Source organism: Pleurodeles waltl, chromosome 6, assembly GCF_031143425.1.
Source record: "Pleurodeles waltl isolate 20211129_DDA chromosome 6, aPleWal1.hap1.20221129, whole genome shotgun sequence".
Classification (NCBI taxonomy): Eukaryota; Metazoa; Chordata; class Amphibia; order Caudata; family Salamandridae; genus Pleurodeles; species Pleurodeles waltl.
Genome location: NC_090445.1, coordinates 174976486 through 175120664, shown reverse-complemented (window position 1 = coordinate 175120664; position 144179 = coordinate 174976486).

The following is a 144179-nucleotide window of genomic DNA, read 5'->3' as shown; positions in this document are numbered from 1 at the left end:
GGTGCCAGTATTCATTGGCAAATGAATGCTGGCACCACAACGACAGTACATTCACACCTGTCAACTGTATCAATTTGTGTACATTGGACAGGGGACCTGTACCTTTCATATTGTGCTGCAAGTTGTGTGTGAGTCAATATGTGTATGTGTGTATGTGATGGGATTGGCTGGGTGAGAAGGAGGAAACTGGAGTGGGTGATGTGTGTGAGTCTCTATGTGTGTCACTTGCATGTGAGATCAATGTTGTTGTGTATGTTGTGTTGCCGTGTTACACATTCAGGTGAGTGAGGTTATTGTGTGGCAGACATTGTCATGATGTGTGTAGTTTTGCATGTGTGTGTGAGTGTGTTTGAGTAGCTGAGTGTGTAGTTGTGTTGTGGTTGTGTCATATGTGGGTGCAGTGTCAATGGTGTGTGCATGTTGTGTCACGGATGTATGTCACTGTGTGTTTTTGGCACATACCGGTTGTGCTGTGTCAGAATGGCAATGGGTTATTGTAGGAAGGTAGCCTCTTTCTAGCCTTGTTACCCCCACTTTTGGCCTCTTTTTGAGTGTATGTCAGGGTGTTTTTACTGTCTCACTGGGATCCTGCTAGCCAGGGCCCAGTGCTCATAGTGAAAACCCTATGTTGCCAGTGTGTTTGATGTGTCACTGGGATCCTGCTAGCCAGGACTCATGTGCTCATAAGTTTGTGGCCTGTATGCGTTCCCTGTGTGGTGCCTAACTGTATCACTGAGGCTCTGCTAACCAGAACCTCAGTGTTTATGCTCTCTCTCCTTTCTAAAATTGTCACTGTAGGCTAGTGACTAATTTTACCAATTCTCATTGGCACACTGGTACACCCATATAATTCCCTTGTAAATGATACCTAGGTACCCAGGGTATTGGGGTTCCAGGAGATCCCTATGGGCTGCAGCATTTCTTTTGCCACCCATAGGGAGCTCAGACAATTCTTACACAGGACTGCCACTGCAGCCTGAGTGAAATAACGTCCACGTTATTTCACAGCCATTTTTCACTGCACATAAGTAACTTATAAGTCACCTATAAGTCTAACCCTCACTTGGTGAAGGTTAGGTGCCAAGTTACTTAGTGTGTGGGCACCCTGGCACTAGCCAAGGTGTCCCCACATCGTTCAGGGCAAATTCCCCGAACTTAGTGAGTGCGGGGACACCATTACACGCGTGCACTGCACATAGGTCACTACCTATGTGTAGCGTCACAATGGTAACTCCGAACATGGCCATGTAAAATGTCTAAGATCATGGCATTGTCACCACAATACCATTCTGGTATTGGGGGTGACAATTCCATGATCCTCCGGGTCTCTAGCACAGAACCCGGGTACTGCCAAACTGCCTTTCCGGGGTTTCCACTGCAGCTGCTGCTGCTGCCAACCCCTCAGACAGGATTCTGCCCTCCTGGGGTCTGGGCAGCCCAGTCCCAGGAAGACAGAACAAAGGATTTCCTCTGAGAGAGGGTGTTATACCCTCTCCCTTTGGAAATAGGTGTGAAGGGCTGGGAGGAGTAGCCTCCCCCAGCCTCTGGAAATGCTTTGATGGGCACAAATGGTGCCCCTCTCTGCATAAGCCAGTCTACACCAGGTCAGGGATCCCCCAGCCCTGCTCTGGCACGAAACTGGGCAAAGGAAAGGGGAGTGACCACTCCCCTGACCAGTACCTCCTAGGGGAGGTGCCCAGAGCTCCTCCAGTGTGTCCCAGACCTCTGCCATCTTGGATTCAGAGGTGTTGGGGGCACACTGGACTGCTCTGAGTGGCCGTTGCCAGCAGGTGACATCAGAGACCCCTCCTGATAGGTTCTTACCTCTCTTGGTAGCTAAAGCTCCTTTCGTGGTAGCCAAACCTCCTTTTCTGGCTATGTAGGGTCTTTCCTCTAGGTTATTCCTCAGATAACGAATGCAAGAGCTCACCAGAGTTCCTCTGCACTTCCCTCTTTGACTTCTGCCAAGGATCGACTGCTGACTGCTCCAGGCCGCCTGCAAAACCGCAACAAAGTAGCAAGACGACTATCAGCAACATTGTAGCGCCTCATCCTGCCGGCTTTCTCGACTGTTTCCTGGTGGTGCATGCTCTGAGGGCTGTCTGCCTTCACCCTGCACTGGAAGCCAAGAAGAAATCTCCTGTGGGTCGATGGAATCTTTCCCTTGCTAACGTAGGCACCAAAAGACTGCATCACCGGTCCTCTGGGTCCCCTCGCATCCTGACGAGCGTGGTCCCTGGAACACAGGAGCTGCATCCAAGTGACCTCCACAGTCCAGGGATCCTTCAGTCCAAGTTTGGTGGAGGTAAGTCCTTGCCTCCCCACACCAGACAGCAAACCTGTGCACTGTGTGATTTGCAGCTGCTCCGGCTTCTGTGCACTTCTCCAAGGATTCCTGTGTTCACAGCCTAGCCTGGGTCCCCAGCACTCCGTCCTGCAGTGCTCAACCCTCTGAGTTGGACTCCGACGTAGTGGGACCCTCCTTTTATGACTCCAGTTCACAAATCTTCTAAGTGCCTGCTCCAGTACTTCTGCGGGTGCTGTCTGCTTTTGCAGGAGCTCTCTGAGTTGCTGAGCATCCCCTCTGTCTCCTCCTCCAAGGGGCGACATCCTGGTTCTTCCTGGTCCCCAGCAGCACCCAAAAACCTCTACAGGGACCCTTGCAGCTAGCATGGCTTGTTTGAGGTATTTATGCGTGAAAATACTTCTGCAACATCCAGCACGCTGTGGGACATCTTTCATCCAAAGGAGAAGTTCCTAGCCCTTTTTGCTGTTGCAGAATCTTCGGCTTCTTCTACCCAGAGGCAGCCCTTTTGCACCTTCATCCGGGGTTTCCTGGGCTCCTGCCCCCCCGGACACTATCGCGACTCTTGGACTTGGTCCCCTTGCCTTGCAGGTCCTCACGTCCAGGAATCCATCTTCAGTGTTTTGCTGGTGCTTGTAGTTCTTGCAGAATCCCCCTATCATGACTACTGTGTCTTTCTGGGGTAGTAGGGTAACTTTACTTGGGGTGGGGTATCTTGGACACCCTGTCTGTTTTCTTACAGTCCCAGCTACCCTCTACAACCTCCCATAGGTCTGGGGTCTATTTGTGATTTGCATTCCACTTTTGGAGTAAATGGTTTGTGTTGACCCTAGACCTATGTTCACCTATTGCATCCTATTGTGATCCTACATTGTTTGCACTACTTTTCTTACTGTTACCTACCTGTTTTGGGTATGTGTACATATAAATTGTGTATATTACTTACCTTCTAAGTGAGGGTATTCTCTGAGATACTTTTGGCATATTGTCATAAAAATAAAGTACCTTTATTTTTAGTAACTCTGAGTATTGTGTTTTCTTATGATATTGTGCTATATGATATAAGTGGTATAGTAGGAGCTTTGCATGTCTCCTAGTTCAGCCTAAGCTGCTTTGCCATAGGTACCTTCTATCAGCCTAAGCTGATGGAAACACCTCTATTCTACTAATAAGGGATAAATGGACCTGGCACAGGGTGTAAGTACCACAAGGTACCCACTATAAGCCAGGCCAGCCTCCTACAGTTATTGTGTGAGTGTGATGCGTTGTGTAGTGTGTAGTGCAGGGGTACACATGTGGCTAAGGTAGAGAGTGTGTTTCCATAGCCCCTGCCATTCTATGTAGCCCATTGGGTTCTGCGGCCAGCTCCCTCTGCCAGCAATCCATTGCCAGTCAATCTGCTAGCAGAACTGTAACATCTAAATACGGCAGGCGTAAGATAGTCGACCTGAAGGTCTTTTTGGGCCCGTGGCAGGAACTGCTTGGTGGTGCGACAGCCAAGATCTAAATCAGGCCCTAAGTAACGTAGTGAAAGAATATCCATACTTAACTTTCTTCTAGATTCTCCCCATGACGCATTCTAGAAGGAATCTTTTAGGTATTCTTTTAGGTGCTGTGTATTAAAGGCATAGAGAATATTTGAAATGAGTGCTCGGAGGCCCAAAGTATAGATGAAAGCCAGTTGGAAATAGAATGGAATGAATAGGCACCCATTGATTTACTCTGGCTTGACACATTATTGTCTCTTCTGGCCTTTCTTTCCAATCCCCAAAAACTCACTAATAGGATTTTTCCCTAATATATTTTATTGTCTTCTGTACACATAATAGATAAATAAAAAAACAGTGGCACTCTAGAGTAATTTACTACATACAGCAATACGAAACAAAGTTGGACCATGTATCCTTTAGCCAAATTGTGACGTAGAGAAGACGTCCTGTCCTGACAGTTCTTTTGTACTTGTCATTTTAAATTGTAATCACCAGTTTCCATAACATAATGTGATAGCTTAGCTCTGAGTCACTGCATTGCATTCTGCTCCAAAGTGTGCTATTCAGAGTCCCCTGTTATTCTGGAAAAAGTCACGTTTCCAACCTCCATGCATTGGTCCATGCCAATGCACCAAAACGTCTCGTAGGAGTTTGTGGATAGTCTCATTCACTTGGTAAAACCGTCTGACTACCTTTAAGGGCCAAAGAGTGTTCATTTACAGGAACATGAACTGTGGCATCATCGGAACATCTACCCTCTTACACGCTGGAAAGCGCCTCTTACACTTTTGCCCTGGGCACTTGAATGGCTCTACAACACCATCCAATATGCAGAAAGATGCTATCCTTCCCCACTCATTTTATGGAGTGGCATCTGGACCAGCCCCATTTCATGTAGCCTACTTGTGTTAAAATGGGCATAGTCAGATGAGACATAGGCCCACCTGAATGTCAACTTCCCTCGGTTGTACTGGTATTGCTTCCTAAACAATATCTTCAAGCATATCCAGGTCATCCTCTCTTTGGCACTAAGGTTAAGTTACCAGTCATATATATATTAATCACCAGCGACATATAGGGAACACTTATCTTGGCTGCCCATTGTAACCCTGTTTTCAAGAGGGGTAGCCTCGGAAATGTCCTCCTAATCTGAAGATGATGTCACCAGTGCATGACAGATTTGCTTCTAGTGCGAGATCTGAGTCAGATAGAGTTCACATTCTTCTAGTACTTGACCAAATGTTTAAATACCCCTCCCCCCACAGCCAACAGCCCCCAGAGACCGCCGCCATTTCCAGTATCTTTGAAATTCCTATGGACTGCCTGACGTTAGAGGGGGCTCCTTCCTTATTTTAACCATCAACCCGAGTGATGTTGTGGCTGCCTTGCCTGCTTTCATCACCGCCCGTGGCTGTCAGGAGTGCTGGTTATCCTTTGCTCCGTTGATGTACTACAAATAGGATTTCTCTTCCATGGCTACCTTCTCTCTCTGTGCTAACTAACCTTTCGTTATGACTCAGTGAATTGATGAGGACAAATGGAAGCGGGAATAAGAAGCAGAGCACTCCTGCCTCACTCCCCTTTAGAGTGCAAAGGGTGGGGATACAGCTCCTCTCATTTAAATCACTACGGTAGGCTGTGTATAGCTATGCATTCCAAAACAAACACATCGTGAAAGTAGAAATAATTGTTTTCCAGCAGCTATTCAATCTGAAGCATCCCTCGCATACTCTATTTGCAAAGGTGTCTAGATTCTTGATATCACTGATGTATAAATCAGGAGCATCTTTCTGGTCCAAACACTGAAAGATACCACACTCTATGCAGGGTCCAGAGCTCTATTTCTCTTCTCTTTCTCATTCCCCTTGGGCAGAAGATCCAGACAGCTGCGTTTGTATTTCTTTTGAAAATAACCATCCCTCTAACATCTCTGTTGTGCCCAAGGAAGGCATGGAGCTGTTCTAGACGGTCAAGCGCCTCACCTAACAATGATTCTTAAGGTGACACTGTTATCACAGCGCCATAACATAATACCTGCTCCCTCAGTCACACTATTTATTCCAAAACGTGTAGACAGAAATAAGTCCATTACTTTTGTTGAGTACACAAATATCACACAAAATGATGTATTCTGTCTGACAGTGGCGAAGTCTGTGCTGTTGCTACCATAATCAGTGGTCGTACAACACCAGGGTCCCTATTCGCAAAGTTATTTTTGTCTATAAATGTAACTTTACGACTGAAAATAACGTATTTATGTCTGCTAGAAATTCACAAAGGGATTGCTGGCATGATTAAATGTATTAACTACTGCAGATTTGTGCACCGCAATTGCAGAGAACTCTGTTGTGATGAGTTGCACTCAAGGGGTGGGAGGTGCCATTCCAAGGTGCGGTTTGCTATGAACGTTTGGGATCTCATACAGATTTGTGTAACTGGTAACATTCTCAAACTCCTCGCCAATCCTTTTCCATCCTGTAGGTGGTCAGAGATTTACTCCAGCCAAAGGGGACGTAACACTCCCAGATATGCTGGTGTTGTAGGGTAAGAGCTTTCGGCATAGGGAAAAATGTTTTCATTGGAGAGGAATAAGTGTGCCTTTGGACAGGGGGTCTGTTCTCCCTTTTCAGACTTCTACGCTATTTAAAACTCCACACAACTGAAATGGTCACTTGACATTATCAGTATCGTCTAGGGAAACGTGCTTGAAACGTTGCTGAACAGGAAACCCTTCGAACTACATGGTCAGGTGGAAATGTAAATCTTTATCTGAACAGAAACGCAGGTTCCGATAGTTTTTTATCTGTTCTTTAATTTCAGTGGAACATGCTGTAGGAAAGTACCATCTTGCCTGGCATGTTACCCCCATTTTTCACTGTATATATGTTGTTTTAGTTGTATGTGTCACTGGGACCCTGCTAGTCAGGGCCCCAGTGCTCATAAGTGTGCCTGAATGTGTTACCTGTGTTATGACTAACTGTCTCACTGAGGCTCTGCTAATCAGAACCTCAGTGGTTATGCTCTCTCATTTCTTTCAAATTGTCACTAACAGGCTAGTGACCAATTTTACCAATTTACATTGGCTTACTGGAACACCCTTATAATTCCCTAGTATATGGTACTGAGGTACCCAGGGTATTGGGGTTCCAGGAGATCCCTATGGGCTGCAGCATTTCTTTTGCCACCCATAGGGAGCTCTGACAATTCTTACACAGGCCTGCCACTGCAGCCTGAGTGAAATAACGTCCACGTTATTTCACAGCCATTTTACACTGCACTTAAGTAACTTATAAGTCACCTATATGTCTAACCTTTACCTGGTAAAGGTTGGGTGCTAAGTTACTTAGTGTGAGGGCACCCTGGCACTAGCCAAGGTGCCCCCACATTGTTCAGGGCCAATTCCCCGGACTTTGTGAGTGCGGGGACACCATTACACGCGTGCACTACATATAGGTCACTACCTATATGTAGCTTCACAATGGTAACTCCGAATATGGCCATGTAACATGTCTATGATCATGGAATTGCCCCCTCTAGACCATCCTGGCATAGTTGGCACAATCCCATGATCCCAGTGGTCTGTAGCACAGACCCTGGTACTGCCAAACTGCCTTTCCCGGGGTTTCACTGCAGCTGCTGCTGCTGCTGCTTCCAACCCCTCAGACAGGCTTCTGCCCTCCTGGGGTCCAGCCAGGCCTGGCCCAAGATGGCAGAACAAAGGACTTCCTCTGAGAGAGGGTGTTACACCCTCTACCTTTGGAAAATGGTGTGAAGGCAGGGGAGGAGTAGCCTCCCCCAGCCTCTGGAAATGCTTTCATGGACACACATTGTGCCCATTTCTGCATAAGCCAGTCTACACCGGTTCAGGGACCCCTTAGCCCTGCTCTGGCGCGAAACTGGACAAAGGAAAGGGGAGTGACCACTCCCCTGACCTGTACCTCCCCTGGGAGGTGCCCAGAGCTCCTCCAGTGTGCTCCAGACCTCTGCCATCTTGGAAACAGAGGTGCTGCTGGCACACTGGACTGCTCTGAGTGGCCAGTGCCATCAGGTGACGTAAGAGACTCCTTCTGATAGGCTCCTTCAGGTGTTGCTAGCCTATCCTCTCTCCTAGGTAGCCAAACCCTCTTTTCTGGCTATTTAGGGTCTCTGTCTCTGGGGATTCCTTAGAGAATGAATGCAAGAGCTCATCCAAGTTCCTCTGCATCTCTCTCTTCACCTTCTGCCAAGGAATCGACTGCTGACCGCGCTGGAAGCCTGCAAAACTGCAACATAGTAGCGAAGACGACTACTGCAACTCTGTAACGCTGATCCTGCCGCCTTCTCGACTGTTTTCCTAGTGGTGCATGCTGTGGGGGTAGTCTGCCTCCTCTCTGCACTAGAAGCTCCGAAGAAATCTCCCGTGAGCCGACGGAATCGTCCCCCTGCAACCGCAGGCACCAAAGAACTGCATCACCGGTACCCTGGGTCTCCTCTCAGCACGACGAGCGAGGTCCCTTGAATCCAGCAACTCTGTCCAAGTGACTCCCACAGTCCAGTGACTCTTCAGTCCAAGTTTGGTGGAGGTAAGTCCTTGCCTCCCCACGTCAGACTGCATTGCTGGGAACCGCGACTTTTGCAGCTACTCCGGCCTCCATACACTTCCGGTGGAAATCCTTTGTGCACAGTCCAGCCTGGGTCCACGGCACTCTAACCTGCATTGCACGACCTCCTAAGTTGTTCTCCGGCGACGTGGGACTCCTTTGTGCGACTTTGGGTGAGCACCGTTTCACGCATCCTCATAGTGTCTGTTTCTGGCACTTCTGTGGGTGCTGCCTGCTGCTGAGGGGGCTCCTGGTCTTGCTCAACGCCCCCTCTGTCCCCAGACGCAATTGGCGACATCCTGGTCCCTCCTGGGCCACAGCAGCATCCAAAAACACTAACCGCACGAGTTACAGCTAGCAAGGATTGTTGGCGGTGTTTAGGCGGGAAAACACTTCTGCATGACTCTCCACGGCGTGAGGGATCCGTCCTCCAAAGGGGATGTCTCTAGCCCTTGTCGTTCCTACAGAAACCACAGCTTCTACTGTCCAGTAGCAGCTTCTTTGCACCCACAGCTGGCATTTCCTGGGCATCTGCCCATCTCCGACTTGCTTGTGACTTTTGGACTTGGTCCCCTTGTTCCACAGGTACCCTCAACTGGAAATCCATCATTGTTGAATTGCTGGTTTGTGTCTTTCCTGCAGAATTCCCCTATCACGACTTCTATGTCCTTTGGGGAATTTTAGTGCACTTTGCACTCAATTTTCAGGGTCTTGGGGTGGGCTATTTTTCTAACCCTTACTATTTTCTAATAGTCCCAGCGACCCTCTACAAGGTCACATAGGTTTGGGGTCCATTCGTGGTTCGCATTCCACTTTTGGAGTATATGGTTTGTGTTGCCCCTATCCCTATGTGTCCCCATTGCATCCTATTGTAACTATACATTGTTTGCACTGTTTTCTAATACTATTACTGCATATTTTGGTATTGTGTACATATATCTTGTGTATATTTGCTATCCTCATACTGAGGGTACTCACTGAGATACTTTTGGCATATTGTCAGAAAAATAAAGTACCTTTATTTTTAGTATATCTGTGTATTGTGTTTTCTTATGATATTGTGCATATGACACTAGTGGTACTGTAGGAGCTTCACTCGTCTCCTAGTTGAGCCTAAGCTGCTCTGCTAAGCTACCATTATCTATCAGCCTATGCTGCTAGACACCCTATACACTAATAAGGGATAACTGGGCCTGGTGCAAGGTGCAAGTACCCCTAGGTACTCACTACAAGCCAGGCCAGCCTCCTACATTGGTTGTGCAGCGGTGGGATAAGTGCTTTGAGACTACTTACCACTCTTGTCATTGTACTTTTCATAAGAGAAAAATATACAAAACAATTTCAGTGTGTGTACACATAACTAAAATGTTTTGCATTTCCTCTTTTCACTCTTTTCTAAGTGCTCAAAAGTACTTCCAAACTTTCTAAAAATTCTTAAAAGTTTAAAAAGTTTTTTTCTCTTTCTAAAAGTTCTGAAAACTTTTTTCTCTTTTTCTATCACTTAAACTCTTTCAAAAAATGTCTGGCACAGGCCAAAATGTTGATCTGTCCAAACTTGCATATGACCACCTTAGCTGGAAAGGAGCAAGGAGTCTCTGTGTAGAAAGAGGTTTGAGTGTAGGGAAGAATCCTTCTTTGGAATTATTGCTTAACATGCTTAGAGAACAAGATAAGGCCAGAAGGGCCCCATCTGTTGAAAAAGTAGCCAATGGTTCCCAATCTGATCCAGGGACTCCCCTAGGAAAAGATTCAGGAAAGAAACTTCCTAGCCTGCCCATTACTAGACAGTCTAGCATAGTTGGTAATGATGAAGAGGTACACCAAACAGATAGTGTTATCTCACATCATAGCAAAAGTATTGTTTCTCACCACAGTAGAAGTGATGTTTCTGTTAACCAAGCTGTTAGGGTGCCTTCTGTAAGGGACAGGTCTCCTTCTGTCCATTCTCACCACACTTCTGTTTCAAGGAATGTCCCTCCCACCCACCCTGATGACAGATTGTTAGAAAGGGAGCTCAATAGATTGAGAGTGGAACAAACCAGACTGAAGCTCAATAAGCAACAGCTGGATTTGGATAGACAGTCCTTAGAAGTAGAGAAGGAAAGACAGAAGTTGCTTTTTGAAACCCATGGTGGCAGCAGCATTATTCCCAATAGTCATCCTGCAAAAGAGCATGATTCTAGGAATCTGCACAAGATAGTTCCCCCTTATAAGGAGGGGGATGACATTAACAAGTGGTTTGCTGCACTTGAGAGGGCCTGTGTTGTACAGGATGTCCCTCAAAGGCAGCGGGCTGCTATCCTATGGCTATCATTTAGTGGAAAGGGTAGGGATAGGCTCCTTACTGTGAAAGAAAGTGATGCCAATAATTTTACAATTCTTAAGAATGCACTCCTGGATGGTTATGGCTTAACCACTGAACAATACAGGATAAAGTTCAGAGAGACCAAAAAGGAGTCTTCACAAGACTGGGTTGATTTCATTGACCATTCAGTGAAGGGCTTGGAGGGGTGGTTACATGGCAGTAAAGTTACTGATTATGACAGCCTGTATAACTTGATCCTGAGAGAGCATATTCTTAATAATTGTGTGTCTGATTTTTTGCACCAGTACTTGGTGGACTCTGATCTGACCTCTCCCCAAGAATTGGGAAAGAAGGCAGACAAATGGGTCAGAACAAGGGTGAACAGAAAAGTTCATACAGGGGGTGACAAAGATGGCAACAAGAAGAAGGATGGTAAGTCTTCTGACAAGGGTGGGGACAAATCTAAAAATGAGTCTTCATCAGGCCCACAAAAACACTATGGTGGGGGTGGTGGGCCCAAATCCTCTTCTAATCAAAACAAAGAAAAGAAACCATGGTGCTATTTATGTAAAATAAAAGGCCATTGGACAACAGATCTCAGTTGTCCAAAGAAAAGCAACAAGCCTCCTACCACTACAACCCCTACTGCTACACCTAGTGTCCCTACTAATAGCAGTGGTGGTGGGAGCAAACCTACTAATAGCCAATCCAAGGGAGTAGCTGGGCTCACTTTTGGTAACTTAGTTGGGGTTGGTCTGATTAGGGAGACCACAGAGGCTGTGTTACCCTCTTAGGGGGATATTGATTTAGCCACCTTGGTTGCTTGTCCCCTTAACATGGATAAGTACAAGCAACTACCCCTAATAAATGGTGTTGAGGTTCAGGCCTACAGGGGCACTGGTGCCAGTGTGACTATGGTCATAGAGAAACTGGTCCACCCTGAACAACACCTACTTGGTCACCAGTACCAAGTAACCGATGCTCACAACAACACACTTAGCCACCCCATGGCTGTTGTAAATCTCAACTGGGGGGGGGGGGTTACTGGTCCAAAGAAAGTTGTGGTAGCCTCAGATTTACCTGTAGACTGACTACTAGGAAATGATTTGGAGACATCAGCTTGGTCAGATGTGGAGTTGGAGGCCCATGCAGCAATGCTGGGCATCCCAGGGCATATTTTTGCTTTAACCAGGGCTCAGGCCAAAAAGCAAAAAGGACAGGGTGACTTGGATCCTGGAACAATGGACCAAGTGCTCCCTAAAGCTAGGGCTAGTAGAAGTAAAGCACTTCCTACTATCCCTCCCTCTACAGTGGATTCTACTTCTGAGGAAGAAGAATTTCCACCCTGTGCAGAACCTACACCAGAGGAGCTGGAAGCAGACACTGCTGAGCTTTTGGGTGAAGGGGGGCCTGCCAGGGAGGAGCTGAGTGTGGCACAGCATACCTGTCCCACACAAGAGGGTCTAAGACAGCAACTGACAAACAAGCTAATGGGGATGTCAGTGACTCTCACAGAGTTTACTGGGAGGACAACCTCTTGTACACTGAAGCAAGGGATCCTAAGCCTGGAACTGCCAGGAGGTTAGTGATTCCTCAGGAGTACAGAAAGTTCCTCCTAACTCTAGCCCGCGACATTCCCCTAGCTGGACATCTGGGACAAATGAAAACTTGGGACAGGCTTGTTCCCTTGTTTCATTGGCCTAGAATGTCTGAGGACACAAAAGAGTTTTGTAAGTCCTGTGAAACCTGTCAAGCTAGTGGCAAGACAGGTGGCACTCCAAAGGCACCCCTTATTCCACTGCCTGTGGTTGGGGTTCCCTTTGAAAGGGTAGGGGTTGACATAGTTGGCCCCCTTGACCCTCCTACTGCTTCAGGCAATAGGTTTATCTTGGTGGTAGTGGACCATGCCACAAGATATCCTGAAGCAATTCCTTTAAGGACCACTACAGCACCTGCAGTGGCAAAGGCCCTCCTGGGAATATTTTCCAGGGTGGGCTTCCCAAAGGAAGTAGTATCAGACAGAGGAAGCAATTTCATGTCTGCTTACTTAAAGGCCATGTGGAAGGAGTGTGGTGTGACTTACAAGTTCACTACACCCTATCATCCACAAACAAATGGACTGGTGGAGAGATTTAACAAAACTCTCAAAGGCATGATTATGGGACTCCCTGAAAAACTCCGCAGGAGATGGGATATCCTTTTACCATGCCTCCTTTTTGCCTACAGGGAGGTACCCCAAAAAGGAGTGGGCTTCAGCCCCTTTGAACTCCTCTTTGGACACCCTGTTAGGGGTCCACTAACACTTGTCAAGGAGGGGTGGGAACAACCTTTAAAAGCTCCAAAGCAAGATATTGTGGATTATGTACTTGGCCTCATATCAAGGATGGCTGAGTATATGAAAAAGGCCAGTAAAAACCTTCAGGCCAGCCAAGAGCTCCAGAAGCAATGGCATGATCAGAAGGCTGTTTTGGTTCAGTACCAACCAGGGCAGAAAGTGTGGGTCTTGGAGCCTGTGGCCCCAAGAGCACTTCAAGATAAATGGAGTGGACCCCACATAATTGTTGAAAAGAAGGGTGAAGTCACCTACTTAGTTGACTTAGGCACTGCCAGGAGTCCCCTTAGGGTGCTCCATGTCAATCGCCTGAAACCCTACTATGACAGGGCTGATCTCACCCTGCTCATGGCAACTGATGAGGGACAGGAAGAAGACAGTGATCCTCTACCTGATCTCTTCTCTTCCACAGAACAAGATGCTCTAGTGGAAGGTGTAGTTTTGGCTGATTGTCTTACTGCTGAGCAGAAAGACCATTGCATAAATCTCCTGGGTCAGTTTTCTGAACTCTTCTCTACTGTGCCAGGTACCACTTCTTGGTGTGAGCACACTATAAATGCTGGAGACAGCTTGCCTGTCAAAAGTAAGATCTATAGGCAGCCTGACCATGTCAGAGACTGCATAAAGCAAGAGGTGCAGAAAATGTTAGAACTGGGAGTGGTTGAGCACTCTGAAAGTCCGTGGGCTTCTCCTGTGGTACTTGTACCAAAACCTCATTCCAAAGATGGAAAGAAGGAAATGCGGTTTTGTGTAGACTACAGAGGTCTCAACCAGGTAACCAAAACTGATGCTCACTGTTGGACCTGGCTTTTTGACAGGGACATCCCCAAACTTTTTGCCTCCTTCCTCCTATTTTTTCTGACCTGTTGTTGTTGGCTTTTGACCTCTGGGCACTTTACCACTGCTAACCAGTGCTAAAGTGCATATGCTCTCTGTGTAAATTGTACTACTGATTGGTTTATCCATGATTGACTACTTAATTTACTTGTAAGTCCCTGGTAGAGTGCACTACATGTGCCTAGGGCAGGTAGATTAAATGCTACTAGTGGGCCTGCAGCACTGGTTGTGCCACCCACCTCAGTAGCCCCTTAACCCTGTCTCAGGCCTGCCATTGCAAGGCCTGTGTGTGCAGTTTCACTGCCACTTCGACTTGGCATTTAAAAGTACTTGCCAAGCCTAGAACTCGCCTTTTACTACATATAAGTCATCCCTAATGTGTGCCCTAGGTAACCCCTAGAGCAGGGTGCTATGTAGGTAAAAGGCAGGACATGTACCTGTGTAGTTATATGTCCTGGTAGTGTAAAACTCCTAAATTCGTTTTTACACTACTGTGAGGCCTGCTCCTTTCATAGGCTAACATTGGGGCTGCCCTCATACACTGTTGAAGTGGCAGCTGCTGATCTGAAAGGAGCAGGAAGGTCATATTTAGTATGGCCAGAATGGTAATATAAAATCCTGCTGACTGGTGAAGTCGGATTTAATATGACTATTCTAGAAATGCCACTTTTAGAAAGTAAGCATGACTTTGCACTAAAATCTTGTTGTGCCCTTCAATCCACGTCTGGCTAGGTTTAGTTGACAGCTCCTTGTGCATTCACTCAGACACACCCCAAACACAGGGTACTCAGCCTCACTTGCATACATCTGCATTTTGAATGGGTCTTCCTGGGCTGGGAGGGTGGAGGGCCTGCCCTCACACAAAGGACTGCCACACCCCCTACTGGGACTCTGGCAGACAGGATTGAACTGAAAGGGGGCTTGGTGCATTTCTTAGAGACTCTTTGAAGTCACCCCCACTTCAAAGGCACAACTTAGTATAAAACAGGGCCTCTGCCCTACCTCATCAGACACTTGCTGGAGAAGAAACCTGAACCAGAAACTACATCCTGCCAAGAAGAACTGCCTGGCTGCTCAAAGGACTCACCTGTCTGCTTTTCTACAAAGGACTGCTGCCTTGCTGTTGGCCTGCTGCCTTGCTGAACTCTTGTCTGGCTGTAAAAGTGCTCTCCAAGGGCTTGGATAGAGCTTGCCTCCTGTTCCCTGAAGTCTCAGGACCAAAAAGACTTCTCTCTTCCTCTTGGACGCTCCGTGCGCCGAACTTTTCGACGCACAGCTTGTTCCGCGGCAAGAAAAACGCCGCACACCGACGCTGATCAACGCGACGTCTTCGGGACGACCGAAACTTTGACGCACGGCCTCGCAAGGACAACGCCGCCCGACTTCCCGGGAGAAATCGACGCAACGCCTGCCGTGAGATCAAAACTTTGACGCACGGCCTCGCAAGGACAACGCCGCCCGACTCCGCAGGAGAAATCGACGGGACGCCTGCCGTGAGATCGAAACTTTGACGCACGGCCTCGCAAGGACAACGCCACCCGACTTTCCAGGAGAAATCGACGCGACGCCTGCTGTGAGATCAAAACTTTGACGCACGGCCTCGCAAGGACAACGCCGCCCGACTCCGCCGGAGAAATCGACGCGACGCCTGCCGTGAGATCGAAACTTCGACGCACAGCCCCGCAGAACGACGCGCAGCCGGAAAAGAAGCAGGAAAATCCACGCACAGACCCGGGACATCTGGTAATCCCCGCGACCCACAGAACGAGACTGTCCGCGCGCCGGAAAACGACGCTCGACTTCCCCGCGTGGAAAATAACGACGCAAGTCCGTGTGTGCTGGGGAGAAATCGACGCACACACCCTTTTTCCACGCATCTCTTCCTTTGTGGCCCTCTGAGGAGATTTTCCACCAGAAACCAGGTACTTTGTGTTTGAAAGAGACTCTGTTTACTTTCTAAAGACTTAAGACACCTTATATCACTTTTCAGTGATATCTTTACAAATTCATATTGCAACTTTGATCGTTTTGACCTGAAGATACCCAGATAAATATTATATATTTTTCTAAACACTGTGTGGTGTATTTTTGTGGTGTTATGCTATGGTGTTGTATGATTTATTGCACAAATGCTTTACACATTGCCTTCTAAGTTAAGCCTGACTGCTCGTGCCAAGCTACCGGAGGGTGAGCACAGGCTGATTTTGGATTGTGTGTGACTTACCCTGACTAGAGTGAGGGCTTTTGCTTGGACAGAGGGTAACCTGACTGCCAACCAAAAACCCCATTTCTAACATTGGTGATCAGCGGTGAGGATAGGACTTGTGTTTGTGCAGTGACATACAGTAGCTAAGTATTTCACTACCTACCCACAGTTGAAGGTCAACTTGATTCTTCATCTTTTTTGGCTTTTGGTTCTCTGATGTCCTCCTGGATATACTATTGATATTTGGGACTTTGGATTTTGGTTTTTGCTGATAAGATCTTATCAGAATGGGATTGCTTACCTACTCATTCTTTGTTCGTACTGACCACCTCACTAAGGCTGACCTAAGGGAGCTTTGCAGAAAATGGGGCCTTCCTGTAGCAAGGAGATCTACTAAAGCGGAGATGCTCCATCACTACATAGTCTGGGGGGAGGAAAGATGGGCCGAGAGAGAGGCAGCAAGAAACCAAATGACTAAGTACCCCTCAGATGAGGAGGAGGACTACGCACAGGAGGAGGAAGACTTCTCACATGAGGAGGAAGACTACTCCGAGTTGGACAGTGACCCAGAAATAGATGAATGGCTCCGAGGTCAAAGGCGACAGGAGCAACAATTAGAGGAGTATCTTGCAGAGGTTGAGGCAAAAAGACTCTTAGCCCTGGAAGAAGAAAAGATTGCAGCTCAAGAGCTGAGCTGTAAAGAGCTGAAACTGGAGGCCGGAAGGGCTGAGTCCAGTTCAGATGGTGGCAGCAAAAATCTTGCATCTAGTACTGCTGAAGGAGGGCACAAGCCCAGAGATGTGGTGCCCAACTTGAAGAAGGGAGTTGACACACCCCAGGCGGTTCAAGGGTATGAGGTAGTTCCCGTTATGCACAGGGTCCCTGAGAAGGATTGGGGGACTGGCACAGGGAGTCATATTCCTACTGGGGGGAGGGACACTTTACTGACTCTAGCAGAGAGTGACAGAGAAAAGGGTTCCCCCCTGGTGGACGTCCTGGATATAGAGTGTAGAGACATCCCAGAAGAGTATGGGTTGAGTGTCAGGGACAGACAGATACTGTCTCACCAGTCTCAGGAGGGTGAAGTAGAGTGCTTTTCCAAGGTTGAGTTACTGGGTGGTTGGGTGAAGAGTACTGTGGTTAATACATGTGAAGGGCAGAGTGATGTAATTGCTGGAGAGCATATGTCTGGTCCTTATTTTCCAGAGCTACGCCAACACCAGGTGGAGTGTGAGTTCTCTGACCCCAGGGAACTTACAATGGAGGCAGACTTCTGGGTGAGTACCACAGAGTCTGAAGAGGCATTTGGGGGTGCTCCTGAAGGGAGTGGTCTAGGTGGTTCCCAACCGAGTGTGGTGGGAAAGGATTGTAGTGTCCCAGGTAGGTCCCAGGTCCTAGAGGGTTCCATGAGGGAACACCAGGAGGGAAGCCTAGCCTGTACCGTAGGGCCACCTTTTGAGGGAAGCCCCGCAGTGTCAGAAGAACTTGGGGGGGTGACTGTAGCCAGCATCCCAACAGTTCTGGTGTCTGGCAGTACCCCTCCTAGTGAGGGGGTGCAGAAGTCCAGACATAGGGCTGAGAGGGGGTTGCAGACCCCAGTGGAGGACCTTGAGAGTCAGGGGACAGCTCTGAGAGCAGAGCCCCCCAGGAATGACCCAGGTGAAACCGTTTCTGGTTTGGGGGAAACCCAGACTCTGCCGGATGGGCAGAGGTCGGGAGACCTGCGCCAACCAGACTCTTGTGTGGCCCTTGGGGACCGTGTGTCCCTTGTGGGGGGTGAGAGTGCCCCCCAGGAAGTCCTGGCATGCCAGGCAAAGATTCAACCTCAGGGTGGTGACTCTGGGTTGGATACCCAGGTTCAGAGGTTAAACTCTGACCTGGTGGGAGGTAGATGTGCCACCCAAGAAGTCCTGCTGTGCCAGGCAATTGTCCAACCTCAGGGTGTTGACTCTGGGTTGGGTGACCAGGTTCAGAGGTTAAACTCTGACCTGGTGGGGGGTAGGTGTGCCCCCCAGAAAGTCCTGGGGTGCCAGGCAATTGCCCAACCTCAGGGTGGTGACCCTGGGTTGGGGAACCAGGCTCAGAGGTTAAACTCTGACCTGGTGGGAGGTAGGTGTGCCTCCCTGGAAGTCCTGGCCTGCCAGACAATGGTTCAACCTCAGGGTGGTGACTCTGGGTTGGCTAACCAGGTTCAGGGGATAAACTCTGACCTTTTGGGGGGTAGGTGGGCCCCCCAGAAAGTCCTGGTATACCAGGCAGTTGTCCAACCTCAGAGTGCTGACTCTGGGTTGGATAACCGGGTTCAGAGGTTAAACTCTGACCTGGTGGGGGGTAGGTGTGCCCCCCAGAAAGTCCTGGCGTGCCAGGCAATTGTTCAACCTCAGGGTGGTGACTCGGGGTTGGATACCCAGGTTCAGAGGTTAAACTCTGACCTGGTGGGAGGTAGGTGTGCCTCCCAAGAAGTCCTGCTGTGCCAGGCAATTGTCCAACCTCAGGGTGTTGACTCTGGGTAGGATGACCAGGTTCAGAGGTTAAACTCTGACCTGGTGGGGGGTAGGTGTGCCCCCCAGAAAGTCCTGGCGTGCCAGGCAATTGCCCAACCTCAGGGTGGTGACCCTGGGTTGGGGAACCAGACTCAGAGGTTAAACTCTGACCTGGTGGGGGGTAGGTGTGCCCCCCAGAAAGTCCTGGCGTGCCAGGCCATTGCCCAACCTCAGGGTGGTGACCCTGGGTTGGGGAACCAGGCTCAGAGGTTAAACTCTGACCTGGTGGGAGGTAGGTGTGCCTCCCAGAAAGTCCTGGTGCGCCAGGCAATTGTTCAACTTCAGGGTGGTGACTCTGAGTTGAATGGCCAAGTTCAGAGGTTAAACTCTGACCTAGTGGAGGGTCAGTGTGCCCTCCAGGAAGTCCTGGCGTGCCAGGCAATTGTTCAACTTCAGGGTGGTGACTCTGAGTTGAATGGTCAGGTGCAGAGGTTAAACTCTGACCTGGTGGGGGGTAGGTGTGCCTCCCAGGAAGTCCTGGTTTGCCAGGCAGTGATCCAGTCTGAGGGTACAGACCCTGGGCTGGAAGACCAGGTTCAGGGTGTCCCCCCGGACCTGGAGGGAGGGGCTACTGATAACAGTGCCCCTACCATGTTGTCTTCTGAGGAGGCCACTCCGAGTTGGAGGGTGCTGGACCCCAGAAGGGAGGGCAGGGGGAGGGAAGCCTCACCCCGGGCCCTAGTCCAACCTGAAGGTACAGGCCCCAGGTTGGAGGGCCAGTTGCAGGTTAACAGCCCTGCACTGGTGGAGGAATGGTACAGGGCGACTTCTGTAAGCACCCTGACCATGTTGGACTCTGGGGGTACCGCTCCAGGAGGGAGGGTACAGAGCCCCAGAGGGGAGGACCAGGTTCAGGCTGTCATCCCTGACCTGGTGGAAGGGAGAGTGGTTAAAGGGTGCCCGGCACCTGGGGCTACCGCCCCCCACTTTCCACAGCCACAGTGGTTGGATAGCTTTGAGAGGCCTGGGGCCTGGCTCTCATCCCTGGCAGCTGTCAGTAATCACTGTGGCTTGCTGTCCGGGTGGACAGAGTTATCCCTGGGGAGGGGACAAGTGTCACACCCCTGGGGTAGAGTGTTGGTCATGGTGGTACTATCCTGCTCCTGGGATACATCTGTGAGCAAAGTAAGGTTAGGTGCTGCACAGATGGGATCCGCAGGTAAGGAGAAAGGTTCCCCATGGGTTGGCTTAGTGGGCCCTGAGAGTATGGACAGAGTGATCCAATTGGAGTCAGGAAGGCGAAGAACTGGAGCATGCCCCTGCTGTTGTGGGCCTGGGTCCTTGTTCTGTCGCCTCAAACAGGGAAGTACATCAGGATAGTGATTGTTCTCCCCTGGCTTTAGGCTGGTAGGGGGGCATGTTGGACCTGGCTTTTTGACAGGGACATCCCCAAACTTTTTGCCTCCTTCCTCCTATTTTTTCTGACCTGTTGTTGTTGGCTTTTGACCTCTGGGCACTTTACCACTGCTAACCAGTGCTAAAGTGCATATGCTCTCTGTGTAAATTGTACTACTGATTGGTTTATCCATGATTGACTATTTAATTTACTTGTAAGTCCCTGGTAGAGTGCACTACATGTGCCTAGGGCAGGTAGATTAAATGCTACTAGTGGGCCTGCAGCACTGGTTGTGCCACCCACCTCAGTAGCCCCTTAACCCTGTCTCAGGCCTGCCATTGCAAGGCCTGTGTGTGCAGTTTCACTGCCACTTCGACTTGGCATTTAAAAGTACTTGCCAAGCCTAGAACTCCCCTTTTACTACATATAAGTCATCCCTAATGTGTGCCCTAGGTAACCCCTAGAGCAGGGTGCTATGTAGGTAAAAGGCAGGACATGTACCTGTGTAGTTATATGTCCTGGTAGTGTAAAACTCCTAAATTCGTTTTTACACTACTGTGAGGCCTGCTCCTTTCATAGGCTAACATTGGGGCTGCCCTCATACACTGTTGAAGTGGCAGCTGCTGATCTGAAAGGAGCAGGAAGGTCATATTTAGTATGGCCAGAATGGTAATACAAAATCCTGCTGAGTGGTGAAGTCGGATTTAATATGACTATTCTAGAAATGCCACTTTTAGAAAGTGAGCATTTCTTTGCACTAAAATCTTGTTGTGCCCTTCAATCCACGTCTGGCTAGGTTTAGTTGACAGCTCCTTGTGCATTCACTCAGACACACCCCAAACACAGGGTACTCAGCCTCACTTGCATACATCTGCATTTTGAATGGGTCTTCCTGGGCTGGGAGGGTGGAGGGCCTGCCCTCACACAAAGGACTGCCACACCCCCTACTGGGACTCTGGCAGACAGGATTGAACTGAAAGGGGGCTTGGTGCATTTCTTAGAGACTCTTTGAAGCCACCCCCACTTCAAAGGCACAACTTAGTATAAAACAGGGCCTCTGCCCTACCTCATCAGACACTTGCTGGAGAAGAAACCTGAACCAGAAACTACATCCTGCCAAGAAGAACTGCCTGGCTGCTCAAAGGACTCACCTGTCTGCTTTTCTACAAAGGACTGCTGCCTTGCTGTTGGCCTGCTGCCTTGCTGAACTCTTGTCTGGCTGTAAAAGTGCTCTCCAAGGGCTTGGATAGAGCTTGCCTCCTGTTCCCTGAAGTCTCAGGACCAAAAAGACTTCTCTCTTCCTCTTGGACGCTCCGTGCGCCGAACTTTTCGACGCACAGCTTGTTCCGCGGCAAGAAAAACGCCGCACACTGACGCTGATTAACGCGACGTCTTCGGGACGACCGAAACTTTGACGCACGGCCTCGCAAGGACTACAAGGACTTCCCGGGAGAAATCGACGCGACGCCTGCCGTGAGATCAAAACTTTGACGCACGGCCTCGCAAGGACAATGCCGCCCGACTCCGCAGGAGAAATCGACGCGACGCCTGCCGTGAGATCGAAACTTTGACGCACGGCCTCGCAAGGACAACGCCGCCCGACTTTCCAGGAGAAATCGACGCGACGCCTGCCGTGAGATCAAAACTTTGACGCACGGCCTCGCAAGGACAACGCCGCCTGACTCCGCCGGAGAAATCGACGCAACGCCTGCCGTGAGATCGAAACTTCGACGCACAGCCCCGCGGAACGACGCGCAGCCGGAAAAGAAGCAGGAAAATCCACGCACAGACCCGGGACATCTGGTAATCCCCGCGACCCACAGAAAGAGACTGTCCGCGCGCCGGAAAACGACGCTCGACTTCCCCGCGTGGAAAATAACGACGCAAGTCCGTGTGTGCTGGGGAGAAATCGACGCACACACCCTTTTTCCACGCATCTCTTCCTTTGTGGCCCTCTGAGGAGATTTTCCACCAGAAACCAGGTACTTTGTGTTTGAAAGAGACTCTGTTTACTTTCTAAAGACTTAAGACACTTTATATCACTTTTCAGTGATATCTTTACAAATTCATATTGCAACTTTGATCGTTTTGACCTGAAGATACCCAGATAAATATTATATATTTTTCTAAACACTGTGTGGTGTATTTTTGTGGTGTTATGCTATGGCGTTGTATGATTTATTGCACAAATGCTTTACACATTGCCTTCTAAGTTAAGCCTGACTGCTCGTGCCAAGCTACCGGAGGGTGAGCACAGGCTGATTTTGGATTGTGTGTGACTTACCCTGACTAGAGTGAGGGCTTTTGCTTGGACAGAGGGTAACCTGACTGCCAACCAAAAACCCCATTTCTAACACTCACCCTATACCCAGGGCAGATGAGCTCATAGATACCCTGGCATCTGCCAAGTATCTAAGCACTTTTGACTTGACTGCAGGGTATTGGCAGATCAAATTATCAGAAGATGCTAAACCTAAAACTGCATTTTCAACCATTGGAGGCCATTACCAATTCACAGTAATGCCTTTTGGATTGAAAAATGCACCTGCCACTTTTCAGAGGTTGGTGAACACAGTCCTGCAAGGGCTGGAAGCTTTTAGTGCAGCATATCTGGACGATATAGCTGTCTTTAGCTCCAGTTAGGATGATCACCTGGTCCACCTGTGGAAAGTTTTAGAGGCCCTGCAAAAGGCAGGCCTCACTATCAAGGCTTCAAAGTGCCAGATAGGGCAGGGGAAGGTGGTTTATCTGGGACACCTTGTTGGTGGGGAACAGATTGCACCACTTCAGGGGAAAATCCAAACTATTATAGATTGGGTTCCCCCTACTACTCAGACTCAGGTGAGAGCCTTCCTAGGCCTCACTGGGTATTACCGGAGGTTCATTAAGAACTATGGCTCCATTGCAGCCCCTCTTAATGACCTCATATCCAAAAAGATGCCTAAAAAGGTATTATGGACAGCAAACTGTCAGAAAGCTTTTGAGGAGCTGAAGCAGGCCATGTGCTCTGCACCTGTCCTGAAAAGCCCTTGTTACTCTAAAAAATTATATGTCCAAACTGATGCATCTGAATTAGGAGTAGGGGCAGTCCTATCACAACTTAATTCTGAGGGCCAGGATCAACCTGTTGCTTTTATTAGTAGGAGGTTGACCCCTAGAGAAAAGCGTTGGTCTGCCATTGAGAGGGAGGCCTTTGCTGTGGTCTGGACACTGAAGAAGTTGAGGCCATACTTGTTTGGCACTCACTTCATTGTTCAGACAGACCTCTACTTTGGCTAAAACAAATGAAAGGTGAAAATCCTAAATTATTGAGGTGGTCCATATCCCTACAGGGAATGGACTATACAGTGGAACATAGACCTGGGAGTAGCCACTCCAATGCAGATGGACTCTCCAGATATTTCCACTTAGACAATGAAGACTCATCAGGTCATGGTTAGTCTTATTGTCCTTCGTTTGGGGGGGGTTGTGTAGGAAAGTACCATCTTGCCTGGCATGTTACCCCCATTTTTCACTGTATATATGTTGTTTTAGTTGTATGTGTCACTGGGACCCTGCTAGTCAGGGACCCAGTGCTCATAAGTGTGCCTGAATGTGTTACCTGTGTTATGACTAACTGTCTCACTGAGGCTCTGCTAATCAGAACCTCAGTGGTTATGCTCTCTCATTTCTTTCAAATTGTCACTAACAGGCTAGTGACCAATTTTACCAATTTACATTGGCTTACTGGAACACCCTTATAATTCCCTAGTATATGGTACTGAGGTACCCAGGGTATTGGGGTTCCAGGAGATCCCTATGGGCTGCAGCATTTCTTTTGCCACCCATAGGGAGCTCTGACTATTCTTACACAGGCCTGCCACTGCAGCCTGAGTGAAATAATGTCCACGTTATTTCACAGCCATTTTACACTGCACTTAAGTAACTTATAAGTCACCTATATGTCTAACCTTTACCTGGTAAAGGTTGGGTGCTAAGTTACTTAGTGTGAGGGCACCCTGGCACTATCCAAGGTGCCCCCACATTGTTCAGGGCCAATTCCCCGGACTTTGTGAGTGCGGGGACACCATTACACGTGTGCACTACATATAGGTCACTACCTATATGTAGCTTCACAATGGTAACTCCGAATATGGCCATGTAACATGTCTATGATCATGGAATTGGCCCCTCTATACCATCCTGGCATAGTTGGCACAATCCCATGATCCCAGTGGTCTGTAGCACAGACCCTGGTACTGCCAAACTGCCTTTCCCGGGGTTTCACTGCAGCTGCTGCTGCTGCCAACCCCTCAGACAGGCTTCTGCCCTCCTGGGGTCCAGCCAGGCCTGGCCCAGGATGGAAGAACAAAGGACTTCCTCTGAGAGAGGGTGTTACACCCTCTCCCTCTGGAAAATGGTGTGAAGGCAGGGGAGGAGTAGCCTCCCCCAGCCTCTGGAAATGCTTTCATGGACACACATGGTGCCCATTTCTGCATAAGCCAGTCTACACCGGTTCAGGGACCCCTTAGCCCTGCTATGGCGCGAAACTGGACAAAGGAAAGGGGAGTGACCACTCCCCTGTCCTGTACCTCCCCTGGGAGGTGCCCAGAGCTCCTCCAGTGTGCTCCAGACCTCTGCCATCTTGGAAACAGAGGTGCTGTTGGCACACTGGACTGCTCTGAGTGGCTAGTGCCATCAGGTGACGTCAGAGACTCCTTCTGATAGGCTCCTTCAGGGGTTACTAGCCTATCCTCTCTCCTAGGTAGCCAAACCCTCTTTTCTGGCTATTTAGGGTCTCTGTCTCTGGGGATTCCTTAGATAACAAATGCAAGAGCTCATCCGAGTTCCTCTGCATCTCTCTCTTCACCTTCTGCCAAGGAATCGACTGCTGACCGCGCTGGAAGCCTGCAAAACTGCAACATAGTAGCGAAGACGACTACTGCAACTCTGTAACGCTGATCCTGCCGCCTTCTCGACTGTTTTCCTGGTGGTGCATGCTGTGGGGGTAGTCTGCCTCCTCTCTGCACTAGAAGCTCTGAAGAAATCTCCCGTGGGCCGACGGAATCGTCCCCCTGCAACCGCAGGCACCAAAGAACTGCATCGCCGGTACCCTGGGTCTCCTCTCAGCACGACGAGCGAGGTCCCTTGAATCCAGCAACTCTGTCCAAGTGACTCACACAGTCCAGTGACTCTTCAGTCCAAGTTTGGTGGAGGTAAGTCCTTGCCTCCCCACGCCAGACTGCATTGCTGGGAACCGTGACTTTTGCAGCTACTCCAGCCTCCGTGCACTTCCGGCAGAAATCCTTTGTGCACAGTCCAGCCTGGGTCCACGGCACTCTAACCTGCATTGCACGACCTCCTAAGTTGTTCTCCGGCGACGTGGGACTCCTTTGTGCGACTTCGGGTGAGCACCATTTCACGCATCCTCGTAGTGCCTGTTTCTGGCACTTCTGTGGGTGCTGCCTGCTGCTGAGAGGGCTCCTGGTCTTGCTCGACGCCCCCTCTGTCCCCAGACACAATTGGCGACATCCTGGTCCCTCCTGTGCCACAGCAGCATCCAAAAACAGTAACTGCACGATTTGCAGCTAGCAAGGCTTGTTGGCGGTCTTTCGGCAGGAAAACACTTCTGCACGTCTCTCCACGGCGTGAGGGATTGGTCCTCCAAAGGGGAAGTCTCTAGCCCTTGTCATTCCTGCAGAAACCACAGCTTCTACTGTCCAGTAGCAGCTTCTTTGCACCCACAGCTGGCATTTCCTGGGCATCTGCCCATCTCCGACTTGCTTGTGACTTTTGGACTTGGTCCCCTTGTTCCACAGGTACCCTAGACTGGAAATCCATTGTTGTTGCATTGCTGGTTTGTGTCTTTCCTGCAGAATTCCCCTATCACGACTTCTATGTCCTTTGGGGAACTTTAGTGCACTTTGCACTCACTTTTCAGGGTCTTGGGGTGGGCTATTTTTCTAACCCTTACTATTTTCTAATAGTCCCAGCGACCCTCTACAAGGTCACATAGGTTTGGGGTCCATTTGTGGTTCGCATTCCACTTTTGTAGTATATGGTTTGTGTTGCCCCTATCCCTATGTGTCCCCATTGCATCCTATTGTAACTATACATTGTTTGCACTGTTTTCTAATACTATTACTGCATATTTTGGTATTGTGTACATATATCTTATGTATATTTGCTATCCCCATACTGAGGGTACTCACTGAGATACTTTTGGCATATTGTCATAAAAATAAAGTACCTTCATTTTTAGTATATCTGTGTATTGTGTTTTCTTATGATATTGTGCATATGACACTAGTGGTCCTGTAGGAGCTTCACTCGTCTCCTAGTTCAGCCTAAGCTGCTCTGCTAAGCTACCATTATCTATCAGCCTATGCTGCTAGACACCCTATACACTAATAAGGGATAACTGGGCCTGGTGCAAGATGCAAGTACCCCTAGGTACTCACTACAAGCCAGTCCAGCCTCCTACACATGCTCCAAGCTGGATTAATAGCCAGACTGGACTATCTGATTGTTCTTGCTGCTGTTTGAGCCTTTTGCTCCTCATCTGCTACTGAGGCACAATTTAAACTTCTTTTCAACTCCATTGGCAAAGTTGTTTCGTTTTTGCTTCCCTGTCACCCAGGAATTATCGCATATTTTGCCTCCCTCTCCCAATGACGTGGTTATATGTATCTTTCTGTATATCCAGTAAATTGAAATTCCCAAAACAAAATGACAGAACACCTTCACAGGCAGTTACGTCGACTCTAACATTCCTACCAATGAAAGGGCCTGATTTAGACCTTGGCAGTCTTTATTCTATACACCATGGTCGATTAAGACATACAATCCGCCATCCTGACAGACAGAGGACTGCCATATTTAGAGACCACCTCAGCCCTGTGGTGATCTCTTTGTGTTCACAGGAACGTTCAGCATGGCAGCTTCTGTGAAGACACTAAGGCCCTCATTTCAACCTCGGCGGTCTTTTTGTAAGACTGCTGAGGTACTGCTGTGCTGAAGACTGCCAGTGCAGGCGGTTTTCAGCGCAGCGAATCATGACTGCTGGCAGCCCTACGTCCTTTTGTGGATGGAGAGCCACCAGCAGCCATACTGGTGACGGGGAGCTGGCGGCGGAGAAGCCCCCATGGATCCTGTCCCCACCCAGAGGATCAATGGACAAGGTAAGTTGATCGTCCGTTATGAGAGGGGGTGATTTGTTTTGTGTGCGTGCATGGGGGTGTGCGTGTGAGTATGTAGAGGAGGTGTGTGATTGCATTTATGCATGTGGGGTGTGTGTTGTGTGTATGGGAAATGTGTGCGGGTCGGTCTGTGTGCATGTCTGTTTGTATGTGTGCGGGTATGTGTTGTAGTGTATGTGTGCGTGTAGGGGTGTGTGTATGAGCATGTTGGGGATGGGGAGGGAGGTCCTTCCACCTTTGGGGGTGGTAGGGGGAGGTGGGGGAAGGACTCGGGGGTGGGGGAGGCGGGTGGGGGAAACCCCTATCAGTGGCAGGGAAGGAATTCCCTGGCACTGATAGTGCCTACCACCATGGATTTCGTGGCGCTTCCAAACCACCCAAAATCCATGGCGGTATGCAGGGTCCTGATACCGCCGGTGGTCTGGTGATGGCCGCCGGGATGGAGACCGAAGTTTCAGCCCAGAGGTCGGAGTGGAGAAGTGGCAGATGACCATGGCGGTAACCATCATGGTCATAATTCCATTTTTTTTCCGCCGGCCTGTTGGCGGTATTACCGCCACTTCTCCCCTGCCCGCCAGGGTCATAATGAGGGCCTAAGGGGCATGTTTAAGAAACCCTAGAGCCATTCCAATGCCACATTTGGGTCATTTTTTTTTACGCTAATGTGGTGTTAGAAGGCCAAAAACACCACACCATATTTACAAAGTGGTGCCACTTTGTAAACCTTTGTGCTACATTATGCCTGCTCCCAGCATAATGTATGCAAAGGGGGCGTTCCCCTGTTAGGGGGGGCAAAAAAATGTTGTAAGGAAATCTAAGAGATTTCCTTGCATCATTTTTTTTGCCTCCTTTAGCGCCTGCTCAGAGAAGGTGTTAAAAGGAGGCTTCCATTTCTTACAATGGTCCTCTGGGTGCTTTGCAGGATTAGCTTCAGAATTGTTGATGCTAATCCTGCAAAGTGCTGGACTAGTGTAAAAAATTCAGACTCTATTCCCCTAACTACTGCCATGGTGTGTGGTCCTTTCAATATAGTGCACACATGGTGGCGTTGGGGGTGAGCTAAGGGGTGGAAGAAAAGTGGCGCTGCACTCTGTGCTGCACCACTTTTCTTAAATATGCCCCCAAAAGACTGATGAGCGCTCGCCATGCTTCAGCCAGCCACTGACCAAACTGACCAAAAAAACAAACTCCCAAACCAGAGAGGGAGCAAAGAAGGTTGATTGGTTTGACTTCTGAACATCCGGGTTTGAGATCGACAACATAACGTGCAAAATAGTTGTATGTAAGACAATTATGTGCAGAAACATCATCAGGCATAAATACTGTGCCATAATTATCGAATACAAAAATATTGTGCAACTAGGTGTAGATGATTATCTATTTTTAACTGTAAAGGAGTGACATTTTTGTAGACTATATTTATGTCCAACAATATTCTGATAGCATATCAAACCACGCAGGCAACTTTAAATAGAGGTAATGATTATAAGTAGGAAAAGTCAACAAACTTGCATTTTAATTATATCTTATATTTATTTGCTGTCAAGACACAATTAAAAGAAGCTTCACTTGGCACAGTTTGTAGAAGGTGTGCTTTTTCCCTTGACTCCAGACATCCCCTTCAAGCCCCCCAAATGATATCTTCAACACCAACCCTCAAGCTGCCATAACATGACACTCTATACTCATTTGAATACCAACTCACACCTATGCTTATCATGGCAGACCACATAGCTACATGTTCACATTATATGGCATTACAGTACAACAAAACACCAATGATTAGACTTCAACCTACCCCTATATATGTGCCTGTCACATGACAAGCAAGTGATCAGTGCCCTACCTACACAGGTAGTGCCTTGTCCTACCTGTCACATGACAGGCAAGTCATGACCACACTTGGCAACACCACTACGTACTCTTCTAACCACTTAAACTATGCTTAAATCGTGGGTACAACCATCTATTAGAAGAAAAGCAGAAAGATACCTATCCCTAACTTCACCGCTGCACAACATGAGTAAGGGCCATCAAAGAATACAGAGTCACTGACATGCAGAACACACTCATACAGCCTCTTTACCATGAGCATGCACTCCTCATGCATTCCAGCCTGGTTGCAAGTATTTCACAAGACTAGTCCCAATACATAGATTTTTCCATAGAAAAGCCACAACAGAGTTGTCATGGGGGAATGGAAGACATCAGAACAATGCTGACAAGAGGGCTACCTATGAAAATTAACAAAACCTGTGCACAATATTCACTTCACAGATAGGGAAGCATGCTCTCAATACACACATACATGCACACGTGCGCACTAACACACATTGAGGCTGTGGATCATGAAAATTAGTCAACCTAGCACTAGGCATACTAACGAAAAAGCACTGGTATACCACTAGAAACGACGGAGATGTACGACATAAAACCTCTGTAACATAATATGACATACTCTAACACATAGTATTGGTCCCCCTAAAATATCTACATTATGAACTTATTGTAAATTCTTTATTTACCTTTTACCATACGCATCTAGGATGTGTCGGTGAAATGCAAAGGAAATGAATGCATGTAACATGGTCTTCAGATGGTCTACTGATCACTCATAATTCTTTGTTTTCAAGACTCATTTCAAATAAGCAATAACAAATAGGGCATAGTGTTTCTTTCATATATAAAATGTTGATTTCTTTCTGTTTTCGGAGAATCAGGTTCAAACTGGTCGGTCTAAATATAATATGACTGTCTAAAGGTCATAGCATTGCGATAGCAATGCCATGAAAAGGTTCTCTACATCACTGTTAGTAATTCATTCATCTGGACATGAAATAGATCTTACTAATGCAGCAGAATCAAGAAATGTACATCTGAGAGATCGTTTTGAAATGCGGATGGATCAATAGCTTGTGATAAATGACACGACCTTTACGACTGCAATGTCAAGAACGTATGCTAAGTTGTAATACATCTTGATCAGTCTGTAGTCTGATCCTTGAGTTTTTTCTCTTTAATACTCTTGTTGTCAGTAGATCCACTCTATCTTGACTGATCTTTTTATGAATACAACTTTACTTCTCCCCGAAAAGGTATGATATAGTATGACATATTGATAAAGTAGTAGGAACCACATTGGATCAGCAGGTCTGTGAGCTGCGCAGTCTTTCACATAACATATTTCATATGGACAGCGTGAATTTCTATGAAGATATTTTGCCAATATAATATTTAGATTAAAATAAAACATAACACCATGACCAAATAGGGTTAAGCAACGTTATATCCCGACCTTACCATCATTTTGTGATGACAGGCTTTTAGTAGTTGCATCAGTAAAGCACCCAGAAAGATAGAAAATACTCTTAGGTTAGATAATGCACAGTCTTAAATGCTTCACATGGGTTACAATTAGAATTGTTTCATAAACTGTATATCTGGCTCACAGTCTGAAAAATGTGAATTATAGGAGTTTCTCCACCCAATAAGATTTGTGAATTACTAATCATGTTTGTTGGAAATTGTGTTTCTGGTTTGCAGAGGTATGCACCCTGTCCAGGCGCAAACCACAATCCTAGTCAGGGTAAGTCAGATAGACACCATAAATTAACCTCTGCTCACCCTCTGGTAGCTTGGCACAGAGGAGGAAGGCTTACCTTAAGAGGCAATGTGTAAAGTTTTTGTGCAACACTTCAAACAGTAAAACAGTGAAATCACCACACAAAAAGATGCCAATATTATAAAATATAAAAAAATGAGACCAAACTACAAAATTACAATAAGTAGAATTTGAGATGTGAATTTTTAAAGATTGAAGAGTAGAATAGCACTTAGAAGCAATACACGCTTACTTCGGATAGCTGGACGCACTGGACTGGGTCAAAGCCAAGAGTTCAGGCCAACCGCGATGGAGAACAGGTCAGCTACAGGAACCCAGTGAAGCCAGTTGAACAAAAGTACCTTACTCCTAGTTGGGTCAGTGGAGATGTGGGGAGTAGAGGAGGTGATATGCCAGTGTCGGGCCCCACAGCCGATCCGTTGCTTTTCCTCATGCATCAGTGGTGATACAGTGGTTCCAAGGTGCAGCAGCTCTGAAGGGGATATGCTGATTGTGGCCTTGAGCAGCAGCAATGCGCCATAGTAAATCCCTGCATTAGAGGTGATGAGCTGGATCCGATCTATGCAACGGGGGCAATGCGCCGGCTCTCGCTCTTTAAACAGCGGTGATACATCATTTCTTCCAGCAGCAGCACTTTTTGCCCACTTCCAAGGGCCTAGGATTGGATTGGCACCACTTGGCAGGGCAAGACATGCAGCAAGCAACATCCAGTTGTTGTAGGTGATGAGTTGGAAGTATTTTGTGCCCCTGAGACTTCAGAATAACAGGAGGCAAGCCAGCAAGCCCATGGAGTCACATTGGTTCTCGGTTGGAGAGATTCAGGTCCAGTCCCTCACACTACCAGCGAAGGAGGGCAGCCCAGCAGAGTAGGAGTCCAGTAGATCCCATCAAAGTGACAGTTCTTTCAGCAGCATTCCTTCTTTTGAGATGGTGGTGTCTGATGTTCAGTTCTTATACCTACTGGTGTCTGTGAAGTGGAGGAGACTTCCAAGACTTCAAAGAGAGGCCTTTGAAATGCACAGAGTCCCTGTTCTTCTTGATCTGGCTCCAGACTTACTACAGTAGGGTAGGTAGCCCTATGTTTGGAATCAGGACTCAGCCCCTTCAGTTGTACATGTCATTGCCCGCCTTCCATCTTGCCCAGGAAGGCCCATCAAGCTGTGGATGGCCCATTAGTCCCATATAAGCCCTCTTTGGGTGTGGCTTTCTGGAGGGAATGTGCAAAAGACCATCTACCACACACCTAGATATGTGTTCAGAGACAGGTAGAAGGCACTAGATGGTTAAAGTAAGAGAATGCCAACACTCTAAAAGTAGCATTTTCCAAATTACAATATAAAATCAGACCTCAACATAAGATGTGATTTTAAATTCTGATTCTAGAGACATCAAACTCCTGTGTCCCATCTCTTCCCAATTGAAAATTAAACCTAAAAATGTAATAAGGTAATACCAATGTTATCCTATGGGGGAGATAGGTGTTGCAGTAGTGAAAAATTAATGTAATTGTTTTTCACTACCAGGACATGTAAAATTTAAAAGTAGATGTCTTATTAAATACACTGTCCCATACCCTATGGCTGTCTTGGGCCTACCTTAGGGGTGACTTAAATATGTACCAAAAAGGATGTTTCAGACCTGCAAGAGGATTAACTTGCAAAGGGATGCTTAAGTGGGAGGCACAATCAGTGCTGGAGGCCCACTAGTAGCATTTAATGTACAGGCCTTGGACACAGGTAGTGCACTTTACTAGGTAAATCAAAAATGCCAATTGCTGCAGAACAACAAGTGATAAAATCAGCTAGTCCCTTGACTCCACAAAGGTTGAAGAAGTAATTGCTTACAAATATCTCAGCCTCACATTCAACAACAAAGGTAATTTTAAGCCACACAGAGAGGAAATGAAGAGAAAAGGGCTAGCCCTGGCTGGATGTCTCTTTGTGTTTTCTAGGAACCTGGACAGGCTCTCTTATAACCCTATTCTGGAAACAGCTAGGGCGAAGATAGTCCAAAAACTTGGCATACAGAAGCAAAGCCCTCCTAGAAAGGGCCTGGGTCACCCTGGACAACATTGTCATCAATAACTACAGGGATCTATTCCATCTACCCAGATACACCTCAGCAGCCCATATTAGGCTAAAATTTGGTAGGCCCGGGTGGTGCTCATGGAGTTCTACTCCATGGGATTCCACGGAGTTGGTTAAAAACTCAGTGGAATTCCACAGAGTTGTGCGTGCGCATAGTGCCACCTGGCTACCATCATGGCTCGGCGGCCCGACCCTGCTTAGCACTTCTGAGATCTAGCACAAGTCTAACCTACACACTTCCTTTCGCCAAATGCCCTCCTTCACAAACTTGTTACGGAGGGCCAAGCATACCCCCTGTCTTGCACCAGCCTTGCAATCGCATCCTCTGCACTTACACACAGCCTCAGACCACCCTTTTTTGAGGGCCCAGCACTAGTTAGCAGCAAACCAGCTCACCACCACTAGCATGGTACTTTCACAAAGTGCTTAGCTTTGCTTGCCGCTGGGCTCTAAGGCACTCTCTCAGGCCACACACATCTGGTAGGGACTACCACTCAGCAGCTGATGCTCCCCCGGTCTCCAGCTTGCCCTGCTACCCCCGTACCTCATAACACCACTTCCTTTCCCAGGGACTCTGGGGAGACAGGTTCTTTTCAAGTGGAGCTCTGACTGTATGTTTCCTTTTATCCAAGCACAGTCCCCTCACCCCCATATGCAAATACTGTCCGTGCTCAATGCCGGCCACCACGTGCACACAAAAGGGAATGCTGAGGACAGTGAAAGGTGGGGGGCCTGGATCCAGAGCTGGTGCTAATGCATCCCCTCATCAGCAGCCCCAGGCCGACGTGGCAGCCAGGCAGAATAACTGGCACTCCAGTTATGGGCTCTACAGTGCAAGCACAGATTGTCTATGCTTGCGCTGTGTGGACAATAACTGCACTGCAGACTAGTTATGGGCCAATCTGTGCTTTCACTGTGTGGCCCATAACACTAGTGCGGTGAGCTCCGCTCTGAGGCTAGCAGAGTTTTTGGTGAAACTCCGCGCATGAGTGCTGAAAACAACCCGCAAGATGTCAAGACTGATCTCCTCTTCCTGCAGAAAAGCAGTAATAGCCTACCTAAATTCTGGGGACCCATGAGTAATCTCCCGAACAGTAAAATATCTACAGGGCATCGATTAGGCTATAAAGAACGCACCTGTCCATTCTGTACAGCTCCTCTAGCTGGAACTTTTAGTTCTGACAGTGGAATTAGGGGTAACGTACCTCAAATTCACAGCTCAAGCTCTGCACTTTAGTTATTATTTGCATAAGTTTCTTTAAGCATGAAGCCCTTTTCCTGTATGTATGTTAAATTGCCCTTGGTTCTCTTTTATTTCTGTCTTATATAGGACGTGATCCTAACGCACATTGAACTTTGAGTAACGACATTCTCGCCATCATATTGCCAAAAAGTTTTATTGTCTTAATGAATTTTATATATCATTGCATTTTTACATTGAAACAATTTTAATTAATCAATCAATAAAATATATATAACTTACTTACTAAATATGCTAATTGTGGGTACACCAATGCTATCATGCGTTAAGCAGGGAGCACATGCACTTTAACACTGGTTCGTAGTGGTAAAGTGCCCAGAGTCCTAAAGCCAGAAAAAACGAGATCAGCAAAACAGGACTTCTGAGGCAAGAAAGTTAGGGGAAACCACGCCAAGGATACATGGTCTTACAATTTTCTTTTTTATATTTTTCCCTATATTTTTGTATAGATCTCATTGCTTTTCCAATGAATGGATTTGTTTTAATCAAGTATGAATAGTCTTTTGCTTTAATTGTTTTATTTTTTCAGTTATTGAAATCTGACTGAAGAGCACGTTCGCTAATACAGTGCCACGCATAAAAGGTGAAATTGCTAAAATAAAAATAGATAATAAACATATAGCACAGTAGCACGTAGTTTATTTTTATTAAGAAAAAATAAACTACGTGCTTTCATCCTACGTGAAACAAAAACGAAGTACTTTAGTGATAGTTTTGGAAAAACGTCTAGATAAAAAAAAAAAAAAAAAAAAAAACTATGTGCTAGGTATTCACACATTTCTATAACGACAGAAAATCACTCCACCTTCTCTTGAAGGCAGGTTCTTACTTGCCTAGTCTGAAAGCAGTTATCACTAACTGCTGAACGCAGATATTTCTTCTGCTTCCCCAGAGGGCCAAAAGAAGCAATCCATTGCTTAAGTCAGGGATGCTGGGGAACATGGATTGCTTTAATAATGTGTAGGCAATCTGTAATTACCGCCCACTGATTGTTAGTCTTATTCTAAATATTGTTGAAATTCCTATTACTAACCATTTTTAGACTGGTGTTGTGATGTGGATTTCTCAAGCCCAAAGGATGTTTCATCGTTGTCTCCGCGAATAGCCATGTTTTAGCTAAATAAAAACTCACTGGACTAAGTAAGTAGTCTCGGGGTGTTTGTGCCACAGTGGACCTGGTGAATACGTAGCACTGAAAATGTATCACTGGGTTCGACTGTTTGCTTCCTAGCTATGTTTGTGCTTTACAAATACCTCATTGGGTATTTTACTTGGGATTTTCCTTTAGTGTTATTCTCAGACGGCACAAAATAATACAATGGGACATATTTACAAGCCTCTTGCGCAACCTTGCACCATACTGCCATCATTTTTTAACGCTAATTTGGCGTTAAGGAGGCATTTTTGTTGTGTCATATTTACAATGTGGCGCAATTCATGCATTGCACCATTTTGTAAACTCTTGCGCCACATTATGCCTGTCCCATGCATAATGTATGAAAGGAGGGGCGTTCTGGCGCAGGGAGGCCCAAATAAATGACGCACTAAATTTACAAGACTTCACTGCCCCATTTTTCCATAATCTTTAACGCCTGCTCAGAACAGGTGTTTGAGTGACGCATCCATTTTGATCAATAGACCTCCCTGTGCTTTGCTGCATTAACGTCAAAAATGTTTATGCTAGTGCAGAAAAGCACCACAATAGCATAACAAATGTTGGCGCTATTGTGCTAACAACTGCCATGGTGTGCTGTATCATAAATACGGTTCAAGCACGGTGTCGTTAGGTGCTGGTAGGAAGGGGCACAAGAAAAGTAGCTCACCATCTATGATGCGCCACTTTCTTGTAAATATGCCCCATGTGTACACCTGCTAGCTCGCCAGCTTGGTACAATGGATTGACTCACTATATTACCACAACTGTTGCCAATCCCTGCTGCTTTCGCCTACAAATTGTTGGTACTTTATTTAGGGACGTAGCTTGGTCATTAAGATTGGGGGGTGTAAATTTAAGATTTTCTGAAAGGCACGATGGCGTATAATGTTAAAATATATTTGACCACAAGCAGGGGGCATGAGAGGGCCTTAAGTGGCAGTGGAAAGGGAGAAGAACGTGTATTGTTAGGAGTACGAAGTGAGAGAAACACAATATTTTGTAAAATAACATTTTTTAGGACTTTCAAAACCGAGATGAGAGCGAGAGTGAGTGTGTTTTTGTCAGTGTATGTATGCAAAAATCCCAGGTGAAATACGACACCTCACTATGACTGAGAGCACCTCTACAAAACTATTAAACAGCAAATGCATTTATTATGGGGATGGGGTGTAACACTCCCTCTAAAGTTACGCCCTTGACTTTATTGTATATGTGGATTATCAATAAGAAAATCTTAATATCTGTGCCTCATTTTGTATCTCTCACTTGATTATTCCAAATCGATTCCAATCACTTCTTTGCATGTACAACGATCTACTAATGTTCCATTTGTTGCTATAATTGTACTTACGAAAACATATGTTAACTCATATTGCTCTGTTACTTTTGATGCAGTGTGTAAAGCTCTCTATCGCCCTTGGGCTTGTACACGCTATATAAAAATCTGCAAAATATATAAATGGAAGGATTACAGATATGTGTAGCAATACTGTCATTCACTATTCCTATTCTCTGAAATTCCACCTTCACACCCTGAATTTAGACCTACAGCCTCGTGCCAAATTAATAGTCTCAGGGCCTGATCTTGCCCACACTCACCCACTCTCAGCTCACTGTCTGCTGCCTCCACTAGATGAAGTAAATATTTCTATATGACAAAATGCCCTTGTAATAGGAGGTTGACAGCATCTGTCAGAGTTAAACTGCTTGCTCACTGACCTCCCGTGTAGAGATGGTTAGTATTGTGCATTGAGCCTGAATCCAAAATGTTTGCATTCGGTGCCTCCGTGTCTGTATGATGATCCCCGTAGTAGTGTGCAGATAAATAGACCTAAGTGCGTTTCCTGTGGGTTCAGTTACTGCAGCGAACGAACTAAAAGTCCCCATGTTGAGAGAATATACAACAAACTGTCCTTTGCACAGGTCCTATTAAATAAACTACACCTAATAGCGCATAACGATCAAACAAAGAACAGAATTAGGAGTATAGGTTTAATCCCTGCAGCTAAAAGAAGATCAATAAGCTTTAAATGCAAATGTTGAGGTCATTACAGGATTAGGAGTGTGCATCTACCCATAACACTAGGCCTCGTGGCACACAGTGCAGTACATACATATTAGTACGTCCTGGGTGTCTGCTGTAGTAGTGCTTACATAGTAGTGTTAGGTCCTGGGTGTGAGCAAGAGTTCTGTAGTAGTGCATACATGGTTGTGTTTGCTCCTGAGTGTGAGGCAGCTGGGCTGCATTAGTGTGTACATGGTAGTGTTAGGTCTTGAGTGTTAGACATAGAGCTGCAGTAGTGGTACATGATATGGATAGGTTCTGGGTGTGTGGCAGCAGGGCTACAATAGTGCATACATGGTATTGTTAGGTCCTAGGTGTCAGGCAGCTGAGCTGCAGTAGTGCGTACATGGTAATGTTAGGTCCTGGGATTTAGGCATCAGAGCTGCAGTAGTGTGTTCATGGTATTGTTAGGTCCTGGTTGTGCAGCATCAGAGCTGCAGTAGTGCGTACATGGTAGTGTTAGGTCCTGGGTGAGGCTACAGGGCTACAGTAGTATGTACAATGGTAGTGTTCGGTCCTGGGTTTTAGGCAGCAGAGCAGCAGTAGTGCACACATAGTAGTGTTTAGGTCCTGAGTGTGGGACAGCATGGCTGCATTAGTGCGTACATGGTAGTGTTAGGTTTTGGGTGTGAGGCAGCATGGCTGCAGTAGTGCGCACATGGTAGTGTTAGGTCCTGGGTGTGGGGCAGCAGACCCGTAGTAGTGTATGCACGGTAGTGTTAGGTCCTGTGTGTTAGGCAGCAGAGTTGGAGTGGTGTGTACATGGTAGTTTTCGGTCCTGGGTGTTAGGCAGCAGAGGTGAAGTAGTGTGTACAGGTAGTGGTAGGTTCTGGGTGTGAGGCAGCAGAGCTGCAGTAGTACGTAAATGGTAGTGTTAGGCCCTGGGTGTGCGGCAGCAGGGCTGCAGTAATGTGTACATGGTAGTGTTAGGCCCTGGGTGTGAGGCAGCAGGCCTGTAGTAGTGTACACACTGTAGTGTTAGGTCCTGGGTGTGAAGCGGCAGGGGTGCAGTAGTGCGTACATGGGAGTGTTAGGTCATAGGTGTTGTGCAGCAGAGCTCCAGTAGTGCTTAAATGGTAATATTAGGGCCTGGGATTTAGGCACCCTAGCTGCAGTAGAGTGTACATGGTATTGTTAGGTCCTGGGTGTGAGACAGCAGAGCTGCAGTAGTTTGTACATGGTAGTGTTAGGTCCTGGGTACAAGACATCAAAGCTGCAGTACTATGTACATGGTAGTGTTAGGTCCTGGGTGTGAGGCAACAGGGCTGCAGTAGTGCATACATGCTATTGTTAGGTCCTGGTTGTGAGGTGTCAGAGCTGCAGTAGTACATACATTGCAGTGTTAGGTACTGGGTGTGAGGCATCATGGCTGCAGTATTGCATACATGGTGGAATTAGGTCCTGTGTGCGGCACCCGAACTGCAGTAGTGCGTACATGGTAGCATTACGTCCTGAGTGTGCGGCAGCAGAGATGCAGTAGTACGTACATGGTAGTGTTAGGTCCTGGGTGTTAGACATCAGAGCTGCAGTAGTTCATACAAGGCAGTGTCAGGTCCTGGGTGTGAGGCAACAGGGTTGCAGTAGTGGGTACATGGATGCAAGGCAGTAGGGCTGTAGTAATACGAACATAGCAGTGTTAGGTCCTGGGTGTGAGGCTGCCAGACTGCAGTAGTGCATACATTGCAGTGTTAGGTCCTGAGAGTGAGGCATCAAAGCTGCAGTAGTACATACAGTGCAGTGTTAGGTCCATGGTCAGAGAGCTGCAACAGTACGTGCATGTTAGTTTTAAATCCTGGGTTTAAGGCATCAGAGATGCAGTAGTATGTACATGCTAGGGTTCAGTCCTGGGGGTCTGGTAGCAGGCCTTCAGTAGTACAAAAATCATAGTGTTAGGTCCTGGGCATCTGGTAGTACAGTTGCAGTAGTATGTACATGGTAGTGTTAGGTCCTGAGTATGAGGTAGCACGTCTGCAGTAGTACATACACAGTGGTGTTAAGTCCTTGGTGCATGGCAGAAAAGGTGCAGCATTATGTACATGTTAGCATTGGGACCTGGGTGTCTGGTATCAGGTATTCAGCAGTACATACACAATAGTGTTAGGTTCTGGGGGACTGGTAGCAGGTATGTAGTAGTATGTACATGCTAGTATTAAGTCCTTGGTGAATGGCAGGAGAGCTGCAGCAGTACGTATGTGGTAGTGTTGGAACCTGGGGCCAGATGTAGCAAACGGTTTGCGAGTCTCAAACGGCGAAAATCGCCATTTGCGAGTCGCAAACCTGAGTTTGCTATGCAGAAATGCATTTTGCGAGTCGTGACCGACTCGCAAAATGCATTTCAGAGTAGCAAATAGGAAGGGGTATTCCCTTCCTATTTGCGAGTCGGAGTGGTATGCAACTCCATTTGCAACCACGTAAGCAGTCGCAAATGGAGTCGCAGTTACTATCCACTTGAAGTGGATGGTAACCCACTCGCAAATGGGAAGGGGTCCCCATGGGACCCCTTCCCCTTTGTGACTGGACCCCAAATTATTTTCGGTTTTTTTTTTAAGTGCAGCTCGTTTTCCTTTAAGGAAAACGGGCTACACTTGAAAAAAAAAAAAACTGCTTTATTTAAAAGCAGCCACGGACATGGAGGTCTGCTGACTACAGCAGGCCTCCATATCCGTGAGTGCCTATAGTCGCTATGGGGCTGCAATTTGCGACCCACCTCATTAATATTAATGAGGTGGGTCTTTGAGACCCCATAGCGACTCGCAGACGGTGTCTGAGACACCGTTCTGCATTGCAAATTGCGAGTTGCAATTTGCGAGTCGCTCGGACTCGCAAATTGCAAGTTGCAATTTGCTAAGTTGCTACATCTGACCCCTGGTGTCTGGTAGCAGGTCTCCAGTAGTACATACATGACAGTGTTAGGTCGTGGGGGTCTGGTAGCAGAGTTACAGGAGTACGTACATTCTAGGGTTAAGTTTTTAGTGACTAATATGGAAGGTGCTATCATAATAGGTGGGGTAACCCAATATTCCCCCAAGAACTGGGTACTTAAAATTCTAATGTAACAAATGTTCAAGGAGGAATCATTTTGCTAAATAACTCAGTATAGATGAATAGAAGAGGTGCAGCAGTACGTACGTGGTAGAATTAGGACCTGGTGTCTGGTAGCAGATCTCCAGTAGTACAAATGTGACAGTATTAGGCTGTGGGGGTCTGGTAGTAGGGCTGTAAGTAGCATGTACATATCAGTGTTAAGTCCAGGGGGCCCGGTAGCAGAGCTACAGCACATGATCCTTGAGGCAGAGCAAACTGTGAGCTGAAAGGGCCACAATGTTCATACTGGTGGCAAAAGATAAAGTGTCCCACTCCCAACTCCCAAAGAAAATAGCAGAAATGTGACAATGGATAGAATAAGGTGGAATCTTGGGTAATCTGCAATGACATCGTTGATCTACAATAATCCCCCTAAAAGTGACAGTTCTGCAAAATCTCCATTACGTAAAAAGCATGACATGTTTGTTGGACCTGACCCTTTTTGCAGGGTCATCCCCAACCGTGTTGCCTCCTTCCTCCTATTTTTTCTGAGCGGTTTTTGTTGGCTTTAGGACTCTGGGCACTTTACCACTGCTAACCAGTGATAAAGTGCATATGCTCTCTGTATAAATTGTATTGGTGTTTGGTTTATCCATGATTGGCATATTTGATTCATGAAAAAGTCCTTACTAAGTGCACTAGAGGTACCCAGGGCCTGTAAATCAAATGCTGCTAGTGGGCCTGCAGCACTAATTGTGCCACCCACATGAGTAGCCCTGTAAGCATGGCTCAGACCTGCCACTGCAGTGTCTGTATGTGCAGTTTTAAAATGCCAATTTGGCTTGGCAAGAGTACCCACTTGCCAAGCCTAAACCTTCCCTTTTTAAACATATAAAGCACCCCTAAGGTATGCCCTAGGTAGCCCAATGGGTAGGGTGGAGTGTATGTTAAAGGTATGACATTTACTGGTGTGTTTTTACATGTCCTAACAGTGAAATACAGCCAAATTTAGTTTTTACTGTAGCATGGCCTAGCTCTTTCATAGGTTAACGTGGGGGCTGCCTTTAAATATCCTTAAAGTGCACTTTCCCTTTGAGAGCAGATAGAAATGTGGAGTTTGGGGTCTGTGAACTCACAATTGAAAAATACATCTTTTAGTGAAGTTTTTTGGATTGTTAGTTTGAAAATGTCACTTTTAGAAAGTAGGCATTTATTTTTGCTTAAACCATTCTGTGACTCTACCTGTTTGTGCACTCCTTGTCTGTGTCAGTTTGACAGTTGGGCTTTTTGTACATCGCCACTAGACAGTGACACAAAGGGTGCTGGGGTGCAACCTGCATATCGTGATGGACCATCTGGTCTAGGCTGGAGGGAGGAGTGGTTACTTACACCGGAAAGGGCTGTGCCTGCCCTCGCATAAAGCAGTCTCCAACCCCTGTGTCTGGATCCAGGCCTGGGCAAAGCAGGATCCTGTAAACAACAGAGACTTTCCTTTGAAGTTGGACTTCAAGGGCAGAAAGGGGTATAAGTATTGGACCCAAACCCCCATACTTCAGATTACTTCAAGGATCCAAGAGGAATCTATGCCAATAAGAAGAGTTGAAGAGCTGAGGAGAAGTGCTGCCCCTGCCTGTGACTGTGCTGTGTTGGGCTATCCTGCAGTTGCTGCTTCTGCCTGTGAAAGGGGACAAAGAATGGACTTTGTTGTGCATTCCTGCTTGAGAGGTATCTCCAAGAGCTCAGACTGAGCTTGCCTCCTGCTTTTGAAGCCTCAGGGACAGCAAAGGCTTCACCAACCAGTCTGAGTCTGCATGCTGTGGACTCTAGCTTGCCAGAGGGTGCTGTTCCAGTTCCTGCTCCCCTGGAAGTGTATTCTGGTGAGAAACCAGTGAAACCACCCCGGACGACTCCGTACGACTTCGCTAAGGACGCCGCTGCCCAAATCCTGTGATGCTGCCTACACCTGGATCCGTGGACCTCGCTGAGGTGTGACGATCCTACCATCAACGTGGGCCTGATGTTGCTGCAGCCGCTGATGTCCGCAAAAACTCATAAGCTGAAGTGTTGTACACCCAATGTTTGTGGCACCTGACTCCGTCGCAGCACCTGGGACCCTGTGACGTGACCGCGACCCCATGAGGTCTCCCTGCAGCATCATGACTTTGCCGAATTTCGACTCTGCTGGAGGTGCCACTCAACCGACTCCTCGCAACCGATGTCGCCTCATCTCCACCACTCTGCAGCAAGGACCCAAAGCTGCTTCAAGAAGCTCCTTCGCCCGCAGCACCGGAACCAATGCAGCATCGGATACAGTGACGCCTCCTCCCCGACTCCGGGCACTGGCCTGTTTTCCACACATTTTGCTAAGATACTGTACCTGGGGTCCATGTGATTTCGTAAACGGCACCAGGGGTGTCACATTGTGGAAAACGACTCCATCACGATGCTGCTTTAAAATCAGATTGCAGCATTTGGCGTTTTTAATTGCTAAAGTCATATTTTCAATTGTGCATGGTGGATTTTTTTCGTATTTGGTCTTGTTTGATTTAGATAAATATTTATTAATTTTCTAAACCTGTGTGGTGTCCATTTTGTAGTGTTTCACTGTATTGCTGTGTGTATTGGTACACACATTGCCTCTGGGTTAAGCTACCAAAGGGGGAGAGCGGGGGTTAACCGGGTGTGTTTCTCCTTTGTCCAGACTAAAGTGAGGGGTCTTGCTTGGACAATCGACAACTTGACTGCCAACCAAATACTCCATTTCTAATACTGTTGCTCTCTTGGCATAGAAAAAATATAACTTTTCTGCATGTTTCCCTTGCATAGGGGGGAAAAAACATTCTTATAAGTGTTTGTAGGAGCAGCTTTGAGCAAAATGAAAAAACTGGGTAGCTTCAATAGAAAAACAAGCCGGTGATCAGTTTCCAAACATAGAGGATTTAGCTGACACGAGCCCAAGATGGTAGTGGAAGGATGTTATTCTACAGACACCCTTTAGGTATCTGGCAAAAAGGTGAGAGGTTACCACAGGACCACAGGAACAAGACGAGTAGCATGTTCCTCTTGAAATCCCCTCAGAAATGTGCATGTGCCCTTTTGACGAAACACCTTTATCTCATGCTATCCCCAGAATGTCTTTCCAAGAGATACAATCAATTGCTGGAGGGGAAAAGTAGCTCAGACCAACAATTCATCTCCTAGAGTCTCTACAACCCACTTAGAGTATACACATGATGTCAGGAAGGTCACCTTTGTCCTGCAGTATGACAACAGTGTACCACCTATGCCAGCCCCACCGGCCACCTTGTGGCCAACCATGACATAAGAAGGACATTTAGGAGGATTAAAAGCTGAATATACATTGGGCCTCATTATGAGGAAATGGAGCAGCGTGGCTCTGAGTCAGAATTTGCAGCACCGTGCTGCGTCACTTCGGAAACAAATAGGTTGGGGGCTGCAGTAATCATGAAAGGGTGAGGGTCTTTTTTAAGATGGCAAGTTGTAGGGGCACATTTACTATTATTGTTATTAGAGAACTTGCTGTGCGGTCTAAAAAGGAGAGAGCAGAAATGCTCCATATTTTCAAAGATTTCTCCTTGCTCTGGTGTACTGTGTGCTGCCTAGCGCCAACACAGGTACCTTTACACTCCACTGCAAGGAGACCGTAATTACAGGCAGGGTTGCTTTTGTGCAGAAAGGCACACTTTCCTGCACAAAAACAATCCTCAGAGGCTTATTTCTCTAAAGATATTTCTCCTTGTTATGTCAGGTAGGTGCACTATTTTGGCACAAACCCAGGTTTACAATCCTTGTAAAGCCGAGTTGTGTCAAAATACATGGGTGGAAACATGGGAACACCCATGCTCCACCCATGTAATGCCTACTCAACACTAGGTAACACAAGGCAGCGCTGTGCACTGTGTTGTGTTACTTTGGGCCATATTTATACTTTTTGACGCAAAACTGCGCTAACGCAGTTTTGCGCCCAAAAAATTAGCGCCGGCTAACGCCATTCTGAAGCGCCATGCGGGCGCCGTATTTATTGAATGACGTTAGCCGGCGTTAGCCGCCGGCGCTTTCTGGTGTGCGTTAAAAAAAACGACGCACACCAGGCAGCGTCGGCGTAGGAGGAAAATGGCGTATGGGCGTCCACAAATGGTGCAAGTCAGGCTGAGGCAAAAAAATCGCCTCAACCCGATTTGCGCCATTTATTTACGACGCTCAACCCCCATTGAAATGACTCCTGTCTTAGCAAAGACAGGAGTCATGCCCCCTTGCCCAATGGCCATGCCCAGGGGACTTTTGTCCCCTGGGCATGGTCATTGGGCATAGTGGCATGTAGGGGGGCACAAATCAGGCCCCCCTATGCCAAACATTTTTTTACAAAATAAAACTTACCTGAACTTACCTTAATCTCCCTGGGGTGGGTCCCTCCATCCTTGGGTGTCCTCCTGGGGTGGGCAAGGGTGGCAGGGGGTGTCCCTGGGGGCAGGGGAGGGCACCTCTGGGCTCATTCTGAGCCCACAGGTCCCTTAACGCCTGCCCTGACCCAGGCGCTAAAATCCGGCGCTAATGCGGGTTTTTTAGTCCCGCCCACTCCCGGGCGTCATTTTTGCCCGGGAGTATAAATACGATGCATATGCATCGGAGTCATTTTTTAAGACGGGAACGCCTACCTTGCATATCATTAACGCAAGGAAGGTGTTCACGCAAAAAAATGACGCTAACTCCATGAACTTTGGCGCTAGACGCGTCTAACGCCAAAGTATAAATATGGAGTTAGTTTTGCGTATAATTTGCGTCGAAAAAAATGACGCAAATTCGGCGCAAACGGAGTATAAATATGCCCCTTTGTATGTACTAAACCGTGCATAGCCACACAAGTGGCTTTGCGTTGCTTAGTAAAGCCAAAATGGACTTTGCGTTAGGACTGCGCCACAACAGTGTTGCAGCCCTAACACTAAATCATGGTAAATGTGAGCTGGAGTGCTCTTAAAAGGCTCTGCGGAGTGCGAGGACGTGATTCTAAACGCCTAGATCGAGAGAACCTGTTTCCTATGTATTTATTGCTAACACTATCATAAACGCAACAGGCAGTTCACTCTACAGTCATCAGTCACTTTTTCTTGTCCCGTGACTTCTCTTTCACTTGTCATCAGTCACCATTCATAGTCCATTCACCATCACTATTCCTAGAGAAAACCTAGGGCCTGATTTAGAGTTTGGCAGGGAAGTTACTCCGTCACAGCAGTGATGGATATCCCCTCCACTATATTATAAATCCTATTATGTTCTATTGGATTTATTTTTCGATGGGATATCCATCACTATTGTGATGGAGTAACCCCTCTGCCAACTCTAAATCAGGCCCATACTGTATTGTGCACTATATTAATGTAATCTATCATTCACTATTGATTATTCAACATTTGTCATCCATTCATTTACCAATCCCCATTTAACCTTTACCAAACCACCTCGTCATACATTCCACCATCACTTCTTTACCCTCCTACATGCTACTGAGCTATATAAACGTTATCAACTCAAAACACTACTTGCCATACAGAAGCTAAGACCACTTATTGCAGACGTCATATATCTTTATTGGGTTTTTTAAAGCTTTATATGACACGAAGTGGATCCGAAGGTATTGGAGCCTTTACATGAGCTCCAGTTATAGTACACAAGGACACGTTCATATTTTTTTAAGGCTCAGGAAAATTAGGTGAGTTGTCCAGAATCACAGGATATTGAGCCAACAGCAGAGACTCGAACCTGAATCCCCAGTTCCAAAGTCGTCAGAGCAAAACCTCCTCGTACCATTGATGAAGCAGAAAATTAAGGTTTTACATTTATTAACGTGTAGACATAGTGTGAAATAATCATGTGTGACTTTAACCGAACTAATAAAAATTGTACGGGGACAAAATGTGCCCTCAGAGTAGTTTGCCAACATTTATAAGCGTGCTTTATATAACGTGGTGTATTAGAATTGCACTAATCCGACATAATCATAAACGTGTGCTACGATTCGCTTGTTTGAAATGCTTTAGCTTAGCATGACTTTAGCGGAGGCTTTGGCCTAGTTGCCTGGTCTCACGGTTTAGATGCTCGTATTTTTCCACTGTGCTAATAAACGTGTATTTTTGCTTGAAGCTGTACTTTTCCACAGAAACCGTTCACATGCTTATCTTAAGGTTTCGTGCCAGCCTGGCATATTTTCTCTTTACTCCAAGGTCGATCTGCAGGTGCGGACAATGGAAGCTCTGAAAGTAAGCTAATTGGTATACTATGTTGCAATTTGCGTACCCATCTCCAAGGATAATGTATGCTTAAGTAAAAGCTTGAGAACTGTCGTTTTTGATTGGACAATTTGAAGCTAACCTATGAACCCTCCAATGGAAGACCCTACTGGATTTGAACTGTTGTCTATAAAACCCAGGTGCACAAGAAGAAATTAGGCCACTATTGGACATCCCGCCATTTTGTAGACTTCGTAGCTATTAAGGCCCACTTTGCTGCGACGCCATTTTGAGAGACTTTGATGCTTTCTCTAATCGAGAGAAAGAGACTTTAATGATTCTTGCCCTAGAGACTTTAACTTTGATCTGTCCCTTTGCATGAAGTAGTAATCTTACCTTGCCGCCGTGAGGCAATTGCCCCGTCCACCCCTGCCCCTTTGCCCCGTCCTATGCTGATCGAACGGTACCCATGATGACCGAAGAACGGTACCTGTGAGACGAAGACTTCCTTGATTGCTGATCGTAATTGGTAAATATGAAAGGAAATTGTAAAATTGCATTGAGTTTCTTTTAGGTAACCAACTGCTGATTTTGATAAGGTCCCTAGCTAGGAGTTTTTCTAAATTAATGTTGCTAAATTGTATTTGCATGAAGTCCCACATGCCGATGCTAATTTGAGGTTAGACGAGGATTCCATATGTCGCACGATGCAATTTGAGATCTTGTTATGCTGACTAAATGTATGCAATTAGTTCATTACAGATTATCGTATTAGTGATTTGCATTGCTATTATCGAATGCCTTGTGATTCAAATGCTACATAGATTGCACTTGTTTCGCCGTTATGGACAGCTATTAATGTTCATATATGTTTATCATTTAGTGTTGAGACACATCTATATTGTGCTAGCTTTGTTAATATAGGGAAATAAAATTCACTAACTTTGAATAAACTGGTGTGGTTATTCCTGACTGAAAGGTCAGGGTTCGCCGAAATGTATTCTGGATTAATTGTCAAGTGTTATGTTGATCAAGGTATTGCCTATGTTCGTTATTGATTATTGATTTGATGAAATTGATCGATTAAGGGTACCGAGAGTTCCCACTAAGTCAAAAGATTCATCGGCCTAAAGAGCGTCCAAACACAGGTAAAATTATTACTACGGACCGCTCTATCAGTAGATGGTAGCAGAGGACGGTTTCGTCTTTTGGGACCCTGTACTCTTAAAGTACATGGTGTTGAATTAACGAGCACGCATTTTGAGACCCCACTCGAGAAGTTGAATTAGATTTTTCTTGGGTAAAACAGATTGACAGAATGATGATGGGCTAGGTCCACCGCGACTTTCCTGGGATCTCGGAGCTTGCGAATGGAGAGAATGGAGGTGTGGATTCGCCGTTGGCGGTACTAGTGATGGTATGAGTGAAGTAAGGGTTTAGCGCTTGCGCAGCTTATTGCCGCAGGGTGTGTGAAAAAGGTTGCGAGGGTTTTTTTTCTTTTAGAGGATAGCGGAGGTGCGACTCCGAGTGTAGAAGTAGTGAAGTCGTCGAACTTCATAGAGATAGCGGAGGTGCAACTCCGAGTGTGAGAGTAGGGAAGTCGTCGAACTTCATGTGCGTGTGGCGCTTTGTGCATAAAAAGGTCCACGTGGTTGTTGTTGTTGAGACGGGCCCTGCGAGGTCAAGAGACTCCGGAGTATGTTGATCCATGTTGTGGTCTGGGCGGTTTAGTAGGTTGATCGGGCGTGGTCAACAAGTTGGTACGTGTGTTAGGGAGTGAAAGAAACTTCGACTTCGGGCTTTGACAAGATTCTAAGTGCACTAGAATAGATCATTGACAAGTTGAGAGTAGGTCTGCGGGTCAGATTTGCTTGCGAACGTGGGGACCGAGAAAGACGGAATAGCGGCCGAGGCTAGTGAAAGGTCCCTAAGGTCCTGAAGCGACTGTGTTACCCTTCCTGTAGTAAACCGACAGATCTGTTTTATTTTTTGGTAGCTCGCGATACATGCAAGAAGTTGTTACGAGAGGAGGTGAGTGAAGGAAGACTAGCCGCGAGGCTTTGTCAGCCGCAGTGGGTGTGAGTGTGACGTCACTAGGAGCCACGCTGGGATAGGTTGGTTGCAGAGAAGGGTCGCGCACGGATTGGACGCAGTCCGTGGGGCTCGATTGGAAGGGGAAAGGCAGGTGAAGAGTATTCCGGGAATTAAAGTCACCTATTGATTACAAACTTTGTTAAATAAAAGGACGAGAAAATGAAATTCTTTAAAGCATTCAGGAGCGCGATGAAGGGGGAGTCTTACATTAAAGCGAGCGTAGGAGAGGAGACGCCACCCGAGGGTACACCAGCTTACATTGTAATGGAAGAGAAGGGGGTAGCTCCGTGCCTTTGGCTAAAGCAATGGCACAAACTAACAGAGAAACATGGGAGCGTAGCGTTCCCGATACATGGGACATTCAATATAAGGATTCTAGAGAATTTGAGATTCACGATGTACGACATGAAGGTGCCTCCAAGGCCAGCACAGTTTGAGGCTCTAACAATTTGGGAACTAATGGCTAGACAGCAACAGCAGAAGAAGTTTGAGACCAGGATGAGAAAGGTAGAAAAGACACTAGCGGATGCTAGGTGGGATAATGCACAGAAGGTGTGGAGGGCAGATGTATTGCAGGGGATAAAACTGTTTCCCGCAATTACTAAGGAAGAAGAGGAGACAGGTAAGAAAGCTACCTGTAAGACGGACAGGAAGTGTTCCAGGGATAGAGAGGATGAGGAAAAGTTGAGAAGGGAAGAGGAGTTAGAGGATGAGGAGTTAATAATGCAATTGCTGAACGACCGTCCACCACCTTATGCGGAGGATGGACAAGGTCCAAGTACCAGTTCTGCCCCTCCGGCATCGGTACAGAACAGTGAAACCCAGAGTTCAGGAGCATCATCGGGACCAAAGGACCCGAGTCTACTGTTCACCCCGCAGATACCGCAAGTTAGGAGAATATATCCAGATGTGCCCGTGTTGAAACCAGCAGAAAATTATCAGCCGCAGATGCCAGGGTACTACAACAGTGATAACAGTGCAGGAATGATTCTAGATCCAACAGTAAGGGGCGTACAGAATGGTTACAACCCAACAATGGCACAAGCTGAATCAACTCAGTTTTTGATGCCTCAAAAGCAGATGCAGGGAGGAAACGCACATGTTCAGATGACGGGGAGCCAGATGGGCATGCCGGCAATGATGACCCATGGTGTGGGAATGAACATGCCTCAGAGCATGGGAAATGGACAGAACCCAGACGCGATATCGCTACCCATTACTGTAGGTCCACCGGTACCTTTGTATAGTCAGCCTAACTTAGGTATGAGCGGTCAGGCACCAATGCTGCAGAGTGGGACAGAAAGAAGGTGCATAGAAAATACTCCAGGGATAACTCCGATAGCGGCTCAGCCAACTGGGTCTGGGTCCTTGATGGAGTTTAGTCCCATATGTGCTCAGTCAACACTGGTGAGGTCGAGCCCCCCACTGATAATACCCCTAACATCGAATACTGAAAAGTTGCCGCAACCATCAATGGCAGTCGAAGTGAATTCTACGCTGATGGGGTTGAATGCGCAACAGCTGACACAGTGGTTCAACAGTCTAAATTCCACACAAAGTTCAGCCAGTGGGAAAGGAGAAGACTATATGAATAGGGTCAGGTTGAACATGGAAGCACAAGAATTGGTGGAAGGGACTATGGGTGTGAATAGGTTAGAGTCCTACACGGAAGAAGAGCTGAGGTATCTGTCCCAGGATTACGAAGGAAGTGAACAAGGTACATAAGAGCTTGCAGGAAGCAGCTGACAGAAACGGGGTTGACATAGACAAGATGAAACACTTGAGCAGAAGCTACAGGTTGGATTTTGGGACCACAGATTTTGAACACATGAGGTCAGCAGGCATGAAGACACATCTTAGAGAACTGCTGCAAAGTGCCCAAGTGTGGAGGTGTCTAGACAAGTGGGAAAGCAGGTGGGTAAAGAGGAAGGAAAAGAGGAGGGACAGTGCTACAGAGCACAATGAGAAAAGACCGCAGAGTAGTGATACGGTAACCATGTTACCAATGAGGGAGACAGCAGGGGGAAAGTTGATACATGTACCGTGGCACAGAAGTGACATTCAGTCTTTTACGGATGATTTTCCCAAACTGAGGGAGAAACCGATTGAATGGTACCAGCAGACTGATAGGTTTGTGAAGCTTGCAAAGTGTCTCTGGGAAGACCTGAACACTCTGTTTGAGATTGTGGTTCCGGCAGATTTGTGGGAGGATTGCAAAAGAGCTGTAGGTTGGCCGACAAGTGAACCAGAGAGAGACAGGGAGACGGGTGCACCATCACCTATGGTGATGAGCTTGTACTATAAGGTGATTGAGCATTTGAAGACGAAGGTACCCGCGAAAAATGTGGATTGGCAGAAGATCGATCGAACTGCCCAAGAAACTAAAGAATCGATTCATAGTTACTATGAGAGGTTGTTGAAGGCGTTTAAGAACTACAGTGGCACGGAAACAATAGAGGCGAAGGACATGCTTCATTTTGTGTTCAGATTTGTGGAAGGGCTGAGACCAGAGATAAGTCAGATGATAAAGTCGCATTTGATTTGCTGGCAGTCGAAACCGATTGATGAGGTCTTGAATTATGCGAAATACTGTAGCGACGAAATTGAGGTGAAACAGAAAAGGCTGAAAGAGAAGGTGATGATGATGCAGCTTAAGGCAGCTCAGACAGGTTTGCAAGGTTTGCAAGGGATGCAAGGGTTCCCACAACAGGTACTGCAACCGCAGCCGCAGTTGCAGGGAAACATGGCGTTTCAGCCACAGGCGAGAGGCAGAGGCAGAGGAGATTTTGTGAATAATGGTCCGGATTTGAACACTGTTGTGACGGGTGTGCAGGCAATGAAGAAGGTGATGCCGTGTCACGTGTGCGGAATCGTAGGTCATTGGAAACGCGAGTGTCCGATGGCGGTGCAGGAAGGTGCAGGTGCAGGTGCAGGTGCAGGTGTAGGTGTTGGTCAGCAAAACAATGATGTCAATGCATTTCAGACAATGAGGGGACCGAAAATGAGAGGTCCAAGCCCAAATTTTCAGACTGTAAATCAGTTGCAGGGATTGCAACCTATGCAGCCGCAGCAGATGCAGATGCCTCGTATGCAGATGACGCAAATGCAGCCAATGCAACAGCAGTTACCTATGGTACCTAATCAGCAAATGCAAATACCCTTGGCACCAATTAGTCAGCAGCAAGTGATGGTTCCTCCACAGGTCTCGGGTCAGGTAATGGGTACAAATGGCACCGTACAACAGTTCCCACTACACAGCGAGAGTGGAATAAACAATGTATGGGAGAGTGAAAGTTCAGAAGAAGAAGGAGATTGTGTGCTTGCAGCATCCTTGGAAGTTGATCAAAAGGGTCCGTACGTAGAGGGAAGAGTAATGGGTCATCGTGTATCGTTCCTAGTTGACACGGGAGCCACACGTTCAACAGTTAAGAGCAGTGAAGTACCAAATTTGCCACTCTCAGGGAGAACAGTTCAAGTGGTGGGAGTAGCGAACAGGCACCTGACGAACCCAATTACAGATCCGGTACCAGTCAGCATCGGTAACTATCAAGGGGTACATCAGTTTGTGGTATGTGACTCAAGCCCGATAGCACTATTGGGGAGAGACCTATTGTGCAAATTGGGTTGTTCGATAATGTGTTCGAACGAAGGAATAACAATACAGACGAGCAGTGATGGGGAAGAAGAGGACAGTGTAGAGGGGGACGAGATGGAAACTGTCGATGAAGAGTATCCCCTGATTTCTCTTTTCCCGATGATAACTGAAGAAGATATTCCAGCCGAATTACGGGAAACAGTCGGAAGGGAAGTGTGGGATATGACAGGGAAAGAGGTGGGATTGATGAAAGGAGTGGAACCAGTGAAAGTGACTGTAAAGCCCAATGCAATCTTTCCCCAGACCCCACAATACCACATGCCACAAGACACCCTCATGAAAGTTGCCCAACTCATTGACGAATTTGTAAAACAGGGGGTACTGAAAGAAGTGTTAAGCAGCCCATGTAATTCACCAATAATGGGACTAATAAAGCCGAGTGGAAAGGTCCGACTCGTGCAGGACTTGAGGAAAATAAATGACATCATAGTCAAGTGCTGCCCAGTAGTACCGAATCCAGCTGTGATAATGTTCCAGGTCCCTTGTGATGCTGAGTGGTTCTCAGTCATCGATTTGTCACAAGCGTTTTTCTCGGTGCCTCTTCATGAGGACAGCCAATTCCTCTTTTGTTTCAAATTCCTAGACAGAGTGTACAGTTGGTGTCGAATTCCTCAAGGGTTTTCTGAGTCACCGTCAATCTTCAATCAGATTCTAAAGAAAGATTTGGAAGCATTAGAGTTGCCATTCGAGTCAACTCTAGTACAGTACATTGATGACCTACTGGTTGCATCAAAGACAGAAAGTGGCTGCACAGCCGATACAATTGCTCTGTTGAACCATTTAGGGAGGAATGGACATAAGGTGTCTCCTTCCAAATTGCAGTTCTGTCAGAGGAAAGTGAAATACTTGGGTCACCAAATAGAGAAAGGGTCAAGGAGAATAATGAAGGAAAGAATAATGAGTATACTCCAAATGAGTCCACCAAAGACAAGGAAGGAGGTGAGGAAGTTTTTGGGAATGGTGGGCTATTGTCGCCAGTGGATTCCCAACTTCTCGACTCTAGCAAAGCTTCTACTGAAACTGACCCAGAAGGATGCATTGGATGAAATTGAACTGAAAGGAGATGAGATGGATGCTTTTGTTGAACTGAAAGAATGCATGTGTAGGGCTCCAGCTTTAGGTATGCCTGACTACACAAAGCCTTTCACATTGTTTTGTCATGAACGTGATGCATGTTCTTTGTCTGTCTTGACTCAAGCCCATGGTGGCGTAAACAGACCAGTAGCGTATTTTTCAGCTACTTTGGATCCGGTCGCAGCAGCACTCCCAGGGTGTTTGCGCGCCGTAGCAGCAGTTGGTATCAGCCTCACTCAGAGTGAAGGAATAGTGATGGGACATCCAGTAACAGTCATGGTCCCTCACTCAGTTGAGATACTTTTGACCCGCTCCCGAACGCAGCACATGACCGGAGCAAGACTCACAAGGTATGAAACGATAATTCTGGGCTCACCGAATGTGCAGCTGAAAAGGTGCACTACGTTGAATCCAGCAACCTTGCTTCCTGGAGAAAATGCTGAAATTGAGAACGCTGAAGACGTCGAACATGACTGCCTTCAGGTGACTGAATTTTGCACAAAACCCCGACCGGACATTAAGGATACTAAGCTTGATGAAAATGATCAAATACTTTTTGTTGATGGTTCATGTCTAAGAGATGGGATGGGGATTTTGAAAGCAGGATATGCTGTATGTACTGTAACAGGGGTCTTGGAAGCGGGATGGCTTCAAGGAGTCTATTCTGCACAAGTAGCGGAGCTTGTAGCCCTTACCAGAGCATGTCAACTGTCTGCATTGATGAAAGTCACCATTTACACTGATAGTCAATACGGGTTTGGGATTGTGCATGACTTTGGACAACTATGGTCACAGAGAGGTTTCCTGACTTCTTCAGGATCCCCAGTGAAGAACGGGGAAAGGATAAGGGAATTGTTACACGCCATTCAAGTGCCAGCCGAAGTTGCAGTGGTAAAGTGTAGTGCTCACACGAAAGGACAGGACTATGTTTCTCTGGGAAATGCATATGCGGATCAAGTCGCAAGATTTTGTGCCTTGAACTGTATATTACTCAGGGATGACTGGAATACGATAAATGAGCCAGAACTCGAACCAGCTGAAGCATTTGCCTTGAAGGTCGTAGATACAATAGATGAATTAAAAGCATTACAAAATAATGTCAGGGAGGATGAAAGAGATTCCTGGATTAAATCACAATGTATAAAGAGACAAGACGAGTTATGGGTTTCACATGAGGGAAAATTTGTTTTGCCAAACAGTCTCTTATCACAGCTTGCGCGGTTTTATCATGGGCAAGCTCACCTAGGGAGAGATGCTATGATAAGATTGTTCAAAACTGATTGGTTTAATCCCAGATTTCGTCAAGTTGCAGAAGCAGTTTGCCATCGATGTGTCACTTGCCAGCAGATGAACCCAGGAAAGGGAACAGTAGTGAACGCGAGCCACATTGGCAGAGCCAGTGGACCATTTAGTCGAATGCAGATGGACTTCATCGAGATGCCTGTGCATGGAGGTCTGAAGTATGTGTTGGTGATTGTGTGCATTTTTAGTCACTGGATTGAGGCATACCCTACGCGTAGAAATGACAGCCTTACAGTTGCGAAGCTATTGTTGAGAGAGTTAATACCACGTTTCGGATTCCCGATCTCTTTAGAATCAGATAGGGGAAGTCACTTCAATAACAAGGTGATAAAGTTACTTTGCGAAGCGCTGAACATTGAGCAAAAGCTGCACTGTAGCTATCGCCCTGAAGCCTCAGGACTGGTGGAGCAAATGAATGGTACACTGAAATCAAGAATGGCGAAAATATGTGCATCGACAAATTTGAAATGGCCTGACGCATTGCCCTTAGTGCTAATGTCAATGAGAAACACCCCTGATAGGAAGACTGGATTGTCTCCGCACGAAATTCTCATGGGCAGGGCTATGAGACTTCCTGCAGTTCCCGCAAATGCGCTTTTGAATATTACAGATGATATGGTGTTAGACTACTGCAAGGGTCTGGCTGACGTGGTTCGCTCTTTCTCTCACCAGGTGGAAGCGACCACCTTGCCACCGATCCAAGGTCCAGGACACGCACTGAAAGCAGGTGACTGGGTCGTGGTAAAGAAGCACGTGAGAAAGTCGTGTCTGGAACCCCGTTGGAAAGGCCCTTTCCAAGTGATCCTGACGACAACTACCGCTGTGAAGTGTGCGGGGGTTCCCAACTGGATTCACGCCAGTCACACAAAGAAGGTGTTGTGTCCCACAGATGAGGAAGTTGAAGCGCTGAAACTACCAGTGCCTGACAAAGCAGTGCTGAGTGCTGAGACAGAGCAAAACCGAACTGAAAGCGAACAGGCAGAAACGGGAGAGAAGGAGATATTCTCTGAGGACGAAGAGACCAACTTGCTTGGGGAAGACCAAGGAGAAAGTTCAGACAGCGACGAAGCAGCTGAAGGTGACAAGGAGCCTGAAGCAGCTGAGGGTAGCAAAGAGCCTGAAGCAGCTGAAGGTGACAAAGAACCTGAAGCAGCTGAAAGCGATAAAGAGCCTGAAGAAAGTAACGGTGACGAAGGGCTCGAAAGAGGTGAAAAAGCAGGAGAGCCTGATCAGAGAAGGGCTTTCCCAGAAGCAGACGATACAGAAAAGGGAAAAGAGAACGTGATTGATTCCCCAGGAGGAGGGGACAAGGCAGAACTGAACGAAAAAGTTCAAGCTTCCACTGAAAAGACAGCAGGTCCATCAAATGGACACGGTGCAAAGAGGAGACTAAGTATATCATCCATAAAAGAAAGGACTAAAGAAAGTTTGGATGACGGAGAAAGGCCAAAGGTGAAAGAGAAAAGAAAGGAAGTGACTGTTGTGGAACAATCCTCAAGTGAAGAAAAGGACCTGACAAAAGAGGAGAGTACCAGCGAAGCAGAATCGAAAAGAGAAGCAAAATTGAAAAGGAAAAGGATACCGAACCGAAGGTATTCCGGTCCTGAATGGGCATATGCAGTCAATGACGATTGGACTGACGAGTTTGTATCTCTAAGCATCGAGAACGAAGAAGAAGAAGAGATACCGATAGAAAAGAAAAGTTTCATGGACTCTGTCGATTGAAAGGGCAATAAATGATATTGCTTGCTACAAAATAACGTGAAACAAAACAACCAGCTGAGACATTGCTAAACCGGATGAGACACTTGCTAAACCGATAAAGACTGAGTTATTGCCGAAATGAGACAAAATGCTGCTAACCGATAAGTGACTGGCCTTTTGAAGAAGACGGTGTGAACATTGCGCTCGTTCAGCTTTGTAACTGAATTTCTAAATAGTTTTATTTTATAGGTGCTTCCAGCTCTCTGATTCTATATAGATCATGACGCAAAACAATAGAAAGAAATATTGTAAATATGTGTGTATAGGCTTGATAATTGCATGCATAATAACAATAATGGCAATTGTGCTTGGAATGCATGGAAAGGGTGAGAATGAGAAGATTGAGGCTTCTACTTTTGCTCCTGTCACTGTCACTGAACTAACCGCATTGAAAAGATTAGAAATAGATGAGAGGCTCTTGCATGATAGGAAGGAGCTTTCGTATAACGTTTTCTATCGCTTGCTAACAGAATATGTTGAGACTATGGATGCGAAGGATTGTTATGTGTGTACACAGATACCGACATCAGTAAAGGAAGGGGTGACTTATCACCACATGCCTCTTACATACGGGATTACCTGTAGTATAGTAATGTCTAGGTTTTATGGTCAAACTAACATACAGTATTTTTACTCAAATTATAATGTTACATTTGCTTATGTTCCTATAATAGCGCAGCTAAGCCAGACTGCTAAAGATTGGGATGCTAAAATAATGAGGGAATTTTTCGAGCCAATGCAACCTTTTGAAACGGCTCACGCTCATAGGGAAAACCTTACCTGCTCGCTCTCTGCAGTAGAAATAAGCTTTTTAGATCGCACAGATGATAGAAGAGCGCAAATGAAGGCGAAATTAGAACAGGAATTACATAAGAGGACTTCAGTAGATAATTATGATTTTGCTGCAATAAAAACACAAGGGAAAATAGCTTTAGATGCTTGGCATGTAGGGAAATTTTGTATATATCGAGGTGAATCTTATTATGATAACATTTTCGTAGGAGCGAGTGAGTGTAAACATACGTTTATCTTTAAGGCCAAATGGACATTCATGATGAACGGATTTGACCCTGTCATTCCAGGTGTATATTATATTTGTGGGTATAATGCCTATTATCATCTTCCAAAGGGATGGTGGGGGAGATGTTATTTGGGTATAGTGTTCCCAAAGGTTTATCAACTGGATGACCTATCGATGATTCAAAAGACATCTGGATCCCATCGTATCCAGAAAAGAGAGACCGCAGCTGCTGTGGTAGGAGATATATTTGGAGCCATGATTCCTTCATTGGGAGTTGTGTTGAATTCCATCAAGATAAAAAAGTTGTCTACTATAGTGGATAACATGCTGACGAAGTTTTCAGGTGCTATAATCCTGATAGATGCTGAACTTGCAGCGGAAAGAGCTATGACTCTTCAAAATAGGCTTGCTTTAGACATTCTTTTAGCAAAGGATGGTGGTGTTTGCAAAATGCTTGGTGCACGACACTGTTGTACCTATATACCTGACAATAGTGTGAAGATTAAAACTATGCTTGCTAATCTAACAAAAGAAAGTGCAGATTTGAAGGAACTGAAAGAACCAGGAGTGTGGGAGAAGGTTGGAAAAGGAATTGCTTCAGTGGGACATTGGATTGGGGGAATTTGGAACGGAATATTGCTGAAAATAATAGAGGGGATATTAATAGTAGTAATTTGTATATTTGGAATTTGGGGAATAAAAAGGGGAATAATAATGATTATGGAAAGAATTAAAAGAAGAAAAGAAGAGAAAATTATGAAAAGAATGGCAGAAGAATATAAAGCGCAAACTAGGGGAATTAAAAGGAAAAGGGAACTGACAGAATTTTAATGTAATAAAATTTGTGGGCGTGGTTTGGTGTGATGACAAGTAGTCATCAGAGGAGGGATTGATGAAGCAGAAAATGAAGGTTTTACATTTATTAACGTGTAGACGTAGTGTGAAATAATCATGTGTGACTTTAACCGAACTAATAAAAATTGTACGGGGACAAAATGTGCCCTCAGAGTAGTTTGCCAACATTTATAAGCGTGCTTTATATAACGTGGTGTATTAGAATTGCACTAATCCGACATAATCATAAACGTGTGCTACGATTCGCTTGTTTGAAATGCTTTAGCTTAGCATGACTTTAGCGGAGGCTTTGGCCTAGTTGCCTGGTCTCACGGTTTAGATGCTCGTATTTTTCCACTGTGCTAATAAACGTGTATTTTTGCTTGAAGCTGTACTTTTCCACAGAAACCGTTCACATGCTTATCTTAAGGTTTCGTGCCAGCCTGGCATATTTTCTCTTTACTCCAAGGTCGATCTGCAGGTGCGGACAATGGAAGCTCTGAAAGTAAGCTAATTGGTATACTATGTTGCAATTTGCGTACCCATCTCCAAGGATAATGTATGCTTAAGTAAAAGCTTGAGAACTGTCGTTTTTGATTGGACAATTTGAAGCTAACCTATGAACCCTCCAATGGAAGACCCTACTGGATTTGAACTGTTGTCTATAAAACCCAGGTGCACGAGAAGAAATTAGGCCACTATTGGACATCCCGCCATTTTGTAGACTTCGTAGCTATTAAGGCCCACTTTGCTGCGACGCCATTTTGAGAGACTTTGATGCTTTCTCTAATCGAGAGAAAGAGACTTTAATGATTCTTGCCCTAGAGACTTTAACTTTGATCTGTCCCTTTGCATGAAGTAGTAATCTTACCTTGCCGCCGTGAGGCAATTGCCCCGTCCACCCCTGCCCCTTTGCCCCGTCCTATGCTGATCGAACGGTACCCATGATGACCGAAGAACGGTACCTGTGAGACGAAGACTTCCTTGATTGCTGATCGTAATTGGTAAATATGAAAGGAAATTGTAAAATTGCATTGAGTTTCTTTTAGGTAACCAACTGATGATTTTGATAAGGTCCCTAGTTAGGAGTTTTTCTAAATTAATGTTGCTAAATTGTTTTTGCATGAAGTTCCACATGCCGATGCTAATTTGAGGTTAGACGAGGATTCCATATGTCGCACGATGCAATTTGAGATCTTGTTATGCTGACTAAATGTATGCAATTAGTTCATTACAGATTATCGTATTAGTGATTTGCATTGCTATTATCGAATGCCTTGTGATTCAAATGCTACATAGATTGCCCTTGTTTCGCCGTTATGGACAGCTATTAATGTTCATATATGTTTATCATTTAGTGTTGAGACACATCTATATTGTGCTAGCTTTGTTAATATAGGGAAATAAAATTCACTAACTTTGAATAAACTGGTGTGGTTATTCCTGACTGAAAGGTCAGGGTTCGCCGAAATGTATTCTGGATTAATTGTCAAGTGTTATGTTGATCAAGGTATTGCCTATGTTCGTTATTGATTATTGATTTGATGAAATTGATCGATTAAGGGTACCGAGAGTTCCCACTAAGTCAAAAGATTCATCGGCCTAAAGAGCGTCCAAACACAGGTAAAATTATTACTACGGACCGCTCTATCACCATCTAGAGAATGCCTGCACAGTTCAAGGCCCGGAAGCTGGAGCATGTTTCAGTCTCCTGTGTGCAAGACATTTTTATTCCCTAAAACTTCTCAGATGGTTCCCCTGTTGGTATGGCATGGCTATTTCATATCTGATACTGTTTAATAGAGGACATTATCTGCTGCTGTGCTCTAGGGAAGGCATTTTATTTCAATCATCAGTTGGGGCTAGATTTGATTAGACAATGAATAATATATGTGATGATAATTAAGAAATTGCCACCAAGGGTTGCGTTGTGGTTCCATAATAATCCACTTGCTGTAAAGTACAGTGCAAGCACATAATTGTAAAACACTGAAAATTACACCAACTAAATTACAAACTCTAACCTTGTACCCCAAGGTAACAGTAAACCAAAACCTAAATTTTAAATTAATCCTTACCGTCTCTGTGCGCCTAAAAATAATCACACACCCTTATTAATGCACGGTGTGTTAACTTTTACCGTGCTTTTAATCAATGTGAATTTTGGTGCAATGCTTATTTTATGGTCTAATATTGGTGCTTTAAAAAATAACAGTTTTCTGTGACATTATCTTTATTCGTGGATACCTGATGGTCCAAGAGGATTGGATCCAAGATTTATTTCCAGGATTAACCAGTGACCTTGTAAATGATTTCCATTTGTATTCCTCGTATCTAAATCTCATGTAAATATCTTAAATAACTGGCATAGATCTGGCCAACATTATGATTGTGGCTAGGTTGCAATACCTTAAATTCCAGTTAAATAGTTAAATAGTAGAAACTGAAAGTGGGAACGTGGAAATATTAATTCAGAAAAAAGAAACTGCAGTTTAAAGACAGCTTTTTGGGCTCACGCAGCTCAGCCATCCTTCTCCAGACACGCTCAATATACTAATTAATGCTTATCAAGCGGTTACCGCGGCTAATTTTGTTACGTACACCTACATAGCTTCATATAATGGCACACACACAGCGTGAGCATAATTCAAAGCAAAGGTCTAACTTGTTGGAAGCCTACAGCTCCCTCAATGCCAGGTGTCTGCAAAGTGTTTCTACCAGCGCGCCTTGTTATTTTTTACATCATTAATTGTTAACTCATAAATTTTCTTCAGCTTATTTTACAGACTGGTAACTCAAATACCCTTGTCACTAGCAATCTATGAGCAATGTTTACAGTATGTTTGCTAAAGATTTTTAGAGTCTTCCCCGACAGGAATTAAAATATACTATATGATGAGGCTAGGATTAGCCATAAACATTGACCCACAATTAGCATCAGACTCTAGGTTTGGTGGGCTGTACTCCATTACGCCAGGGTATTGACCGGGTGTGCGTCGTTGCCTTGGCAGACTGCAGCCTGCCATATGTGTAGATCTGCCTTCACAGGAGACGCTGCCACGCTGGTTCGTCTGAAGGCAATGAAGGTTTGCAGTGTGGGCGCCATGTTCAGTGCTCCCACTCAGCAAAAGTTTTTGTTTTTCAAAAAACAACCTCCCAAAGTATGGGAGTGTTTTGTTCAGTTTACTGTTCAAGAACACCAGGCTACCCTGGCGGTCCCAAACAGGAAAACAATTATATCTGAGGTATTTTGACAGATGGCACAATACCAATCACTGCCAGTCAAAGCTTTCCCATGGTGGAGCCAGGTGGACTAAGTTAAAGCTCTCAACACTTCATGAGTCTCACAGCGCTGATTAAATAGCTGAATGATGTCCACATATCAGTGTTCTCCAGAAGTCTTAAAAAGGGACAGAAATTGGATCAGGTAGTTCCCCCAAGAAGATATAAGCTCCCATTTCAGGTGTTGCAGCTAGATCAAAGATTAGGCGTGTTTTAGGAAGTGCTTTCCTTTGTTTATGAAAGAGGAGTCAAAAGGAAAAGGGGAAGGTCATTAGCACCAGGAGTGTTAACGCTATTGCTGGGATGCATGACAGCCTCCCTCACCCTGTCAGGAAAAGCAGCGCAGAAGAAACAACGCTGGTTTTTCAACGGAGCAGTCGATTTCATGCTGCATGTAATTCCCCAATAAAAGTAACTCAGAAGCAAAGGGCCCAGCCTAAATTAGGGAGAAAAGAGGCTCCTGGTAGGTGAAGCAGTTTATTTCTCCCTTTCTGGGTAGAACATTAAAACACCATCTTCACCTTGTTGTCGTATCTCTGCCTTTCTTAGCCACAGCATGTTAGCTAGAATGTGGGCAAAAGCTTTGGTGGATTATTGGATCACTGGTAACCTTCAAATATGTCCAGTTGTGGCACAACACCATATCTAAAACAGCACTAAAGTATGGTTAAAACCTATACAATATGTTGACTGATCTATCATAATGTTCAGACCAAAGCCTTACCAAACTCAAGAACTAGACATGGCCTAAATCACAATCACAAATAATTAAAATCTGTCAACAATGTTGATACCCGCAACATTTAAGTGATACTACGAATGCTGTGCCTGAGCAGACACAACCCGTCAATAGATTGAGAGCACAAGATGCTTATCTTTCAATAATCATACTGTTACGGTTATTATTGTCCATATCAAAAGACTCATTAAATGCCTATGATTGACTGCTGTCCTATAGATGTTACACCCTCAAAGGAAGTTGTTTCTGTCATATGTGAAATCCTATCGGAGTATTCTTTGTATCTGAATGCTTACAAAGAAAAATATACTTTACCTCTGCATATGCAACATGACTGAATAGATGATCTCATTCCACGAGCTTCTTGTGCCTTTTCTATCACAACAGATGAATTTACATGCAAGAAGAACTGGATAATCTTTCAGAAATGCTTCCAATTAAAGAGGCATTTATGTATTGAATACATTATCTTCAAGGTACGACATATCATCTTTGCTGTTACCAAACATAAAAACATGAGATCCGTGAAAATAGTCAACATCTGCAGTCAGCGACAAACCTGTTGGATTGTCTTCGTTTTTCATGCCTTAACTTTGTTGTTACCTTCAAATCGTATTCACAGAACACCAAGCTAATTCCTTGTTAAGGATCCATATGGCAGGAGATGAAGATGAAATTAAAGATATTCAACTAATTTCATCTGACAAGGTCTTAGACATTATTCAAAATCTTGTTCATGACTTTCAAAAGGTATTTCAGAAAGCCTATCAGACTACTGTTGGACTATCTTTTGTGAATTTCAACACTGAGCACTATAGTAACTACTTTCACAAACACCAGATATGGCTTCCTACCATGGAAACAGAATAAAAATACTGCGAATGTTTCTATGAAGGATAAACGGTTGAGCATTTTAGCACACACCAAGACCCATGAGGTAAGCAGCCAATGTACCCACTGAATCTTCCCATATAAGACATAAATTACTATATGAGCAGTTGCATTATGCATGCACAGGACTAAACTAAGTCGCAAAGACTGCACTGCTTGCTTCACCTTCACCCAATACAACAACATCAAAGGCAAACATCCTCAATTCATTTTATCACCATCCTTCCTATGCAAAAGGTAGGCAACAAACACTGTTCTGCCGGCAGAGTAGGAGGAGTTTTTTCCACTCGGCGTGGCACTTGGAACGCAGAGTTCATCAAACACTGCCAGCTGCCGTGGAGGGAAGTTTACCGGCATCACCCATAGAAAAACAGTTACTTTCACCTGCTTTTCCAAGGGTTTGGATTGGTTGTAGAAAGCTAGTCCAAGTTTGCCTGCCAATGGCTTGTTTGTTTCCTGGCGTCTGGATCCAGGATGGTGGCGCCGAGCCCGGGCACTGTGTGTGAGGAGGAACCAGTGAAGAGGCAGCAATGGGGCCTGGGCCTGGGCTCCGCAACATAGTAGCCGATGACGTCAGCAGCAGAACGTTTTGGAAGAAGAGCACCAAGCTGCCCACAAAGTGAGAGAGGGATAAGTGAGAGGATGAGAGAGAGGAAGACAGAGAAAGAGAGTGAGAAAGAGGTCCCGTGAGAAGGAATGAAGAGGCTGAGAGTTTTTTTTTTCATGCAGTGGGGGACACTGACTGACGAGAAACTGCCAGTGTGTTGGGGGGTGGTTTCAGGAGGACCGTTAAACTGCTCTTTCACTGCCATTCACTGCCATTCATGGTGACTTGCTGAAGTTTATCTACTCCACAATAAACTCCACACCTCTTTGTCATCTTTGCACAAACCAGTATTTTCAAATGCATCATAAAAAACTGGAGCAGTCGTAATGGAGGCCACAGGTCCTTTTAGCAGCCACCTCAAAATATTGAGCTATCTTAAAAATGTTTTTAGTGAACAATAATGTAAACCAAAACAGCTTTTCTACGTTATTGTCGTAGTGTGTCCTCCGGCCCAAAGTGCATTTTCCTTGCCAATATCTTAAGGATGTGGGTAGTTTGTAAAAGTATACCATAAGCATGTCATATGGGCATGTCGAGAAAGAGGATGACTGATATACTCTGCAGCACCCCCGCCCACTCCCAAAGCTGCTCAATGAGAACCCCTAACCAGCTACGACTTTAGACTGGGCAAATGTACTAATAGTGAAGACAGACAGTGGATATGGTGCCAATTTAGGACAGAGATTGAGATTATTGTGAACTGGACTAACCATGCTCTGAGTTCTTCTGACGCAACATTGTTTCCCGATGGGAGTGACACTCATGCTATATCACTGGAACCTGTTTGGTAAAGATTCACTATGCCTACTCACAGAACTCTGTGGAATGGCGAAGTTTTTGGATACCTCCGCGGAAGTCCGCAGAGTGAAACTCTGTGAGCTCCCCCCACCCCTAATATTGCACACCTGCACTGTGACAGATCTCTAGATGAACCACTATAACCAGCAGAAGCTCGATTTGCTTTTTTGTTTACCACCTCTTGCTATGCAGCTTGATCTCAGAATTCTGTGTCTCTTGTTTTTATTGCTAAATATATTAAGATGCTAGTTTTTTGGATTATTAAATGTAAAATGCAATGACAGCCCCTCAGTAGAGTGACCACCTCACTCTAGGTCATTATGGACCCTTCCAGTCCAAAACCTTTCATCTACAAATCAGGTGTGTTTGTCTTATTAGTTTAACGGAAGCAAAGCAAGACTATAACTCCCAGAATGCTACAGGGGATTAAACAATAGTTCATGACTGGAAACTGTGTCCGCTATTACCTTGAAGGATCAGGTCGCTGTACCCCTCAGTAATATTTGTGCTATATAAAAATCATAGATCAATTAATGAATAAATGCATCTTGTTATTTTGCTGTGTCCTGACCTAATATCTCACTTGGGTGATATCTGGCGCAACTTTGAACTCACTGTATACAATATACCCAGATCTTAGTGTACCCACTTTCTGCAACACTTTTCACCCATCCCTTTATAGGATTTCCAGGATGCCGGAAAATTAGTGCATCAGTGAACTCTCTGCATACAATATACCTAGATTTAAGCCCGTCCCCTTTCTGCATCACTTTTCAACCATCTCTTTATAGGATTATAGCATCTGCTCTTATGGTTGTGAGGCAATACATATTAGACCTTAGGAACCTGTTCATCAACTCAGCTCTCAAACAACAAGTAAGCCTTCTATGAGAGAACTGTTTATGGATTGCATGGGCCATGTGCAACACAATGAGAACCATCAGTTAGTGAGTTTATTTCACTTTCAATGCTGACAAGCCAATTATATCTGCCAGTCTTCAGTGATGGATAAGGATAAGTGATGAGTTAATAGTAATGCAATGTTAGTGCCAGGAATCATAGCTATGTAAGGTAAGTGTAATAATGCACAAATCTAAACGTTCAAGTTCGTTTAGACTTTGAAATTTGTAGGATCCTAATGCGTTTTCGAATTTAGGGCCAGATGTATCAAACACCCGTTTTGTATTTCTAAGAAATTGCTATTTGAGAAATGTAAAATTGAATGTAAGAAAATAACGAATCCTTAATAGCGATATCTTGAAAATCTCAATCGCAAATTCAAGGGTGCTGTGGGCCTAATGCCCCCTTTGATGCACCCTCCTCATAGAAATTGTACACATGTAATGTGCACACATGCCCTAGGGGCATGTGTGTGCTACATGGCACTTTAAAAAAAAAAAAAAATTTAATGCATTTTTAAAAATTGCACATGGTTACCAACAAATTTGAATTTGTGGTAATTGCATTTGCCAAATGCCCGGTTTGCATTTAGGAAATGCATGATACATGTGCATTGGTACTCGCAAATATGTATTCCCTATTTGCGATTACCTATTTAGGGAATCGTTATTTTAGAAATTCCTTAAATTGCACTGAAAGGCCACTTTGTATGCACAAACGGTGGAATTTTGTGATTCGCAACATTTGCAAATGCAAAATTGTTTGATATATCTGGCCTCAAGATTCTTCTGAATCTAGTCACCTTAAAATTGAAGTATTGCAGACAGGGAAAGATCTGCAGCTGGTAGCATGGCTTCTTTACCCTTGTCTGCTACAGTCTTGCAGACTTCAGAACAGAAGGGTCTAAGTCAGCCTCTTGGTGTGGGCATGGGGTATATCTTTGGCTTTCCCCAACTTGAAATTAAAGGTGCAAGGGTTATAGAGCTTGTTGATATTGCCGCCACTTGTAAGATAATTGGCTGATAAAACTACAGGCGCTTGAAGATTGCTCTCTTTGTTTTAATAACTTTTTACTTTTGCACGAGTTCAAGCCCATATCAATGCATAAGAGAAACATTTATTCAACATTATCCGTTTGATACAGTGCAGAAAATGCAATTCTTCTCTTGTGCATACCTTATAGCATGGCATACACCTCTGACCGATCTTTTCATGCAACCAAATCCTTAAACTAATCCTCCGTTTTGGATGCAGAAATTGTAAACCAATATATTACCGTGCTTCACTTGGCAAGTGTAATGAGAGGTCCTTTTTGCAGGCTCTCTGTAGAGATATGCTTGTAAGGAGAGAATGGAATGTGAATGAAAGGTGCATTCTAGGTTGGCATTTGGAAGGCTGAATGAGGAGATTGGAAACTGGAGATTGGAGACTGGAGACTGCTGTACTAGGATTATTATTGGAATAAAAGACTTTCAACTTCTACTGGCCTGCGCATTTACTACATAATTGGCGACGAGGGACTCTGCGCAGGGGGCAGAGAAGATTTTAATAACTCCCAACCCCTGGATCAGTTTGTAAGCAACAAAAAGGAACGAAGATAAAGGAAAAAAAAAGGGGGTGAAAGAAGAAAGAAGACAAAGAACCCTGGTAACCGTGAGTTAGCTGATATATATGTATTGCTGGATTGAATGGACATTAATATAAACCTTACAGGATCATTTTTCCTCTTTCTCTTTAGTTTTTTTTTCAATGTAATTATTGGCAAGTATTGGATGTACTCGCGTTTGGATTATTTTTAGAAGCGAGTCATGCTTTTTACAAGTTGGGATATTTGATGGTCAAGGCTTGCGGCAGCCTAACGGCACTGTAGGGTGTGCGCCTGGCACGTCTACAAAAGGAAACAGAGGAAGAACCATCTGTTTGTCTGTGCGCTAAGAGCACTGTACTGTGTTCGCGCGCCACATCTTCAAAGGAAAACAGAGAAGGAACCTTCGATTTGTCTGCCTGCATTGTACTCGAGCCGTGATCGGCTCAAATATATGTTCAGCACGAGCACAGTGCCATTGCACGCGATCTGGAAAAGCCGGTTTCGCGTGCTTCCAGCGCATGAAGACAAAAAAAAAGGGGACAAGGAACTACACATTAAGTCTCGAAAAAGAAGAGAATGGAATGTGAATAAAAGGTGCATTCTAGGTTGGCATTTGGAAGGTTGAGTGAGAAGATTGGAGACTGGAGAGTGAAGAGCAAGCTGGGAGTTATTGTTGCTGTACTAGGATTATTATTGCAATAAAAGACTTTCAACTTCTACTGGCCTGCACATTTACTACACTCTCTGCCAGTTTTTGCCCTACTGTTGCTGGATTTAGTGCTGCTGTACTGACTTTCTAATGCTTTGGGCCCTTCCGACGAGATCACAGTACATGTGCTCTGACTTATAAAAGGTATGTGTGTAATATGCTTATTCCCAATCAGCATGTTAACTTTTTTAGAAGTCCTTAGGACTGGGTGTACCTAGGGTAGGTTAGTTATGGGTCGCTCGTTGACTGCTGCACTGGTTCTGCCACCACAAGTGTGACAGGGTAAAACATAACATCCAGTCTGTCACTGCAGGCAAGTAGTGCAGTTTCAAACTGCTAACTTGATTTTGGCATTTAAACTTATGGCAAACCCCAAACCTTTATTTTTTATATGCACAAGTCACCCCTAAAACAGGCCTAACAAGCCCTAAGACTTGGTGCTGTCTATTAAAGAGAAAGGAATGTGTTTTAGTTGTCCTGACAGTAAAAATCCTGTATTGTCATTTTTAATGTAGAAAGGCGAGTAGCACATTTGGCGAATATGGAGTTATATGCTGATAACTAAGCAGTCCTAGCTTATAAATGTGAACTCCTAAATTTCAAAGTATCAAAAGAATTAGTGCATCAAACCCAACATTTTGCTCAAGTCATATTTAATGTCACTAGTTTACAAAGTGCAACTTTAAGAAGTTACCACTTTGTTACCTAAAGTTGTCCAGGAGCTGTTTACTGGAATTGAGAAGCAGTCCTTGAGACAGACTTCTGCCCCCTTGGAGAGAGGCTTGAATGACTCTTAGAAATGGAAACAAAGAACGTGCTGTGGGAAGAGGTACTATCTCCTCCTGGCAGGGCGGCCAGTATGGGTGTGAGCCTAAAAGATGAGCCCTAAAGAGGTAGCAGCCTTTGAAGCTCAAATGGTAGTCACAGATGGAGACAGCTGTTCTTTTGTTTCAACAGATGGGCTGGCATATTTGGTAGAGAGGGACAAGCTCTATAGGTCCGGTAGATACTCTTGGTAGGAGGAATCGTTTTCTTGTAGTCCTAGTGGATTATCATAGTAAATGGTTTGCAATTAAGACTATGGAGCAGATCACAACTTGCAATGTCATAGAGTTTCTGAGAGAAGTACTTTTGGAGGAAGGTGTACCGAAAATTCTGGTCATAGATAATGGTGTGCAGCTAGTGTCTGCAACTATGATGGATTTTCTTACTGGATTGGGAATTAAACATGAGAGAGTAGCATTATTTCGTCCACAAGCGAATGGTTTGGTGGAAAGGGTGAATCGAATTATCATGGAGAACATTCAACTTTCTTTAGCCAGTGGGTTAAATTGGAGAGAGGAGTTGAACAGGATGTTGTGGGCACATAAGGTAACACCTCATTCAGTAACGGGGTATCACCATTTATTGCTCTTAAGGGAAGAGACCCAGCGATAAAAGAATCCCCTTGGTGGTTACATGAAAAGAAACAGGTGTGGGTGGATCGTGAAAAAATGAAAGCAAGAGTGTTGGGTTTTCAGGAGCGAAACAAGTTAACTTATGATACTAGGAAGCAAGTGAAGAATATTGATGTGAAAGTAGGTGATTGGGTGGCAGTAAAAAGGTTTGGTATAGTAAAGAAAGGTGAGAGCAAGTTTTCCAAACTGCAGAAAGTAGCAAAAGTATCAAATACTGTGGTCAAGTTGGATGATGGTAGAGAATGGAGTGTGGGAAATTTGTGCACGATTAAGGAGGTGGAAAAGTCTGTTTATTGAGTAATTTGCAAATTGTAAATAGACTATGGTTTGGGATTTGTGTGTGTTTTATTATTTATTAAAATATGTAAGGGGGAAGATGTGTAGAGATATGCTTGTAAGGAGAGAATGGAATGTGAATAAAAGGTGCATTCTAGGTTGGCATTTGGAAGCTTGAGTGAGGAGATTGGAGACTGGCGAGTGAAGAGCAAGCTGGGAGTTATTGTTGCTGTACTAGGATTATTATTGGAATACAAGACTTTCAACTTCTACTGGTCTGTGCATTTACTACACTCTCTGCCAGTATTTGGCCTACTGTTGCTGGATTTAGTGCTGCAGTAAAGACTTTGTAATGCTTTGGGCCCTTCCTACCAGGTCACAGTGCATGTGCTCTGATTTAAAAAAGGTATGTGTGTAATATGCTTATTCCCAATCTGCATGTTAACTTTTTTAGAAGTCCTTAGTACTGGGTGTACCTAGGGAAGGTTAGTTATGGGTCTCTCGTTGACTGCTGCACTTGTTCTCCCACCACGAGTGTGACAGGGTAAAACATAACATCCAGTCTGTCACTGCAAGCAAGTAGTGCAGTTTCAAACTGCTAACTTGATTTTGGCATTTAAACTAATGGCAAACCCCAAACCTTTATTTTTTATATGTATAAGTCACCCCTAAAGCAGGCCTAACGAGCCCTAAGACATGGTGCTGTCTATTAAAGAGAAGGGCATGTGTTTTAGTTGTCCTGACAGTAAAAATCCTGTATTGTCATTTTTAATGTAGAAAGGCTAGTAGCACATTTGGCGAATATGGAGTTATATGCTGATAACTAAGCAGTCCTAGCTTATAAATGTGAACTCCTAAATTTCAAAGTATCAAAAGAATTAGTGCATCAAACCAGACATTTTGCTCAAGTCATATTTAATTTCACTAGTTTACAAAGTGCAACTTTAAAAAGTTACCACTTTGTTACCTAAAGTTGTCCAGGAGCTGTTTACTGGACTTGAGATGCTGTCCTTGAGACAGACTTCTGCCCCCTTGGAGACAGGCTTGAATGACTCTTAGAAAGGGAAACAAGGAACATGCTGTGGGAAGAGGTGCTACCTCCTCCTGGCATGATGGCCAGTATGGGTGTGAGCCTAAAAGATGAGCCTTAAAGAGCTAGCAGCCTTTGAAGCGCAAATGGTAGTCACAGATGGAGACAGCAGTTCTTTTGTTTCAGCAGATGGGATGACATATTTGGTAGAGAGGGACAGGCTGTTGTCAAACAGTTTTTTCCAAGGGGAGTGCAACCTCCAAGTAGCCACACCTCTGGGTTGGACTAGGGAACTTTACAAACTGAAAGAATGGTTCTGCCATGTTGGGAGTGGACAGAATAGTGTACCCTGTGATAGATGGATGACACACTTCACAGGAAGTCATCATCAGGCAGGAGGGACCTAGTAGCCTGATTGGCTACTTAGTAGCCACAGGACCCTAGGCTTGTAGTGGGCATAAAAGTGGCACCTCTAGCATACAGACCTCAGTTCACCCCTGTCTTGGAATAAGGACTGAAGAAGGACTACCCTGCTTCTCTGTGGAACAAACCCAGAAAGAGAGTCTGTACCACTGTACTGCACCTACTGCACCTTGGGCTAACAAAAACAGAATTGTGCCTGTGGTAAACTGCTCACGAGCACCAGAAAGAAGGAATGACTCCTTGGTACAGCTACAGCTCTTGTTGCATGTCGAGGTGCAGCCTGGTTGACAGAGTCCTGACCCTCAAAAAATGAGCCTGAGTCAGATAGACTGTGAGAGTCGCTGGAGCACAGTTTGGTCACTCAGCATGAAAGGTACAACCAGTTAAGGGGAACCACTGGTTTTGATGTAACCTGTGATCAGTAGAGCAGTGCACATAGTTTTGTGCTGGACTTCACCAGTTCTTCATGGGACATTGTCCAAGGAGGCCCAAATCACTGCACCGTGCTCGTGAACCAAGGATTGACCACAGGAAGAACCTTGACACCAGCTCAGCATCCTTGAGCATCTTCACCATCTTGCATCCCTTGAATTAGTACGCTTCATTGATTTCTATGGCAGATTAGACCTCTGAACTGGACTGGAGACTGCTGTAACTGTGAGGTAACTGTTCAAGTGGACCTTCTTGGTTCTTGTGACTGGCTCCCTATCTAGTTTGGTCCCTACAAGTGTGTAGATCTCTAAGTGAGTCATGTTAGATTTCAATGATCCATTGTATTGAGTGAAAAAGCTGTGATTTATGGTTTCTTTAAAAATGTAGATCTCCTGAACATTCTGATGTTTAAATGTCTACTTAAATATAAAAATAAGGCTATTTTTATCCATTGGTGTCACATTTTTTTTTGTGGAATATTTTTCTCATTCAACTGTGTTGGTACTTCTTAATGCTTTACACTTGTTTCGTTGATAAAGTCTGACTGGTCTGAACCATAGCTACCCAGGCCTGAGCAATGGCTTTGTAAGCAAACCTGACTGGACCTGATATGGATCTGTGTCTTTATTACACACTGAGGTTACACAGTCAAACTGTTAGAAATGGGGCCTGTCTAAACAAGGGCCCTCACTCTAGTCAGGGTAAAGGAGAATCACCCTCAGTTAACCACTGCTCACCCCCTTGGTAGCTTTCCATGAGCAGACAGGCTTAACTTCAGAAGAAATGTGTAAACTTTTTGTATCAACACACAATAATACAGTGAACCAGTACAAAATGACACAACACAGGTTTAGAAAAATAGGTAATATTTATCTAAACAAAACAAGACCAAAATGACAAAAACCCTATATACACAAGTCAAGGTATGCATTTTTAAAAGAATAAGAGGGTCATTCTGACCCTGGCGGGCGGCGGGAGGCGCCCGCCTGGCGGGAACCGCCAAATGGCCGCTCTGCGGTCAGAAGACCGCGGATGCCATTCTGGCTTTCCCGCTGGGCCGGCGAGCGACCGCCAAAAGAGCGCCCGCCAGCCCAGCGGGAAAGGCCCTGCAACAAGGAAGCCGGCTCCGAATGGAGCCAGCGGAGTTGCAGGGGTGCGACGGGGGCAGTTGCACCCGTCGCGAGTTTCACTGTCTGCTAAGCAGACAGTGAAAATCTTTATGGGGCCCTGTTAGGGGGCCCCACAACACCCGTTCCCGCCATCCTGTTCCTGGCGGTAAAAACCGCCAGAAACAGGATGGCGGGAAGGGGGTCGGAATGGAGATTCAGCCCATGCAGGGGAAAATCCGGCGGGAAACCGCCGGATCCCCTTTTCTGACCGCGGATTTACCGCCACGGTCAGAATGGGCTGGGAAGCACCGCCAGCCTGTTGGCGGTGCTTCCGTGGTCCCCGGCCCTGGCGGTCTTGGACCGCCAGGGTCGGAATGACCCCCTAAGAGTCTTAATCCTTATAAAACAGTGAGAATGCTGTTGTTACACAAACTACCTGGTTAGCGCCAAAAGTAAAGCTACAGGGCAAGGGTGTGTTGGAAAAGGGTAGCGATGTGTCGATTCCTTACTCACAAATGAGGCCTGGCGTCGTTTCCATCTCCGGTCAGGTCGGCGATGCATCATTTTTCACCCTCACAAGAGAGAGATGTGTCGATTTCCGTACGGGGAAACTCGGATCCGAGCAGAGTCAGGTTGACTTGGACACCCAGGGATGATGCGTGGAAAATCTCGTCCCACGGTATCAGAAAACCGCGCTGCATGGGGTTTGCTTCGTTATCAGCCTCCGTAAGCGGGTGTTGTGTGTTGTTTCTCCAGCCGCGATGCATCATCTCCCAGCCACGATGCAGGTGGAGCATCGATTTCAGCCATGAAGGCAGCAGCGCATTGTTTATCAGCAGCGGAAGGTAAGTCAAACATTTTCCTGCATGTCATTCTGTGTGTGGATTTTCATTTCTTGTCTGCCAGCTTCACCTCTCAATACTGGACTGGATAGGGCACCACTTGGCAGGGCAGGATTCGCAGCAGAGACTTCAACAACAGGAAGCAAGCTCAGTTCAAGCCCTTGAAGATTTTTCTTAAGCAGGAATGCACAACAAAGTATAATCTTTCTCCCCTTTCACAGGCAAAAGCAGTAACTGCAGGATAGCCCAACAAAGCACAGGCAGGGGGCAGCACTTCTCCTCAGCTCTTCAGCTCATCTTCTTGGCAGAGGTTCCTCTTGATTCCAGAAGTGATCTAGTTTTCAGGGGGTTTGGGTCCAGTACTCCTTTCTGCCTTTGAAGTAGGCAAACTTCAAAGGAAAGTCTCTCTTGTTTGTGAGATCCTGCCTTGCCCAACCCAGACCCCAGACACACACCAGGGGGTTTGAGACTGCATTGTGTGAGGGCAGGCACATCCCTTTCAGGTGTGAGTGACCACTCCTCTCTGCCCTCCCAACATAGATGGCTCATCAGGATATGCAGGCTACACCCCAGCTCCCTTTGTGTCACTGTCTAGAGGTGAGGTGCAAACAGCCCAACTGTCAAACTGACCCGACAGGGAATCCACAAACAGGCAGAGTCACAGAATGCTTTAAGCAAGAAAATGCCTAATTTCTAAAAGTGGCATTTTCAAACACACAGTCTAAAAACAACCTTTACCAAAAGATGTATTTTTAAATTGTGATTCAGAGACCCTAAACTCCTTATCTTTATCTGCTCGCAAAGGGAATCTGCACTTTAATAATATTTAAAGGCAGCATCCATGTTCACCTATGAGAGGGATAGGCCTTGCACAGTGAAAATCGAATACAGCAGTATTTCACTGTCAGTACATATAAAACACATTAGTATCTTAGATATAGACTGCACCCTGCCCATGGGGCTAACTAGGGCCTACTTTAGGGGTGCCTTACATGTAAGAAAAGGGAAGATTTAGGCCTGGCAATTGGGTACACTTGCCAAGTCGAACTGGCAGTTTTAAAACTGCACCCACAGACACTGCAGTGGCAGGTCTGAGCCATGTTTACAGGGCTACTAATGTGGGTGGCACAACCAGTGTTCCGTGACCACTAGTAGCATTTGATTTACAGGCCCTGGGCACCTCAAGTGCACTGTACTAGGGACTTACTAGTAAATCAAATATGCCATTAATGGAAACCCAATTAAACATATATTTTACATATGAGCACTTGCACTTTAGCACTGAATAGCAGTGGTAAAGTGCCCAGAGGATCAAAAACAGCAAACACAGGGTCCAGCACACATCAACAACCTAGGGAACAGAGGCAAAAAGTTTGGGGAGACCACACTAAAGATGCCAAGTGAAATGATGTAAAAGAGACTGCTTAAAGTATATAAAGTCTCTATTTATTAGAGGTACAGGTAAAAACACCCCAGCCTACAGACGCACTCCTGGTCTCTCACGATCCTTCTCATTAACCGCCTCCGGTCACCTTGGTTGCCACCCGAAGGTTCTCACCAAGTACATTTTAAGCAGAGAATGTCACACATCTCCCTGTTAGCATTATAGCAAAAGAAGAAATATAACAAAAGTGTATCGAATTAAACAACAACATCTAACCTAATTTTCAACTACAGCTAGAACCTTAGGATATCTAATAAACTAAGGAGATCAATGTAACAAAAGTACTGAGGAGAAACAGACAAACACTTATTTTGTGAGATACATTAGAGCTTTGGAACGTTCATGTAAAATGACACATCACATCAAGACTTATTATACAAAGTCACCTAGAATCTTAGGGCGTCTGATGATTCTTGAACTCTTTCTTAGTTCCATGTGATCATCATCAACCTCCCTTTCTCTCACACCATTTCTGACAGATTTATACTTTTCAATAATCCCAGTCTGGATTTTCACCACTCTTCCAATGTTCCACATTCTATGATCTTCAGTCCTTATAGCGTTCCCTAGAACTTTTGTTACTTTGAGAGGAACAGAACACTTTGAATGGTCTCTTGAAAGACCTGAACAAGGGTTTTCACCCTAACAAAATCACCTACTCGAATAATTATTTATTTTGCAGCTTTCCGTCTATCAAACCTGATTTTCCTTTCAGACACTTTCTTATGTTCCCTCTCATATTTCTTTTCATCATTACTCTTAATTTCCAACTTCACACCCACTTTGTCATTTACCCATGAAGGACAAATTAGTGTATTAGGTCTTCCTCTCTAAATAATTCAAATGGTGAAAAACCCGTGGTTGTGTGAGGAGTCAACCGATAATTCTTAATCTTGCAAAATACATTCTTCTTCCAACACTTGTTATTCGCTAAAGCCATTTGTATAGTTTCCTTTAACACTCTATTTAGTCTTTCCACCATACAATTTGTTTCTGGATGGTAAAGAGAAGCTTTCTTGTGTTTACTACCCCTGTCACTCAGATACTGTTCCATGCTCAGCAAAACAAATTGCACACCATTATCAGTAAGAATGAAAGACGGAAATCGTTCTCTATCAAAAATGTGATCAAGAAGGTTTATAACATCACATGTTTCTACAGAGGTAGTAATTCCAATTTCAGGCCACCTCGAATACATATGCATTAATACTATAACATAGTTGTATGTGTTGGAATGTCTAATTGGACCTAAAATGTCCATTGATATTTCTTGCCATGGTTCTTTTGGTAATTCCCTCACTTTCATAGATTGTACACTACACGTTAATGCTTTATCTGCCCTAGAACACACTAGTCCATACCTGGCCACCAATACATGAGCCTCAACCTTTCCTTAGTTTTAGAAATTCCAGGATGACTCTCATGAGCCAGAGAGAGTAACTCATCTCTCAATTTCAATGGTGGAATAAGTCTAGTCCCTCTCAATACCAAACCACTATGTGAGGGTAATTAATCTCTAATTCTCCAGAACCCACCAAATTGCTGATCATTCTTTTCACTACCATTCCATCCATTTTTGATTTTCCTGACTACCTGTTGTATTATCTCATCACCATCCAACTCCGCCAGCCATTCACTTCCTTTGATTATCCCTTCTCTAATCACACATAACTCAAAATCATCTTCTCCACACATAATCCCATCTTCAGAATCTGGAATCTCATTCACTAACCTTAAACAACAATCAGCAATGTTATTCTCTACTCCAGGTATGTACTGAACTTCAAAACGAAATTCTTGCAATGCCTCTACCCACTTTCTAATCCTTCCAGATACAACATCCAATCCTTTCTTTAAAAAAATCTCTTTTAAAGGTTTGTGATCTGTTCTTACCAAAAATCTACTACCCCAGACAAACTTCTTTAGCTTATGCACTGCCCAAAACACAGCTAACGCCTCTTTCTCAATGACAGAGTAATTTAATTCCGCTCCTTTCAAACATCTTGATATAAAGAGGATCGTTCTCTCCACTCCATTTTGTGTTTGCATCAATACAGCCCCAAGTCCTTTGGCACTAGCGTCAGACATTATTACTGTTTCTTGACCTGGTTCAAAACTTTGTAAACTAGAGGCAAACCTCAAGTTATGTTTCCTTAATTGCCTTCAAATTTATTATAAAATTCTGCCAATGCAAGAAAGTTTACCACTTCAACTTTAGAAGATGGACTGGCGAGTTTGATAATTGTGTCTACTAAATATTTTTTTGGTTCAATTCCTCTGGAAGAATTCCTGTGTCCCAGATAGTCAATTTCATCAAGATTAAATTTACACTTTTCTGCTTTCAAAGTTAGACCACTCTCTTTAAGTCTCCAACGAACTTCTCGTACCCTTTCATTGTGTTCCTTTTCATTCTCACCATGAATTAAAATGTCATCTTGATATATTTTTATTCCTTGAACTCCCTCTAGTACTCTTTCCATGGCCCGTTGGAATACAGCTGCAGCTGAAGTCAGACCAAAGGGCATGGGAATAAATTGAGAGGTACCAAAAGGGGTAATAAACGTAGTTAAATCTTGTGAGTCCTTGCGTAATTTAATTTGATGGTAGGCAGAAGTTAAGTCAATAGACAAGAAACACTTTGCAATCTTTAACATGGATAACATTTTATTGATATTAGGCAGAGGGTAATGATCAGCTACCACACATTTGTTTAACTCTCTCAAATCAATGCATAACCTGGGCTCACCATTAGCTTTCACAGCCATGACTACTGGAGCTAGCCATTCACTGGCTTCCACCTCTTCAATTATACCATTCTGTTTCAATTTATCTATCTCTGCCCTCATTTTTTCTTTGACCATTAAAGGTACACCCCTTACTTTGCTGACTACTGGTGTGATACCCTTCTTTATCTTTATCCAATGCAAGTATCTTTTCCGACAACCAAGTTTGTTCTGAAAAGGTTCTGGAAAATCTTGTTCATACAGTGGCCTGGAGCTGTTCACAGTATCTACACAATCTACATTTTTCAGCCGTACCGAAGGATTTTCATTAGGGTCAAGATAATACCTTTAAATCCCTCTGGTGTAACCTACTAATAAGAGAATCGCCTCTTATGGAAACATAGATCTTCCCAGCTGTAAACTTATCTTTAAATTGCATAGAGCCCATAAAGTAACCCAACAACTTAATAGGATCTCCACCATAACCCTTTGGACAAATGTCTGGTTTGAAACATTTGACTGAAGTTATGAGATGTTTTTCAAATAAATTTTCAGGAATAAGCATAATTTTCGCCCCAGAAGCGAACCTCATGGAAACCGGAACTCCATCAATTCATACAACTTCTGCTGGACCACTGATTCCACTATTCACTTGCAAAATAAATTCCTCAGGAGAATCATTATCTTCTAATGTCACTTCTTGAACTTTCTTTTTTTTTTATTTGCACTCCTGCAATATGAAGTAACATCTCCCTTTTTACCTCTATTTTTACAAAAAACGTTCTATCCCTCACAACCCTTGTAATTAGCATAGTGACCAAACTCACGACACCTAAAACACTTCCCTTGCACCACTTTTTTTCCTTTGCCATCTTTAATATTTTCTTTCGCTATTTTCTGAGATTTTATTTTCTCTTGTGTATTTTTCCCTTGACTAACAGATTGTACTTCATTTTCTTTGTCACTAAGACTTGTCTTCCTTATTTCTTCATGACAAGCTGAACTATGTTCATATGTCTTGGCAATCATTATTACCTCATTGAGAGAAGGATTATCTTTATTCCAAAAGGATTCTTTTGCCTTATCAATGTTGCAGCCTAACATGAATTGATCTCTCAATCTTTCTTCCTTACTTCCTCCAAAACTACATGTTGAAGCTAGCTTCCGTAGAACTGTGACAGAGTCCTCAACAGATTCACCCGATTTTTTAACCCTTTCGCCAAACTGATACCTCTCTCAAACTGTCGACATTTTCAGTAAATAATGTAAGTCACGTTTTTTTATGCAAATCTCAAAGTCATTGAGTTCACCAGCATCCTCAACAGACAGCTCTGGAAGATTCTCAAAAACGTCCTCACCTTCAGAACCTAAACAATGCATTAAAAGTTACTTTTTCCATTCTGCACTCAACGAAGTACCACAAACCCTCGCATAATGTGCAAAGACAGATTTCCATTTATTCCAAGGTATTTGTGGCTCACCTGGATAGGTAAAAAAAGTGGAGAACACGTTACATTCTGCATTTTGAATCAATAAGTGGAAGTGACTAGATAATAAATACTAAACTCGTTGAACAGGAATGAAATACCTAAGAAATAAAAACAAATGTATTTATAACAGAAATAGCCTACAGTGCTGTGAAACACACTGTGAAAGGTGTGTGTGACACCAATAATTCCATTCAGCTGAAAGCAAGAGACTCGTTTAAAAGTACAAAAGTGTGCCTGTCACTGGTCTCCACGTAATATGAAGGCACTCCGTTAAAAAGTCAAGAAGTGCGCTTGTCACTGAACTCTGTATAACGTGAAGGCACTCCGTATGAAAGCGAAAAGTTGTGCCTATCACCGAAATACGTGCAAATAGGCGTTCCTTATGGTTAGAAACCCAAAGTGATAAAATGTCCACCAAAACGAGAAGACGTCGTTTTTTTCTGCAGGAAGTAGAGCTTGTACGAAGGACGTGAAGTCTTCACGTTTATTTCTAGAACAGGTTGCGCATAGATCCACAGTCTCAATTCATTCAAGAATGGTGTGTGTGTTGGTAAAGGACCTGCGCAACTCTGCTGCAGTCGTGCGAAGGAGGACAGTTCCATACACGCGTGTCGGTGAAGGACACCCGCCATTCGGCTGCAGGCGCGCGAAGGAGGACAGTTTCACACCAACGGACCGTAAGAATCCTTGAATATTGCGTGCTCCCGAAAACACTTCCCAAGCGAATGACAGGTGTTCAATAAAATGCATATGTACACATTCATGTAAGCCAGAAGAGTTTGTTAAGAAAATTACATACAGTACAATGGTACGCTTTGAAGAAAATAAGTTGGGGTGTTGATATCTCTGGCAGATCTCCAGGAGGTCCGTATATTCCTCTCACCCTCATCGCCAATTAAATGATGTAAAAGAGACTGCTTAAAGTATATAAAGTCTCTATTTATTAGAGGTACAGGTAAATAAACCCCAGCCTACAGACGCGCTCCTGGTCTCGCACGATCTTTCTCATCAACCATCTCCAGTCACCTTTGTTACCACCCGAAGGTTCTCACCAATTGCATTCTAGGCGTAGAATGCCACTCCAAGTTTAACACACACCATATAATAAAGCACGTTTCTCACAGCTGACAGCAGTGCAAGAGGTGTGAAGTGTCTAACATCATACAGAATTAGTTTAACATTGCGTAGGCAATTGTAAGTGAGAACAACATAGCTGAAAGCGGACAACTCTGTCGGGTTCTCCTAGCCACCACAAATGTATCAGAGGTTAGGCCAGTCACACCAAATCCGACAATAGGCTTAGAATATAGTGGAGCAATTAAATTTAGAATATAACCTGCAATCCCAAACCTACAAAGTATGGAGATAAGAAAGGACCATTCTAAAGAATCAAGGGCCAGATGTAGGTATATCCTGAATTGTGAGTCACAATTTGCGAGTCGCAATTCTGGATGCAGGATGGTGTCCCTGACACCATCACCGACTCGCATGGGGGTCGCAAAGGCCCACCTCATTAATATTAATGAGGTGGGTCGCAATTTGCGACCCCTTGCGACTCGCAGCACTCACAGGGATGGTGGCCTGCTGGAGACAGCAGACCACCATGTCTGTGACTGCTTTTAAATAAAGCAGGTTTTTTTTTTTAAATGCAGCCCGTTTTCCTTAAAGGAAAACGAGATGCTTTACAAAATGAAAAATTAAATGTTTCAGTTTCATTTTTTCAGAGCAGGCAGTGGTCCAAGTTAAGGGTTAAAAGGGACTGTAATCTGAAACTTATGAGTCCATTACTCTGAACAGTTTGATTGGTCTATTTGATGAGTCCACATTACCAAAAAGGGCAATAGCCAATGAAAACAAAAAAAACAAGTTGAATTTGCAACAACGATAAAGATTCCCAAGTCTGAGTGAAGTCATCTCTCTTTCCGTGTGACATTGGCAATAACTAGCAACATTACTTGATACATTCCAACATCTTCGCATGGCTCACATTAGTTCCAACAGTTCTCTTGTGAAAATGTAATAAAACAATGGTGTCTGTCTTGGTTCCCAATCTCCATTTCTCAATGTACTATATACAAGGTCAATGGAAGAAAAACTTACACAGAATACAATAGGACTCTTTGCTATTCATGTGAAGCAACCTAATGGAAAAAAAAATCATGTTAGAGGGAAAGAAGATGATTCAGCATTTCACTGCTGCTGCAAATATGAAAACTTATGGTCTTGTAATGCTAACACAAAAAATTCAATGAATTAATATATTCATTAATAAAACAAATATAATACGTAAACTTACGAATTTAACATCAATAATATATCATCAAAATATGCAAAAGCATTTCAATGCTAATTGCAATCTTTATTAAAGTATTACATTAGGTATAAAAAAGGTGTGCATTTATATTTCCGCACACGTAGCTCTAAACTAATAAATCATAAATCATCATAAATCATATTCATTTCTACTAAAAATAAATTATTCTACTGATAAAAATATTTTTCAACATTGTTAAATCATGTTAGCACTTTGTCAGTTCTGGTTGGCACAACATCTGCCATGGTAGGCACAATGTCTGCCACTAATTAAAACGTGAATACTTTAAAAATACAACAATGCATCTTTCTAAGTTTTTAAATGCAATTATAAAAGTCTCCTAGTGCTGACTTCTGTGCCACAAAAGCATTATCAAAATGTTCGCTGCAACACTTCACATCCAGTGGTTCTGCATTGCTCACATACTCTCCAGAGCAGTCCAAAAATAATCAAACAATAGAAAGAGTGTGAAAATTCTCAGAAAAGACAGAGAACTTCCAAGCTAAACAGACCAACTCATAGGACTTGTAGCTCTCTAACTGCCCCTTTGTGCACCAGGAAATGCTGAACAGAGAGCCCCTGTTTTCTTATTTGAAGGTTGCTCTTCTTACTTTCATCACTGTGTTCTTTCTGGAATGAAGTTACACCACTTAGTCAAATTTGAAGCCAAAGTCGGATTTCCTCTTGTTCCTCTTGGTAGTGCCAACTTTGTGGTTTAAATTTTACATAACGTGTAACCTGTTGTAGTCAGATGTCAACGGAAAATGCTTACAAGTAAATGCCAGCCTTGATAAATTCCCTTTAGGTGCTATTGTGAAATTCAGTTGACCAAATTCGAATTCCTAAGAGATTCATTTACAATCATAAATCTCCTGCCAAGAATGGAGAGTGAGCGCTCCAGAGGAGAGATGCCCTGGAATGTTTCTCCACATCTGGAAGATCATGACTTTATGGGTATTCATCACAAAGGGAGAGGATGTGGCGTTACATCCAGAGCTTCTGACTTTGGAACTGGAGAGTCAGGTTTAAGTCTTGATGCCAGGCTCAACAGCCTGTGATTTTGGCCAAGTCACTTAGGCCTTCATTAAAACCCTGGCAGTAAATCCCGCTTACCGCTGTGCTGACGGCCGCCAACATACCGTGGCTGCGGCGAAAATCCGCTACAGGGATTACAACCCACATCTCGTAATCCACCACAATACAGACACCCACACAAGTCCGCCACACCGAAGGTCAGTGATAAACTGGCAGTAGCAAAACCTACACCGTCACGCCAACAGGAATACGCCCACACTATCACGACCCACGAATCAACGCAGCGGTCATTCAACCGCGGTAATCCGTTGGCGGTACACACCGCCGCGCTCAAAATACACACACATTTACAAAACACAACCACATTGGACAATTTAAAATACACACACCTGATACACACACCACACCCACACACTCACAACACTATAAAACACACACCCACATTACCCACAACCCCTTATAACGACATTTTTTGAAAAAGCAGAGAGAGAGAGATTAGCAAACAAAGCACTAGCATCCACAGGCACACAACACCATCACTCATACAACATCCACGCACCTCAAAGAACACACCCCAACACAACACTTCACACAGCACAACAAACACCACCTCACACATCACCCACACCACATTATGGCAGCTCAAAGACACCACAGGTTTTCTGAGGAGGAGCTCAGGGTCATGGTGGAGGAAATCATCTGGGTAGAGCCACAGCTATTAGGATCACAGGTGCAGCAGACATCCATTGCTAGGAAGATGGAGCTATGGCAGAGAATTGTCGATAGGGTCAATGCAGTGGGACAGCACCCCAGAACCCGGGATGACATCAGGGAGAGGTAGAACAACCTACAGGGGACGGTGCGTTCCGTGGTATCCTGACACCAGGTAGCCGTACAGAGGACTGGAGGTGGACCCCCACCTCCTCCCCCACAACAAACAACATGGGAGGAGCAAGTCTTGGCGATCATGCATCCTGAGGGCCTTGCAGGAGGAGCAGGCGGACTGGACCCTGGTAAGGCAAATCTTTACGACTATATCACCCCCACCCTACTTGCATGCCAGCACAAACTCCTACCCCTACCCTCACACCCATCACTCCAACTCCTCACAGATACCCCGCTATCACAACCCACACATCCCAATACCAAGCCCTGCATGCAGCAACAATGCATGGATACCCATTACAGCCCTGCATGGACACCCATCACCAAAGCATGTCCAGTAGAGAGACTCACCCAGGCCACAAAATCACCACTCACACAAGGGCCAAAGCAACAATGCAAGCACAGGAGTAGAGGGAAACTCACACATTGCACCGGATAGGAGGTGCCAGCCATATCCAGTCCCCCCACAGAAGAGGCCCACAGTGACAACAGCAGCTCTGCACACCTGGATCAAGATGACCAGCCCGGCCCATCAGGGACCTCTGGACAGTCGGTTCCCCTGCCACAGTCCCAAACCACCACAGAGCCTCCCCCTCAGGAAACACCACGACAGCACCCACCCAGCGGGCACATGCCACTGTCCCCAGGACACGTCAATCAGCATTGTGTCCACCACTACAGGGACCCCAGGCAACCCCACTAACCGAAGACAATCAGGGACCTGGGGTCAGTGGCAGTGGACACACCGTTCAGGAGACAGAGGCACAGGACAACAGGGAAACTGGGAGGACTGCTGTGCGACAGGGGGAGGACAGGCCCAGAGAACCCACTCTCCACTAGGCACTCTCCAACATCATGGGAGCATACCACCATTCCCAGGAGACCATGGGCATAATACTGGCCAAGTTTCAGGAGACCCAGCGGCTGCAGAAGGAACAGCACCTGGGGATCAGGGAGGACTTGAAGTCCATTAACACCACCCTGGTCACCATTGCAGGGGTGCTGGCAGACGTGGCCAACGCCATGAGGGAGACAATGGCACACCAACGGGCCCATGACACTACCCCGAACGATGAACAGCCATCCACCTCCGCCGGCGCTAGTGGACAGGAGGTCCCGCTCAGGACCAACAGGTCACCAGCACCCCACCCCCTGCAGAAGGAGAACCACCCCCAAATGGTCCCTGCGATCCAGGCACAAGACAGAGAACATTGCCAAGACCCCCGCCAGGAAATGAGACTCTCCTGATTGTCACCCTTCTGTCCCACTATGTCACCCTGACCACATTGAACTGCCATTGCTCCACTTCCTATGCCCCCTTAGACAATGCACCTGTGATACCAAGAGACTGGACTCTACCATGGACATTCCTCCATCATTACCCAGCCCATTGCACATCCCCCTCCACTGATTAGCACTTAAATAAACACCCTTGAATCACAAAACAATCTGGAGTCAGTCTGTACTTACACAGATGTGTTCTTACAACCTCTCTAACAAATATAAATGCCATTTGCACATACCAAAGTATGACATTTGTTGGGCAGCAGTAAACATAGCAGAAGGCAGAATGTGGTACCCAGATCTGTGAAAAGGAAAGCCAAAGTGAACTGTCAGGGTCCATGCACAGAGGTAAAAAGGCAGAATCATGCAATGTCCTACAGTAGTCTGATATGAGAGGAGCAGTGCCAGTCTCTTACCTGTGTCTCACTGGAAGTATTACATGATGATGTTGTTTCGGTTGTCAATATCTTCTTCTTCTGCCTCCTCTTCTTTACTGTCCACAGGCTCCATAGCTACCACAAGACCAACATCAGGCCCATCCTCCTGCAGAAAAGGCACCTGGCGTCGCAAAGCCAGGTTGTGCAACATACACCATGCCACGATGATCTAGCACACCTTCTTCGGTGAGTAGTATAGGGAGCCACCTGTCAGATGGAGGAACCTGGCCTTCAGGAGGCCGATAGTACGTTCTATAATCCTCCTTGTACGCCCATGTGCCTCATTGTAGCGTTCCTCTGCCCTTGTCCTGGGATTCCTCACTGAGGTCAGTAGCCATGACAGGTTGGGGTAACCAGAGTCACCTGAAAATATCGAGGGGTATCAGTTAGACAAACACAAACCCTTAGGGACTCTCCCATACCCAGACACCTATTCAAACTGTGTGGGGACCTTGGGCTCACCTATTAACCACACACGGTGCCTCTGGAGTTGGCCCATCACATAAGGGATGCTGCTACTCCTCAAAACGTAAGCGTCATGCACTGAGCCAGGATACTTGGCATTCACATGGGAGATGTACTTGTCTGCCAAACACACCATCTGCACATTCATGGAATAGTAGCTTTTGCGGTTTCTGTACATCTGTTCATCCCTGCGGGGTGGGACAAATGCCACATGTGTACTATCAATGGCACCTATGATGTTGGGGATATGTCCCAGGGCATAGAAGTCACCTTTCACTGTGGGCAAATCCTCTACCTGGGGGAAAACGAAGTAGCTGCGCATGTGTTTCAGCAGGGCAGACAACACTCTGAACAACACGTTAGAGAACATTGGCTGAGACATCCCTGATGCCATGGCCACTGTTGTTTGGAAGGAACCACTGGCCAGGAAATGGAGCACTGACAGGACCTGCACTAGAGGGGGGATTCCTGTGGGATGGCGGATAGCTGACATCAGGTCTGGCTCCAATTGGGCACACAGTTCATGGATTGTGGCTCGATCAAGTCTGTAGCTGATAATGATGTGTCTGTCTTCCATTGTCAACAGGTCCACCAGGGGTATGTACACCGGAGGATGACGCCATCTCATCATCTGCCCCATCAGATGTGCCCTACGGAGGAGAAAGGTGAACAGAGGGTCATATACCACATAGGTTGCACAAGGGTGTTTTGCACTATTGTGATTTAATTGTTGTGTGGCGCTGTCTGTCCGTATTCCTGCCCAAAATTGCTGTGAAGCAGTTAGGTGCCCTGCCATGTGCCCCCCTGAAATGGCAGCTGCCTGACCTGTAAGGAGGGACAAGGGGAAATTAGGTAACTGCACTGGCGTTGTGCAGCGTTGCGGTAGGCGGATGAAGACTGCTGCGCAATTCAGCATTGGTTAACATTGGGCCCTATGGGTTCCAGGAGCGAATGACGATGTACGCTGACGGTGACAGTACGCACTGCCGCGGACATGACCGCCATTTTCTATCTCTTCACTCACTTGATACCTGACCTTCAACAGGAGAGGACCTACACTGCAAGTGCTGCTGTGACCAGAGTCTGGAAGCGACAATGGCTACAGTGTCTGGGGAAAGGGCCGCTGCCTTCAAGTCGGAGGAGTTGGACAACCTGGTGGATGGGGTCCTCCCCAGTACACGCTACTCTACGGTCCTCCAGACAAACAGGTGAGTACACTGTGTGCATGGTGGATGGGACATTAATGTATGGAGTGGCCTGGATGGAAGATACAGGGGGGGGCTGTGGCCTGCATGTGAGGATGGTCAGTATATGTGTTTCAGGGCATGGTTGGGAAGTTGTGGCCAATGAGTAAGGAGAACTGGACAGGGGAATAAAATGCATTCTTACTTTACCTTTCCTGTAGGTCAGCGCCCACCAGAAGAAGGGTATTTGGCGTGCCATCGCCAAGGAAGTGCGGACCCTGGGGGTCTATCATAACAGAGCACCCATTGCCGCAAGAGATGGGAGGACCTGCGCCGCTGGAGCAAGAAGATGGCGGAGGCACAGGTGGGGATGGCCTCCCAACGTGGAAGGGGTGGCCGTCGCACCGTGACCCCCCTGATGTTCCCGATCCTGGTGGTGGCATATCCGGAGTTGGATGGGCACTTAAGGACATCACAGCAGCCACACAGGGTGAGTACAGTCTCATTCAGCTGACTCTGTGCGCTTTATGAGGTGTCTGGGTGGGGGATATGGGCTATGGGTTCCCCTAGGTCAGGGCGAACTTGGTAGGGTAGGTCCCTTGTGAAGCAGGCTCTGTGGCACTCCAACCGCAATGGTGGTAGTGGCCATCTACACCTAGTCGGGCTTCTGTGGATTCCAGGTGTGCAGGAAATGGTTTAGGCATTGTCCCCCATGGGAAGGTGATTTTCCTAAGAACTGTTAGTGCATGGCCCAGTGCATAGGGCTGCTCCCTGTGTGTTGTGTCCGCCAATGGTGTTGTTACTGGCACTGACCATGTGTCTCCTCTGTCTTCCCTCCCTATTTGTTTTGTCACCCTGTCCTTGTGTGCATTACCATCATCTGGCGGAGGAGCAGTGGCACCGGAGCAGGAGGGAGCTGCAACCCACATGGCCCAGGAGGGTGAATGTACGGAGTCTGAAGGCACCAGTGGGATGAAGGGGAGCTCCGCGACGGGGACAGGAGAGGACACCAGCGACAGCGACTCCTCCTCTGATGGGAGCTCCCTTGCGGTGGCGGGCACCTCTGTGCCCACCCCAACAACAGGTACAGCCGCCACCCCCCCTACAAGCACAGCCCTCCCAGCAGCCCCTCAGTGTGTTTCCCGTGCCCGCTCACCAAGGAGTGTGGGTATCTCCTTCGCCCCAGGCACCTCAGGTCCTGCCCCAGTCAGCCCTGCTGCCCTCAGTGAGGAGGCTATTGACCTCCTGAGATCCCTCACTGTTGGGCAGTGAACCATTCTGAATGCCATCCAGGGTGTTGAGAGGCATTTGCAACAAACAAATGCATACCTGGAGGGCATTCATTCTGGCGTGGCAGCCCAACAGAGAGCATTTCAGGCTCTGGCCTCAGCACTGATGGCAGCCATTGTCCCTATGTCCAGTCTCCCCCCTCCAACCTCCACTACCCCGACCCAATCCCCTCTACCTCAGCCTATCCCAAGCACACCATCAGACCAGCATGCACACTCATCAACACACAAAAGTGGCCCAGGCAAACATAAGCACCACACATCCCACAGGCACTCACACAAGCACCATACCCATGCAGACACACCAACTTCCACTGCCTCCACTGTGTCCCCCTACTCCACATCCTCCACCTCCCTCCCTGTCTTGTCTCCACTCACACCTGCATGCACTACATCCTTATCCACTACCTCCATCACCAGTACGCCCTTCACCACACACCGCTCACGTGCAATTACCACCCCCATTACCAGGCACACATCCCCTGTGTCCTCTCCTAGTGTGTCTGTGAGGCCTCCTCCCAAAGTACACAAACGTAGGCACACACCCACTCAACAGCCATCCACCTCACAGCAGCCTCCAGCCCATGCACCTTCACCCAAACTCAAAAGCTAAATATATACAGATACAAAACCACAGAAAAACACTGTGATACATAAAATGTAGGCTGCTTAACCATCAAGTGGCAAGCAGTCACCAATTCAGGTAGTGAGAGTGGTGGAAGGAAAGTATCCCGCAACAGTGAGACAAGTCAATCACTGAGATGAAAGTCCGATACAATCCACAAATTATTCAATCCAGATGTTTCAAAAATTCCAACAGTCACTCCTTAATCCATTCTAGTCGACGCGTTGATTAATTTGTAATAAAGAAATTACTACTCAGTAAAAAAATTAGTTTTTTACTTAGAGAATTTGTCATAGATTTATCCCCGTTGGATACTTTGGTTTGTATGCTGTTACTGTCCCTAATCCAGTGGGGTAATAGGGACTTCCCCTCTTTCTGTTCGTATTCTCTTTTGCATCTTCTGATGCAGGGGTTAGCTTTTTTAGTATAATTAAGTAACGATTAGGCTCTTTGAGTCCGCTACTTCGGTAATTACCTTCTTGTGTCCACTTATTACCTGTAGTTATTATTATATTTTCACGTGTAGGATTTATTTTTTTCGTTATGACTGAACCCTACATAGTCAGTTACACTGAGGCCCAAATAAATACACTGTTAGGCAATCCCTCTCTGTTGAGCGGCGATCAACCTATCCCTACTCCCACAAATGTGGACCAAATTGAACGATTAAAGCAGCTTAAGAAGAAAAATATTAGAACACAACTGCACGCGCAAGTACTTCTTGAGCATTTAAAAAATAACACGATTCCTGCAGACTTGCAGGTGAGGAATATTCCAGTAATCTTTGTGTCTGATAAACCGTACCTATTACAATTCAGTGGAGTTGGGACGAAATGTTCCCGTGATTGGCTAGCCCTCTCTATTGAGACTTCGTTAAGAATAAGTGAAACAGAATTAAAAGAAATTGAATCGCTAGAATTGGAGCTTTCTCAAGACCAGACAATTCAAGACGTAAAACAACTATTAGAGTCAGCTAACAAAATCATTGCGGAGTTTAAAATCCGCACCCTCAATCAAAAAACATCCAAAGTGGCAAGAGATATTAAAAAATTTAAAATAGAGGAGGTTTATCGTTCTTGAAAGAAGATTTCTATAAATATAACAACCCAAGTAACTTGAATTTCCAATTTCAATCTCGCTCACATAGGAGATTTATTACCTTCTCTGATACTTCGTCAGATTCAGATACAGAACATTTATCTGAGACTTTTTCTGGCCCCACACACCCCACTACTCATCCTTTTTTTGGCAGAGGTGGACGCAGAGGAAGAGGGGGAGGGGCACGAGTCAGATTTCAATAGCAAGACCAGAACAAAGATCTGTATACCCCACAGGGAGAATTTCGTACCAGGAAAAGAACATACAGAAGATAACTGACGTGGGTTCAGATATGATACCTGTTTACAATTTGTCTACTTATGCCCTTTCTGATAAAGAGCAAGAGGTATTAAATAAAGGTCTGTCTTTTGTTCCTACCAAACTTCAAGATTCAGTTGACACTAAAACCGAAATTTTAAGGTTTTTACGTAAAGTAAGGTTACGGACCTTTTTTCAAGACAACATGGATGACATGACTCCTAATGAATCTAATGACACTGGTCTATATATAAAATCTACTTTTTGCCCCGACACTACCCATATGCCTCGGGAAGTATTAATTTTTGAAGACGTGGTCCTTCGTGAAATTGACTTACTTAACAACACTAAAATATCATTTAAGTCTAATTGCTCCAAAGAAGAGAATAATGCCATTCTTTCTTTGTCACGAAATGAGAACATCATCATTAAGCCAGCCGATAAAGGTGGCGGCATAGTGATACTAGACAAAGACAAATATAGTACAGAGATACGTCGTCAACTTAACAATAGGGATCATTATCGTTTGATAACAGAAGATCCCACACCCAGATTGACAGCTACTATCACTACCATCACTGATGAAGCATTCAGAGAGGGCTGGATATGTAAGAAAGAATTCAATTTTTTTAATCAAAGACAATCACGCATTCCCCTTCTCTCCATTCTTCCCAAGATACACAAAGATTCTATTAATCCTCCGGGGAGGCCAATAATTGCGGCCTGCGGTTCTCTATTAAAACCTTTGGCCCAATATGTGGATTTCTTTCTCAAACCACTAGTGTATAATACTAAAGCATATGTGTGGGACTCTATGCATATGATCAATAAACTTGAAGGCATTGCTTTCAATGAAAAAACACAAATGTTTGTGACCTTAGACATAGAGGCACTTTACACTAATATTCCACAAAATGAGGCATTACAAATAATGAACATATATTTAGATCAAAGACCGTTGCCTCATAAGGTCCCTACTGCATTTCTGCTTGCTTTGGCTACGCTGTGTTTAAAAAACAACGTTTTTACATTTGATAGTGAGATGTATCTGCAAGTTAAAGGGGTAGCGATGGGCTCCAACTTTGCCCCCGAAATTGCTAATCTTGTGATGTTGTTTTTTTAAGACAAATGAATTTTTTAAATTAATAATCCTTTCCAAAACCACATTAAAACGTGGCTAAGATATATTGATGACATCTTTGTGATCTGGGAATGTGACCATGAGGCTCTTTCTCATTTTCATGATTGGACTAACCCTTTAACACCTGATCGGAAGTTCACATTGGCATCGGATTCTAAACGAATCAATTTTTTGGACTTATGGATCCAATCCTCTGATGGTTACATTTCGGTGAATCTATATAAAAAACCTACTGATAGAAACACCTTACTTCATTTCTCAAGTAATCACCCCCGTTCTCTTAAGGAGAACTTACCATATGGTCAATTTCTTCGAATTCGCCGCAATTGTACCACTAAAGAAGATTACTTAAAAAATGCAGAAGCTTTGACTTCTAGACTGTTGAACAGAGGATACCCCCCAAAAATTGTCAAAGGCGCATGTAAACGCGCATGGTATACCCCTCATGAACATTTGTTAACACCTAAGTTAAAAAACAAGCTATGCCCCTTGACCTGCGTACTCACATTGAACCCTAAAGCGAATCGTGTTAGGGCCATCATTGAAAAAAATTGGAAGCTGCTTTTTCCTTTAGGTTTAGACAATTGGAGGGTTTGGGGCTCCCAAATGTTTGTTTACAGGAATTAGAGTTGATGGGAGTGCATACACTTTTTGAATCACCCACAGGGTCTGATGAGCTAGTTAGCTTCCCACATCCTATAACAGATACGGCCATAATTGAGGAGTCTGGGAAAATGCCCCAGCAAAGCAATGCACTGTTATGTTTAATTAGTTGGAATATTGCTGGGCTTCGTTCTAAAGCTGAAAATTTAGAATGGCTGGAGTTTATATCCACATTTGATATCATTTGTTTTCAAGAAACTTGGCTTACGGCACCCTTCCACTTAGACGGCTACTATTCCGTGTCTCAGCCAGCTACTCCATCCAGAGCAGGCAGAGCAAGTGGTGGTCTTCTGGTACTTGTGTCACTACTACTCCCAAAAATTGGGGTTTCATTGATTTGGTCTTCTGACTTTTTCTTGGTAGTTTTATTATCAATATCTGGACGGAAAGACACTCTACTCTTAAATGTTTACAATAACATCCCAATTGTTGCCCTGCCAGGAAGTCTCGAAGAGCTTACAGACTTGTTAGACTCTGTTGGGAAACTTCAGGACAGGGATTTTGATATGATCTGGGTTGGAGATTTTAATGTTCAGTTATGTAAGTATGAATTACCCCACTTAAGTGGTGCTGCTATAGAAGGCAGAGAGTCACTCACTCATTTAATTCACTCTAATTTAGGAAACGCCTTGAATACCCTTATTTATAAATTTGATCTTGCTTTTGCAAGAGATATGGCAAACAGTCGGATAAGAGAAATACCCACCTATACAGGGAGTACTAATGGTAGCATTATTGATTTTATTCTTATTAATTCCTCACTTTCACGTTCAATAGTGGATTTTAAAATTAAATCTCACTGTGCCAGTGACCATAACCCCTTGAGTATAAAATTATCCTTTAAAACTAGAGTAACCTTACCTAGGACTGTATATAAAGGGAAAGAGATTTTCAAAAGAAATTCCGGCCCTCGCATGAGGTGGGAGAGAGTAAACCCTAACACTTTTCACGTGAACCTTATAACCCAAAATAAGGCTGACATCAACACTTGCTTGTCCCTGCAATCCACTCCATTCCACCTTATAACTGCCTTTGAATCTTTAAGCTGCGCTATTTCTGAGGCACTGACGTGTGCCCAACATCCCGAAGGCGTAAAACCTCAACGGTGGTTCAATTCGGCCTGTACGGCTGCCCATAGAGATATAAAGTCAGCGATTAAAACTATTCCATGTAATCATGATTTAGTTCAACAGGCCAGGGGCCGATACAAATCAGTCCTTGAAGAAAGAAAGAATGAAATACGCACTAGCGCTTGGGAAGACCTTATGGCAGCGACGGAATTACGGGATCCCTCTCAATTTTGGAAGGTGGTTAATCACTCATATTTTTCAGGAAAGGTAAATAGGGACGACGACTGTCTGATACCAGAGGGGGTTTGGGTAGACCATTTTTCATCCGTATTCCAATCTGCAAATAATCCTAACGATGGAGGGGAGACACGTGGCCTCCCATGTTCGGCTACTCTAATTCCAATTAAGAGCGGCATTTTACTTGAGGCACATGAGATCAGTGCAGCAATAACTAAAATGAAATTGAGGAAAGCCCCTGGCCCCGATGGGATACCGGTGGACTTATTTAAATCTCTACCTGATCTGTGGGTTCCATTAATCACAAATGTTCTGAACAGTGCTATTCAAAGTGCTATCCCCTCTTCATGGTTAATGGCAATAATCGTCCCGATTTTCAAAAAGGGTAATAGGCTTGACCCTTTCTGCTATAGACCCATCTCTTTAATAGAATCCACGGCAAAGATACTGGGGAGTGTCATTCTGACCCGGCTCGAGGATTGGGTTGTAGGGACAAACATTTTATCGCCAATTCAATACAGGTTTAGGCCTGGATTAGGCACAGTGGATCAGGCCCTAAATTTACATCTTATCCTTAGTAAATATGTTATTGCCAAAAGGGAACCTATCCACTCAGCATTTATAGATTTGTCCAGCGCATTCGATATGGTGAATAGAGCAAAACTGTGGGATATAATGGATACAATGGGGATTGAGCAAGATTTGTTGAATTTGATCAAACGTTTATACTCTGACCTCTCTATTTTAATTCAGTTTGGACAGCATGGTGAAAGGTCTCATCCCCTTGCCTCCAATCGAGGTGTTAGACAGGGCTGCACACTGGCACCTTTTTTGTTTTTACTGTACATAAATGGCTTGTATAATTGTTTGGTCCAAAACGGTAAGGATTTCCCAAGGATGAGTTTTAGACAATTGACAATTTTATTATATGCCGACGATGCCGTTTTATTTGCCCGCACGGCCAATGGTCTACAGACCCTCCTGGATCTGTTTTTTAACACATACACGAGAGCTTGATTTGAAAGTCAATTTTAAAAAATCCCACGTTATGACTTGCGGTCCTAAAAACATTCGCACCAAATGTTTTACAATGGGGGGGAACACCTTGACAAAGGTAAAATACTTTTGCTATCTAGGTCTGTATCTAAGTTCCACTCTGTCTTGGAAATTCCATCTGAATTTTAAGTTCCAATAACTGGCAAGAAATGTTGAGGCAATCTTCCGTTTTGCCCGCAGATTAGGGCACAGACCGGTCCACCAGATCATCACGCTCTCCAACTCTACATGTGTTTCGGCGGCGATTTACGGGGGTGGCCTTTGGGGATATACCAGTCCAAGTACTCTACAGCTTGCAGAGAATAAATTCCTTCATCGGTTACTTATGGTACCTAAGAACATAGCGAACATTTTATGCCATGAGGAACTGGGAATCTGCTACATTACAGACCTGATAGATATTGCCCCCCTTTTGCTATCAATAAAAGTATGGTTAAATCCGGCGGCTAAATTGTAACAAAATCCCATGGCCAAATTTTGTTCACAATGGCTTCCGAAACTTGGACTTGGAGTATATGTATTTTAAACAAGAGCTCCTGCCGGCCAATGCGAAAGAAATTGTTAAATTTCGACATAAAGAGCATGTTATGAATCTTAGATACAAAGTGGCAGAGAAATTGAGTTCTTTTAATTCATACATACAAATTCTATCATCTGACTTGTTAGAACCTTATTTTGTTTGGTTCCCAACCCCTTCTTTATACTCTTTACTTGTACTTTTTAGATTTAACATTATCCATTTTAGAGTGGCGTTCCCGATAAAATGCGTGTGGGAAAAAACACTACCACCATGCCCTTGCGATAACTTTTCAAAACAAAGCACTTGCCACTTTATTCTATTCTGTAAACTTTACTCAGTTCCCAGGAAAACCTTTCTATTACCCATTTTGCGTAACTTGCACACTTCTTCCTACAAGGAAAGGATTGACTGGCATTCAAAGCCTCTCATCCAAACAAATGTGCATCTCTATTCTTAGTTTTATTAAATCTGCTATCTCTATTAGGAACCGATATGAACTGGTAATGTGACTATTTACTAAGAGAAACTAGACATTGTCTTATTACTATATTGTCTTATTATTATATATGTTTTTATAAGTATTTATTATCTTATACCGTTTTAGTAAGCTTGGGCGGTAAGCTCAGATTTAATAGATTTGCTTTTGATGTATGTAATAGGTATCGTATCTTATGATGACTTTCATGTATGCATGTGTACTTTTATGGCAAAACGCCGAATAAAGTTATTTTGGCTGACTGACTGACTGACAAACCTCTCTTCGCTTTTAAAAGAGGCTGTAACATTTATGACTCTTTAATACATGCTCCTTTCACTTCGAGTAATAAGAAGAAAGTTGATCTCAGAAGTATGTTAGCCCTACCCCCCATGATTGGTCATTTTCCATGTACTAACTGCCTGGCTTGTCAATATACAGAAAAGAGTATACAACTGGAGCTGAACGGTAAAATATACCACCAACGTTGCTTTTCAAATTGTAATACACGCCATGTGATATATTGTATCACATGTCCGTGTTCACTTACATATATTGGCCAGACGACGCAGCCTGTGAAAACACGTATACTTCAACACATGTCCAGGATTAGATGTGCTGTACGGGGTGCCCCTCTGGTTGATCACTACATTGAGCAGGACCATTGCCCAGATGACATTAAATGGTCTATTTTATATGTAGTTGATAAAACAAAAACAGGTACCAGATCAGCTTCTGTTTTGAATAAGATGGAAGCTCGTCTGAGAGAAAGAGTAGGCACGGCAAGGCGTGGTCTAAATGATGTGGGCCCCAATTAAACTATAATTGGCTTATAGTGTTTCTAACCATACACTTTGTGTTATGTAGAATATGTTGTATAGAATCAGTCCTAGAACTGTATACCAAGTTGCTTTAATGTTATTGTGTTTTGTTGGTTGTGGTTGATTTCAGTGGATATGGGACAACTATGACAATATAATTGGTGAAGTTAGAACCTGAAGAGATAGGCTCCAATATTTGGGGCTGAGGTTTCACTTATGATCTTGTATGTAATGTTTCTGAAGTTTGTTTTATTGTTTGGTTAATGATTATTTAGCTATTGCTCTTCGTTCCATATATACATTTTATTTAGCTAATAACATAATAATAGCTATTTCTAATGCTCTTATTAATTCTGTTATAATCCATTTATGTTTAGTAGCTTACATTTGTATTATTATTTTTTAGCAATTTTTGGTATACCTTGAATGTTGTGTTTTGCACACTCCAATATGGCCCCCACAGCTTTCCTGTGGCAGCCGGAATAGATTTAGTCCCTCCTTGATGTTTGCCGTGACGCGTAGCTGAGGAGACGGCCCGACATGGTGTTTTCTTTAAAGCACGCCGCTTTAATCCATTACGCGGCTGAGCTTTTAGTGCTGCAGTAAGACGCCGGGCTAGTCACTGCCAGAAAGGTAGGTGCCGTGTTGCACGCCCGCGTCTGACAGGCTCGGCTTTTTGTTTTAAGCCTGTAGTAACCCTATCCTATTTATTTTTAACTAGCAGGAGTTCGGTTGCACGAATCAGTGAATTATCGTTTGCGCAACATATGAATCACCGAGTTAAGATGAGTCTCTTCAGTTACGCGTCTCTTAGAGGGAAGGATTAGAATCACTGTCCTAAATTAATAGGTGTCTTCGTTATTTTGTGCTGCGTTATCAACAATGTGTGTAGTTGTTTTGTTTTCTAGAGCATATATCTTGGATTGATTCTTGTTTATACAACATGAACTATAATTAACCAAATTGACTATCGATGTGGGCCAGTCTAATACATTTTTTTGCATAGTTTTTGGTATAAAAAATGTTGTATATAATTTTATGATATATACCTTTTCAGTCACTATAAATATATTTCTTTTGTGCACATATAAGGGTGCCTCGGTGAACAGGTGTGGGTTTTCCTACACCAGGCGGTATGTATAGGTAGTATGATTATAAGTTTTTTAAGGTAATTTCTTTGTGTTGTATATATAGGCATTGTCTTTATTGTCCTGAGGAGGCCGTAGTTGTTGAGGGCGAAACCCGTCGACTAGAATGGATTAAGGAGTGACTGTTGGAATTTTTGAAACATCTGGATTGAATAATTTGTGGATTGTATCGGACTTTCATCTCAGTGATTGACTCGTCTCACTGTTGCGGGATACTTTCCTTCCACAACTGTCACTACCTGAATTGGTGACTGCTTGCCACTTGATGGTTAAGCAGCCTACATTTTATGTATCATGGTGTTTTACGGTGGTTTTGTATCTGTATATATTTAGCTTTTTTGTATATAATACTTTTTTAGGTAGATAGGTGATTTTCTGACACTATGATTGAGTTGATTTATTCGTAATAAAGAAATTACTACTCAGTAAAAAATTTAGTTTTTTACTTAGAGAATTTGTCATAGATTTATCCCCGTTGGATACTTTGGTTTGTATACTGTTACTGTCCCTAATCCAGTGCGGTAATAGGGACTTCCCCTCTTTCTGTTCGTACCCTTCACCCAAACTCAGCAGACGTACACCTCCTACAACCACTACCTCTTCCTCCACTCCCAAACCCCATCTTCCCGTCCCTGTGTGTCTAAAAAACTTTTCCTCTTGACCTCTTCCCTACACCTCACCCCCCGTCCTCCCTCTAGGGCCAGGATGTCCAGATCCCAGCCCAGCACCTCACCCACAAAATCATCGTCTAGTGTGGTCCCTGAAAGTCCAGGAACATCGAAGGCTGCACCCATCAGGGCTGCCAGTGTGCCACCTAGTGAGGCCAAGGACCACCAGATACCGCCACCTGCCAAGGTAAAGAAGGGGTCCGCATGCCGAAGAGAAAAGCAGCACCAACCACCCAGCAAGGCCTCTTCCAGAACCAAAGAGGACAGTGCCAAGGTCCCAGCCGCGACTTCCAAGGTGGGGAAGGGACACAAGGGCAAAGGGAAGTCAGCTCAGGACACGGAGCCTCCGGGTGAGGGACTGGTGAAACCCCTCCTGCAAGACAGACCAGCAACCTGTACGGTGGTGGCCATCGCCACCTGCACCGCCACCTACATGTCTGCTGCCTCTACTACAGTCACCAGCATTATCCCCAGTGGGCACCCTACCGAGACTGCAGGAGACAGCCTGGTGTCTCCCTCCACAAGTGCAGTCACCTGCAACGCCGGCAGCAGCTCCGCCACAGACACCGCCGCAGCCACGCCACCTGCCATGCGACATGCCCAGCCAGTGCCACTACAGCGGACATCAGCATCATCCCCAGTGGGCAGCCGTCTGAGGCTGCAGGAGATGTCCTCGACCCTGCACACGCTACATGAGGCACCACAACCAGCACTGGCACTACCAGCAGTTGGCAGGCTAAGTCGCTGCTGGGTGGAGTGTGGCCCTGCCTCCATGGAATATCATGCTACCTGTTCACTGAAATTCTCGTGGCTCAGACACCCCGGTGAGGGAATGGACCCCAGGTGCAGCATCACTGGGCACCAAGCCCCCTCCAGAACCAGTGGAGAGATACATCCACTATCCCAGTCCTTGGCACGATGAAGCACTCTGGGCACCAAGCCCCCTCCAGAACCAGTGGAGAACAGCATCCACTACCCCAGTCCTTGGCAGGATGAATCACTCTGGGCACCAAGCCCCCTCCAGAACCAGTGGAGAGATGCATCCACTACACCAGTCCTTGGCAGGATGAAGCACTCTGGGCACCAAGCCCCCTCCAGAACCAGTGGAGAACAGCATCCACTACACCAGTCCTTGGCAGGATGAAGCACTCTGGGCACCAAGCCCCCTTCAGAACCAATGGAGAGATACATCCACTACCCCAGTCCTTGGCAGGATGAAGCACTCTGGGCACCAAGCCCCCTCTAGAACCAGTGGAGAACAGCATTTACTACCCCATTCTTTGGCAGGATGAAGCACTCTGGGCACCATCTCCCTCCAGAACCAGTGGAGAACAGCATCCACTACCCCAGTCCTTGGCAGGCTGAAGCACTCTGGGCATCAAGCTCCCTCCAGAACCAGTGGAGAGATACATCCACTACCTCAGTCCTTGGCAGGATGAAGCACTCTGGGCACCAAGCCCCCTCCAGAACCAGTGGAGAGATACATCCACTACCCCAGTCCTTGGTAGGATGAAGCACTCCGGGCAGCAAGTCCCCTCCAGAAGGCAAACTACCCACTAGAGAGACTGTGGCTTTGTACTCCCCAGGACCAAGCAGTGGGCAAACCACCCATTTGAGAGACTGTGGCTTTGTACTCCCCAGGATCAAACAGTGGGCAACCCACCCACTAGAGAGACTGTGGCTTTGCACTCCCCAGGAGCAAGCAGTGGGCAAACCACCCACTTGAAAGACTTGAGAGACTGTGGCTTTGCACTGCCCAGGACCAAGCAGTGGGCACGGAGCCCCCTTGAGGAGCAGTGGTGTCGTCCCATCACCTGGCTGAGATGCCCCCCTCCCCTTCCCCCTGAGGTGGCTGATTTTTTTTTCGACCTGATGCCCCTGCAGTGTTCTCTCTGTTTTGAGGCAGGTGTCATGTGTGGGCCTCTCCCATGCTTTTTGGGACCACTGGTCCAAGGCCATTTAATGGAACAGTATACGGACTTGTGTACTTACTGTAAATATTTGTATATACTGATGATTTTAAGTTATCTTGGCCTATCTTAATTTTCGATGATTACACTTGTTACAATCATTTCCTTTTGTCCTTGCATTCTTCCAGGGGGTGACGGGGTGTAAATGTAATGTTGATGCATGTGTTTATGTGTATGCTGTTGTGGGTGAGGGTGGGGGTGTTGCGTATTGCGTGTGTGTGTCACTCTCTTTTTCCTCCCCCCACTGTGTACTAGGTGCAGTACTCACCATGGTCGTCGCCGCCGTCTTTGATGTTCCTGGTAGATGAGGAGGTAAACCAACATGGGCAGGACCTGTAACTCGGGCTCTATGGCGTCCTGGTTCCTCGTTGGGTGTCATGAGGTGAGTGGTTTCTGTTCCAAGTACTGTTTCCGCCGTGCTTTTGATGGCGTTGGTACCGCCCGGAAAAGCTGGCGGATTGGTGCCTTGTAATAGTGAGGGCAGTACATTGTCTTCCGCCTGTCTGGTGGAGGTTACCGCCGCGGTGTTTGTTGCTACCACAGTGGCGGTCGGAATGTTAAAGTGGCTGTCTGTGTTGGCGGTTTCTGCCATGGTTGTAATTAAATTTTTGACCCCCGGCCTGTTGGCGGAATTACCGCCGCTTTATCACCGACTGCCAGGGTTGTAATGAGGGCCTTAATCTCTTGTGCCTTAAAAAAAAAAAAAAAATGAATCTGCCCTTATGTTGTGTAACTGGTACTCATGTAAAGTCTCCAAATGCCCTTAGGCGAGTTTGTGCTATATAAAACTGCTAAAATGAATACATTCATAAGCTTTTTCTTGGCCCTTTCCTCCTATGCAAACAATTGGAAATGTATCCCTGTCAAAGGCAGGGGTCCCTCTCTTTTCAGTGTGCAAATGGTTTTGTCATTTTGCTGGCGGTGGGCGGAATTCGCGAAGTTTCACTCTAGGGAATCATGCAGAGTTACATGAAAAATCGCCATGATTCTGCAGAGTTTTGCAAATAGGTGGAAATAGGTGTGTCATGTTGCTCACACTGATTTCTAATGCTGGAAACCTGAACAGCAGATTTCTGACCACAATGGCTGCCACCGTCCGCATTGTAGAAATCAAGGTTGGTGCCCTCCTAGCGACAGAAAATTGTGCTAGGGGACACCAAATTTTGCTCGTGAACTTACCATTAGCGAGCCGCGTGTGAGAAGAAACTCTGCCACATGGCTCTTGGTGAAATTTGGTCAGAACTCCACGTTACAAGAGTAACCCGGAGTGGTAAAAAATCTGCTAACTCCGCCGGAGGAGTGGAATTTATCAACCACCCCTAATTTTTGCATGGGAACATGTATATTATTTAAAATTATGCATAAAGAAATGGGTTTACATGAACGTAAATGGGAATTCACAAAGCAGTAAATGGAAAAACAAAAAGATTTATGGCAGGAAAACTTGTTAGATAGGGAAATCAGGGGGCAGCCATACTGGGCCAGGGTATGCAATAATTCAGTTGTGTAAAATAAAGTTGACTTTTAAAATATTGACTACATTAAAGTTGAGTTGAAATTGGCAAGGTAATAATGTTGTGTCTTTCATTATTAACTATGACATTGAAAATAATTTTGAATTTTAAATGTTGTTTTATCACTTACATTCTTTCATTTAGCTAACTTTACCTCAATAACCCAGTGGAGCTCCTTAATTCTTTGCATCCCTGAACCCTTAAAGCTCTGAACTACTCCTTAATCTACCTTTCCCTTAAGCCTAAAAACCTCTTACTACCCCTTAATGCTACTCTTCCCTGAACCCTAAACATCCTTCCTAACCCTTAACTCTGAGTCCTTAAAACCCTTACTTCCCTTAAACCTATTCTTCCATTTAACGCTACCCTCCCCTAAATCCTTAAAACTCCTTACCACTGTTTAATAATACCCTTTCCCTGAATCCCAAACACCTTTATTACCCTTTAATGCTATCCTATCTCTGAATCCTAAAAATGAATTATGATTACCTTTTTTTTTTTATAAACAACTTTATTAGTTTTGTAACAAGACATATGCCGAATAGGTCACACCCACGCCCCCCATGGCACCATACAGTTCCGCACAAGTGACATAGGTACATGATTGACATTTGTCAGAACGATCAGTAACAGGGCACCCCACAGCAATGGCCCTCAAGACATAGCCCTTGAATACTCTCCCCAGGCGGCTGCCCACCTCCCCCACATTCTCTAGTATTTGGCCGGGCACTCTCTCACCTCGTACACAAGTTTTTCTCGCTGGACACACCAGTCTACTCCACAGCACCACTTTACGAGCGTCGGCGCTGCCTCTGCCTTCCCAGCCAGCTACAATATCTTTTTTGGCTACCAGGCAAGCCACTCCCAAAACGATCCGCTCCCCTCTACTGGACCCCACTCCTTCCATGACCCCCAATAATAGTGGCAATGGGGCCATCTCCACCTCTACCTGCAAGATCCTGGAAATTTCAGTCGCCAATGGCCGCCAGTAGGAAGCTATGTGTGGGTAGGTCCACACCATATGGTAAAAATCAGTGTCAGGGCTGGCACAACGGGGATAATCTGCGTGAGGCTGGAGGCCTGCCCTATATAACCTGGTCTGCATGAGATAGGCCGTGTGTAAGTAGTCTGCCTGCACCACATGAAGACGGGTGGTCATAGTCAATGTTCTAGGGGCCATCAGCGCATCTCTCCAGTCCTCATCCTCTAAGGGGCCCAACCATTCCTCCCCCCGCTGTCAGAGTTTGTCCAGCACCTGAGTTGTGTTAGTGACCAGGGAGTGGTGCGGTAGATCTGTGACACTCCCCCTTTACCCAGACCGCCCATCAGTGCCTTGGCCGCCATAGGACTAAATTCAGGAAGGGTCATGCCAGCCAGGACGTACACGTTTAACACGTGTCGGAGCTGTAGGTATTTGTGGAATTGGGTCTTGTTGAGTGATTATTGCTGCTGAAGCTCCTCGAAGGACCGCATGTGAGACCCCCCCAGAGATCCCCGAATTGTGAGATGCCTATAAGGTCCCATTTTTTAAAACTCTCTAAGGCAGAGACCTCCCCCAGCGACTCCCCATGCCACAGTGGGGTCTGTTGGGTAAGACAGCCCCACCAACCCGTCACCCTCTGCGCTTCCCTTCAACCCATCAACACCACCCTGGTCACCTCTGGGATTGTGCGAGGCAAGGGATTACTATCGTCAGGAATTCTAGCTGGTATGCAGGGTCGGACCAGCCCCCCCATCTAGTCATTAATCACCAGTAGATGCATTGCTAAATAATAAAGGTAAATGTTGGACATCCCCAAACCTCCTTCATACACATCTCTTTGACAGGTGCTGAGTGCCAGCCGGGGCCAGGTGCCATACCATAAAAAAAGCTGCGCTATAGCGTCTACCTCCTTAAATACCATCATTTTTATAGAGTGCTATCCTACTCAATATGTTGAAGAGCAGGGTCTGCTATCTCTGGAGGTCATTCTTGACTTTTCGAGTGAGCGGAAAAACGTTAAGTGCCCAGGCCAGTTCAGGCAGCAGAGCCACATTTACTCCCAGATACTGGAAGCTGTTACGCCTGATAGGGATGGCATGTTGCCAGTCGTAGCAGTCCCTTGCGGGGTGCAATGGCACCAGCAGAGATTTACCAGGATTGAGTATCAGGCCAGAGGCCTCCAAAAACAGTACCAAGTTTTGCAGCGCCGGGGCCCGCTGCGGGCTGGGTTGCCCAAGAACAAGAGTACATCGTCCGCGTAAAGCACCACCCGGTCCTCCCGCCCAGTGGGCCAAGACCAACCGTCAATCAGGGGGTCTTCCCTTATAAGCTTCGCCAGAGGTTCCATCGCTAACGTGAAGAGGAGTGGGGACAGAGGGCACCCTTGACGGGTCCCCCAACGGATAGGGAATGGGTCCGACACAACCCCGTTTACCTGCACCTGCACCGTCGGGTTAGAATAAAGGAGCTTCACTAGGCCACAAAATTTGGGTCCAAACCCGGTGCTCAAAAGCACCTGGTTTAGATAAGTCAAGTCCACTGTGTCAAAGGCCTTTTCGAAGTCTAGCAGGAGGAGTGCCAGAGGAAGGGATAAGAGGCCCTGGTGAGCCAACGGCACATGCAGTCACCTAATGCAGTGCCTTGTAGTTCTCGCAGGCATAAAGCTGCATTGATCCAGGCGCATCAGCGAGGGCAGCACCCACTTCATTCTGGAGGCAAGGATCGTGGATAGTATCTTAACTTCATTTTTGAGAAGCAAAATGGGGCGATAGGCAGAGCATTGCCGTAATGGGGGGTTGGTCCTAGGAATCACCACTATGGTGGCTTGGTCGAGACCCAGAAGAAAGCCACCCGTCCTCTCCACCTCCTCAAACATGGCAAGCAGGTGGGGGGCTAGGATGTCGCTACACTTGCTGTAGAGTTTTGCCGGGAAGCCGTCTGTGCCCGAAGTTTTACCCGCAGCCAGTACCGAAATGGCATCCCTAACCTCCTTGAGTCCCACGGGCTCATCGAGGTTTTGCCTTTCCATTAACAAGAGTCTAGAGAGAGACACCTTCTCCAGCAAGGGGGCCTCCCCCTCTACCTGAGGCCTGTGCTGCTCCTCGTAGAGTCTCACGTAGTAAGTGGCAAAGCTCTGCGCGATTTCGCAGGGTGTCCGGGAGAGGGCCCCAGACTCATCAACGACTTCGGGGATAACCCTATTCGCCAACGGCCGGGTTGCTAGTCAGTGCAAGAGCTTTCCGTTCTTGTCCCCCCAGCTGTACACTCGGGCCGCCGAAGCCCGCCACATATAATTTGCCGCTTCAAGAACAGAGTGTCTGATTTCCTCTCTAATTAGGGTTAACTGCCTTGTTATGAACGCGTGGACAGCAAGCCTGCACTCAAGTCGTTATGCTCTGGCCTCAAGCTCCGACACTTTGTGGTTACTTGCGCGCTCACGCACGTGCAGGAGATGTTTGGCCTGCTCCCTAAGGGTGGACTTGCAAGCTGCCCGGATCGTGCCGGGTGATTGCAAGGACCGCAGATTGTGGTAAAAGTATTGGGTGAGTTGGTCCCTTACAGATTGGGTGTAGTCTCTGTCCAGCAGGCACCAGGTGTTCAGCCTCTACGTCGGTCATAGACTGGGGTCTATGTCCCCCAGGCGGACTAGAAGTGGCGCATGATCTGAAACCCCAGGCTGCAGTATCTCAGCCCCGTGAGTCTGGAGACATCCAGTGCCTGCATAAAGAGAAGATCTATTCTGGCGTGAGTGAGGTGCGCCACTGACGTGTGTGTATACTGCCGAGTTCTAGGGTGCCATGTTCACCACACATCACAAAAACCAAGGCCCTTGGCCCAGCGGCCAAGTCCAGACACCCGGTAGGAATGACTCACAGACAGAGGATCGAAGATATCCTGTGTTGGGTTTATGACAGAGTTGAAGTCCCCTCCCAGCAAAACATCTCAGAGTGCAAGCAAGAAGCTCTCAAATGCTCTAGGAGGAGCATAGGTGCTCAGGATATTAACCAGCTGCCCCCGTGCATGCCAGACATCACTGCGTAGTGCCCCTGTGGATCCAGTTGGGTAGCAGTTATCACTATGGGCAAGGAACGATGCAGCAGGACAGCCCCCCCTCTGGAGCCCCTAGAAAAGCCTGTGTGGTAGACCCTGTCGTACCCCCCCACGCAAGCATGGGGCAATGAGTACCAAGTAAATGGGTCTCCTGGAGGAGGACCATGAGGGGGCATAGCTGCAGAGGGCACTGAAAACCGTGGACCGCTTAATTTTATCAAGGAGCCCATTAACATGCCAAGAAAGTACCTGCATCAAGGGATGCTGCGCGTGTAGGGAACTAGCAAGGATATATGCAGCGTGCCTGCCCTTGAGCCCGGATGCGACCACCTAAAAGAAAAAAGGTTAACATGACTGCAACTCAACCACAGTAGAACATGGAATTGCTGTGGTGTTAGTATTTCCCCTCCCCCAGAAGCCTCTCACCCCATACTTCCAACCCTGAAGCATCTGTCACCCATAAACTCAACCAAAACCTTGAAGACAGAGAGTCTGTCATTGATGTGGAGTGATGGACCCCTCCATTTAGTTGTAAATCTGCAATACAGCAACCTCCTCTCCCACACCCAGTGTCAAACAGGATGATCTCCTCCCAGGACTTCCCTTCAGGAGAGCGAGGTAGTTCGGCTGAGGCGGTCCACCTCCACGGCCCGTGCAGGCCTCTTCTCCTCCAGGGCGTCCGAGGTGGCCCCCCCCTCAGGATAAGGGAGCCCCGACCGTGGGTCCCCAGTCGGCGGGCTGCCCTGACCACTTTGTTTCCTTTGGTGGGACTGGGTGCATCTGCGCCCCCCTGCTTACCCGGAGGATCGACATGACTAGGACCCAGGGAGCCCCTCCCCGGGCCTGGGGGGACCCCTCCGGGCCACACGGTTCTCCTCGGTTAGCCAGTCCCATGCCACTTCGGCGAGTCAAAGAAGAAGGACTTCCCATCCATGAGGACCTTAAAGCGTGCGGGGAAAAGGAGCATATAGGTTAGCTGCATTGCCCTGAGTTTTTGCTTCATAGGAGAGGCGCTTGGTCTGCATCTTCGGGTGTAGCCTGGGAATATTAAGATCCTGTGGTTGTCCCAGCGGAGGTCCGGGTGTGCTCTAGCTTCTCTAAGGATGGTTTTGCAGTCCTTGAAGTTAAGAAATCGTGCGATCATTGGCCGCCTGGGTCCTCTAGGCTGAGGTCTGGGCGCAAGCGCCCTGTGAGCCCGCTCAATCACAAACCAGGGGAAGAGATGCCACTCTGGTACCCAGGATCTAATCGAGTTCTCGAAAAACTCGATCGCCTGGCTCGCTTACGCTCCCTCCGGAAAGCCCACGAAGCACAGGTTATTGCACCTGGAGCGGTTCCCTGCATCTTCATCTTGGTGGTGTAGCTCGGCTGTGCGGGTCATCAGCTGGGCGACTTTAGTTTTGAGCTCTGTGAGCTCATCCTCTGCTTGAGAAACCCAATCCTCGACCTCCGTGATGCAGCCCACTGCCGTCCGCAGATCCTGCCGCAATAGGCCAACGTCCTCACGTACTTCGCCAATTTTAGTCTAAACTGCCAGCTGTGAGGACTGAATGGCCTGGAGGATTGTACTCACCCCCTCCGCGGCAGGACTTCCTGACTCTGGATCACCCACTCCCTGGGGAGCCGCCTGTGTGGTGAACTGATCAATGCGCTGCTGGGACGCCGGAGGCTGTTTGCCAGTCCTGTCCTTCCCCATGTCGTCTCACCAGGCTGGAGAGTTACGATCTCTCACCGCTCTCTGGCTGACCATTTCCTGGGGGGCCCAGGAGACACCGGTCACGCCCCCTCGATGCACGGGGGACACACACCCCAATTGACCGCCACTAGGGCCACCGCTCCACCTGACTTCAAACAGGAGAGGGGGGCCCCCACGACAAGGCCTACCTTTTAATGCCAGCCATACCTGAAACCTAAAAACCTTGAACTCACCATTAATGCTGCCCTACTCTGAACTCTAAAAACTCTTTCCTATAGCTGCTCAATGCTACCCTTAACTGAATTAAAAAATCACATACTTCACCTTATTTCTACCCTTCCCTGAAACCCTTCTCAAGCAACAACCACAATTCTTCTCAGGATGAAGTCACAAGCAAGCTCCAAATTAACCTGTGCTCAACTCCCTGGTAGCTTGGCACAGAGCAGTCAGGCCTAACTTAAAGACAACGCGTAAAGTATTTGTGCACAGTCAAAACACACCACAAAATGCACCCACACTATTTGAGAAAAACAGAGTCATTTTTAATAAGTAAAACAAGACCACAACAAAGAATTCCAATCAGTAGAACCAGAGATATGCGGGTTTAAATATCTTAGTAAATATAGCGCAAAAAAAGCAGAAAGCATCAACTATGGATACCCGGTCATTCTGAACTGGGACAAAGTCAAAGGTTCTGGCCACCCACGATGGAGAACAAGCTGGCTACATATATTCAATTAGGCCCACTGAACAAAGTACCTTAAATCTTTGTCTGCAGAGCGTTGCAGGGATCCGCATCGAAGGTGCATTGCACAGCCGAAGAAATACGTTGGTTCTGTGATGCTGATGTATTAAAAAGGAAGGTTTGGACCTGGCAAAGGGCTTATTTTGCCAAATCGACATGACACTGTAAAACTGCACACACAGGGTGCAATGGCAGGCCTGGGACATGGTTGAAAGTGCTACTTAAGTGGGTGGCAAAATCAGTGCAGCAGGCCCACTCGTAGCATTTAATTTACAGGCCTTGGCTACATATAATACCACTTTACTACTGGACTTACATGTAAATTAATAATGCCAACTGGGGATAATCCAATGTTTCCATCTTCTATGGAGGCAGCACACTTTTATGCTGCTGACCAGTGCTAGAGTCTCAAGTCGAGCAAAAACGAAATCAGCAAAAATAAGAGGAAGAAGCCAAAACGTTTAAGGAAAGACCACACTAAGGCTGACTACCACCAATATATTTGCAGATACTTTGAAACTGGGACTGAGGGCTCAGTGGACTGATGCATCCATTCTAGAAATCAGTGTTTGACCTCAAGGCCTCAGGTTTAAATTCTAAAATGTCGTCACAGATGTTAATCCTTCCAAGGCTGAGCTACAGAAGGTACATTTGTGTTCTCAAAAACGTAAGCTATTTTGTTTTATTTAATTCTTTTCTAATGTGTCTATGGGATGAAAAATATTTTAGCAGGCTAGAAATATTGGAATAAAAATTAGCCCAATAAAAGGCAACTGCCTCATGTAATCGTAAAAACTGTATATTCATAAAAGCAAAGCGATACAAAAATATGAAACCATGAGGATAGCAAAAATTCCCAAAGATTTAAAGATACATTTCGTCGACCTATTAAAATAAGTGTATTTCAATCTTCACATAAATCTTTCAGTTTTGCAGTTTCAATGATGTCAATGAATTCTACATCATCGGAATTGTACCTGTGTAAAACTGTTTCATAGCAGAGGGTAATTTCAGTGTTGGAATGGTTATCCTGATACTATTAAGAGTCCCTTCATCAGAAATGTTCAGTTCTTTGTTACATATGTTGGTATTTCCCAAGAAGAGGACAAATAACAATCTCAGACTTCAGTTTGCCTCTAATGAGAGCCAATGCAGTTTCCATAAAATAGGTGAAAGAAGGTGGAAACGGGTTGAGGAGACTATCAAGCTGACAGAGCAAGCTCGACTCTGAAATTAACCCTTTTCTTGCATGTGATACATTTTTTTTCCAATGTTTGTACTATTGGAATTAATACAGTAAACCCGTACCCTTTAATTGTATTTTTCTTTTGAAGTTTTCTTTAGTATCTTTTAAAAGTTTATGAACTTTTTGAATGAGTTTTAAAATTATTGTAGATTTGACATATAGTAAACATGAAAATGTCTAATATTTTAATAAAAACATGCATACATTTTTTTAAAGTGCATTTTTAATCAACTTGTCATTCATTATAAAGTAATACGTGTATGCATTACCAATCATTTTATTTTAAGTACCTAAATATAGTTTCTTATAGAAAGCTTCGTATTTATTGATTCACATTTAAAAAAATGTATTGTTACCAATCCAAAACACTTCATATAAATAATATTTTAATACAAATTCTATTCCATGGGTTGGAGTACTTAAAGGCACGTAAAAGCACTCCACATAAATGAGGATACCTGACCTTTACTAAGACTCACTGCTGGGTGCCTGGGATCAAATGAAATTCTTGCAACATAGCATTGCACATGTACATACTGACATTGTCATTGAAAGGGAATGTTACCCAGCCCCTTGGACTTTCTTTGAACTGTCTCCGATATGGCCCACATCTTCTTGAGATGAGTGACCTACATGACAGGTCACATACTGTAATGCATATAGTGTTATCACAACCTTACCTTTTCTAGTGCTTGACCGCACCCCATACCCCCGTGACTTTTATTGTGCTTCCTGCACACAAGTTCCATTGCTTAGTCGTAGAAAATTCACTTTTTCTGCATAGTGTCCCTGATTTTGTTGCCTCTTTCAGGGCCCTATCTCTTCTTGCATCAGGGCATTTTGCCCTGTAGCATTGCTAATCAGAGCAAATCACAGCTACAGTGCTTGTGCCTTGGTCCTAAAATGGCAGTGACAAAATTAGTTTAGAAAAACTGGCCTATTTATCTGCCCTGTAAGGCTCTGTAGATGACAAACAAAATGCAGGTATGTTGTGGAAGTGAAATGTCATATATGGGGTGCTGATATTTATGTCACACATATATTGAACCAAACTATGTGCCCAATTTTGAGTTTGGAAGATGAAAAAGTCTGTTCGCCAAACTCCCGACAGGGTGGTCGCCGCCTACTTGGCGACCTCCCCACCAGAGTTAATAAGAGTTTCTCGCTAGGTCAGCAGGCAGAAACCTCAATTTCCGCCCGCTGGCTTAGCGGTAAACAGGCTACAGCATTGTCTCTGGCTCGTAATCGAGCCAGCGGCAATGGTGTAGCCTGCAGGGTGCACCAGTGACTTCACAATGTTCACTGTCTGCAAATCAGACAGTGAACATTGTGATGGTGCTGGCCAGGGGGGCCCCTGCACTGCCCATGCCAAGTGCTTGGGCAGTGCAGGCCCCCCTTGCACCCCCTACACCCGTTCTCCACCATGAAACCGCTGGCAGAGAAGTGGGTCATAATTCCCAGGGCAGCGGTGCTTGCAGCGCTGCCCTGGCAGATTAGGACCGCCACCACCGCCAGACTGCTGGGATCTCTGATCCTGGTGCCGCTGGAGGTTCCCTGGTGGCCTGACCACCAGGGATGTAATGTGGATCTCGGACCACTGCATTGTCGGCGGTCCAACTGCCATAGCGAGTCTGGTGATATGGTGACAGCCAGACTCATGATGACCCCTGTATGTCTGCCATGAGTGCAACTGTGTACACATTCTTGGCTCAGAAAGTTAACTTCTCAGACTTAGAGCCCGGGGAGCTCAAATGGATGTTACTGATGAGCACTTAGTAAGGATTAGTTATCTGGAAGTGGACAGTAACAGGTAGCAGAACAAAAGGCAGCTTTAGAGTTTTGACTTAGAGATGCCAGGAAGGACTTCTCCTATTCATTCCCAGGACCCCCCAGACAACCAGGCTCCAGTCACCCTGCCATATAGGAAGAGCTCATATAAGTAGGAGAGTGGCTAAGTAGCTGAAGACAGGTCTGACTGGTGGCAGCTGAGTTCTCCATCTTGAACAGGAGCTTCTTGGGAATTTACAGTAAGGCAAAGAGGTAGTGTTGCAAAAGGAGGTGGGCCTTGTGAAAAAATTGTTAGAATTGAATGGTAGCGTCTCCAGTTACTGGCTACTGTGCAGGTAAATCTGACATCTAAACCACCACCTTCTCATAACACACCTAGAAAAACTCATTCTGAAAAAGAAGGCCCGTCTAAAAGTAGAGACTCATGCTGGAAGAAAAGGTCTGCCTCATGGAGCCCTACCTGCCTATAGCTTCCAGTCTTAACCCACTGAAGCATTTGACATCCAAAAAAGTTCTTAGGTAAGTTCTTGGACAGGGCAGCAAATCCATCTGACCCCTGATGAAGCAGAAAATGAAGGTTTTGATTTATTAACGCTTAAACGTAGTGCTGAAATAATCATGTGTGACATTAACCGAACTAATAAAGATTGTACGGGGACAAAATGTGCCCTCAGAGTAGTTTGCCAACATTTATACGCGTGCTTTATATAACGTGGTGTATTAGAATTGCACTAATCCGACATAATCATAAACGTGTGCTACGATTTGCTTGTTTGAAATGCTTTAGCTTAGCATTACTTTAGCGGAGGCTTTGGCCTAGTGGCCTGGTCTCACGGTTTAGATGTTCGTATTTTTCCAATGTGCTATTAAACGTGTATTTCTGCTTGAAGCTGTACTTTTCCACAGAAACTGTTCACATGCTTATCTTAAAGTTTCGTGCCAGCCTGGCATATTTTCTCTTTAAATCAAGGTCGACTTGCAGGTGCGGACAATGGAGGCTCTGAAAGTAAGCTAATTGGGAGACAATTTTGCGATTTGCGTACCCATCTCCAAGGATAATGTATGCTTAAGTAAAAGCTTGTGAACTGTCGTTTTTGATTGGTCAATTTGAAGCTAACCTATGAACCCTCCAATGGAGACCCTACAGGACTTGAACTGTTGTCTATAAAAACAAGGTGCACGAGAAGAAGGTAGCCATTGCAGCTATTACCAGCTCGATACCCGCCATTTTGACTTCGTAGCTATTATGGCCCACTTTGCTGCAACGCCATCTTGAGAGACTTTGATGCTTTCTCTAATCGAGAGAAAGAGACTTTAATGATTCTTGCCCTAGAGACTTTAACTTTGATTTGTCCCTTTGCATGAAGTAGTAGTTTTACCTTGCCGCCGTGAGGCATTTGCCCCGTCCACCCCTGCCCCTTTGCCCCGTCCTATGCCGATCGAAAAGGGTACCCATGATGACCGAAGAACGGTACCTGTGAGACGAAGACTTCCTTGATTGCTGATCGTAATTGGTAAATATGAAAGGAAATTGTAAAATTGCATTGTGTTTCTTTTAGGTAACCAACTGCTGATTTTGGTAAGGTCCCTAGTTAGGAGTTTTCTAAATTAATGTTGCTAAATTGTTTTTGCATGAAATCCCACATGCCGATGCTAATTTGAGGTTAGACGAGGATTCCATATGTCGCACGATGCAATTTGAAATCTTGTTATGCTGACTAAATGTATGCTATTAGTTCATTACAGATTATCGTATTAGTGATTTGCATTGCTATTATCGAATGCCTTGTGATTCAAATGCTTCATAGATTGCACTTGTTTCGACGTTATGGACAGCTATTAATGTTCATATATGTTTATCATTTGGTGTTGAGACACATTTATATTGTGCTAGCTTTGTTAATATAGGGAAATACATTCACTAACTTTGCAATAAACTGGTGTGGTTATTCCTGACTGAAAGGTCAGGGTTCGCCGAAATGTATTCTGGATTAATTGTAAAATGTTATGTCGTTCAAGGGGTTGCTTATGTTCGTTATTGATTATTGATTTTGATGAGATTGACCGGATTAAGAGTACAGAGAGTTCCCACTAAGTCAAAAGATTCATCGGCCTAAAGAGCGTCCAAACGTAGGTAAATTATTACTACGGACCGCTCTATCAGTAGATGGTAGCAGAGGACGGTTTCGTCTTTTGGGACCCTGTACTATTAAAGTACATGGTGTTGAATTAACGGTTACGCATTTTGAGACCCCATTCGAAAAGTTGAATTAGATTTTCTTGGATAAAACAGATTGACAAGATGATGATGGGCTAGGTCCACCGCGACTTTCCCGGGATCTCGGAGCTTGCGGATGGAGAGAACGGAGGTGTGGAATCAGCGCTGGCGGTACTAGTGATGGTATGAGTGAAGTTAGGGTTTTGCGCTTGCACAGCTTATTGCCGCAGGGTGTGTGAAAAGGTTGCGAGGATTTTCTTTTTAAGGATAGCGGAGGTGCGACTCCGAGTGTAGAAGTAGAGAAGTCGTCGAACTTCATAGAGTTAGCGGAGGTGCGGCTCCGAGTGTGAGAGTAGGGAAGTCGTCGAACTTCATGTGAGTGTGGCGCTTTGTGCATAAAAAGGTCCACGTGGTTGTTGTTGTTGAGAAGGGCTCTGCGAGGTCAAGAGACTCCGGAGTATGTTGATCCATGTTGTGGTCTGGGCGGTTTAGTAGGTTGATCGGGCGTGGTCAACGAGTTGGTACGTGCGTTAGGGAGTGAAAGAAACTTCGACTTCGGGCTTTGACAAGATTCTAAGTGCACTAGAACAGATCATTGACAAGTTGAGAGTAGGTCTGCGGGTCAGATTTGCTTGCGAATGTGGGGACTGAGAAAGACGGAATAGCGGCCAGAGGCTAGTGAAAAGTCCCGAGGCTAGTGAAAGGTCCCTAAGGTCCTGAAGCGACTGTGTTACCCTTCCTGTAGTAAACCGACAGATCTGTTTTATTTTTTGGTAGCTCGCAATATATGCAAGAAGTTGTTACGAAAAGAGGTGAGTGAAGGAGGACTAGCCGCGAGGCTTTGTCAGCCGCAGTGTGTGTGAGTGTGACGTCACTAAGAGCCGCGCTGGGATAGGTTGGTTGCAGAGAAGGGTCGCGCACGGATTGGACGCAGTCCGTGGGACTCGATTGGAAGGGGAAAGGCAGGTGAAGAGTATTCCGGGAATTAAAGTCACCTATTGATTACAAACTTTGTGAAATAAAAGCGACCTATTGATTATAAACTTTGTGAAATAAAAGACGAGAAAATGAAATTCCTTAAAGCATTTAGGAGTGCGATGAAGGGGGAGTCTTACATTAAAGCGAGCGTAGGAGAAGAGACGCCGCCCGAAGGTACACCAGCTTACATTGTAATGGAAGAAAAGGGGGTAGCTCCGTGTCTTTGGCTAAAGCAATGGCACAAGTTGACAGAGAAACATGGGAGCGTAGCGTTCCCGATATATGGGACATTCAATATAAAGATTTTAGAGAATTTGAGATTCACGATGTACGACATGAAGGTGCCTCAAAGGCCAGCACAGTTTGAGGCTCTAGCAATTTGGGAACTAATGGCCAGACAGCAACAGCAAAAGAAGTTCGAGACCAAAATGAGGAAGGTAGAGAAGACACTAGCGGATGCTAGGTGGGATAATGCACAGAAGGTGTGGAGATCAGATGTACTGCAGGGGATAAAATTATTTCCAGCAATTACTAAGGAAGGAGAAGAGACAGGTAAGAAAGCCACCTGTAAGACAGACAGAAAGTGTTCCAAGGATAGAGAGGACGAGGAAAAGTTGAGAAGAGAAGAGGAGTTAGAGGATGAGGAGTTGATAATGCAATTGCTGAACGACCGTCCACAACCTTATGCGGAGAATGGACAAGGTCCAAGTACCAGTTCTGCCCCTCCGGCACCGGTACAGAACAGTGAAACCCAGAGTTCAGGAGCGTCATCGGGATCTAAGGACCCGAGTCTGCTGTTCACCCCGCAGATACCGCAGGTTAGGAGAATATATCCAGATGTGCCCGTGTTGAAACCAGCAGAAAATTATCAGCCGCAGATGCCAGGGTACTACAACGGTGATAACAGTGCAGGAATGATTCTAGATCCAACCGTAAGGGGAGTACAGAATGGTTACAACCAAACAATGGCACAAGCTGAATCAACTCAGTTTTTGATGCCTCAAAAGCAGATGCAGGGAGGAAACGCATATGCTCAAATGACGGGGAGCCAGATGGGCATGCCGGCAATGATGACCCATGGTGTGGGAATGAACATGCCACAGAACATGGGGAATGGACAGAACCCAGACGCGATATCCTTACCCATTACCGTAGGTCCAGCGGTACCTCTGTACAGTCAGCCTAATTCGGGTCTGAACAGTCAGGGATCAATGCTGCAGAATGGGACAGAAAGAAGGTGCATAGAAAACACTCCAGGGATAACTCCGATAGTGGCTCAGCCAACTGGGTCTGGGTCCTTGATGGAGTTTAGTCCCATATGTGCTCAGTCAACACTGGTGAGGTCGAGCCCCCCACTGATAATACCTCTCACATCGAACACTGAAAAGCTGCCGCAGCCATCGATGGCAGTCGATGTGAACGCTACCCTGATGGGGGTGAATGCGCAACAGCTGACACAGTGGTTCAACAGTCTGAATTCCACACAAAATTCAGCTAGTGGGAAAGGAGAAGACTATATGAATAGGGTCAGGTTGAACATGGAAGCACAAGAATTGGTGGAAGGGACTATGGGTGTGAACAGGTTAGAGTCCTACACGGAAGAAGAGCTGAGGTATCTATGTCCCAGGATTACGAAGGAAGTGAATAAGATACATAAGAGCTTGCAGGAAGCAGCTGATAGAAATGGGGTTGACATAGACAAGACGAAACACTTGAGCAGGAGCTACAGGTTAGATTTTGGGACCACAGATTTTGAACACATGAGGTCAGCAGGCATGAAGACACACCTTAGAGAATTGCTGCAGAGTGCACAAGTGTGGAGGTGCTTAGGCAAATGGGAAAGCAGGTGGGTAAAGAGGAAGGAAAAGAGGAGGGACAGTGCTACAGAACACAATGAGAAAAGACCGCAGAGTAGTGATACAGTAACAATGCTACCAATGAGGGAGACAGCAGGAGGAAAATTAGTACATGTACCATGGCACAGAAGCGACATTCAGTCCTTTACGGATGATTTTCCCAAACTAAGAGAGAAACCGATTGAATGGTATCAGCAGACTGATAGGTTTGTGAAGCTTGCAAAATGTCTCTGGGAAGACCTGAACACTCTCTTTGAGATTGTGGTTCCGGCAGATTTGTGGGAGGATTGCAAAAGAGCTGTAGGTTGGCCGACAAGTGAACCAGAGAGGGACAGGGAGACAGGTGCACCATCACCTTTGGTGATGAGCTTGTACTATAAGGCGATTGAGCATTTGAAGACGAAGGTACCCGCGAAGAACGTGGATTGGCAGAAGATTGATCGAACTGCCCAAGAGACTAAAGAATCGATTCATAGTTACTATGAGAGGTTGTTGAAGGCGTTCAAGAATTACAGTGGCACGGAAACAATAGAGGCGAAGGACATGCTCCATTTTGTGTTCAGATTTGTGGAAGGGCTGAGGCCAGAGATAAGTCAGATGATAAAGTCGCATTTGATTTGTTGGCAGTCGAAACCGATTGATGAGGTCTTGACTTATGTGAAATACTGTAGCGACGAAATTGAGGTAAAACAGAAAAAGCTGAAAGAGAAGGTGATGATGATGCAGCTTAAGGCAGCTCAAACAGGTTTGCAAGGTCTGCAAGGTCTGCAAGGCTTGCAAGGGATACAAGGGTTCCAACAGCAGGTACCGCAACAGCAGTTGCAGTTGCAGGGAAACATGGCGTTTCAGCCACAGGCCAGAGGCAGAGGTAGAGGAGGTTTTGTGAATAATGGTCCGGATTTGAACACTGTTGTGACAGGTGTGCAGGCGATGAAGAAGGTGATGCCGTGTCACGTGTGCGGAATAGTCGGTCATTGGAAACGCGAGTGCCCGATGGTGGTGCAGGAAGGTGCAGGTGTAGGTGCAGGTGTAGGTGCAGGTGCAGGTGTAGGTGTTGGTCAGCAAAACAATGATGTCAATGCATTTCAGACAATGAGGGGACCGAAATTGAGAGGTCCAAGCCCAAATTTTCAGACTGTAAATCAATTGCAGGGATTACAACCTATGCAGCCGCAGCAGATGCAGATGCCTCGTATGCAGATGACGCAAATGCAGCCAATGCAACAGCAGTTACCTATGGTACCTAATCAGCAAATGCAAATACCCTTGGCACCAATGAGTCAGCAGCAAGTGATGGTTCCTCCGCAGGTAACGGGTCAGGTAATGAGTACAAATGGCACCGTACAACAGTTCCCATTACACAGTGAGAGTGGAATAAACAACGTATCGGAGAGTGAAAGTTCAGGAGAAGAAGGAGACTGTGTGCTTGCGGCATCCTTGGAAGTTGATCAAAGGGGTCCGTACGTAGAGGGAAAAGTAATGGGTCATCGTGTCTCATTCTTGGTTGACACGGGAGCCACACGTTCAACGGTTAAGAGCAGTGAAGTTCCAAATTTGCCACTCTCAGGGAGGACAGTTCAAGTGGTGGGAGTAGCAAACAGACATCTGACTAACCCAATTACAGATCCGGTACCAGTCAGCATCGGTAACTACCAAGGGGTACATCGGTTTGTGGTATGTGACTCAAGCCCGATAGCACTGTTAGGGAGAGACCTATTGTGCAAATTAGGTTGCTCGATCATGTGTTCGAACGAAGGAATAACAATCCAGACGAGCAGTGATGGGAAGAAGAGGACAGTGTAGAGGGGGATGAGATGGAAACGGTCGATGAAGAGTATCCTCTGATTTGTCTTTTCCCGATGATAGCTGAAGAAGACATTCCAGCCGAATTACGAGAAACAGTCGGAAAGGAAGTGTGGGATATGACAGGGAAAGAGGTGGGATTGATGAAAGGAGTGGAACCAGTGAAAGTGACTGTAAAGCCCAATGCAATCTTTCCCCAGACCCCACAATACCACATGCCACAAGATACCCTCATGAAAGTTGCTCAACTCATTGACGAATTTGTAAAACAGGGGGTACTGAAAGAAGTGTTAAGCAGTCCATGTAATTCACCAATAATGGGACTAATAAAGCCGAGTGGAAAGGTCCGACTCGTGCAGGATTTGAGGAAAATAAATGACATCATAGTCAAGTGCTGCCCTGTCGTACCGAATCCAGCTGTGATAATGTTTCAAATTCCTTGCGATGCCGAGTGGTTCTCAGTCATCGATTTGTCACAAGCATTCTTTTCTGTGCCTCTTCATGAGGACAGCCAATTCCTCTTTTGTTTCAAATTTCTAGACAGAGTGTATAGTTGGTGTCGAATCCCTCAAGGGTTTTCTGAGTCACCGTCAATATTCAATCAGATCTTAAAGAAAGATTTGGAAGAATTAGAATTGCCATTCGAGTCAACCCTAGTACAGTACATTGATGACTTACTGGTTGCATCAAAGACAGAAAGTAGCTGCACAGCCGATACCATTGCTCTGTTGAATCATTTGGGAAGGAATGGACATAAAGTGTCCCCTTCCAAATTACAGTTCTGTCAGAAGAAAGTGAAATACTTGGGTCACCAGATAGAGAAAGGGTCACGGAGAATAATGAAGGAAAGAATAAGAAGCGTACTACAAATGGGTCCACCAAAGACAAGGAAGGAGGTGAGGAAGTTTTTGGGAATGGTGGGACATTGTCGCCAGTGGATACCCAACTTCTCGTCTCTAGCAAAGTCCCTACTGAAATTGACCCAAAAGGATGCCTTGGATGAAATTGAGCTGAAAGGAGACGAGATGGATGCTTTTGTTGAATTGAAAGAGTGCATGTGCAGGGCTCCAGCTTTAGGTATGCCTGATTACACGAAGCCTTTCACATTGTTTTGCCATGAACGTGATGCATGTTCTTTGTCTGTCTTGACTCAAGCCCATGGTGGCGTGAACAGACCAGTAGCGTATTTTTCAGCTACTTTGGATCCGGTTGCAGCAGCACTCCCAGGGTGTTTGCGCGCCGTAGCAGCAGTTGGTATCAGCCTCACTCAGAGTGAAGGAATAGTGATGGGACACCCAGTAACAGTCATGGTCCCTCACTCAGTTGAGATACTTTTGACCCGCTCCCGAACGCAACACATGACTGGAGCGAGACTCACAAGGTATGAAACGATCATTCTGGGCTCACCGAATGTGCAGCTGAAAAGGTGCACTACGTTGAATCCAGCAACATTGCTTCCTGGAGAAAATGCTGAAATTGAGAACGCTGAAGACGTCGAGCATGACTGCCTTCAGGTGACTGAATTTTGCACAAAACCTCGACCGGACATCAAGGATACTAAGCTTGATGAAAATGACCAAATTCTTTTTGTTGATGGTTCATGTCTAAGAGATGGGATGGGGATTTTAAAAGCAGGATATGCTGTATGTACTGTAACAGGTGTCTTGGAAGCGGGATGGCTTCAAGGAGTCTATTCTGCACAAGTAGCAGAACTTGTAGCCCTTACCAGAGCATGTCAACTGTCTGCATTGATGAAAGTCACCATTTATACAGATAGTCAATACGGGTTTGGGATTGTGCATGACTTTGGACAACTATGGTCGCAGAGAGGTTTCCTGACTTCTTCAGGATCCCCAGTAAAGAACGGGGAAAGGATAAGGGAATTGTTACATGCCATTCAAGTGCCAGCTGAAGTTGCAGTGGTAAAGTGTAGTGCTCACACGAAAGGACAGGACTATGTGTCTCTAGGAAATGCATATGCGGATCAAGTCGCAAGATTTTGTGCCTTGAACTGTATATTACTCAGAGATGAATGGAATTCAATAAGTGCACCAGAACTCGAACCAGCTGAAGCATTTGCCTTGAAGGTCGTAGATACAATAGAGGAACTAAAAGCACTACAGAATAATGTCAGGGAGGATGAAAGAGATTCCTGGATTAAATCACAATGTATAAAGAGAGAAGACGAGTTATGGGTTTCACATGAGGGAAAATATGTTTTGCCAAATAGTCTCTTATCGCAGCTTGCGCGGTTCTATCATGGGCAAGCTCACCTAGGGAGAGATGCCATGATAAGATTGTTCAAAACTGATTGGTTTAACCCCAGATTTCGTCAAGCTGCAGAAGCAGTTTGCCATCGATGTGTCACTTGCCAGCAGATGAACCCAGGAAAGGGAACAGTTGTGAACGCGAGTCACATTGGTAGGGCAAGCGGGCCTTTTAGTCGTATGCAGATGGACTTCATTGAGATGCCTGTGCATGGGGGTCTAAAATATGTGTTGGTGATTGTGTGCATTTTTAGTCACTGGATTGAGGCATACCCCACACGTAGAAACGACAGCCTTACAGTTGCCAAGCTATTGTTGAGGGAGTTAATACCACGTTTCGGATTCCCGATCTCTTTAGAATCAGATAGGGGAAGTCACTTCAATAACAAGGTGATAAAGTTACTTTGCGAAGCGCTGAACATTGAGCAAAAGCTGCACTGTAGCTATCGCCCTGAAGCCTCAGGACTGGTGGAGCAGATGAATGGTACGCTGAAATCGAGAATGGCAAAAATATGTGCATCGACAAATCTGAAATGGCCTGACGCATTGCCTTTAGTGCTAATGTCAATGAGAAACACTCCAGATAGAAAAACTGGATTGTCTCCGCATGAAATTCTCATGGGCAGGGCTATGAGACTTCCTGCAGTTCCCGCAAACATGCTTTTGAATATTACAGATGATATGGTGTTAGACTACTGCAAAGGACTGGCTGACGTGGTTCGCTCTTTCTCTCACCAGGTGGAAGCAACCACCTTGCCACCGATCCAAGGTCCAGGACACGCACTGAAAGCAGGTGACTGGGTCGTGGTAAAGAAGCACGTGAGAAAGTCGTGTCTGGAACCCCGTTGGAAAGGCCCTTTCCAAGTGATCCTGACGACAACTACCGCTGTGAAGTGTGCGGGGGTTCCCAACTGGATTCACGCCAGTCACACAAAGAAGGTGTTGTGTCCCACAGATGAGGAAGTTGAAGCGCTGAAAGTACCAGTGCCTGACAAAACAGTGCTGAGTACTGAGACAGAACAAAAGCGAACTGAAAGCGAACAGGCAGAAGCAGGAGAGAAAGAGATATTCTCCGACGACGAAGACACCAACTCACTTGGGGGAGACCAAGGAGAAAGTTCAGATAGCGACGAAGAAGCTGCAGGTGACAAAGAACCTGAAGCAGCTGAGGGTAGCAGAAAGCCTGAAGCAGCTGAAGGTGACAAGGAGCCTGAAGCAGCTGAAAGTGATAAAGAGCCTGAAGAAAGTAACGGTGACGAAGGGCTCGAAAAAGGTGAAAAAGCAGGAGAGCCTGATCAGAGGAAGGCTTTCCCAGAAGCAGACGATACAGAAAAAGAAAAAGAGAACGTGATCGATTCCCCGGAAGAAGGGGACAAGGCAGAACAGAACGAAAAGGTTCCAGCTTCCACAGAAAAGGGTGCAGGTCCATCAAATGGACATGGTGCAAAGAGAAGACTGAGTATCTCACCAATAAAAGAAAAGGGTAAAGGAAGTTTGAACGAGGGAGGAAGGCCGAAAGTGAAAGAGAAAAGAAAGGAAGTGACTGTTGTGGAACAATCGTCAAGTGAGGAAAAAGACTTGACAAAAGAGGAAAGTACCAGCGAAGCAGAGTCGAAAAGAGAAGCAAAATTGAAAAGGAAAAGGATACCAAACAGGAGATATTCCGGTCCTGAATGGGCATATGCAGTCAATGATGATTGGACTGACGAGTTTGTATCTCTAAGCATCGAGAACGAAGAAGAAGAAGAGATACCAATAGAAAAGAAAAGTTTCATAGACTCTGTCGATTGAAAGAGTAGTAAATGATATTGCTCGCTACAATATAACGTGAAAGAAACAACCAGCTGAGACATTGTTAAACCGGATGAGATATTTGCTAAACTGATAAAGACTGAGTTATTGCCGAATTGAGACAAATGCTGCTAACCGATAAGTGACTGGCCTTTTGAAGAAGACGGTGTGAACATTGCGCTTGTTCTGCTTTGTAACTGAATTGCTAAATAGTTTCATTTATAAGTGCTTCTAGCTCTCTGATTCTATACAGATCATGACTAGGTACGCTACGCAAAATAACAGAAAGAAATATTGTAAATATGTGTGTATAGGCTTGGTAATTACATGTATAATAATAATAATGGCAATTGTGATTGGAATGCATGGAAAGGGTGAAAGTGAGAATATCGAGGCTTCTACTATTGTTCTGTTACTGTCACTGAACTAACACCATTGAAAAGACTAGCATTGGATGAGAGGCTCTTGCACGATAAGAAAGAGCTTTCGTATAATGTTTTCTATCGCTTACTAACAGAGTATGTTGAGACTATGGATGCGAAGGATTGTTATGTGTGTACACAGATACCGACATCAGTGAAGGAAGGGGTAACTTATCACCACATGCCTCTTACATATGGGATTACGTGTAGTATAGTAATGTCTAGGTTTTATGGTCAAACTAACATACAGTATTTTTACTCAAATTATGATGTTACCTTTGCTTATGTTCCTATAATAGCACAGCTAAGCCAGATTGCTAAAGATTGGGATGCTAAAATAATGAGGGAATTTTTCGAGCCAATGCAACCTTTTGAAACGGCTCATGCTCATAGGGAAAACCTTACTTGCTCAGTCTCTGCTGTAGAAATAAGCTTTTTAGATCGCACAGATGATAGAAGGGCACAGATGAAGGCGAAATTAGAAAAAGAGCTGCATAAGAGGACTTCAGTAGAGAATTATGATTTTGCTGCTATAAAGACACAGGGGAAAATAGCTTTAGATGCTTGGCATGTAGGGAAATTTTGTATATATCGAGGAGAATCTTATTATGACAACATTTTTGTAGGAGCGAGTGAGTGTAAACATACGTTTATTTTTAAGGCCAAATGGACATTCATGATGAACGGACTTGACCCTGTCATTCCAGGTGTATATTACATTTGTGGGCATAATGCTTATTATCGTCTTCCAAAGGGATGGTGGGGGAGATGTTATTTGGGTATAGTGTTCCCAAAGGTCTATCAACTGGATGACGTATCGATGATTCAAAAGACATCTGGATCCCATCGTATCCAGAAAAGAGAGACCGCAGCTGCTGTGGTAGGTGATATATTTGGAGCCATGATTCCTTCATTAGGAGTTGTGTTGAATTCCATCAAGATACGAAAGTTGTCTACTATAGTGGATAACATGCTGACAAAGTTTTCAGATGCTATAATCCTGATAGATGCTGAGCTTGCAGCGGAAAGAGCTATGACTCTTCAAAATAGGCTTGCTTTAGACATTCTTTTAGCAAAGGATGGAGGCGTTTGCAAAATGATTGGTGCACGTCACTGTTGTACCTATATACCTGATAATAGTGTGAAGATTAAAACTATGCTTGCTAATCTAACAAAAGAAAGTGCAGATTTGAAGGAATTTAAAGAACCAGGAGTGTGGGAGAAGGTTGGAAAGGGACTTGCTTCAGTGGGACATTGGATTGGGGGAATTTGGAATGGAATATTATTGAAAATAATAGAAGGAATATTAATAGTAATAATTTGTGTATTTGGAATTTGGGGAATAAAAAGAGGAATAATAATGATTATGGAAAGAATTAAAAGAAGAAAAGAAGAGAAAATTATGAAAAGAATGGCAGAAGAATACAAAGCGCAAACTAGGGGTACTAAAAGGAAAAGGGAACTGACAGAATTTTAATGGAATAAAATTTGTGGGCGTGGTTTGGTGTGATGACAAGTAGTCATCAGAGGAGGGATTGATGAAGCAGAAAATGAAGGTTTTGATTTATTAACGCTTAAACGTAGTGCTGAAATAATCATGTGTGACATTAACCGAACTAATAAAGATTGTACGGGGACAAAATGTGCCCTCAGAGTAGTTTGCCAACATTTATACGCGTGCTTTATATCACGTGGTGTATTAGAATTGCACTAATCCGACATAATCATAAACGTGTGCTACGATTTGCTTGTTTGAAATGCTTTAGCTTAGCATTACTTTAGTGGAGGCTTTGGCCTAGTGGCCTAGTCTCACGGTTTAGATGTTCGTATTTTTCCAATGTGCTATTAAACGTGTATTTCTGCTTGAAGCTGTACTTTTCCACAGAAACTGTTCACATGCTTATCTTAAAGTTTCGTGCCAGCCTGGCATATTTTCTCTTTAATTCAAGGTCGACTTGCAGGTGCGGACAATGGAGGCTCTGAAAGTAAGCTAATTGGGAGACAATGTTGCGATTTGCGTACCCATCTCCAAGGATAATGTATGCTTAAGTAAAAGCTTGAGAACTGTCGTTTTTGATTGGTCAATTTGAAGCCAACCTATGAACCCTCCAATGGAGACCCTACAGGACTTGAACTGTTGTCTATAAAAACAAGGTGCACGAGAAGAAGGTAGCCATTGCAGCTATTACCAGCTCGATACCCGCCATTTTGACTTCGTAGCTATTATGGCCCACTTTGCTGCGACGCCATCTTGAGAGACTTTGATGCTTTCTCTAATCGAGAGAAAGAGACTTTAATGATTCTTGCCCTAGAGACTTTAACTTTGATTTGTCCCTTTGCATGAAGTAGTAGTTTTACCTTGCCGCCGTGAGGCATTTGCCCCGTCCACCCCTGCCCCTTTGCCCCGTCCTATGCCGATCGAAAAGGGTACCCATGATGACCGAAGAACGGTACCTGTGAGACGAAGACTTCCTTGTATGCTGGTCGTAATTGGTAAATATGAAAGGAAATTGTAAAATTGCATTGTGTTTCTTTTAGGTAACCAACTGCTGATTTTGGTAAGGTCCCTAGTTAGGAGTTTTCTAAATTAATGTTGCTAAATTGTTTTTGCATGAAATCCCACATGCCGATGCTAATTTGAGGTTAGACGAGGATTCCATATGTCGCACGATGCAATTTGAAATCTTGTTATGCTGACTAAATGTATGCTATTAGTTCATTACAGATTATCGTATTAGTGATTTGCATTGCTATTATCGAATGCCTTGTGATTCAAATGCTTCATAGATTGCACTTGTTTCGACGTTATGGACAGCTATTAATGTTCATATATGTTTATCATTTGGTGTTGAGACACATTTATATTGTGCTAGCTTTGTTAATATAGGGAAATAAATTCACTAACTTTGCAATAAACTGGTGTGGTTATTCCTGACTGAAAGGTCAGGGTTCGCCGAAATGTATTCTGGATTAATTGTAAAATGTTATGTCGTTCAAGGGGTTGCTTATGTTCGTTATTGATTATTGATTTTGATGAGATTGACCGGATTAAGAGTACAGAGAGTTCCCACTAAGTCAAAAGATTCATCGGCCTAAAGAGCGTCCAAACGTAGGTAAATTATTACTACGGACCGCTCTATCACCCCCAAAGCGACTTCCGTGTCTGTTCCACTTTAATTAGCGCTTGGTGACAACATATCTGACAGAGAGGGATCATCACTGAGTACTCTCACGGACCTTACTGAGCTGGACAATTTTGTCTTCCATTTTAGATTCACAAGGTAAAAACGTTAATTGGGACAAACTGCTTGGTGTATTTGACCCCGGCTCAAATTCTACTGACCTAAAATCGTGCCTAGGAACCGGGGAAGCACAAACTGTTGTTTTGATTGGCCCTTTACTGTTTTTGCTTTGTGTCTTCAAATTTTAAAAATTCATATTTATACTTTCCCATACTTTGTTTTCAAGATCCGGGCGCCTTTTTGATATTTAAATAATTGTTTATTTTTCTGAATTGGTTTGGTAAATATATCTGTTTCATTCTTTACTTTGAAAGTGGTGATGCTGCTTGAACTTAACAGCTGCTTCTCTGATAATTGCGGGCTACTTGGGTGACAGCTGCCTGGGGTTGAGCAGAGATTCTCTCAGAACTGCGGTTTGACTTTAATCCTCCTTAAAAAGCTCTAGTTGGACAGAGCTCTAGTTTCTATGGATCAAAAACTCATGTTGACAAAATCATCTATCTCAGCTTCTGTGAAAGATTGATCCATAGCAGATTTGAGACACCTCGTGAGGACTTGAGGGGAAGATGGTACAGTCATGGTCTGTGGATACATAAAGCTGTTTAAACTAATCACAGCTCTCAATCTGTAACCATTAGTGTGCATAAACATTTGACATCTTAATTTCAAATGTCAACTATTGGTCTCCAAAGTATCCTCAATGCCCGCCGACCTCTAGATTTCCTGTCACTTCTAATCAGAGAATTACACATCAAGACACCCCAGAAACAATTTCAGAGGGAAATTACCACACACATCTGCAGAGGCTAGTTGCCACAGCAACAGGAGCTCTTGTCCTTTCTTGTGGCTTCATTCTAATTTATTCTTAAAACTTGTTTTCCAGAGAAGAGAAGTTAAGAGGCGCGTGCATTGCTGTTTGGCAATGAAGCAAGTTGAACAGTAGGCGACTGTTAATGGAATCAGGGACAAGGGACAAGACTGGGCACGGTGTCAACACATGCGGCAAGAACAATTCCTGGAGCAGTGCATTGTTGTTTGTAATGAATTGATTGGAAAAAGCGTCGGGTCTTGTTTGCACAGTGTGTACTTTTGCACTAGGCGACTTGCAGTGTTGATTGATGACAGAAAACACAGGCTAAAGTCAAAGTCTTAGAAATGCCATCGCAACCACTGCCGGTCAGGCACAACCTCCCAATGGAAGGGAAGACTCGAGGGGTATATTGTGCACAATTCGATGAGTATTCAGGGTTGTCACGCTAAGGCGTGTGATCTCATTTTTTTCTGTCGTGTTCATTGCTGCTAGGACACTGTTGATTCTTTGGTTGACGTTTGGCTGTGGCCAGTTTCTTAAGTCTGGTGTATATGGCATTCAGTAAAAAATCAGGAGGATGCAGATACTATTAGCAAAGCCAGTGATGGAGGAGTCGTGACATGGCCCCTTGCTGCACTCTGACCCCAGCTGGGTAGTAAAAGACCGCCATGACAGGGGTACAATAGCTCCTCACACCTCCATCCCACATTGTCTCTGCACCTGCACTGATGATAGACACCTTCGTGGGCAAATCCAAGAAATGGGCGCGCGACAAAGACTTCACATTAGCCGACGGTTTTTCAAGCTTTATCTTGTACTGGAGCCCACTGAAACTTAAATCCTATACTTCTGATGCCAGATTCTCACTTAAACGATGAGTGCAGAAAGTGCTCATTCTTATTCTCCGGGTGGTAATTTATGGTCACCAATTGTAAACCGCTGCTACCTGATTGAATTACTGGCTCTTGGCTTTTGGACATCCGATGAATTGCTCTATGGGGAAATTCCAGTCAGTTTGGGTTATGTTTTATATTTGATCCAGTGGTCTACTGGAATGTCACTATTTCCCATTGCACATAAAGGACCGAATTTACAAAGCTTTTAGTGAGGCTGAGTTTAAAATTAGCAGCTTTTATAGGTTCTCATTTTAAAATCTCAAAGTGTTGATTTGCACTTGCCATAGATGCCCCAATCATGAATGTATTTGTGCACAAGTAAAATGAAAATAATATGGTGAGATTTTGTGTCAAGATACAGGCATAGGAGCCGGAAGAATGGCATAAGAGCCATAATGACTTCCCCGATGACACAATTTGAGAAAATGTGTCACAGAAAGTCTGGCTCTCAGTTTATACGACAATTCCAGCATGAAGGGACTGGGGGCACAAAGCAGCCCAAGTTCTGATTATGAGGGTCATTCTGACCCGGGCGGGCGGCGGTCGCCGCCCGCCTGGCGGGAACCGCCAAATGGCCGCCCTGCGGTCAAAAGACCGCGGGGGCCATTCTGACTTTCCCGCTGGGCCGGCGGGTGCCCGCCAAGGGAGCGCCCGCCGGCCCAGCGGGAAAGGGCCTGCAACACAGAAGCCGGCTCCGAATGGAGCCGGCGGTGTTGCAGGTGTGCGACGGGTTCAGTAGCACCCGTCGCGATTTTCACTGTCTGCTATGCAATGTGCCATGTTAAGTATTATGTGGAAAGGCTCCCACTCTATGGGTGAGAGATGGTATTAGCCAATTGTGAATAACCAAGTGATGTCCTTTAGGGACTATGTTAAATGTACATCATTTTTATGCTGAATGCGTCAATGTGAAATATGATTAAAGTTTGACAAAACCCTTTAAACTGTGTATTTCATGCTGAGAATAATCTACATAATTCTTGTTAATGATGAATTTGAGTAATGAGACTGACAGCCACAAGTTATCAGAGTAGATTTATTGCCAGTATTCGGTGCTCTCACTCCAGTCAGCTTTGGAATAGAAGTAAATATTTAGCCTTGTGGGTTGTTGGTCTATCTCTCCCTTTGGGACAAGAATATTTAAGCAATGTCATCCAAAAGTAATTTATCTGCTTGTGTATATTTGTAAGTTGTTGCAAGTAGTGTGTGTGTAATAAATATACTTTTTCTTTTTCAAAAGAAAAAGCACAGACTGAACAATAATTTATTGAGTGTTATTCTGTATACTTGTGAATGGCGAATAGTAGCCCACATTACCTCCCTTGAGTAAGCCTGGCACTGCTCTGCAACACTGCACTATGAGAGTCAAGTGCTACAATGGGGTGTTTAGTTTCCAGTTGTTGACAAGAGCGGACCCATTACTTGTGCAGGCCACACAAATAATGCCTCACTTTCCAACACATACTATCACAGTATGTAAAGCCCTGAGAAGCACTCCACTGTTCACATTGCTATAGTGTGTATGCCATATATTGCCATGCATTTTTCCGTATTGCCCCTGCTATATAAAACATCCTTGCTATCAGTATGCTAGTATAAATATTGGCTTAGTGTGTAAAGGGTGCATTGTTGTTAGTACCCACTCTGATGATGCTACATAATGCACAAATGCACAATGTCAACATTGCCACAGTTTATTAAGCACCATTGACACGAGCTACTATGTGGCCCACTCACCTCTTCCTCATTGCCACTCATCAACACCGCTTAGGGCCTTGTGGTCCAGAAAGAAAAATTAGAATGCAAGTTATTTTTGAAAAAGCACTGCACATGCAGGGTCAACCTACACCTAATCATCTGTTTGTTCAGACTGGGCAACAAGTGCCCTAAACCAACCCAGCAGGGATCCAACCCTCACTCTAGAGGCCTAAGGTGAGAAAGAATGCAGTGCTAGGCAATAGCGTGTTGTATGTCGGGACAAACTGGCTAGGGCACTAATCTCAACTCCCTCAATTACACATTCCGGATTTGAAAGGAAAACATATTTTTGCGCTAATGTTGCCTTAACCAGCACTCTGAAATATCAACTGTAATGATGTGCAGATGTGTTTTTTATTGTACAAAATTCACTTTTGGAGTGCAGGAATGAATTAGATGCTTCCCCTCCTTGCACTTAAAACGTCAACATGTGATTTAAACATACATACAGCAGGTAGCATATCTTGGTAAATCTTAAAGAATTCTGTACTTTTGCGCTCCCCAATACTAAGACCTGGTCTGGGATGGGTGCAGATTTATGGCTTCCATGAATTCAAAAACATTTTTCGAAAGAGTGCCTCGTAATGGCTGACAGTCACATGTGCCCAGTCGGAGTCCCAGAAAAACTTTTATGAATTCCATTTTTGCATTAGGAGTAAATACAAATATATATTTGCTCATGTGAAAAATGCCAAACAAGTACACATTTTTTAGGTCTGGATCAGAGAGACAAAATTAGCTGTCTCACCAGCCTAGTGTAATCATGAAAATTACTACATTCAGAAAGAGGCTTATTCAGTGAAATAATTCAGACCATACAACGGTATACAGACAATGGTGGTCAGGATTATGGCCCTCATTACAACATTGGCGGTAAAAGCCGCTTACCGCCGTGCGGAAGACCGCCAACACACCGCTGCGGCTGCGGACTTCTGCCACAGCTATTATGACCCACATCTCTGAAGCCGCCAAAATTCAAACACCCACACAAGTCCGCCACACCAAAGGTCAGTGATAAACTGGCGAAAACAAATCCTCCACCGTCACACTAACAGAAATACGCCGACACTATCACGACACACAAATCCACGTGGCGGTCTTTCAACCGCAGTATTCCATTGCCGGTACACAGCGCCGCGCTCAAAATACACACACTCTTACAAAACATCCCCACATTGGACAATTCAAAGTACACACACCTGAGACACACACACACCCACTCCCACACACCCATTACATTATAAAACACACACCCACATCACCCACAAACCCCCACGACAAAAAATTCAGAAAGAAGGCCAGAGAGAGACACCACCAGCAAGAACAACAGCATCCACAGGCACACAACACCATCACCCACACAACTTCCACGCACCTCACACAACACACCACTACATATCACCACACATTCCACCCCACACATCACCTACACCACCCCATGGCACGGAAAAGACACCCCAGGTTCTCGGAGGAGGAGCTCAGGGTCATGGTGGAGGAAATGGTCCGGGTAGAGCCACAGCTATTCGGAGCACAGGTGCAGCACACCTCAATTGCAAGGAAGATGGAGGTATGGCGAAGAATAGTGGACAGGGTCAACGCAGTGGTACAACACCCAAGAAATCGGGAGGACGTCAGGAAAGGGTGGAACGACCTACCGGGGAACGTGCTTTCCGTGGTCTCAAGCCACCACCTGGCGGTTCAGCGGACTGGCGGCGGACCCCCACCTCCTCCCCCACAACTAACAACATGGGAGGAGCAGGTCTTGGCGATTCTGCATCCTGAGGACCTCGCAGGAGTAGCTGGAGGAATGGACTCTGGTAAGTCAAATCTTAACTATTACATCCCCCACCCTACCTGCATGCCAGCACATACCCCCACCCTCACCCTCACCCCATCACTCTAACTCCTCACAAATGTCACAACATCACAAACCACACATCCTAACACCAAGCCCTGCATGCAACAACAAAGCATGGACACCCATCACTAAAGCATGCCCATTGCACATACCCATCCACCCCCCTAAACCACCATCACACAAGCTCCCACACAGGAATGCAAGCACTGGGGTACACGCTCACCCACCCATTGCACATCATTACACACACAGATTTAACAAACATCGTTTTATACCCCTGCAGGACCCCTACCCAAAGTCACCGGACAGGAGGGTCCACACATGTCCACACCACCAACAGAAGAGGCCCACAGTGATGACAGCACCTCTGTCCAACTGGATCTAGATGACCAGCCCGGACCATCGGGGACGTCTGGACAGTTGGTTCCCCTCACACAGGCACAGGCCACCACAGACCTTCCCCCCTCTGGAAACACCAGCACAGCACCCACCCAGCGGGCCCATACCTCCATCCCCAGGACATGTCAATCAGCTGTGTGTCCACCACTACAGGGAACCCAGGATAACCCACCACCCCAACAACAACAGGGACCTGGGGGCAGTGGCAGTGGGCACACGGTCGAGGGGATGGAGGCACTGGAACACAGGGGAACTGGGAGGGCTGCCGTGTAACAGGGGGCGGGCTGGCCAAGGGAACCCAATCTCCACGAGGCCCTCTCTTCCATCATGGGAGCATACCACCACTCCCAGGAGACGATGGCAACGGTACTGGCCAAGTTTCAGGAGACCCAGCACATGCAGGAGGAACAGTATATGGGCTTCAGGGAGGAACTCAGAACCATCAGCTCCACACTGGGCACCATCGTAGGGGTGCTGAAGGAAGTACTCAACACCAGGAGGGACACTGTGGCATTACAAGGGGCCCCTGACACTAGCATGGATGATGAACTGCCCACCACCTCCGCCGGCGCTAGTGGACAGGACGCCCCACCACAGGACCACCACGCCAGCACCCCACCCCCTGCAGAGGGAGAACCACCCCGAAAATGGTCCCTGAGATCCAGGACAAAGACAGAGCACGATGCCAAGTCCCCCGCCAAGAAATGAGACCACCCTGATTGTCATCCTACTGTCCCACTTTGTCACCCTGTCCATAATTAAACTGCCCCAGCTCCACTTCCTATGCCTATATGGGCAATGCACATGTGAGACTAATAGACTGGACTCTGCCATGGACACTCCTCTGCCATCACCCCTCACCATTTCACTACCCCCTCCAATATTTTGCATTTCAATAAACACACCTAAAGCACAAAATGATCTGGAGTCTGTCTGTGATTTCGAAATAGCGTATTAGCAATTACAGTGACAAAATGTTTTTTAAATAGTAATGTCAACATACCTATGTCACACAGCTCTAGTCCATGAGGAATCTAAGCAGATGTCACACAGTGGGACCCACATCTGTGAAACCGTAAGGAAAAGTGACAACTCAGTGACCATACACTGGGTGAAAACGACAGATAGGAGAGAAGTAGTAGTGTTAAAGTACATGTAGTAGGCAGGATTGTATTCTTACCTGTGTCTCACTGGAAATATTGCTGGATCACTGAGTCCCTGTTGTGCATGTCTTCTTCCTCTGCTTCCTCCTCATCACTGTCCACAGGCTCCACAGGCTCCACAGCTGCCACAACACCGCCATCTGGACCATCCTCCTGCAGAAAAGGCACCTGGCGTCGCAAAGCCAAGTTGTGAAGCATACAGCAGGCCACGATGATCTGGCACACCTTCTTTGGTGAGTAGAATAGGGATCCACCTGTCATATGGAGGCACCTGAACCTGGCCTCCAGGAGGCCGAAGGTCCGCTCGATCACCCTCCTAGTTCGCCCATGGGCCTCATTGTAGCATTCCTCTGCCCTGGTCCTGGGATTCCTCACTGGGGTCAGTAGCCATGACAGGTTGGGGTAACCAGAGTCACCTGCAAATGGTGAGGGGCAACTGTTAGACACACACTAACCTGGAGGGATAACCCCAGACCCAGACAACCATTCCCACTGACTTGCTTCCAGGTGCTCACCTAATAGCCACACAGCCTTTGGAGTTGACCCATCACATAAGGGATGCTGCTATTCCGCAGGATGTAGGCGTCATGCACTGAGCCAGGGAACATGGCATTCACATGGGAGATGTACTGGTCTGTACACCTGTTCACTCCTATGGGGGGGGGGACCAAACCCACATGGGTACCATCAATGGCACCTATGATGTTGGGGATATGTCCCTGGGCATAGAAATGACCTTTCACTGTAGGCCAATCCTCCACCTGAGGGAAAACGATGTAGCTCCGCATGTGTTTCAGAAGGGCAGACAACACTCTGGACAATACGTTGGAAAACATAGGCTGAGACATCCCTGATGCCATGGCCACAGTTGTTTGAAAAGAGCCACTTACAAGGAAATGGAGCACTGACAACACCTGCACTTGAGGGGGGATTCCTGTGGGATGGCGGATTGCTGACATCAGGTCTCGCTCCAACTGGGTACACAGTTCCTGGATTGTGGCACGGTTAAGCCTGTAGGTGATTATCAAATGTTGCTCCTCCATTGTTGAAAGGTCCACCAACGGTCGGTACACCGGAGGATGGCGCCATATCCTCACATGTCCCAGCGGACGGTGCCTATGAAGGACAACAGCAAGCACAGAGTCAAACAACTCAGAGGTATGGACCCACAGTTTACACAGAACACCAATCATACACAAAAGTGGCCTGTATGTGTGTTGAGACTAGGCCTAGGTATGTGAGATGCAGTTGGAAATGAAGCCATTTGGGCCCCTGAAATGGCGGTTGCCTGACCTCTAAAGTGGGACAATGGGATGTGAGGTAACTGCGCTGGCGTTTGCCACTGTCGCGGTAGGCGGTCGAAGACCACAACGCAATGCTGCATTGGTTAACATTGGACCCTATGGGTCCCAGGAGCCAATGACAATGTACGCCGGGAGTGACGGTATGCACCACCGCTGACGTGACTGCCACGGACGTGACCGCCATTCTATCTAATCACTCAATACCTGATCTTCGACAGGAGGGGACCTACACTGCAAGTGCTGCTGTGACCTCGGTCTGGAAGAGACAATGGCTCGAGTGTCTGGGGAAAGGGACCCTGCCTTCACATCGGAGGAGTTGGAGAAGCTCGTGGATGGGGTCCTCCCCCAGGACACGCTACTCTACCGTCCTCCAGACAAACAGGTAAGTACACAGGGAGCATGTTGTATGGGTTATGCCTGTGTGGAGAGGGCTGGATGTAAGAAGGAAGGGGGCAGAGTGCTGCGTGCATGAAAGACGGTGAGTGCATGTGCCACATGGCAAGGGTAGGGATGGGGGCCAATCACTTTGACGGTGCAGTTGGTAATGACTTCTCTTTTTCCCCTGTACATTTCATGTAGGTCAGCGCCCACCAGAAGAAAGATATTTGGCGTGCCATCGCCAAGGACGTCCGGACCCTGGGGGTCTACCACAGACGGAGCACCATATGCCGGAAAAGATGGGAGGACATTCGCCGCTGGAGCAAGAAGACGGCGGAGGCTCAGCTGGGGATGGCCTCCCAACGTGGGAGGTGTGCCCGTCGCACCATTACCCCCCTGATGTTCAGGATCCTGGCGGTGGCCTACCTGGAGTTGGATGGGCCCTTGTGGGCATCACAGCAGACACAAGGGGGTGAGTACACTCTCATTCTGCTGACTTTGCGTGCAGTGGAGTTGTCTCGGTGGGGGAGGAGGGCTGTGGGTTTCCCTAGGCCAGGGCGAGTTCCGTAGGCCAGGCCCCTCCGTAAGGCAGGCCATGTGGCACCCCAGCCCACCTCTGTAGAGTGCCAAGTACAGCTATGCCTCTGTGTCATCTATGTGTGCAGATGTCGTCCATAGCCTTGTAGGCCATTTCCCAGGAATTGAACATTGGATCCCAAGAGCACGGCGTAGTGCAGGGGACTTCTGTGTCTGTCTTGTTCACCAACGGTAGCGGTAATCCATGCACTCAACATGTCTTTCTTCTGTTGTTGTCCCCCCTTTTTGTGGTCTCCCTGTTCTTGTGTGCATTAGCATCATCAGGCTGAGGAGCAGTGGAACCAGAGCACGAGGGAGCTGGATCCAACATGGCCCTGGAGGGCGAGACTACGTACTCGGAATTCACCAGTGGGACGGAGGGCGAGAGGAGCTTCGCAGCGGGGACAGGAGCTGACACCAGCGACATGGACACGTCCTCTGATGGGAGCTCCCTTGTGGTGGCGGCAACATCTGTGTCCCCGCATCTACAGGTACAACTGCCACCCCCCCTACCAGCACCGCCCTCCCAGCAGCCCCTCTGCCTTCGCCCCGTGCCCGCTCACCCAGGATGGTGGTCATCACCTTCTCCCCAGGCACCTCAGGCCTTGCCCCAGTCACCCCTGCTGCCATCAGTGAGGAGGCCATTGACCTCCTCAGGTCCCTCACTGTTGGGCAGTCTACCATTTTGAATGCCATCCAGGGTGTAGAAAGGCAGTTGCAACAAACTAATGCATTCCTGGAGGGCATTCATTCTGGTCAGGCGGCCCATTACCGAGCCTTTCAAACTCTGACCTCAGCCCTGATGGCAGCCATTGTTCCTGTCTCTAGCCTCCCCCCTCCAACTTCCTCCACCCAGATAAAATCCCCTGCACCTCTGCCTATCCCAAGCACACCTACAGACCAGCATGCACACACGTCAACACACAAGGGAAGCTCAGGCAAACATAAACACCACACATCCCACAGGCACTCACGCAAGCAACACACACACATGCAGACACACCAACATCCACTGCCTCCACTGTGTCCCCCTCCTTGTCGTCTCCCTCCTCCCTCCCAGTCTCGTCTACACTCACACCTGCATGCACTAACTCTACAGCCACTACGTCCCTCACCAGCACACCCACCAGCACACCCCGCTCACGTGCACTCACCACCCCCACTACCATTCACACGTCCCCTGTGTCCTCTCCCAGTGTGTCTGTGACGCCCCCTCCCAAGATACACAAACGCAGCCACACACCCACCCAACAGCCATCCACATCACGACAGCCTCCAGCGCATGCACCTGCACCCAAAGTCACCAAACGTACACCTCCAACTACCACCACCTCTTCCTCCACTCCAAAACCCCCTCCAGCTACCCGTCCCAGTGTGTCCCAAAAATATTTCATGTCCAGCCTTGAACTTTTTCCCCCACCTCCCCCACCCCGTCCATCTCATAGGTCCCAAACTAGCACCTCAGCCACAACATCTCCGGGACCAGTGGTGCCTGTAGTCACAGGTATGTGGAGTGCACCGGCCCCCGGGACAGCCAGTGTGCACGGAGCCACAGCACAGCCAGTCCCCCACCTGTGAAGCATCAGAAGTTGGCAAGTGCCCAGCGGGAGAGGGGGAAGACTCCAGGCAACAAAGCCGCTCCCAGGGGTCCCAGTGGGAGTGTGGAGTCAGCTGTGACACCTCCCAAGGTGGGGAAGGGCCACAAGAAACCTGGCAAGTCTGAGAAGAGCTGCACGGCGGAGAAGACCGCCATCATCCCCGTTGTCCAGGAGGGCCCCGCAAGCCCCAGTCCAGCTGCCCAGGAGGGCCCCGCCAGCCCCAGCCCCGCTGATCCATGAAGGACTGCCAGCACAAGCCCCGCTGGTTCATGAAGGTCCGTCAGCACAAGCCCCGCTGGGCCATGAAGGACCGCCAGCACAAGCCCCGCTGGGCCATGAAGGACCGCCAGCACAAGCACTGCTGAACAGGGCACCGCCAACTCAAGCAGCTCTGAACAGGGCACCGCCAACTCAAGCACCGCTGGGCCGGGCACCACCAACTCAAGCACCGCTGAACAGGGCACCGCCAACTCAAGCACCGCTGGACAGGGCACCGCCAACTCAAGCACCACTGGGCCGGGCACCGCCAACTCAAGCACCGCTGAACAGAGCACCGCCAACTCAAGCACCGCTGAACAGGGCACCGCCAACTCAAGCACCGCTAGCCCATGAGTGGAAGGGGCACTGACGCATCTGGGTCCGTCACGGGGTGAGTGATGCACTCTGGGCACCAGCCCCCCTCCAGAACCAGTGGAGAGATCCATCCACTACCTCTGTCCTTCACAGGATGAAGCACTCTGGGCACCAGTCCCCCTCCAGAACCAGCAGAGACATCCATCCACTACCTCTGTCCTTCACAGGATGAAGCACTCTGGGCACCAGTCCCCCTCCAGAACCAGTGGAAAGATCCATCCACTACCTCTGTCCTTCACAGGATGAAGCACTCTGGGCATCAGTGGAGCCTGTTATCCACTTGAGAGACTGTGGCTTTGCACTCCCCAGGATGTTACAGTGGGCAAGCCACCCACTGTAGAGATTTGAGAGACTGTGGCTTTGCACTCCCCAGGATTGAACAGTGGGCATCCCACCCACTGTAGAGACTTGAGAGACTCTGGCTTTGCACTCCCCAGGATTGAACAGTGGGCATTGAGCCCCCTCGTGGATCTGGCGTTGTGCACTGATCCGGCTGAGGTGCCCCCCTTCCCTTCCCCCTGAGGTACCTGTTGTATTTCTATCTGATGCCCCTGCAGTGTTCTCTCTGTTTTGATCTGGTATCGAGTGTGGGCCTCGCCCATGCATTTTGGGCCCAGTGGTCCACGGACTATAAATGGTGCAATACCTAGACTTTTATTATTGGTGTATATATTTGTTTATAGTGTATATATATTTTGGAGTACTGGATTTTAACAGATTACAATTGTTACAATCATTTCCTTTTGTCTTTGCATTCTTCCGGGGGTTTTGGGGGGTGTAACTGTAATGTATCAACATGTATTAGTGTGTGTGTTGTAGTGGGTGAGGGTGGGGGTGGGGGTTGGGGTGTTGCGTGTGTGTGTCACTCTTTTTTCCCTCCCCCCTCCCCTGTGTCGTAGGTGCAGTACTCACCGTGGTCTTCGCCGCCGGCTTTCGTGCTCCTGGTAGAGGAGCAGGAAGACTATTGCAGGTAGAATTTGGAGTTCCGGTTCCATGGTGTCCTCGTGGGGTGTGTAGAGGTGAGCATTTTCCCTTCGAAATTCCTGTTTCCGCTGTGTTTTTATCCGTGGTGAATCCGCCCCAGAAAAGGTGGCGGATTGGCCTGTCATAATAGTGTGGGCGGTTCATTGTCTCCCGCCTGTCTGTTGGTGGTGACCGCCACGCTGTTTGTTTGTACTGCTGTGGCAGTCTGAGTGTTAAAGTGGCTGTCTTTGTTGGCGGTTTCCGCCACGGTCGTAATTGCAATTATTTTACCGCCGGCCTGTTGGCAGTCTTACCGCCGCTTTAACACCGTCCGCCAGGGTTGTAATGACCACCTATATCCCTTCTGCTAGGTGTTTGGGCAAAAAATCGAAAATATATTGTAATACAAAAATATTGTGTCAAAAATATTGAGACATCAAAAATATAGTGGGCAGGAATATCAAAGGTAAAAATGTAGTTTTAAGAGTTGTTTTCAATATTGTTGTAAAAAATATTAATTTAAAAAATATAGTTATATATAAAATTGTTTCAGAGTGTTGAGTATAGTGTATTTGATTCTATGTTTAATAATTTGTGTTTTTAGTAAGATGATTTATTAGTTATGAAATTGTTGAAATTTGTACCTTTAGCTGTAATAATATATAATAATAGTGGTTTTATATTTTTTTTAGTAGCGGGATATTGAACGTTTCGGGGATAAGGGTGAGGAGATTTTTAAAAAGTGCACATTTTAAAGTACACTAAAATAAATTGTAGGTTGCTATTATATTGTTAATATTTTTAATAATATGCACATTAATATTGTAACGTTTTAAAAATAATTATATTAATAATTGCAATAAATTATAATTTATAACTAAATATTTAATAATTTGGGGATGGTTTCCCGATTGAGTTGTACTAAACGTTTTCTCTTCATTTGAGAGAGAGGCTGTTGGTGGTATTTGAGGAAGCCAGAGAGCGGGGTATTCTCCCAGAGACCATGCGTCAAGGCATCGTCTGCTAAATGCTTAAGCCTGGTGGGGATTCTGATTACCCCTCCTCCTGTTGCCCCCTCACTATGCTCACTAGTCATGTCAGGATTCTGTGGAAAATTTGGGCTACTCGGCTACGTGGAGTGATTCGGGGTTGGTATATGAAGATCAATGTGGCTTCGTGGTCGTAGTACAACTTTCAACTTCCGTCGTTTGGCTCATGTTTTGCATGAAACCATGGGGGCAGAGGACAAATTGGTTTTGGTGTCACTGGACTTAGAGAAGGCATTAGATACGGTTGAGTGGGACTACTTACTGGCGGTGCTGCAGGGAATGGGATTTGGCCCCCATTTTTGTGCTTGGGTTCATTTGCTGTACACTGCTCCCACTGCACGTGTTCAGGTAAGCGGAGAGCTTTCAGAATCCTGGGCGATTGGCAGGGGGACCAGGCAGGGATGCCCACTGTCACCGCTTCTTTTTGCAGTAGCGGTTGAACCACTGGTGGTCTGGCTTCGTGAGGAATTGGTGTCCTGGGCATTCAGGTGGGACAGGTTACTCATATTGTCCCCTTATACGCTGATGATGCGTTGATATGCCACGTGTTTCAATGCCTTTTTGTTACAGTTTCTGGAAGAATTTGGGGCTATATCTGGTCTTCAGGCGAAGAAGTCGCTCCTGTTTCCTTTAGGGTCATTATGTGGTGCCCCGATGGAGGATTTGCAAGTGGTGGGGCTCAGGTGGGAGCTTGAAAGTTTTAGATCCCTGGGTATATGGGTCACTCATACGGTGGCGGCACATGTGACACACAAGGTAGAGCGGGTGGTGACTGGTCTGGAGCACTCTGTTTTGTTCTGGAATAAGCTGCCTCTCTCAGTGATGGGGAGGGCAGCTGTGGCCAAGATGGTGTTCTTGCCGCAGTGTCTTTATCTTGTGCAGAATTCTTTGTTTCCGTTAGCAGCTCGACTTTTCAATCATCTGGACAGTTTGTTGATTTCATTGGTCTGGGCTGGGCGTCGTAGCAGAGTGGAGTTATCCACGCTGCAGAGGGACATGGAAGACAGAGGCTTGGCAATCCCTTAAGTTCGACACTATTAATATGCAGCACACTTACAACAGGCTGCAAAATGGATGTCTAAGCGACTATTTGCTGGCATGTTGGGAGGAGAGGCATTGGTGCATGTATTGATGACGGGCGGTCGGTCGGTCGGAGACTGGTGTCCCCTATCTGGTCAAAACTACCGCAGGGATCTGGGAGCAAGCTGTTAAGAAAGTGCTTCGACGCTCCCCATTTGATAGGGAACTGAAAATTTGGAGTTTAGCACCCTTTAGGAATATGGATACTCTAATGTCAATGGATGCTTGGAGAGTGGGAGGCTGTCTACTGGCGGGTGACTCATACCCAATGGGGAGTTTATCTCCTTTCAGGAAGAGCAAAATACGTTTGGATTGAGTACTGGTCAGTTCTTGTAGTATGCCAAGATGGAGAGCGTGGCTCGAGAAGTCTGGTCTGGATTCCCGGAGGCCCCCGTCATCATAGGTGTTGAATGGGTTGATAAATTGGGGTGAGGCGTCCCACTTGATTAACCTGTTTTATAAAACGCTACAGGGGGATCAATCAGGGTTGGAGTGTGTAGTGCGCAAGGCTTGGGATCGAGATCTGGAGGATCCCTTAAAGGACGTGGACTGGGATATGGTGCTGTCGCTGGTGCGCACGGTTTCTTGTAACAACAGATTTGAGCTATTCCATTTTTATTTTGTTCATCATGCATATCTTTCACTTGCTCGTCTTATCTTACACCTGCTTGTCTTAACAAGATTGACCCGACCGGGTGTCCTAGATGTGGGGAGATAGGTGCCTCCTTTCTCCACTTGGCTTGGTCCTGCAGGGAGGTGCAGCGATTTTGATGGGTGGTGATTTAAAAGATAGATGGTGTCACTGGTTTGGGGCTCGAAGTGACACCTCTATTAGGTGTACTGCGGAGACCACAGAGAAGGCGCATCCCACATAGATTTGCACAGCTCTCTCTGGTGCTGGCTAAGCGTAGGCTGGCTACAGGCTGGATGAGTACACAAAGCCCGTCCATTCCTTATTGGGTCTGTGATGTACTGGAATGGGGTGTTGCTGAAGAGCAATACATGAAGATGACACGTAGGGAGGAGGGGGCACTGACGGACATAATGGCCTGTGGTACACTATTGGAACGCTTTATAGGGGTAGAGGAGTCCAGCTCTGACTGGAGTACTGATGGTGATGGCTGACCAATGGAATGTTATGCTGTTCATAAAAGGTGACAACCAACTGTGGTGATTTTGTAATGCTGGTAATCATTGTATAAGAACAGATTGGTTACATGGGAGGTCGTTGGGTAGGGGAGGCAGGGGGTATCTACTGTTACAATGACTGGATTTGCTCCATATTTCTGTCTGTACGTGTCATCACCCTTCGTTCAGGGGATAAATAGATGTTGCGGTATCTTGCAATGATATGCACTGCCCTGTTTTTATCTTTTTGATGTTCTATATTATAAACTCAATAAAATAGAGTTATAAAAAATACATAATAATGTATTAATTAAAAAATAAATATTAAAAACTATTTAAATTATAAATCATAAAATGTAAAAATATAAAATAATTAGTTTATTAAAGTAAATAATTAGAATTGTGTATGTAAAAGTTTTAAATGTAATGTTTGTGAAAAAGTTTTAAAATTATAGTTCCATACTAAAATATATTTAAATTATTTTGTTTTAAAATTTGCTGTAAATGTTTTTATTTGAAAATTGGAAATTTTTGGATTACTATTTTATTTTTTATTTTATCGTTTAATATTCTGGAATGCTAATAATAATAATAATATGTTTTATATGTTAATGATTAAATATGAATTTACAGGTTTGTAGTTTTGGTTACAGAGCTTTTAGGTTAAATTTTAGTTTAATCTATAGATTAAAAGTTGTGTGTGAGTATTGAGTATTGATTGTGTATATAAAGTGTTTAGTTTGTACTACCTTGTATAAAATGTTTCAGATTATAGTGGACATAGAGCCTAATTACAGGTGTGGAGGTAGTGGTGGCTGTCGGACAGCCACAGTTTTGGTGGTCCGACTCCCACATTACGAGGTTGGCGGGCAGCCCCCCCAACCTATCATCGTCTCTGACAGTGCCGAAGGTCGGAATAAGCCAGGACAGGGCTGAAGTCAGCACCTCCCTGATGATTATGACCTGGTTCTCTGCCAGCCTTTTCATTGTGGTGAAACCTCCATGAAAAGTCTGACGGAGAACAAGGTTGTAATCAGCAGGGTGCGCTGAGGACTGCCATCAGCCCATCGGGATCTTGGATCCTGGCGGGGTTGGGGGTAGATTGGTGGGTCTGGTCATCAACCTTGTAAGGTGGCAGTCGAACCGCCACAGCCACTGTGGTTCAACCGCCACCGTGAGTCTGGCGGTCTTGTGAGATTGACTCATAATCGGCCCCTTGGTGTGGCAGACTGCATCCTTCCAGACACAGACACTTCGATTCACACGCTCAGCCCAGTGGGAAAGTTGTAATGGGGCTGATGGAAAGACCGCCAGCACCATAGCGGCCCCTTCTCTCACAGTACATATTAAATTGATCAAATAGGCACTGGAGGCCCCTAGGCATCTGTGGGACCAAAATGGTGTCATCTGCAAAGAGTAACACTGGGACACGTACCCCATTAATCTTTGGGCAATCATAAGTACATTTTTTTTAAATGATCAGCTATATCATTCACAAAGAGTGAGCACAGGGTAGGTGCAAGTACACAGCCCTGCCTTATTCCCCTATTGATGGGAATTGGCTCTGTGAGTTCACCATTTACACCCCACCACACATGGGCAAAATGATCCTGATGCAATCTTACAATATGGATTAGAAGACCTTCCGGCACTCCCTGACTCTTCAGCACAGTCCATAGGGGGCCTACCAGAACAGGATCAAAAGCTGCCCTGAGATCTATAAATGCCATATATGTTTACCCTCTCCTAACTATAGTATATTTCCATAAGATGCATAGGAGCCTGAAAACGTGAACAACTGTACTCACACAGGCCCTGAACCCTCCCTGATATTGAGAGAGCATATTATGATTGTCCATCCATTTGGTCAGTTTCCTTAATACCTGCCTGGAATACACTTTTTGTAATACATCTATAAAACTAATCGGTCTATAATTGCCTGGCTCCTGCTTACTCCCTTTCTTATGAACTGGCACTATTTTAGCTCCTTTCCATGATCATGGAACAGGAGCTCCTGAGTGTACTGCATTGCTAATCAAATTAATGTATGGAGTCCATACCTCTTTATCATGCTTGAATAAATCTCCCGGGGCAAGAATTATCAAGATATTTGGTATACGAAAATGGTGTAAATAGCAAGATTCCACTATATGCTAATGCAAAATCACCTTTCACGATGTATGAAAGGCATTGCAGTGCAATTTTAGAGAATCCCAATTTTTAGCGATTCCCTAAAATTGCGACTCTGAGTAGGGAATCACAAATTGTGATTCCCTAAATAGGAAATCGTAAATAGAGAATTTCAAATTTGCGATTTCCTATGCACATGTATCAAGCATTTCCTAAATGCCAACTGAGCAGTTAGGAAATGCAATTACCACCAAATCCAATTTGGTGGTAACCATGTGCAATTTTAAACATGCATTAAAAATGCATTTTTAAAAGTGCCATTTAGTGCAAACATGCCCCTAGGGCATATTTGCACTTTACATGTGCACAATATTTGAAGGGGGAGCATCAATGGGGTCCTTAGGCCCCCCACACACTTGGATTTACGCTACCCAATTTGTGAATTCCTGAAAGGAATTAAGAAATGCAAAACCATTCGCACCTATGGGCCTTCAGGTCCATATAGATGAATGGAGTCCCATTCCCTAATAGTGATTCCCTAATTGCAATTGTGATTTTTAAGAAATCAGTATTAGGGATTCGCTATTTTCTTACATACCATTTTGAATTTCTCAAATAGCGATTTCTGAAAATTCGCTATTTAGGAAATGCAAATCTGTACTTTGATACATCTGGCCCCAGGTATTTTATCCAGGCCAGGTGCTTTGCCTGGTTTAATAGCATCTACAGTGTGTAGTGTTTCCTTGATACTGCACTAGTTGCTAAATGTCATGGTTCTCTCAAGGGGAATAAAATGGTAACCATGGCTATCTGCACTACACCCTATAGGTTCAGAGTATGACTCTGCAAAATATTGAATCCAAGTATTATGCTTCAGATTGTGTTCAGTACAGGTTAATATATTTTTGCTCTCATGGGCAATTATATTCCAAAATGTGAGGGTATCCCTGTGCTTTGCTGCTTCAAGCCAATCCCCCAGTTCCGTTCTTCCCCGTAATTTTCTGCCTTACATAAAGTTTCCTTATATTTAGCCCTTGCTACCATCATCCCTTGTGTGTCTCCTATATTTAAAGCATCAAGAAGTGACTTCTTCATTGCCTTACCTTCCTTTGAGTACCAAGGGTTACACTGGGATGCTCTGGCAACAACAAACCCTT